Here is a 120,261-nt window from a genome sequence, read left to right as displayed (position 1 = left end):
TTAGCCAAATTGTTTTACCTGAGCAGGACCCTAAAACTAAGGATTTATTAGCCAGCCCTACTCTGTTGTTTATGATTTGTTGTCATGGAGGACTGATTGGGCTCATTGATTCGAGTTGAAAAATAAATGCTGCGCTCATGGAATGGCATGCATTGAGCACTACTGAAAAGTACTATTTACATGTAATAAACGAATGCAAAATGCTGCATTTGCTATAGGCCTATTGTTTACCTTTTTGTTGGTGACACTTTGATATCTTAATAATATGCAGCTGTTTAAAGTGCAAATCCAAAGATGAAACAATAACGAAACGACCACCCCGCCTCTGTTTTGTTAAAAAGCTGAGAGATGGGCCTGGAGAAATGTAACCGCTCTCAGATTAATTGACAGAGCTATGGAATGACCATCCATGATATAACAATGATTGTTTTAACCATGTTATGAGGCTATACAATGTTTGTTTACATTTACAATGTTTATAAACATTGGAGAAAAACAAGCTTATATTGTGGGTTCTCATGGAGTGTGACAGTTGAGCTAAGCTCATGAGGCATTTATAAGTTATATTCTTCAAGAATCAATGGATATATATATATATATATATATATATAATTTAAAAAAATGTATGTAGCAACTACAGATTTCCCCTTTAAGTCTATCAAAAGTGGTTTTGCTGCACAGCTATTTTCAGGTCTCTCCAGAGATGTTCAATTGGGGAGAAGTCCGGGCTCTTGCTGGGCCACTCAAGGACATTCAGAGCCTTGTCCCGAAGCCACTCCTGCGTAATCTTCACTGTGTGCTTACGTGTTGTCCTTTTGGAAGGTGAACCTTCACCCCAGTCTGAGGTCCTGAGCGCCCTGGAGCAGGTTTTCATCAAGGATCTCTCTGTGCTTTACTCCGTTCATCTTTGCCTCGATCCTGACTAGTTTCCCAGTCCCTGTCACTGAAAAACATTGCCACAGCATGATGCTGCCACAATCATGCTTCACCATAGGGATGGTGCCAGGTTTCCTCAAGACGTGACACTTGGCATTCAGGCCAAAGAGTTCAACATTGGTTTCATCACACCAGGTGTGCCAAGCTTGTAGCGTCATACCCAAGAAGACTCCATGCTGTAATCACTGCCAAAAATGCTTTAACAAAGTACTAAGAAAGGGTCTGAATACTTATATAAATGTGATATTTCAGCTTTATATTTTTAATAAATGTGCAAAAATGTATAAAAACCTGGTTTTGCTTTGTCATTATGTGGTATTGTGTGTAGATTGATGAGGGGAATTAAAAATATATATATTTAGAATAAGGTTGCAACATAACAAAATGTGGAAAAAGTCAAGGGGCCTGGATACTTTCAGAAAGCACAAATAACCTGACAATGATCCACATCATATGGGTACACAAATAATGTAAGTGTGTTATGCAGCAAAACACAACTATCCTTTTTTTAGGATGCAAACCAGTAATATGAATCACTGTTGATCCATCCTGTTCTGATCTAATAAGATGGATATAGGTGTCACGCCCTGACCTTAGAGAGCCTTTTTATTTCTCTATTTGGTTAGGTCAGGGTGTGATTTGGGTGGGCAATCTAGTTTTCCTATTTCTTTGTTTGGCCTGGTATGGTTCCCAGTCTATCGTTGTCTCTGATTGGGGATCATACTTAGGCAGTCTTTTTTCCCACCTTAGTTTGTGGGATCTTGTTTTTGGTTAGTTGCTGTGTTAGTGCTATAAAACTTTACGTGTCATTTATTCTTTCTTGTTTTTGGTGTTCATTTAATACATTTATGATGTACGCCTACCACGCTGCACCTTGGTCCAATCCATCTTTCAACGATCGTAACAATAGGATTTTCTACGGCCTAGAATCGAGGCCTTTCCCAGTCATGAAGGACATTGCTAGGCCCTTCTTGGTTCTCATTCGCAAAGACTGAACTCAAGTTAGGGGTCAGACTCTCCTATACCACTTTGCCCAACATGTTATACCCCAGAGGTTGAAAATAGACCCTTTTTCAATCAATCAAAATAATTTATAAAGCCCTTTTTACATCAGCTGATGTCACAAAGTGCTGTACAGAAACCCAGCCTAAAACCCCAAACAGCAAGCAATGCAGGTGTAGAAGCACCTAAGTAGATACAGACTATCTATAACGGAAATGAGATGGACGGACAGAGAACTCCAATCTTACAGATCCTGGATCAACACTTATGGAAACGCTGGAACCACCTCTGGCGATTCCATTTTTAACAATGACATTTATTTTCAGACATGTGACTGACTTGTCTCAAACTGGCTGCCATGCCTGGGACAACCCCATCTGGGAACCAACTCAGCCAAAAGGGGTTCCACCAAGGAGGGAGGAGCAGGGCTTAGCAGCTCTACACTGTTAACTAGCACTGACAACTCTGATGGGTGGGTTGGTGGGGGGAGGGTTGTTTCAAAAGTAATTCATACTTACTTTTTAAGGGGATATAACTTATATCAATATTATAATATTATAATATTATAAGGCTGTGAAACCCATAGCCGAATGGTGATCTGTTTCACCTGTCTTCACCTGAAACGTGATAACTATTCTCATTATAGGGCTGTGAAACCCATAAACGAATGGCTTCAGACTGAGCATTTCTAACCCTTTCCGTTTTATAACAGTTAGAGTCCATTTATTTACAGTAGTGCGTTGATTAATTTTTGCTTTCTTCCTTGGAAATACAGAATATGTATAAAATGCCAAATATACCAAAAGCTAAATCAAGCAGAGATTTACAACTATTTAACCATGTTAATCATTACTGAAACATGCAAACTACAAAAATTTAACCAAAGATAATGAATACATGACAACTGTAGCATTGAAGGCAAGGAAGTCAGCAAGCATCTGGCCTCCCTTGATTTAAAAAAAAGTATACAAAAACTTGCCAATCAGCGTTGAGCTAAACTGAGCAAGCTCAATTGTGAATGGTCGAGGAGTACCCAAAAAAAAGTGTCAGGGGAAGCTAGCTTGAATTTTGGCGTCACTCCTATCAAATCCCATTGAAAACACACATCATTGACAGAAAAACTTGAATTGCTGCATCTCCTTGTGTTGTTATCCTCCGGTAGCTGGCTAGCTAGCTAAAAATGGGCCTTTCCTAAATTAGCCTTGGATGGAGATAGTGATTTGGACTTGTGGTTTTGCTTAATTCTATGTACTGGCCAATGATTATAACGGCTATTCTGATCCAACCAAAAGTGAAGAGTTGGCTATAACATGAGTACAAACAAAGTGAGTGGGTAAACGTTTGTGTGTGTTTGTGTGTGTGTGTGTGTGTGTGTGTGTGTGTGTGTGTGTGTGTGTGTGTGTGTGTGTGTGTGTGTGTGTGTGTGTGTGTGTGTGTGTGTGTGTGTGTGTGTGTGTGTGTGTGTGTGTGTGTGTGTGCACGCACGCGTGTGCGCGTAAGTGTCTGCGTGTGTATTACGGTGGGTATTAAAATGTCCCATCATAAAAATTTATCCCTATTCCCCAATCAAACATCTTCATCAATACCACAATTATTGTTATGTATTTATCAATATTTTCTCCAATATGGCAACCCTCGTAAAATTCAACATTGCCTTTTATATACATTTTTTTTTTTAAGTGGAGCCTTGCATTACATGCATTATGAAGAAAATTGTGTAATGTAGATTCCATGAAATATGTTATGAAGAAAATTGTGTAGGCCTACTGTTGTCTACTCAAAAAAGGGCCTTTCAGACAAGTGCACCAGTATCCCAAAGTATTAAGCATAAACAAGCATAGAAAATAGTATTGGAATTAATATACATATATATTTTTAAACCTTAAGGCTACTATTATATTATAATTATTTTAGTGACAACTTGGTTGATGAATAATATTTGGTTGTTAACACGTTTGTTTTTTATATAAATAAATGTGGGACACAAAAATAAGGCAGTGTAGAACACACATTGCCCATCATGCATTGCTTTAATAACTTCCAATAGATTGTTTAGAAGTTTGCCCCCCAAAAACGTTTTTTCCTACAAATTAAGTCGCACAAAAATGTGAATCTTTTCACATGAATTGAGCCACAAAAACACACAAAATCTGCTGAAATGCTTTTTGTACATATTTGCACGACTTCAGTGTGAGATTGTGTTGCTGATAGACATGAGCTTGCAACTCTCATCTCTCCAGCCTTGCACTTCATAATTGATTTCCTTATAGAATCATAGCCACATGAAGGGTTCTGGAGGTGCTGCCCCTGATCAATTGAAATACATTTGCCAAAGTTATAGAATTACTGCTGTCTGTTCAGAAAGAAATTAAATAATTCCAAATACTACACCAGGAGAAGGCTTATAATTTAGCCACAGATGATAAAACATTGTCTAGATGTATATTGTGTGTAGCCCAATCACGAGGCTTCCCTACAGTCGGGAATGGATGGCTAATCTGTCAGCGAACAGCGTTTAGCCAGAACAGGCTTTTGCAAATACAATCGCAGGTGGTATGCAGTGTGGTATGCCAGCAGCATACCACACTGCAGCCCACTGCTGGTTTGCTTCTGAAGCTAAGCAGGGTTAGTCCTTGTTAGTTTATGGGGCGGCAGGTAGCCTAGTGGTTAGAGTGTTGGGCCAGAAACCGAGAGGTTACTAGATCGAATCCCCGAGCTGACAAGGTAAAAATCTGTCGTTCTGCCACTGAACAAGGCAGTTAACCCACTGTTCCTAGGCTGTTGTTGTCAATAAGAATTTGTTCTTAACTGACTTGCCTAGTTAAATTAAAAAGGAGGGCCAGTAGGAGGCACCTTTTCCTCAGGTCTAAAAAAATATCCCAATCCCCCAGGGCAGTGATTGGGGACATTTCCCTGTGTAGGGTGCTGTATTTCGGATGGGATGTTAAACAGGTGTCCTGACTCTCTGTGGTCACTAAAGATCCCATGCCACTTATCATAAGAGCAGGGGTGTTAACCCCGGTGTCCTGGCTAATTTCCCAATCTGGCCTTCATACCATCATGGCCACCTCAAGTGAGCCCAAGAGGGGGGTGACCCAGGGTGCTCTGAGGTAGCAGAACGCATGATAAAAATATCCTTTATAATAAAGCATTGCATGTATTATCATTGTTTTTGCTTACCGGTATAGATCAGTAGAGTAGAGGCGATTGCAGAAGTTGCACACGTGGGGAATATTTTTTGTACCGTAGGGTTCGGGGGTAATGTGGCCTTTATAAATGCATTTCATCCAATTCTACATCATTTTAGATGACTTGAGACTTTAGCTGAATATTTTTTAATACTTCTCAAATGATCGAAATGACAGGTTACTTTGACACTGACAAACTGACAATCTGAGATAAATAATAACAAACTTATCTAGAATATATCAATAGCCTAGACATCCTGTAGGTGTGTGGAGACACGCATATTGTACAATATGTACAATATGAGATATTTTTACTGTTTCACTGACTCACCCAATGATGCTCAGCTCACTCACTGGTGCCCCCTGATGCACTCATCCCAAAAGCTATTCTCTCTCTTGGTAAAACAATGCTGTTCGCTCAATAAACCTATTTGGAAGTTGATAGCTTACAGATAGAATAGTCTTCTCTTTTCAGCAGGATCCATTTGCTTTCCAACCTGTAGTTTCCTACGATTGTATTTGAAATATTGCAAAAGCCTGTTTTGCCAGAATGCTGTTTGTTCACTGACAGACTTAACGCGCGTTCTCGACTTGTCGCCATGCCTCGTGATTGGGCTACTCACAATCCACAGCTAGGCAATTAAAAAAAAGAAACTATTGATAATCTGTGGCTAAATTATAGGCATACTCCTCGTCAGTGGCAATTTTAGCATGTACATCTTGGTGGGGAAAACTCTTTTACTGCCTTTTAATTTCTTCGGGATCGGTGTCCCTTCCACGGAACGGTTAAGCTAACATAGGCTAATTCGATTAGCATGAGGTTGTAAGTAACAAGACAATTTCCCAGGACATAGACATATCTGATATTGGCAGAAAGCTGAAATTCTTGTTAATCTAACTGCACTGTCCAATTTACAGTAGCTATTACAGTGAAAGTATACCATGCTATTATTTGAGGAGAGCTTACAATAAACCAATTAGGCACATTTGGGCAGTCTTACAAAATGTTGAACAGAAATGCAATGGTTCATTGGATCAGTCTAAACATTTGCACATACACTGCTGCCATCTAGTGGCCAAAATCTAAATTGCGCCTGGGCTGGAATAATACATTATGGCCTTTCTCATGCATTTCAAAGATGATGGTACAAAAAAATACAAAGGAACGGTTATTTTTTCTTTGTATAATCTTTTACCAGATCTATTGGGTTATATTCTCCTACATTCCTTTCACATTTCCACAAACTTCAAAGTGTTTCCTTTCAAATGGTAGCAAGAATATGCATATCCTTGCCTCAGCGCCTGAGCTACAGGCAGTTAGATTTAGGTATGTCATTTTAGGCAAAAATTGAAAAAAAGGGGCGGATAAAGCATAGCTGATATGGCTGACTTGCTTATATAAATGTGGTTTCTACTGACAATTGAGATGTAAAAACTATGGCATAAGGGAACGAAGAGCGGATAAGAGGCCATCCATTAGACAATAATGAGCAACCTAAGACCAACGTAGTCAATAGCTATTTGTTCAGCACTTTTGAAATGTACAGCAACAGAATTCAGAACATGCACTGTTCTTAGAGTATTCTCCATGTACACAAAGTCAGAACCGTAAAAAAGTTGACCTATTCTATTCTGTGCGAGAAATAAATATTCCAAACATAGTCTGGGACAGTTGTGGGATGCAATTATACAACCACTGGCATCTAAAGATGCCAGTTTTTTAATGCAATGAGGCTGACGCAACAGATCAGAACATTTCACTTAAAATGTTGATAAACTATTAGGCAATTTTTCACATTATAGTCACAGCAATACGTACATTGTAGTAGGCTATAAGCGCACATTTTGCATTAGCAGGAAAACACCATTCTCAAAAGTGGCTACAAATCCAATTATGCATGTAATGCTTTTATTATAAAGGTGCATTTTTATGGTGAAAATTATCTTCCCCGAACTTGAAACTCATGTGCTGCATATGTATGCCAGTTAGGCTCTACACATGTTGTAAAGCGGATTAATGTGCTTAATTTTAAGAAGTTATTTGGCCACTTTAGTTGTGATACAAACGTTGGGCTATATGTTTTGATTTGTAATACATTCTAAGGCTGCATGATGCGACTCTAATGATGATTTGAAAAAAGTCCCATGAAAGGGATGAGCTCTGCTTTGTTTTTCGCGCAGGCTATAGAAACTTCATCAGTCTCTCATTCACAATTTGGCAAGCACTTGATAATGCCTAAATTTCCCTGGTAGCAAATACAGTATATCATTCACAAGTGATATGCTAATATTGTCACCCATCAGACCATTCTTGATTTAATCTTGTCTTTACATATACTAAATAATATATGTGTAACGTTTGTTTTGATTTAGAATGGACCATTATCATGGACCTGTATCAAACATTGGCAGGGAGAAAAAATATACGTAATCTATGCACTTAAATAGCGAATGGAGGACGTTATTTCCCTGGTAAATCTTTATGCCATACTGTTGTAAAGAGAAGCAATGTGGTATCTGTTTGGGATAGAGGGCAGCATTTTCACTTTTGGATGAACCTGAGAAGAAAAAAAAAACTGAGAAAAATCCAACCAGGAAGTGGGAAATCTGAGGTTTGTAGTTTTTCAAAGCTTGGCCTATCGAATACACAGTGTCTATGGGGTCAAGTTGCACTTCCTAAGGCTTCCACTAGATGTCAACCGTCTTTAGAAACTTGTTTCAGGCTCCTGTTATAAAGGAGGGGGGAATGGGAGCTGAATGAGTCAGGTGTCTGGCAGAGTGTCTCAGGCTTGTGACGCGCAGTCCCGACAGAGTTAGCGCTCATTCCAGTGCTTTTCTACAGACAATGGAATTCTCCGGTTGGAACATTATTGAAGTTTTATGTTAAAAACATTCTAAAGATTGATTCCATACATCGTTTGACATGTTTCTACGACCTGTAACGGAAGTTTTCGTGTTTTTGTCAGGACGTAGTGCTCGCGCCTCATGAAGATGGTTTACTGGGCTGAACACGCTAACAACAAGTGGCTATTTGGACATAAATGCTGGACTTTATGGAACTTTATGGAACAAATCCGTCATTTATTGTCGAACTGGGATTCCTGGGGGTGCATTCTGATGAAGATCATCATTAGACGGGTCAGGGTAAAGCAGAGATCTAGCCCTTGGTTTAATCATGAGATTCTAGAATCTATCCAAGCAAGGAATAAGGCCTTTAAGAAATTTAAGAACTCTCAAGAGCGGCATGATTTTGTCCTATATAAACATCACAGAAATGAAACACAGAGCAGGATGGATGAAGCTAAGAAGGGTTACTTTGCTGAGAAAATAATTGAAAACAAAAATGACCCTAAAAAGCTTTGGAAATCATTTAAGGAACTAGGCTGTAGTAGTACTACCAAAAACAAACTAAACAGTATTGGACTGAACATCAAAGGGGAGATGATATATGAAAAAGCAGAGGTTGCCAATGAATTCAACACATTTTTTACTTCTGTTGCCAGCAAGCTGGTTAGCAAGCTGCCCACCAATTCTGGTTTGTATGGAAGCAACCAAGTCAAGAAGTATTATGTAGAGTTTGGGGTTCAGCCAAACTCTTTTTCTTTTGCAAAGGTAGCAACAGCCAAAATAGTCAGTATGCTGACAGAGCTTAAATGCTCCAAAGCCACAGGCCTGGATAATATTCCTGCAAGGTTTCTAATAGATTCTGCTGAGCAAATTGGCCCTTGTATTACGCATATTGTTAATCTCTCTCTTGAACAAGGCACCTTTCCCAGGGACATGAAACAAGCTAAAGTTATACCTCTGTATAAGAAGGGGATAAAGTCTGACCCTGGGAATTATAGGCCTGTATCTATTCTCTGTGTACCATCAAAGATCCCGGAGAGAATTGTACATGAGCAAATGTATGAATATGTTAACAAACAGGGTCTAATGTATGATTTTCAGTCGGGTTTTAGAAAAACATACTCCACTGATTCATGTCTACTTTACTTGACTGACTTCATCAGGAAAGAGATTGATGAGGGAAATCTGTGTGGAATGGTACTGCTTGACCTACAGAAGGCCTTTGATACAGTTAACCACTGTCTCATAATCTCCAAACTGGAGGCACTGGGGTTAACTTCTTTCAGCTAGGGGTCAGAATTTTTATGTTTGGAAAAATAACGTTCCCAAGGTAAACGGACTATTTATCAGGTCCAGATGCTAGAATATGCATATAATTGACAGATTAGGAAAGAAAATACTCTAAAGTTTTCAAAACTGTCAAAATATTGTCTGTGAGTATATCAGAACTGATTTTGCAGGCGAAAACCTGAGAAAATCCAACCCGGAAGTGCCTTTTATTTGGAAAAATCCCTGTTCCGTTGCCTGCCCCTCCTCAATTTAAAGGGGTATCAACCATATTCCTTTTCCAATGGCTTCCTCAGGCTGTGACCAGGCTTTAGACATAGTTTCAAGCTTTTATTTTGAAAAATGGGCGAGATTTTTCAAAACGCGTCAGGTGTCCTATGATTAGTTCCTGCTCGCGAGAGATGTAGCTCGACATTTTCTTTCTCTGTAGTATTGAATAGGTTACCGTCCGGTTGAAATATTATCGATTATGTATGTTAAAAACAACCTGAGGATTGATTATAAAAAACATTTGACATGTTTCTACGAACATTACGGATACTTTTTGGAATTTTCGTCTACCTTTCAGGACCGAAACGAGCGTGTTGTTTTCTGAACATAACGCGCAAACCAAATGGCGTTTTTTGGTTATAAAACTAATCTTTATCGAACAAAAAATAACATTTATTGTGTAACTGGGAGTCTCGTGAGTGCAAACATCCGAAGATTATCAAAGGTAAGCGATTAATTGTATTGCTTTTCTGACTTTCGTGACCAAGCTAATTTGAGGCTAGCTGTTCTTACTGTTTTGTCTAGTGATTGATAAACTCACAAACGCTTGGATTGCTTTCGCTGTAAAGCATATTTAAAAAATCTGATACGATAGGCAGATTAACAACAAGCTAAGCTGTGTTTTGGTATATTTCACTTGTGATTTCATGATTATAAATATATATTTTTTTATTTGGCGCTCTGCAATTCAACGGTTGTTTACGAAAATGATCCCGCTAAAGGGATCCGTGCGGCAAGAAGTTAAGCAGTATCCCTCTAGGCTGGGTAAAGTCCTATTTATCAGGAAGGGAGGAAGTAGTAGAGGTTAATGGCTCACTGTCTCAGGCAAAACCAACGAGTTGTGGCGTTCCGCAGGGGAGCGTGCTTGGGCCTCTGCTGTTTTTATTGTATATTAATGATATGAAAGATGCTTGTTCTTGCCGTCTTTTTATTTATGCGGATGACTCTACACTTCTGGTGTCTCACAAAAGTAAAACTATGTTGGAGAGCATACTTAGCACAGAGCTTACTAACATTAGCAAATGGCTTGGAGTTAATAAGCTATCTCTGCACTTAGGGAAAACTGAAGCAATTATTTTTGGATCCAGACCAAAATTGTGTAGGTCGTCTGAAATCAGAGTGGAGTTAGGGGTTGAGGTGCTGACTACTAAAACCTCTGTTAGCTACTTGGGATGTATCCTTGATGGAAGCTTGGGAGGTGTGAGCATGGCCAATAAGGTGCTAGGGAAGGTTAATGCCAGGACTAAGTGTTTGGCTAGAAAGTCCAAGCTGCTTGATAAGGACTCCATGAAAGTGCTAGCTACTGCCCTCATTCAATGCCATTTTGACTATGCTAGTACTTCCTGGTTTTGGGGCTTATCTAAACTTATGAAGGGTAAGCTCCAGATAGCCCAGAATAAGTTTATCAGGGTAGTATTGAAGGTGAGTCCACATACTCACATAGGCAGGAGCTGCTTTCAGGAACTAAACTGGCTGCTTGTTGAGGCTAGGGTGTCCCAGATTAGACTAGGTTCGGTTTGCAGGAGTATTTATGGTCCTGCGCTCAGATATCTAAGTGATTACTTTCCTCGTGTTAGGGATGCACACAATCACAGCACCAGATCAGGTGTTGCTGATGTGTGCTTATACAGGTGTTAGAAATTTTGTTAATAAATAGTTAAAACAAATTCTAGCTTTAGATAAAACTATAACTAAATGAACTCTGCACGCCTGGTGAAAAGAGATTTGTGTTGTGGGTTATAAAATAAGCAGAAAGGGTCGTTAAACTATGGTTGAACTGACCCAACTTAGCCCTGAGATGTTTAGATAAGGCTGTGGGTAACTTTTTAGGTCTTCCATTATCTTGAGTTGTCTGCTAAAGTGGTAATAAATTATAGTGAGCCTTCAGGATAATAGATTATATTGTGTGTCATGTGTGTGCGCTGTGAAGTTGGAATGAACTTTTGAACCTGTTTTCTATTTGTCAGGACAACGAGACTTATTCTGTAACCTATGAAGTCATATCTTGTATATAAACCTGTTGTTTATGATCAAATGGGAGCGTGCTCCGAGAATAAATTCTATTATCTAATTTTAATAAGACTGTATCCTGTCTATTTTATGTTAATAATTATCTTACAAATTCTTATAAATAGACAGATTGAATTTAATTAATGAGTATATTAGAGGAATAATTTAATTCCACTAACAACAGGTTCAGAAGTAATGCTGGGAAAGGTACTTTCTTGTATACGGGTGTCACGTCCTGACCAGAGTTCTTATGTGTTTTGCTTGTTTAGTGTTGGTCAGGACGTGAGCTGGGTGGGAATTCTATGTTGTGTGTCTAGTTTGTCTGTTTCTGTGTCCAGCCTAATATGGTTCTCAATCAGAGGCAGCTGTCAATCGTTGTCCCTGATTGAGAATCATATATAGGTGGCTTGTTTTGTGTTGGGCTTTTGTGGGTGATTGTTTCCTGTGTCAGTGTTGGTGCCACACGGGACTGTGACGGTTAGTTTGTTTTGTCATTTTGTATAGTGTCTTGTTTTGTGTTTATTAAATCATGGAAAATTACCACGCTGCACATTGGTCCTCAGATCCTTCTCGCCTCTCCTCGTCTGAGGAGGAGGACGACTTAGACTGCCGTTACAACGGGGGCCTCAGAATGGAATGAGTTGCCTCTGCCTATAAAAACAACATCCTCTCTGGACAGCTTTAAAAATAAAGTAAAAATACGTTTGATGTCCTCTGTGCCCATATGAATAACCCCTATGATGTAACTGGAATGATGAGAGAGATGTTCTTCTTCTATGTTTTTGTTTTATTATTTCACTACCATACTGTGTTGGATCTTGTCTAGCCATCTTGTCTCAAGAGGACAAGATGGAAATAAGTTCCAGACTTTATTGTGTGTTATCCTCAGTGATTTTATTATTGTGCATGTATGGCTTTTAAGTTGTGTGCTTGTTTTTTTAAATGTTTGAATTAATAAACTAAAACTAAACTAAGTAATCATTTCACGGTAAAGTCTACACTTGTTGTATTCGGCGCATGTGGCAAATACCGTTTTATTTGGTTTGATTTGAACAGTTTTTTTCCCGAAGTTCCCAGTTGTCTTGAACTCACTGAAGTCGGAGATTTCCCAGTTCTGAGTTTCCAGTTGCTTTAAATACGGCAGAAGTCATGCTGTATTGACAGCATGGCCAATTTATTCAACCTTTTCTGGCCCATGGTGTTGCACGTGAGTGTTTATCCTTGAAAAGCTTGGAAAAGAGACCCTTAAACACAGACTTCGAATACACCATCTCCACTGAATAGCAGGCTAGTGATTGCTTTGCAACACTTGCAGTTAGCCACTGATTCCTTCCAAACCACTCATTGTTGAATTTGCAATTTTCAACTTGTGTAATTTTTATGTCCAATGGCCGATGAGCACCGACACGTTTTATCTATAATTTCTCTTCATAATTTCTCTTCATATGACAAGGATTGAAAAGGATTTGCCAGTAGATTGTCGACTTCATTCATGATGATGACTGCTTGTCTAGCTTAGTATGATGTCGATATGATCAGTCCAATCAAAGCTACAGTAGATATAACGTAATTTGACATTTTATCTTTAGCCACTGACCTTGAGCCTTCTTAGATGGGCACGTCTAATGTAAATCTATGGCGGCATTTTTGAACTCTCCATGTAGATTGTGCGGTGATGTGGTTTTCCCATGAGTGACAGAAAAACTAGAGAACATTAAAAAACCCTACGCTCTGTGTTTTACGCCGGCTGACCCACCACTACAGAAAGCACTGGGCTAGGCTGAAACACCTGCATTTTGGAGCTGCCTCACTCAAGAAAGCAAAAAAAGATACCATGTTTGTATGCGGCTTTATTAACTCAATGATTTTTACTTTTTTTAAACTTATTTTTTTGCTAAACAGATGGGGCTAGTACTCTTAATGATTTCATTTCTTTCTGAACAGACCATTGTAATTTTATAACTTTGGCAAATGTATTTCAATGTTTTAGTGTTTCTGCTGCGGCACCTCCAGAAAGAACCCTTCGCCCGGCGATGATTCTATAACTAAATAAATGATGAAGTGCAATGCTGGAGAGCTCTACCAGAGTAAAGAGAGGGAGAAAGATCATAGAAAGTGAATGTCATTCTAGTTCTGTGTGCTTCTCTCTTTCACCACAAGGGCCACGCGTTGGTCTACTGTATATAGGCTACAATGTTGCGCAAATCATGAACCCGGGCCAGCCCAACACAAATCAATTAGGAGAATGACAGAGGAGTTAACTTGAATTAGCCCAATTCTGATAGCTTTTGCTTTAATTTTTACATTGCAAACAGTGAAAAGTATTTTTCGTGCCTAAAGATGTACCTGGCAAATGGGTTCCTGAATGAAACAGTCCAAAACTGAGAGGTGCCGGATACTGTTCCCTCAGGATCCGGCTCAAATTAAGCACAGCTAATTGTTTTAGGAAGTAAAACGAGAGAGATAAGCTTTTGGCACGAGCACATCTGCCATCACCAGTGAGTGAGTTGAGCATCATTGGGTGAATCAGTGAAACTGGAAAGCTTTTTTAGGACAATAATTTCCTCCTCATATTGTACAATATGTGTCTCCACACACCTACTGTAGGTCTAGGCTATTGAAGAATTGAAGATAATGTTGTTTTTATTGATCTCAGATTCTCAGTTTGTCAGTGTCAAAGTAGCCAGTCATTTCGATCATTTGTGAGGTATTAAAAAATATTCTGCTAAAGTAAAATTTGACATGTTTTGTTCATGTAATATTAAACATGTATCGCTGACTAACCCCGTCAAATATGGTTAATAAAAATAGCTGCAACAACAGCAAAAACATAAGCAATACAACACTTCTTCACAAATCTATAATTTCACTCCAGCCTGTGTGTGGTGTGTGTGTTTCTGTTCAACCAAACAAGATTTTCTGGTTTATCTTGTCAGAACAGAAATTACAGGATTAGGTTTTAAAAACATACATACTGTTATTGCATCAAATGGTTGTTTTATTCAACCGAATAAGGGGTTGCTAGAATGCTCATCTGTGTGTGTTGTACTGAGGATGGGCCTCTGGAAGATTTACGATGTATTTTGGTGATACCGCGTTCCAGAGCATAAGTTAATGTTTCTGTTCTATAAGGTACCAGGAAGAGATGACTCCAGGGACAGACCCTGGTCTCTACACAATGAGATGCTGTCTGCTGTGAATTATAAGTATATTGCATACTAATCTTAACCTTGTAACCCATTCCATATATCTGATTCAACGTGCTGGCATCTTTCTGGGGTCCTGCAGCTCCACGGCTGTACTCTCTTATTTGCTGAAGTACAAAAGACTCTGCTTCCCTCATCAGTGGCTCCATCTCTGTTAAGCGAAGTGCCAGAGACACACTTGGGCCCATCAGGCAAGCTGCTGCAGGGCTTGGATTGAAGTTGGATGCCAGAGGATTCAGTATGCATGCGAAGCGCTCTCTCATTGAATTCAGGAAGGCCTGTGCCAACTGTTTTGACTGCAATTGTGCCTCAAGGTTGAAAAAGCACAACACCACATCAGACAGTGACTTGCTGTCAGTTTGAAGTTGGTCAGTGTGTATTGTGAACGGTTCCAACAACTTCACAAGCTGCTCTAGCTTGGCCATGTTACTGGTCAGTAAGTGGATTGCGAACGGCTCCAGCAAATTCACAAGCTCCTCTAGCTTGGCCCAGTCACGCTCCGTGCTCGTGCTCGGATTTCATCCTTGTTAGCTAGTGATAGCTAGTGATAGTGATGCACCAGCTAGGCCTATTTGAAACATTGGCATCTACTGGCAGCATTTACCTGCTTGAAAACCCCATTACATTTTTGCCCAAAGTTTAGAAGAAAAAATATAAATATACATTTTATCTCAATCTCTTCATTCAAAGACTCAATCATGGACACTCTTACTGACAGTTGTGGCTGCTTTGCATGATGTATTGTTGTCTCTACCGTCTTGCCCTTTGTGCTGTTGTCTGTGCCCAATAATGTTTGTACCCTGTTTTGTGCTACTACCATGTTGTGCTGCTGCCATGTTGTGTTGCTCCCATGTTGTTGTCATGTTGTGTTGCTACCATGCTGTGTTGTCATGTGTTGCTGTTGCTGATGTATTTTTGTTTTTAATCCCAGCCCCTGTCCCTGCGGTAGGCCTTTTACCTTTTGGTAGGCCGTCATTGTAAATGAGAATTTGTTCTTAACTGACTTGCCTAGTTAAATCAAGGTAAAATATTTGTAGGATTTTTAAGTACTTTGTTGTACCACCTTTGGCAGTGATTACAGCATTGAGTCTTCTTGGGTATGAATCTACAAGCGTGGCACACCTGTATTTGGGGAGTTTCTCCCATTCTTCTCTGCAGATCCTCTTAAGCTCAGTCAGGTTGGATGGGGAGCGTCACTGCACAGCTATTTTCAAGTCTCTCCAGAGATGTTCAATCGGGTTTAAGTCCGGGCTCTGGCTGGGCAACTCAAGGACATTCAGAAACCTGTCCCGAAGCTAGTCCTGCGTTGTCTTGGCTGTGTGCTTAGGGTCGTTATCCTGTTGGAAGGTGAACCTACGCCCCAGTCGGAGGGCCTGAGCGCTCTGGAGCAGGTTTTCATCAAGAATCACTCTATACTTTGCTCCGTTGATCTTTTCCTCGATCCTGACTAGTCTACCAGTCCCTGCTGTTGAAAAACATCCCCACAGCATGATGCTGCCACCACTATGCTTCACCGTAGGGATGGTGCCAGGTTTCCTCCAGACATGACGCTTAGCATTCAGGCCAAAGAGTTAAATCTTGGTTTCATCAGACTAGAGAATCTTTCTCATGGTCTGAGAGTTCTTTAGGTGCCTTTTGGCAAACTCCAAGCGGGCTGGCATGTACCTTTTACTGAGGAGTGGACTCCAATCAAGTTGTAGAAAAACCTGAAGTATGATTAATGGAAACAGGATGCACCTGATCTCAATTTTGAGTCTCATAGCTAAGGGTCTGAATACTTATGTAAATAAGGTATTTCTGTTTTTTATTTTTAATACATTTTTTAAACATTTCTAGAAACTTGTTTTCAATTTGTCATTATGGGGTATTGTGTGTAGATTGATTAGGAAAAAAATATAATACATTTTAGCCTGAGGCTGTAACATAACAAAATGTGGAAAAAGTCAAGGGGTATGAATACTTTCCGAATGGACTGTATGTGTTTAGATAATGTGTCTTGCGCACAATTTCAAATGTTGCATCAAGAAGTAGGGGAGGGGTGTGTGGCAAAGACATGGTGCGTCTCTCTCCAGAATGTATGCATATGTACTAAAGTACCCATTTGGCAATGTCTGATTGTCTTAACTCACCACATACACCACTAATAAGCCGAGCTCAGTCATGTTTCTTTGCCTCACACAAGTCAATGAAGCTATTGCGAATGATAGTTACTCAGTATTTGAAAAATCTTTCCAACACTCATGGCCTCAATAATCACCAAGCCTCAGTGTGAAAGAACAAAATATCATGATCTGATGATCCCATATATCCAGTGGAAATGTCCTAAAAAACAGCTGTCTGTCCCAAGCTTACTGGCACAAGAAACTCTGAGGGCCCGGAATTGGCTAGTTGATACAATGTTCCAAGTTCGCTAGCTACAGCTTCTGAGCCAGACACAGTGATGATTTGATACAATGTTGCACTTCACTAGCAACAGATGGAAAGGGAGGCAGACAGGAGGAGGAGTGATTGAAAGAACCAGAGTTTTTATCAGGATATTTTCTACTGTTTTTATTTGTTGGCTTTAGGCCTATGTATTTTACTTAGTTGACAATGGAAGTTATAGGCCTACTGCTGCATTGGCCTATAGGCTATCTCTGAGTTCTAAACTCTAATTTCTTTAGCCGCCAATGGATCATATAATATCAATGTGTCCATATGGCAGAGGCTAGTGCTTCCACCATAGTTTAATTTAAACGTTTATATTTGTATCATTTTACTTCAGATTTGTATGATTAAAAACATCACAATAATTTTAAGAAACAAAATGTTAATATGGAAATGAAATTGTTTGACAAAAATGTGCATATAAAAATAATCAGAACTGGCACACAGATTGGTAAATTATTATCTTCCCTAAATTTGAAACTCACAAGCTCAGTCTTTACTATGGTCTTTACTATTACAACCATTCAAAACATTGTCAACGGGCAAGCTTTTGCACACATAGGAGGTCCTGTGAAAAAACATGCCCGCTTATGGAAATAAAAGGTCCAACTGATTTGTTCTGCTGCTGGCCCTGACTATCCATCTTTAATTTTACCTGCTTCACAGTCTAACACTATACCACATGTCAAAAGATAAAAACACCACACTTTTTGTGCGCAAAGATGTTGTCACTGGGTGGAGATTTGATGTTCTAATCCATCTATATACATTATCGGAGAACATTGACAATAGGCTACTTTTGTTCGTAAGAACCTAATGATTAATTTGACCCCCCCTCTTCTCTAGACTAACGGACTGTGAGTCACAGTGTGACTTTCACTTTTATGGCTTTATGGCTGCCCATATATGGTACTAAGTAATACCAAAGACTGTATGGTACGGCTGGATAGGAGACACCCTGTATTGACGGATAGGGGCTACTTATTCAAATTTTAGATGACATTGAATAAAACAGTTTTTGAAGGTCCCCTATTGGGTGGACCCTACATTTAAGTGGTTAAAAATATAATTTGGTAGGCCATCCTAAAAAGATTCAACATTTCAACAACGTGGTAGGCTATTAAACACGGACCTACCTGATATGCTGCAGCTGTGTTAAAAAAAGGCTTTTTCTCTAATCTATTGATGATCAGATTCTTCAGTTGTAACTGTCTCTGTTGTGCTCACATTTTACAGTTGATAGACTCCTCTTTTCTTTAACAATAGCCTATATAGAAATCAAACGTCGCTGGGGCTTCTGCAGGCTGTGACCTATTTCTTGATCGACTATCAACATCTCTGTGCATTAGTGGTGGGGTAGGTTAAATAAGTACAACAGAATAGGCCCAACTAAAATAACAGTGATGAAGGAAATGAAAAATGCTGGGCAGAGCAAGCCCTGAGCAGTACTGGAGCAAAATCAGTCCGTCCAGCCATGTATGCTATTTTTATCTAACTCGAGTTGTGTTCAGATTATGAGGGGGTCCCTGATGATTTTGCTAAAGTTTGAGAACCCTGGTTTAGGTACTCTCTTAGAAAAAAAGGTTCCAAAAGGTTATTTGGCTGTCCTCATAGGATAACCCTTTTGGGTTCCAGATAGAACCCTTTTGGGTTCCATGTAGAACCCTCTGTAGAAAGGGTTCTACATGCAACGCAAAAGGGTTCTTTAAAGGGTTCTCCTATGGGGACAGCCAACGAAACCTTTAAGGTTCTAGATAGCACCTTCTTTTCTAAGAGTGTGGTCTGATTTGTTCATCTTGCTAACCCTTGTAGTCATTCTCATTGTGGGATTGTGGGAATCCACTCTGGATGGATTCCAATAGGAATTAAACATCCCTTTGTAAACCATCATAATGTGACTTGATGCTGGTTTTTCTTTAGTTTATGCTTGTCACCAGTGTCCAATACACAGTGATGCCTGTGTATGTCTGGTCACCAGCGAAAATACAACAAAGGCTGGTCTGCCATCGAATACACAACAAGGGCTGGTCACCAGTGAAAACACAACAAAGGCTGGTCACCAGCGAAAACACAACGAAGGCTGGTTGCCCAGCTGAACCAACTAGACCAGACCAACCAGGTCAGACCAGCTTGACCAGCTGGATCATGCTGGTCATACCAGCTTGACCAACATCCAACAAGCACTGACCAGCATAGACCAGCATGGACCAGCATGGAACAGCTTGAAATGTATGCTGGTCTGTGCTGTTTTTTTCATCAAGGATCACAGGGGTGTTTTAGTTCAAACTAAATAAGAATGGTTATAGGGGTTGACAATAAACAGATGCACGATACATATTTATTTGTAAGTAGGCCTACACACAGTGTGCAGGAGTCCATTCAACACAATAAGAACAACAACACAGCAACACAACAGACTCAAGTCATAGGCCTATGTTACAAGTGAAGTGTATCCTATATCTCAGACACATGGCCTGTTGTGTTGTGTTTCATTTACACTTGGTTGAGGCAAGTCTAGGATGTTCTGATGTCATGTGTGTTTCTGTGTGTGCTTATGTGGGCGTGTTTCAGAGCGTTCCGACATCTTTGGCCTCAGCAACTCATCAAAGATATAGTTAGAGAGTGTTGCTGGGTTACTGCCTATCTCTCCTTTGATTGGCCCACTGATACTTCCTGCTCGGTATTACAGGGTTGAGATGATTGACTCCCTGTTTCAAGCTCTCTGCTTGACTCTCCAAATGACCCCCCTTTCCTTCCATATAATCACTGTCTCTCTCGACCCCTCCCTTGTCTCCCTCCATCCATTCCATCTCTCTCTCCACTGCTTCGCCATTCTCAGTCCCCTCCTCCTCTCCACTGCTGGGGGGGATCTCAGTAGTGATGTCATTGTCATAGTCTGTTATCAGGAATGTGGGCTGTATGCGAAAACAGAGTCTCACCAGCTCTTCATCCTCATCATCACTGGTCCTGATGGCCTCTTCATCCCCCAGGAAGCAGTCATCATCCCCAATGGAGGCTGTCTCAGGGCTGTGTGTGGAGGGTTTGCACTCCTCAGGGTACCCTGGTGGTCCTACCTGCTCTGGGGTGGACGTGGTCAGTACAGGTATGTGTGCCTGCCCTGTAGTGGGTTTAGGTGGGGGTGTCCCAACGCTGTCCTGCTCTGGACAGGGTGGAGTAAGTAAAGGTGTGTGAGTATCTCCTGTACACTCTGGAGTGTGTATTGGGTCTGCAGTAGGTGAAAGAGGGAGAGGTGTGGTCATTGAGGTTTGAGGTGGGGTGGCGTGGGGGGGTGAGTTGATAGGAATAGGAGGAGGTAAAGGTGTGTGTACCTGCTGTTGCTGTTGGGTAGGTGAGGTAGGCGGGTGGGTGTCTTTAGGAGTCTCTTCTACCTGAGTGGGTGTACCTACCTCTTCTGCAATAGGGAAGGGGTGTGTATGTGAAGATCTGTCTGTAGATAAAGGTTCATCCATCTGATTTGGGGTAGGTGTGGGGAGTGTGGGGGTGTTAAAGCTAGAGTTGTCCAAGGGTTGAGTGGATGTTGTGAGTAGTTCAGGTGTGGTGGTTGTAGCAGGTGTATGGGAGGAGTTGGGTGAAGCAGGGCAATGACTGGGGTCTGTAGGAGTGGTGCTGGGTAGTATAGGCTGGATGTAGGTCGTTGAGGGTATAGCTATAGGTAAAGCATTGAGTGGAGAAGAGTTGGAGTCTGCAGGACTGTAGATGCTCTGACAGCCCAGTAGCTTGGAGGTGGAGCTGCTCAGACCCTCTTTTTTTTATTTCACCTCATCCAGAACTGGCATGGGACTACTGTGACTCACCTGGGGAGAAAACACACACACACACATCAACATGGCTACACAATGCCCTGTATGACACACACACACACACACACACACACACACACACACACACACACACACACACACACACACACACACACACACACACACACACACACACACACACACACACACACACACACACACACACACACACACACACACACACACACATACACAAAGGGGCTGAGAGGAGGAGAGACTCACCAGTTGGAAGCATTGTAATCTCTAAACCAGCAGGGGAGAAGGGAGAGGAGACAGAGAGACACACGGGTCAGAGCACAGGACCAGAATGTGTAAATGTTAGAGCTTAAAAGTTAAAAGGTTAGGGGTCAGGGTGAGGTGTCAGTGTATCTCACCACGTTGGGGTGCTTCCCCTGGGCTATACAGCCCCTGTCCTCTGGGTCCTTCAGTCCTCTGTATGTCTGGAGTACATGCTGCAGTGCATACAGAGCGCAGCCTAACAGAGTTAGCCCCAGGATGACCATACCCATAGCCTTGCCCACTGCACAGCTACCAGGAAGAAGCCCATCCCCCAATTGGTCCTGAGGGACTGCACACACACACACGTGCACACACACACACACACACACACACGTGCACACACACACACACACACACACACACACACACACACACACACACACACACACACACACACACACACACACACACACACAGATATACACTAAGTGTACAAAACATTAGGAACACCATTTATACTGACTCTAGACAAAGGCACACCCACTCACATACAGTCATCATATACGCTGCTGCTACTCTGTTAATCATACACTGAACGTACAAAACATTAGAACACATTACTAATATTGAGTTGCACCCCCTTTTTCCTTCAGAACAGACTCAATTCGTCGGGGCATGGACTACAAGGTGTTGAAAGTGTTCCACAGGGATGCTGGCCCATGTTGACTCCAATGCTTCCCACAGTTGTGTCAAGTTGGCTGGATGTCCTTTGGGTGGTGAACCATTGTTGATACACACAGGAAACTGTTGAGCGTGAAAAACCTAGCAGAGCTGCAGTTCTTGACACACTCAAACTGGTGCGCCTGGCACCTAATACCATACCCCGTTCAAAAGCACTGAAATATTTTGTCTTGTCAGTTCACCCTCAGAATGGCACACATACACAATCCATGTCTCAATTGTCTAAAGGCTTAAAAATCAGGATCGAACCCTTTATTTAAATTTTCGCCTAAAATTACATACCGGAATCGAACTGCCTGTAGCTCAGGACCTGAAGCAAGGATATGCATATTCTTGATACCATTTCAAAGGAAACACTTTGAAGGTTGTGGAAATGTGAAATGAATGTTGGAGAATATAACACATTAGTTCTGGTTAAAGATAATACAAAGAAAAAACATGACTTTTTTTGTATTTTTTTGTACCATTATCTTTGAAATGGAAGAGAAAGGCCATAATGTATTATTCCAGCCCAGGCACAATTTAGATTTTGGCCACTAGATGGCAGCAGTGTATGTGCAACGTTTTAGACTGATCCAATGAATCATTGCATTTCTGTTCAAATGTTGTATCAAGACTGCCCAAATGTGCCTAATTGGTTTATTAATACATTTTCAAGTTCATAACTGTGCACTCTACTCAAACAATAGCATGGTATTATTTCATTGTAATAGCTACTGTAAATTGGACAGTGAAGTTAGAACAATAATTTAAGTTAACAAGAATTTAAGTTTTCTGCCAATATCAGATATGTCTATGTCCTGGGAAATGTTCTTGTTTCGTACAACCTCATGCTAATTGTATTAGCCTACGTCAACCATCCCGCAGGGGACCCACCGATCCTGTAGAGGTCCTCTTCATCTACACTGATTGAAGTGGATTTAACAAGTGACATCAATAACAGGTCATTGCCTTCACCTGGATACACCTGGTCAGTCTAGGTCATGTTTTGTACACTCAATGTACATACAGACACTGATGATGAACTGCAGAGCAAGTATGACCACACAGATTCCAATTATGTGTGTGTGTTACCTGTTTGTCCTTCAAACAGCACCTCCACCTTTATGAGAGCCGTGTCCATTTCACCTGACTCCAAATCCACAGCCACTACCTGCAGGATATCATCGTCATCAACATCAGCTTCACCAATGCAGCTTGTCCATCCTCAATAGAGAGTAATTAGGTTGTTCTCTGGTACTACTCTTCTGTCCAAATAAAGCCCACCTTCAGACTGTGTGTCTGTGATGGCCGTAGCTGATTGGTCCTGGCAATCAGAAGCCCCTCCTGTGTGATGTGGTAGAACTGTGTGTGATTGGCCGAGGACCTCAGGGAGTAGTGCATATTGGGATTGATGCCCTACCGATTGAGAGAAGAGAGTTGAAGTTACAGAATATTACACTATGCATGTCTAGCTGTGTGTACTGTATGTGCGTGTGTGTGTGCGTGTGTGCATACATCAGAGAAGTCCCTGTCCTGTGTCTGTATCAGCAGCACAGTGTTGCCATAAGTGTTGACCAGTGAGGCAGGGCTGTCGCCTTCGATGACAAAGCCACGGTATTCAGCCCAACTGAACTGGGGAGGAAAGCGGTTGACAGCCACAACACGGACCACCACCGTGGCAACTGAGTACTTCCTAGGATCATTCCTCTGGTACGCCTGAGGAGGGGGAGACATTTTTCCATTATCAATGGTTTTGTTCAGTCTTCATACTCGTTTATACACACAGGGGACAGTTTATTAGGTAAACCCATCAAGTACCGGGTCGGACCCCCTTTTACCTCCAGAACATCCTGAATTCTTCAGGGCATGGAAACGTTGCTCAATTGGAATCAAGGGACCTAACGTGTGCCAGGAAAACATTCCCCACACCATTACACCACCGCCACCAGCCTGTACCGTTGACACCAGGCAGGATGGGGCCATGGACTCTGCCATAAGCATGACGCAACAGGAATCTGGATTCGTCGGACCAGGCAATGTTTTTCCACTCCTCAATTGTCCAGTGTTGGTAATTGCGTGCCTACTGGAGCCGCTTCTTCCGGTATGGTCGGCAGCTGCAATAGCCCATCCGTGACAAGGACCAATGAGTTGTGCGTTCCAAGATGCCGTTCTGTTTTTCTGCGCTGTTATTTGCCTGTTTGTTGCCCACTTGTTAGCTTAAATGCTTCTTGCCATTCTCTTTCGACCTCTCATTAACGAGCTGTTTGCGCCCACAGGACTACCCCTAACTGGATACTGGATGTTTTTTGTTTGCCGCACAATTCTTGGTAAACCCTAGACACTGTCATGCGTGAAAAGCCCAGGAGGCCGGCCGTTTCTGAGATACTGATATCGGGACGCCTGGCACCGATGATCACACCACACTCAAAGTCGCTTAGGTCACTCGTTTTGCCCATTCTAATGTTTAATCAAACAGTAACTGAATACCTCGATGCCTGTCTGCCTGCTTTATATAGCAAGCCATAGCCACGTGACTCACTATCTGCAAACCATTTTTGTGAGCGGGGTGGTGTACCTTATAAACTGCCCACTGAGTGTAAGTCTGCATAAGTGTGTGTGTGTCTCACCATGACTTGGAGGTGTAGTGTGGGTGTCTGTAGTCTGTTCTCTACTCCTCTTGTCAGACGCACCTCCCCTGTCAGCTCATCCATCACGAAATGCCCGCTATCAGCCCCTGATAACATGTAGCTATCTATGTTATCAGCTCCTAATATTATTCTGCATTTCATTGTAAAGCTAAACGACGTGTGTGTGTGTGTTACCTGACAGGATGCTGTAGCTGAGAGGTGTGCTGAGGCCTCTGTCTCCATCCACAGCATTGATTGGCCCGGGAGAGAAGTCCAGAAGAATGTCCTATAACAGAGACAACATTAACTCAATACATCAGTCCCTAACCGCTAACCACCGACACCTACCACCGACACCTACCACCCTAACACTGGTCACTAACCTGTTCGCCTTCTGTGATGTTAACCATGTAGATGGGATTGGTGCAGACACGATATGATTGGTCGTTGGAGAGGGGTGTGCACGGCAGGAATTGTGGGTACTGGTCGTCTCTGTCCAAGATATTTACGGTCAGGATGGCACTGGTGTTGAACTTCTCTGCAGTGTTCATCTCCTACACATACATAAATACACACATACACACACAGACCGTATCAGACTGAAACAGACTGGTTGGTGGTTAGGAACAGTTCCAGTCATGCAATCTGATTGGTGTGCATTATTCACAAAATATATCACGCAGATTGTAGGCGCAGCCAAACTCTTTCTGTAGCAGTAGGTCGTTTTAGTATACCAAAGCGGATATGGTGATCTCCAGTTGTGTTTTGGTCTCGTAGTCTAGAGGCTTGGCCAATATCACCTCTCCACTGTTAGGGAGATCCACTCTGAAGTAGGCAGCATCAGGCTGGAACAGAGACCACCCACAAATACTGTACACACTCATTTAAATACACAACATTATTGATGCAGTAAGGAGACCTGGTGTATATTTCTGTATAAAACGTTATTAATACTGTACCGAGGTCTGGTCGATGGAGTACATAATGGCGTCGTCATCTGCATCTGTGGCCTGGACTGTAAACACCACTGTATTCACCTCAGCCAGCTAGACAGCACGCAATAGTCTGTTTCAGTGTGTGTGTGTGTGTGTGTGTGTGTGTGTGTGTGTGTGTGTGTGTGTGTGTGTGTGTGTGTGTGTGTGTGTGTGTGTGTGCTTACATGTGTAGTTTACTTACCTCACTGATGCTGCGAGGCTGAATGGTGCTCTCCACAAACTCAGGAGTGTTATCATTCTCATTCAGAATCTCCACCATGATCCTGTACTCACTCTGAAACACACACACACACACACACACACACACACACACACACACACACACACATACACACATTTAGAAGTTTGGGATCCATAATAAAATCACTGTGGTACAAGGGACAAATATATTTCCAGAAATTAATAGTCTCTACCTGCACAATGTCCTCCTCATAGCAGGTCAACGCTGCCATCAGGACCGGGCCCTGCACCTGAAATACACACACACACAAATACACACACACGCACACGCACACACACTTCATATCTGCACAGCAAGTTGCCAATTATTGTCATGAATCTTGACCTGGAGGGAGCTCTGCAGAGAGGTCACTAGCAGCCACAAAGTCATAAAATCTTCAGGGCAAGATTAATGCGGGGGTTTACAGGCGCCCAAGTCGTAGAGGGCCCCAGAGTCAAAAAAAAAAAAAAAAAATGGTTTATCCAACCATAGGAGCCCGCTCTCAATGTTCAAAATACACCAGTCAGCATAATTTTGCCACAGAGGATCAATAGTTTCTAAAAAAAAGAACTGTGGATTAAGTTTTATCATGAATTATCATGGATTAAGTTTTATCATCATCCTTGACATAGATTCTACAAGTGGACCTAAACCATGCAAGGAAAATGCACCGCACACCATAACGTAATCTTCGTATTCTTCATTTACTCAAGTGCTTCCTTTATTTTGTCAGTTACCAGTATGCCTACAGTCGGGAAGGCCGCAATTTGGGCAGCATGCACGCCAGATATACAGTTTGTTGCATTGTGGTCAAATAGACATATAATCCATAGAAGGGTTTTTGGCCCTATTACCCTGGCAATATGACTGTTACACTCGTAGGTACACTCATGGGTACACTAACAATGGCTGTCAGTCCTGATTTGAATGGAAACTACCACCTATGATTTCTTAATCTGGTCCTGCTCATTTTAACTCTAACCTTAACCACACTGCTAATCCTAATGCTTAACCCTAACCTTAAATTAAGACCAAAAAGCTACTTTTTGTTTTCATAAATGTTAACAATTTAGCCAATTTTGACTTTGAAGCTGGTCCATCTTGCAGAAATCGCTCAGTTCTACCTCCAGTGCAGGATTCATGATAATAAAGGTCAACCTGAATCTGCATATGACTCTGCTGTGTGTTGTTGTTTGAGTCATGTACCAAACCAAGACCAAATCCTGTCATCATTGTGACAAAGTTGCAATAACATTTTTAAGATTACCTCCCGGTCCAGAACTCTGTCCAATGGGGCCTTGAGTCTGATGCTCCGCCCTTCCAGGAAGAACCAATCAGCATCCTCCCCAGTTAGGCTCCAGACAACATCATTGGCTGTCAGCTCTGTGTTAAGCTCAATGATAAGTTCTCCCATCATGCTGTTCTCTCTAACCGTGGAAAACACATCCTGGCCCTCCAGACATGGGTTCCCTGCCAATCAGACAAGTCTATGATTAGCACAGTAGCCAATCAGACAAAGTGCTGAGCCTTTGAGATATAAGCCACGCAGGAAGCACAATTTCTGCTGAAAACACCTTGTAGGTAGATATTTAAAGGTTATTTCAGCTAATGGATTTAATCAATAAATACATGAATTCTGGCAAAGCAATAACAGAACAGCCTACAAGAAGGTATGCCAACCCTGCTAAAAAAAACAGTACAGACCAGCATAAATTTCAAGCTGGTCCATGCTGGTCAAGCTGGTCTGACCAGCAGATGTGTAGTGGAGGGTATACGCAGGTATTCGCCGTATACCCACCTTTTTTTGTGGGTGTTGCGGATACTCACAATGCTTATCAAAGTAGTGTGGTGTAGTGGAGGTATCAATTAATAAGGCTGATGGAACAGATCTGTAACGGCTGTTCTCCTCCTCGTCTGAGGAGGAGCATGGATCGAACCAAAACGCAGCGTGTTGTGAAGACATGATGATTTTATTTAGACAAGACGAACACGAAGTACACTTGATAAATTTACAAAAACAATAAACGACGTAGACCGACCTGAACATGAGAACTTACATAAAACGAAGAACGCACGAACAGGAACAGACTAGACAAAACGAAACAGTCCCGTGTGGTACATAAACTGACACGGAAGACAATCACCCACAAACAAACGGTGTGAACAGCCTACCTTAATATGGTTCTCAATCAGAGGAAACGTCAAACACCTGCCCCTGATTGAGAACCATATAAGGCTAATTAACAATGAAACTAAACATAGAAACAAACAACATAGACTGCCCACCCAGCTCACGTCCTGACCAACTAAACACAGCTAAACAAAGGAAAATAAGGTCAGGAACGTGACAAGATCAGAATGTTTAGCTTAAAATGTTGATAAACTATAATTTCTTCACATTTTAAGCGCAGCAATATGTACACAGCGGTAGGCATACTCGCAAATGTTCCAAAATGCAATTGGCTGCAAAACACTGTTCTAAAATGCGCACAGCGCATGCAAGAGGTTTCATGTACAGAGATAAAAATATCCTTAGAAATGTTGAAAGAGGGGAGATGCAACAACTATCATTGGTTGCTAATATGACTAGGATAATGCCTTTGGCTGCTAGACAATGAAAGAAAGTTGATTTGAAAACCAATAGTCATACACACACATATGTACAGTGCCTTCGGAAAGTATTCAGACCCCTTGACCTTTTCCACATTTACAGCCATTACATCCGTATTCTAAAATTGATTCACTTGTTTTTTCCCTAAAAAAACGACACACAATACCCCATTAAGACAAAGCAAAAACAGATTTTAGCAAATTTATATTCATTTATGAAGTAATAAATGCTGAAATATCACAGCTATTTTCAAGTCTCTACAGAGATGTTCGATCGGGTTCAAGTCCGGGCTCTGGCTGGGCCACTCAAGGAAATTCAGAGACTTGTCCCCAAGCGTTGTCTTGGCAGTGTGCTTAGGGTCGTTGTCCTGTTGGAAGGTGAACCTTCTCCCCAGTCTGAGGTCTTGAGCACGCTGGAGCAGGTTTTCATCAAGGATCTCTCTGTACTTTGCTCCGTTCATCTTACCCTTGATCCTGACTAGTCTCCCAGTCCTTACCGCCGAAAAACATCTCCACAACATGATGCTGCAACCACCATGCTTCACCGTAGGGATGGTGCCAGGTTTCCTCCAGACATGACGCTTAGCATTCAGGCCAAAGAGTTCAATCTTGGTTTCATCAGACCAGAGAATCTTGCTTCTCATGGTCTGAGATTCGTTTAAGTGCCTTTAGACTGAAGAGTGGCTTCCATCTGGCCACTACCATAAAGGCCTGATTGTTGGAGTGCTGCAGAGATGGTTGTCCTTCTGAAAGGTTCTCCCATCTCCACAGAGGAACTCTGGAGCTCTGTCAGAGTGACCATCGGGTTCTTGGTCACTTCCCTGACCAAGGCCCTTCTACCCCGATTGCTCAGTTTGGCCGAGCGGCCAGCTCTTGGAAGAGTCTTTGTGGTTCCAAACTACTTCCATTTAGAAATTATGGAGGCCACTGTGTTCATGTTTTAGTACCCTTCCCCAGATCTGTGCCTCGACACAATCCTGTCTCAGAGTTTTACAGACAATTCCTTTGACGTCATGGCTTGGTTTTTGCTCTGACATGCACTGTCAACTGTGGGAACTTATATAGAGAGGCGTGTGCCTTTCCAAATCATGTCCAATCAATTTAAATTTACCACAGGTGGACTCCAATCAAGTTGAAGAAACATCTCAAGGATGATCAATGGAAACAGGATGCACATGAGCTCAATTCCGACTCTCATAGCAAAGTATCTGAATTCCTATGTAAATCATTTCAGTTTTTTATTTTTAATAAATGTGCAACAAAAAAATGTAACCTGTTTTTGCTTTGTCCTTATGGCGTATTGGGTGTAGATTGACAAGGGAAAAAATGACTCATTTCCTTGGGCGCGTGTGCGCGTGTGTGTGTTTTCAGTTTTTTTTTCAGCAGGGAAGGAAGAAGCTTAGGGAAACGTGGTGATGGGTGTAAATTGCGATAAACATATACTAGTACACTACAATTACTTACAATTTTCTCGTCTCACAGTTTGGTCACCACTCCCGGCCTCCCAAGGCAAGCCATCTTCTACAATTGTATAGGGATGCCCTGCACGAACAAAAACAGCTAACTTTTACACACAGCTTCATTGGATACTCAGTCTAAATTAAATGAAAGTGCTTACAAATTCGTAACATATTGCACGAATTGAAATGTGTAACATATCATACGAAATGGATGGTGTTGTACAAAATTGTGCACAATATTCGGGACCCGTTTTGGCTTGTGGGTGCTACTTTCAGTACTAATAGCTAAAAAGTATGTACAAAACCTCTGGAACGCATCTTTAATTACGATGTGGAACACTGACAGTCCAACAGGGTCTCGTTCAATAGTTCTACTTGTTCACAAACACACACACACCATTCAACAGAAAACTGTCCTCCCTCCCTACTTGTTTTTTTTTCTTCTTCTATGAGACAGTCAGGGTAAGATAATAATACGGTTGTGGTGATGGGTCTTACCTGTGGCTCTGAGTGGACTGAGGAGGAGTAGTGGGAACCAGAGCAGGACCCTCCACCTGCACAGACAAGGCCTCTGTGGTTGCATCATTACAGCCTCAATCCAACACCAGGTCTCAATCACAGCCCCTAGCCCTGGATCTAGAACCTTCCTTAGCACAGCTCCATGCTCCGGGCCCAGTCCCAGCCTCTCATACCACAACCCCTGGCCTGGAACAGAGGAAGATAAGTGGGGTAACATAAGAGTCATTTTGTTGTTAAACAACAAATCGTTTTGCCACTGATCAATGCTAGGCTATCTGTGGCTAGCTAGCCGTATTAACATGTCTGTCACTGAGCAATGCTAAGCTAACTACGACTAGATAGCTGTCTTTATTGTCATTGTTGTAACTTAAGTGAGTGATGCTAGGCTAACTATGGCAAGCTATATGTCTGTATTTACATAAGCAAGCTGTCATTGAGCGGTGCTAGGAAGGCTACAACTAACTGACACAGTGGCCATTGAGCAAAGCTAAGCTAACTATGGCTAGCCAGCTGTCTGTATTGACAAGGCTGCCACTGAAAAATGCTTGGTTAACTATGGCTAGCTTGCTGTCTGTTTTATCATGGTGGTCACTTTGACTAAACGATGCTAGGCTAACTACCTAGCTTTCTGTATTGACATTGCTTGATTGACTGTGGGCTTGTTCCCTCTATATCCCTCACCTTTTCACATTACACTTTATTCAGTGGCTAATGTTAGAATTGGGCACATTGGAATTCCTGGTCCTGCTTTTAACTGATCAAGTTAAGGTCTTTACTGAACCTGTAATTAATGTTTAGTTGGATGGAGATAATCTCTAAGGGTCAGGACTTTAACACACTTATACACACTTGCATGCACACACATACAACACAGACACACACACAAGTAAGTGGGATTTTCTTCAGCTTTCCCTGTCTGACAAACCACCTCACCTCTAACCCCCCCTTTCACCCCACCTCACCCCTGCTCTCCCCCACCTCAGCCCTCCCTGAACCCCTCCCCTGCTTGACTCTGAGACCGACAACCACCCTTCACCCTTCCTATAACCCTCCCTCTCTCCACTGACACAGCAGTACCTTCTAGATGTGAATGGGCTATTGCCAGGTAAGTGATTGAGAGTCACGTAAGGTGACAAATCAGGTCAGGATAAACAACATTGTCAGATCTGTAGAGTATTTAAAGACACATATCCATTCCTGGAGTCTAAATAATGAATCCTGTCTCTTGGCTGTGCTGCCAACAAACCTCCTTCCATGGGGCCTAGTTCTGGTTCCTGTCAGGGTTGGGGATCACTCCATTCCATCTCAATTCCAACAAATAAAGCATCCATGAGTAAATTTGAAATCACGCTGAAATGACAGTCCCATTCCATTTAATTCAGATCATTCATCTCTCCTAATAAGGGCCCATTCTCTAGTCTACTCGCCCTATATTTTATTAACCTTATTTCTTATAACTGCATTGTTGGTTAAGGGCTTGTAAGTAACCATTTCACGGTAAGGTCTACACATGTTGAATTCGGTGCATGTGACAAAACAAATTTGATTTGATTTTGATGAACTCAAAAATATTACCCTGCACACACACGCACGCACGCACACACACACACACACACACATCATTTTCCTTGCTTTACTATCCTTGTGGGGACTTTTGGGGTTTTCCGGTACCCAGAAGGATAATAATACAAGCCCCTCCCCCCACACACACATACAGACACACCACCTTTACTTGTGCTGACTGACCTTTCGGTGTTAGATCATCTGTGGGTTATGTTCTTAATGCCTAGAGAATACAACATATCTGCTGGACGGACTGTAGGAACACATATACATACACAGCCTTCCAAGCTGACCCAGGGAGCGTGTCCTCACAGCAATAAGCACACACTAAGAAACATAAGCACAGATACACAAGCAGACACCACCAAACGTACAGAAAGAAACACGGACGCAAACACACACAGCACTTGAACTCTCTCACACACACCAGACAGCAGCTTAAAAGGTATTTCCTGAGGATAACTGTCGGCTCAGGGGGAGGGATTTACCTGGTGACAGTCCGATAACCAAACAGGGTACTTCGAGAGCACTAGAAAGATCATACTAGAACAGCATGGAGGTTAAAGACAGGAGTCAAATCTCACCTGACTGCCCCATTTGCCTTCCTGCACACACACCTCTGGGATCCCTGGTGGTTGAATATGGTTTCCATCAGGCATTACAGGTCCGGGTTGTGGTGTGGATATAAAGATGTGGCTGATTAAGCCTATCGATGATCTAGTTACAGTGGAGGCAAGGGACACACGTCTTATTAGGGTGTTGTTTGAGCCAGTGTGCGAGTGCGTCAGATGTTCAAGCTTTAGAGAGAACATGCTCTTCGCTAATCAGGCTTGACAAGGGATTACCAATCAAACATAGGCTTTTAACCATGACACCCCCGCCCACTTCTCTACACACACACACACACACACACACACACACACACACACACACACACACACACACACACACACACACACACACACACACACACACACACACACACACACACACACACACACACACACACACACACACACACACACACACACACACCCAGAGAGAGAGGCAGAGAGTAAAGACTCTTTCTATTTCTCTCTCTCTCAATTCAATTCAATGGGCTTTATTGGCATGTGAAACATACTGTATGTTTACATTGCCAAAGCAAGTTAAATAGATAATAAACAAAGTGAAATAAACAATAAAAAATTAACAGTAAACAAGTTTCAAAGGGATAGAGACATTTCAAATGTCATATTAAGGCTATGCACAGTGTTGTAACGATGTGCAAATAGTTAAAGTACAAAAGGGAAAATAAATAAACATGCACATCGGTTGTATTTACAATGGTGTTTGTTTTTCACTGGTTGCCCTTTTCTTGTGTCAACAGGCCACAAATCTTGCTTCTGTGATGGCACACTGATATTTCATCTAATAGATATGGGAGTTTATCAAAATTGGATTTGGTTTTGAATTGTTTGTGGGTCTGTGTAATCTGAGAGAAATATGTGTCCCTAGTATCGTCATACATTTGGCAGGAGGTTAGGAAGTGCAGCTCAGTTTCCACCTTATTTTGTGGGCAGACCCACACCAGAGCTGAAGACCGGCTTAAAACTAGTTGGCTCATGGAGGTCTTGTCTAGGATGTGGTTGTGGCTGCCTGGTTGGTCAGGTAGACTCACAGCTTTCAGGTAGATCAGATGCTGGCCCCTTCGAGGGGTACAACTGATAACAGGACCTTTGTGTCTGCACAGCTAAATCAATGGTGTACATTTAACTTTAAAGGTGTAAAATGAACACTAATTTCAGTGAAGATATGAGTCCCACTGTACTGGGGTTAAAATAAAAAATTTGGAAATGTTAAAGATTGAACTCTGTTGCAGTGTGTAGGAGTAAGTGCTTAGACATATAGAGACATATGACACTATTGAGCAAAGACAGGTGTACATTAGACTACAAGAGGAGAAGGCAACACGTGAGTGCATTTGCCATTCTGGTAAAAACAGGAAACTAAGACATAACAGACATAATGGCCAAAGCCATTAAAAAGCATAAAGGCTTAGGGTAAAAAGGAAGAGGCGACACTTAAAGTGCATTGTCTATTGTAGAGGACAGGAAACTAAAGCAAGGCCATGAGTGCATAGGATAGCTGGACATACCGAGGTCAGAGGGACACACAAAGGAGGGTGCCAGCCAAATGACCAACAGATGGACTATAGGCATAATACATACATCATTCTTAGGACACGAAAGGGTCCTGCCACCATTGTAATCTAATCAAGAGCGGATACAGGCGTTATTGGGCATGAACAAGCAGGAAGTCTGAACTGAAAGATAATGGTGGCAGATGACCTAAGGGAAGTAACTTAATTTACATGTAGGATGGACTCATATGCTGTATGTGTATAAAGACAGAGCCAGTGCTCTGTGAAAGTGTGTGTGGTCCACGGACCATCCCGGCTTCTGATATTTTGTATTAAAAGCCTATATTGAATTCACAAGTTCTTGTAAGTGTTATATTTTGAAACGATTATCCACGACAAGTGTTGCCCATTTATCTCTTAAATGTAAGCATCTGCCTCTGGCGCTAAAGGTTGCACGTTCAAATCTACTGATAGAAAGTTATTTTTTCTTTTTTTTTTCTGAGCCTATCCCAAACCTTAACCCTTACCTGAACCATTCATTTCTTAACTTAACACTAACCTTAAAAATTCAGAGTTAATGCCTAAACTTATCCTTAAACAGTTTGAAATTTGACATTTGAGAAACATGGATGAACAACTAATTCTGATGTCAGACTGTGATATCTTGTTGGTTGAGGTGTCATTTGATGTTTCTATCGCTCATATAGGCTTAAAAGGTGTCATGTGATATTTTTCTCTTCACTATGGCTGCGGTTCAAACTCATAAAAGACACACCCTCGTCCACTTACCCTCGCCTTATGCCCTTGGGGGAATCCCCTTCACCATCTTGGAGTGCGGTCCAAATGATTAGCCAAGCAAGGGAAATTTGCAACATAAGCTCCTCAGCCCTCGTTTTTTAGTCGAGTTTGCGAGTGCACAATTATGTTCACGCCGGGGCCTGAAACTCCCCATAATTCAATTTGCGACAATTGTACATCTGCTAAGAAAAGACAGCCCAAAATTAGAACCCCAAAGTCAATATGGAGTCAACATACAAGGGGGGTGTCAATGTAAATAGTCCAGGTGGCCATTTGATTAATTGTTCAGCAGTTATGGCTTGGGAGTAGAAGCTGTTAAGGAGCCTTCTAGTCCACTTGCCGTGCAGTAGCATAGAGAACAGTATGACTTAGATGACTGGAGTCTTTAACAATTTTGGGGGCTTTCCTCTGACACTGCCTAGTATATACAGTGGGGAGAACAAGTATTTGATACACTGCCAATTTTGCAGGTTTTCCTACTTACAAAGCATGTAGAGGTCTGTAATTTTTATCATAGGTACACTTCAACTGTGAGAGACGGAATCTAAAACAAAAATCCAGAAAATCACATTGTATGATTTTTAAGTAATTAATTAGCATTTTATTGCATGACATAAGTATTTGATCACCTACCAACCAGTAAGAATTCCGGCTCTCACAGACCTGTTCGTTTTTCTTTAAGAAGCCCTCCTGTTCTCCACTCATTACCTGTATTAACTGCACCTGTTTGAACTCGTTACCTGTATAAAAGACACCTGTCCACACACTCAATCAAACAGACTCCAACCTCTCCACAATGGCCAAGACAAGAGAGCTGTGTAAGGACATCAGGGATAAAATTGTAGACCTGCACAAGGCTGGGATGGGCTACAGGACAATAGGCAAGCAGCTTGGTGAGAAGGCAGCAACTGTTGGTGCAATTATTAGAAAATGGAAGAAGTTCAGGATGACGGTCAATCACCCTCGGTCTGGGGCTCCATGCAAGATCTCACCTCGTGGGGCATCAATGATCATGAGGAAGTTGAGGGATCAGCCCAGAACTACACGGCAGGACCTGGTCAATGACCTGAAGAGAGCTGGGACCACCGTTTCAAAGAAAACCATTAGTAACACACTACGCCGTCATGGATTAAAATCCTGCAGCGCACGCAAGGTCCCCTTGCTCAAGCCAGCGCATGTCCAGGCCCGTCTGAAGTTTGCCAATGACCATCTGGATGATCCAGAGGAGGAATGGGAGAAGGTCATGTGGTCTGATGAGACAAAAATAGAGCTTTTTGGTCTAAACTCCACTCGCCGTGTTTGGAGGAAGAAGAAGGATGAGTACAACCCCAAGAACACCATCCCAACCGTGAAGCATGGAGGTGGAAACATCATTCTTTGGGGATGCTTTTCTGCAAAGGGGACAGGACGACTGCACCGTATTGAGGGGAGGATGGATGGGGCCATGTATCGCGAGATCTTGGCCAACAACCTCCTTCCCTCAGTAAGAGCATTGAAGATGGGTCGTGGCTGGGTCTTCCAGCATGACAACGACCCGAAACACACAGCCAGGGCAACTAAGGAGTGGCTCCGTAAGAAGCATCTCAAGGTCCTGGAGTGGCCTAGCCAGTCTCCAGACCTGAACCCAAAAGAAAATCTTTGGAGGGAGCTGAAAGTCCGTATTGTCCAGCGACAGCCCCGAAACCTGAAGGATCTGGAGAAGGTCTGTATGGAGGAGTGGGCCAAAATCCCTGCTGCAGTGTGTGCAAACCTGGTCAAGAACTACAGGAAACGTATGATCTCTGTAATTGCAAACAAAGGTTTCTGTACCAAATATTAAGTTCTGCTTTTCTGATGTATCAAATACTTATGTCATGCAATAAAATGCAAATTAATTACTTAAGAATCATACAATGTGATTTTCTGGATTTTTGTTTTAGATTCCGTCTCTCACAGTTGAAGTGTACCTATGATAAAAATTACAGACCTCTACATGCTTTGTAAGTAGGAAAACCTGCAAAATCGGCAGTGTATCAAATACTTGTTCTCCCCACTGTAGGTCCTGGATGGCAGGAAGCTTGGCCCCAGTGATGTACTGGGCCATATGCAGTACCCTCTGTAGCACCTTACGTTCAGATGCCAAGCTGTTGCCATACCAGGCAGTGATGCAACCGGTCAGGATGCTCTCGATGGTGCAGCTGTAGAACTTTTTGAGGATCTGGGGACCCATGCCAAATCTTTTCAGTCTCCTTAGGAGAAAAGGTGTTGCCATGCCCTCTTCATGACTGTCTTGGTGTGATTGGACCATGATAATTCATTGGTGATGTGGACACCAAGGAACTTGAAACTCTTGACCCGCTCCACTGCAGCCCCGTCGATGTTAACGGGGGCCTGTTCAGACCGCCTTTTCCTGTAGTCCACGATCAGCTCCTTTGTCTTGCTCACATTGAGGGAGAGGTTGCTGTCCTGGCACGACACTGCCAGTTCTCTGACCTCCACCCTATAGGCTGTCTCGTCATTGTCGATAATCAGGCCTACCACTGTTGTGTCATCAGCAAACTTAATGATGGTGTTAGAGTCATGTTTGGACACACAGTCGTGGGTGAACAAGGAGTACAGTAGGGGACTAAGCACGCACCCCTGAGGGACCCCAGTGTTGAGGATCAGTGTGGCAGACATGTTGTTGCCTACCCTTACCACCTGGGGGCGGCCCGTCAGGAAGTCCAGGATCCAGTTGCAGAGGGAGGTGTTTAGTCCCAGGGTCCTTAGCTTAGTGATGAGCTTTGTGGGCACTACGGTGTTGAACACTGAGCTGTAGTCAATGAACAGCATTCTCACATAGGGGTTCCTTTTGTCCAGGTGGGAAAGGGCAGTGTGGAGTGCAATTGAGATTGCGTCATCTGTGGATCTGTGTGAGCGGTATGCAAATTGGAGTGGGTCTAGGGTATCCAGGATGATGGTGTTGATGTGAGCCATGACCAGCCTTTCAAAGCACTTCATGGCAGTGTGGAGTGCGATTGAGATTGCATCATCTGTGGATCTGTGTGAGCGGTATGCGAATTGGAGTGGGTCTAGGGTATCCAGGATGATGCTGTTGATGTCAGCCATGACCAGCCTTTCAAAGAACTTCATGGCTACCGTGAGTGCTACGGGGCGGTAATAATTTTGCCAGGTTATCTTCGCTTCCTTGGGCACAGGGACTGTGGTGGTCTGCTTGAAACATTTAGCTATTACAGACTCGGTCATGGAGAGGTTGAAAATGTCAGTGAAGACACTTGCCAGTTGGTCCGCGCATGCTTTGAGTACACGTCCTGGTAAACCGTCTGGCCCATGCCTTTGTGAATGTTGACCTGTTTAAAAGTCTTGCTCACATCGGCTACCGAGAGCGTTATCACACAGTCGTCTGGAACAGCTGGTGTTCTCATGCACGCTTCAGTGTTGCTTGCCTCGAAGCGAGCTTAAAAGGCGTTTTGCTCATCTGGTAGGCTCACGTCACTGGGCAGCTCGTGGCTGGGTTAACCTTTGTAGTCCGGAATAGTTTTCAAGCCCTGCCACATCCAACGAGCATCAGAGCCAGTGTAGTAGGATTCTATCTTAAAGCGTCTGGATTAGTGTCCCACTCCTTGAAATTGGCAGCTCTAGCATTTAGCTCGATGTGGATATCATAAGGTACTCTACCGGAGTGTGTGTGTGTGTCAGGGAGGGTCGACTGACACGCCTCAGAATGCCCCTGACCTCACTGCACCACACCACTCCCAGGGACCTGTTGCTGAAACAACTGTAACAGTACACACACACACGCCACACACACGCACTCAGGAATACACACACATATATACAGCATACAATTCTCAGCAGATCCTCTCAAACTCTGTCAGGTTGGATAGGGAGCGTTGCTGCATAGCTATTTTCAGGTCTCTCCAGAGATGTTCAAGTCCGGGCTCTGGGCCACTCAACGACATTCAGAGACTTGTCCTGAAGCCACTCATGCGTTGTCTTGGCTGTGTGCTTAGGTTCTTTATCCTATTAGAAGGTAAACCTTCGCCCCAGTCTGAGGTCCTGAGCGCTCGGGAGCAGGTTTTCATCAAGGATCTCTCTGTACTTTGCTCTGTTCATCTTTGCCTCGATCCTGACTAGAGAATCTTGTTTCTCATGGTCTGAGAATAAGGACCGATGCTGGAGATGAGAAGCAGGTACAGGGAGTTAAACATTTAATGAGGAACAGACAGGTAGCAGGACAGGAACAGCGTCAGCACACTGGTAAACAAGGACATATGACAATCAATGCAGAAGCAGAGAACAGAGCGGGGAACAAGACAGATATAGGGGAGGTAATGACAGAGGAGATTGAGTCCAGGTGAGTCCAATGATCTCAGACGCACGTGACGAGGGGAAGGCAGGTGTGCGTAATAATGGCGGCAGGAGTGCTTAATGCTGGGAAGCCTAGCGCCTTCAAGTGCCAGGGAGGGGGAGCGAGAACAGGTGTGACACAGAGTCTTTAGGTGCCCTTTGGCATACTCCAAGCGGATATGCCTTTTACAAAGGAGTGGCTTCCGTCTGGCCACTCTACCATAAAGGCCTGATTGGTGGAGTGCTGCAGAGATGATTGTCCTTAAGGAAGGTTGTCCCATCTCCACAGAGGAACTCTAGAGCTCTGTCAGAGTGACCATCGGGTTCTTGGTCACTTCCCTGACCTTGGCCCTTCTCCCCCGATTTCTCAGTTTGGCAGGGCGGCCAGCACTAGGAAGAGTCTTTGTGGTTCCAAACTTCTTCCATTTAAGAATGATGGAAGACACTGTGTTCTTGGGGACTGTCAATGCTGCATAAATGTTTCAGTACCCTTCCCCAGATCTGTGCCTCAACACAATCCTGTATCGGAGTTCTACAGACAATTCCTTCGACCTCATGGTTGGTTTTTTCTCTGACATGCACTGTCAACTGTGGGAACTTATATAGACAGGTGTGTGCCTTTCCAAAATCATGTCCAATCAATTGAATTTACCACAGGTGAACTCCAATCAAGTTGTAGAAACAACTCAAGTATGATCAATGGAAACAGGATGCACAAGAGCTCATTTTCGACTCTCATAGCAAAGGGTCTGAATACTTATGTAAATAAGTGTTTTTGTGGGGTACTGTATGGGGTACTGTGTGTAGATTGCTGAGGAAATGTTTTTATCTAATGCATTTTAAAATAAGGCTGTAATGTAACAAATTGTGGAAGGAAAGGGGTCTGAATACTTTCCGAAGGCACTATATAGTGTCCATGTCTATGTAACCATGTCAATAATATTGACATCCTACAGTAGCTCAAGGTATGTGTGACTGTCCCAAAGGCCTACATATGTAGGATCTTAATTTGAGTCATTTTACTACAGCAGGAAAATAATCCTACAGCAACAGGAAATGTGAATTATTATATGGATTATAATTAATGGACATTTATGTAGCGGTTGAAACATTTTTCGTAAGGGAAAATCAAGTATGACATTTCTAAGTGGAAATTACAAACTTCAGAACCATTTTTAAACCTCAAATGTGTGTGCACCTGTTCATTTACCTGTGTGTCAAGATTTTGATTGTGTGACTTAATTTGTTTTCCTGCAACAGGATGATCAAATTAAGATCCTACATCTGTGTGTGTTTCAGGCTGTCTGTATGAGGGTTGGGTGTGGGCCAACGGGGAGTCTTGGGGTGATGTGTCTGACCCGTGTGAAGTGCATGAGTGTCGCGATGGGTTCAGTCCGCTGTGCGAGGAAACGCTGCCCTGCTGTCAGCTGTCCTTACCCAATACAGAGTGCTGCCTAGCCTGTGACGGTGAGATGGTGTTCTTGCCAAGTAGCACACACACACACACAATATGCACACACATTATTCAGTGCTTAATACAGTGTTTAATACCTGTTTGTACAATAGAAAGAAAGTATACCCAAACCTGCATCAGCCTAGTTTGAACAAAAAGGGAATCAGGTGTTCAACTGAGGCGATAGAAAATCCCTCCAAAAAATCTCACCCAGGACACTTTGACGGGTGACTATCAAGGAAAAGAAAGACAAAGGAGTACTCTGTTTCTGGATAGATCTGATTATTTATTGACGGAACATACAGTCAGGCGTTTCAGTGTAATCGCCTTCATCAGACATATATGTGTACGTTGTGTGTGTAACTTCCTTTTTCTCTTTCTCCCCCCCACCCCACCCTCTCTCTTTCTCTCTCTGTAGGGTGGATCAGTGAGGTGTGTGAAGAAGTTGTGTCCAACCCACTACCACAGAATTGGGGGGGGGGGTGTGTGTGTGTGTGTGTGTGTGTGTGTGTGTGTGTGTGTGTGTGTGTGTAGAGAGAGGAGAGGAGAGGTTGTGTGTAAAAAGCAGAGGTGCCCTGCTCTGTCCTGTCCACACCCTGCGCTGGACGGCTACGCGTGTGCGGTGTGTGTGACGGCTGTCGCTTCAACGCACAAGACTGTTCCAATGGAGAGCGCAGTGTCTCGGTATTTGTCTGTTCAGACTGTGTGTTTAAGGAAAGAGTGTATGTCCAGGAGACAGCCTCTACCATGCCTAGCGGTTAAGAGCATTGGGCCAGTAACCAAAAGGTTGCTGGTTTGAATCCCCGAGCTGGCAAGATGGGAAAAAAATGGACTGTTCTGCCCTTCAGATAGGCAATTAACCCCCAACAACAACTGCTCTCAGAGTGTGTGTATGACATGGATGTCGATTAAAGCAGCCCCCTGCACCTTTTTGATTGAGAGTGGTTGGGTTAAATTTGGTTGAATGCACTGTTGTGCAACTGACTAGGTATCCCCTTTCCCATCTGCAAAGTACTACACACACAAACACAGCCTTGGGTCTCGATACTGTAGCTCGTGATTGTGTCCAGGTGATGCTGGATGGAGAACAGCATCCGAGGTGTTACTGTAAGCAGTGTCCCAGCCTGGAGGACTGTCCTAAAAGCAATATTCTGTTCTCTGGACCAGACCCTTGCTGCCCGGTCTGTGCACGTCAGTACACACACACACAGATCCCCCAGTTTACACACCTACTGTACCTCAGTACACACACACACAGATCCCCCAGTTTACACACCTACTGTAACTCAGTACACACACACACAGATCCCCCAGTTTACACACCTACTGTACCTCAGTTCACACACACCTACATAGGTAGTATATCAGTACACATACACTCTCTCTCACTTTAAGGCTTCCAGTAACGTGCATGTGTGTATAGCCCCTCAGAAACTGCACAGCAACTCTGATGAACCCTGCTTCACCTGCCAGTGCAAGGTACCTTGACCACTGACCTGTGTTGATTGTGTTTGTTTACAACTGTATATTGTGTGAAGTAGTTGTATAATCATGTAAAGCTGTGTATTGTGTGTTGGACTAGTGGTATAACATGTGTGTTGTTGTGTTGGTCATGACCTGACGTGTCTTTACCAGAGCTGCCCCCCTGAAGAACACCACACATTCCCTGACTCCTGCTGCCCCGTGTGTGACTGTACCGGCTCAACCCTACTCCCTGTTCCGTCTGACTCTCAGTGTTCCATCTGGTCTCTCAATATTCCATCTGGTCTCTCTGTGTTTTTCCGTCTGGCCTCTCTGTCTTCTGTCTGGTCTTTCAGTGTTCCGTTTCACTCGTGTGTGACAGGACAAGACTTCCGCTGTGATCCCAGGTGTGTGTTGTCCCCACTGCATTCCACAGCCAGCCACCTGTGTAGCGTTCGGGGATTCCCACTAAAGGACCTTCGATGGCCGCATGCGCCACTTCCAAGGGACCTGCACCTACCTACTGGCCCAGGACTGTGACGGAGGGGACTCCAGGTATGCAGTAAGGTTTTTTGTATTAACAAAATTTATATTTAGCAAGGTTTGGTATTTGGTTGATTTGAAGTCATTTATGTACACCTGTCTGTATGTATCCAGTATCCATGCGACCAATGATGACCGTGGTCAAAAGGGAGTGTCCTGGACCAAAGAGGTGACTGTCTTCATAGGAGATGTGGTGGTGCAGCTACTCCAGGACTGGGTTGTTAAGGTGAGAAAGTTTTTGGTTGTGGATGTTCTAGCAGAGAGCCAATCAGAGTGTGTGTATTAGAGGTAAGAGCCAATCCGAGGTGAGATGTTTTTTTAATTCCAGGTAATCACCCTGCCATTCCTCAAGGAACCATACATCTACCTTGAGCGCCGGACAAATACCATCCTACTCAACATTATAGGAATAAAGGTACTGGAACTACTGTATCTATTTACTCTTAGCTGTCTTAACCCTTACCGTGTTCACTCTTACATGTCTGAACTCCCCTCCCCCCGCAGGTGTTGTGGAGTGGGCGGTCCCACTTGGAGGGAGGTGTTCCGGGGTCGTATAAAGATCACACCTGTGGTCTCTGTGGAAACTTCAACAACTACCTCCAGAGTGACCTGCGAACCCCTGCAGGAAAAGTCAGCCAATCAGAGGCCGCCTTTGGAAACAGCTGGAAGGTGTGTGTCTGTCTTGTAGAGTGTTAACCACAGCTCGTGTCGGCACAGACAGACAGACAGACAGACAGACAGACAGACAGACAGACAGACAGACAGACAGACAGACAGACAGACAGACAGACAGACAGACAGACAGACAGACAGACAGACAGACAGACAGACAGACAGACACAGACAGACAGCAGCAGGCTACCAGGCCAGGAAGTCAGCTAACGCATGCTGCAGGTAACACACACACACACATACATCAGACTTGGGTTAAAAAAGTATATATATTTTTCAAATACATTAGCTGCTCTTGAGCTTACCTACTTACTTGATTGATTGCGGAGCATTGCCTGCGGAGCCAATGTTGACAAGTTTCTGTGTGATGCCCTGGAGGCCTATGCAGCGCAGTGCAGAGAGGCAGGGGCTAGACTGTACTGGAGGAGCTCCTCACTGTGTGGTAAATACACACACAAACAAAACCACATTATAACACATTGTTTTATAACATTATTTTACATCTGTCTGTATTGACATAATCTCTCCCCCTATGTATACCCTCCTCATTTCCCCCTTGCTGTCTCTCTTTCTCGCTCTCTCTCTCTAGCGGTGGGCTGTCCAGCAGAGCGTGGTTTCGTGTTTGATGTGTGTGTTCCCCCATGTCCAGTGACATGTGTTAACGGTGAAGTACCACTAGGAGTGATAGAGAGACACTGTTTTAAACCCTGTGTACCCAGATGCCAATGTCCTGCTGGACTGGTACTACACAACAACCACTGTGTACCGCCAAAGACATGCCTCAAGATCATACACGACAAATCCTAACGCGCAGACACATACATACATTTCTAAGGACTGCATGGACCTCTCCCAGCTCTGACAGTGTCAATGACCTTTCTGAGGAGGAACCTCACTCACTCCCTTACCTTGTTGTTGATTTATTAAAATTCTGTGAAGCTGAATGCATTTTTATCAACATTGTAATGAATGCTCTGTATTTTAGGACTGTACTGTCAGTGTTTGTGATGTGACCATTCCCTGCCTCTGTAGCACTCAGGATGTTGATGGACATATTCAATATCTCCCTATCCCCGTCTGCTGTCCCCACATGCTTCAAGTTGGCCACCATTGTTCCTGTACCCAAGAAAGCAAAGGTAACTGAACTAAATGACTATCACCCCGTAGCACTCACTTCTGTCATCATGTGCTTTGAGAGACTAGTCAAGGATCATATCACCTCTACCTTACCTGACACCCTAGACCCACTTCAATTTGCTTACCGCCCCAATAGATCCACATACGATGCTATCGCCATCGCACTGCACACTGCCTTATCCCATCAGGACAAGAGGAATACCTATGTAAGAATGCTGTTCATTGACTATAGCTCAGCATTCAACGCCATAGTACCCTCCAAGCTCATCATTAAGCTTGAAGTCCTGAGTCTGAACCCTGCCCTGCTGTGCAACTGGGTCCTGGACTTCCTGACAGCGGCCGCCCCCAGGTGGTGAAGGTAGGAAACAACACCTCCACGTCGCTGATCCTCAACACTTGGGCCCCACAAGGGTGCGTGCTCAGCCCCCTCCTGTACTCCCTGTTCACCCATGACTGCAGGGCCACGCACGCCTCCAACTCAATCATCAAGTTTGCAGACGACACAACAGTAGTAGGCTTGATTACCAATGACGAGACAGCCTACAGGGAGGAGGTGAGGGCTCTGGGAGTGTGATGCCAGGGAAATAACCTCAACCTTCACTCAACATCAACAAAACAAAGGAGCTGATCGTGAACTTCAGGAAACAGCAAAGAGAGCACCCCCTATCCACATCGACGGGACCGCAGTGGAGAAGGTGGAAAGCTTCAAGTTTCTCGGCGTACACATCACTGACAGACTGAAATGAGAGCATCCTGTCAGGCTGTATCACCGCCTGGTATGGCAACTGCACCACCAGCAACCACAGGGCTCTCCAGAGGGTGGTTTGGTCTGCCCAACGCATCACCGGTGGCAAACTACCTGCCCTCCAGGACACCTACAGCACCCGATGTCACAGGAAGGCCAAAAAGATAATCAAGGACATCAACCACCCGAGCCACTGCCTGTTCACCCCGTTATATTCCAGAAGGCGAGGTCAGTACAGGTTCATCAACGCTGGGACCGAGAGACTGAAAAACAGCTTCTATCTCAAGGCCATTAGACTGTTAAATAGCCATCACTAGCACATTAGAGGCTGCTGCCTATATACAGTACATAGACTTGAAATCACTGGCCACTTTAATAATGGAACACTAGTCACAATTTTTTTTTTTACATATTTTGCATTACTCATCTCATATGTACAGTATATACTGTATTCTATTCTACAGTTTCTTATTCTATGCCGCTCTGACATTGCTGATCTATATATTTATATATTCTTAATTCCATTCCTTTAATTAGATTTGTGTGTACTGTGTGTATTGTTGTGAAATTGTTAGATATTACTTGTTAGATATTACTGCACTGTTGGAGCTAGAAACAAGCATTTCGCTACACACATAATAACATCTGCTATTTGATTTGATTTGATAGGGCTGCTGGTACACTATGGTGCTCTGCAGGGATGTAGTGGGAAAATAAAAAGGTGGATAAACACTGTTATTGTCACGTTCCTGACCTTATTTTCCTTTGTTTAGTCTTGTTTAGTTGGTCAGGACGTGAGCTGGGTGGGCATTCTATGTTATGTGTTTCTATGTTGGGTTCATTGCATTAGCCTGATATGGTTCTCAATCAGGGGCAGGTGTTTTACGTTTCCTCTGATTGAGAACCATATTAAGGTAGGCTGTTCTCACTGTTTGTTTGTGGGTGATTGTTGCTGTGTCTGTGTTTGTTCACCACACGTTACTGTTTCGTTTCGTTCGTTCGTTCGTTTGTTCCTGTTCGTGCGTTCATTGTTTTATGTGTTCTCAAGTTCAGGTCTGTTAACGTCGTTTATTATTTTGTAGTTTGTTCAAGTGTATTTTCGTCTTCGTTATTATTATTAAAATTATTATGTATTCAACCCACGCTGCGTTTTGGTCCGATCCTTGCTCCTCTTCAGACGAGGAGGAAGACGAGCGTCACAGTTATTAACATGTTGTTACTCCACTACATCCCAGGAGCTTTTACTGTAGAAACCCTGTTGTATCCACAGGGAATTATTGGAATATATTGGAATATATTTGAATACATGATTTTTCTTTGTTACTTAATGTGTAATGTAACATGTGTTATGCCGGACACAGACTGGCAATATTGCTCACATTCCCTCTGCCATTTCACAACAAATAAAGATGACTGTCCAATGTGTGGTTTCTGTGCGTCTTTTAATACTTTATACAGGCCAGGGGAACTACTTGCTCCTAGGTGAGACCAGTAACATGGTCAGGTGTCACCTGTCTGACTTAGGCTGGGAGACAACTTTCGGTATTGTTGCCTGGTAACCTAATCCGGCTGTTGTCAGGGCGACTGACGTAATAATGGCGATAGTGTGTATAATTCATCAGTCTACAGCGTAAACATGGAGCAGGTAAGACACTATAGCTGGCTGATAATATTTATTTTCTTCAGTACTGTCTTATTAGTATTGTGTTTGTGTAATGTGTGATGTGTACTGTGTGTGTGATCTCTCCAGGGTGTGATGGAGCAGTGTGTGGCTGGTCTGTACCAGTCTTTAGGTCGTTCTCTTGGAGGACAGCTCTCTCCTCAGGATGTGTGTGTTCTGTTCCACAAGGTGTTCCGTCTACACACTGGCTTGGAGGATGCACACACAGCTATAAAGAAGGTGACACACACAAACAAACACCCAGCGATAATGAAGTTAGAAGTACACACAAACACCCAGCGATAATGAAGTTAGAAGTACACACAAACACCCAGCGATAATGAAGTTAGAAGTACACACAAACACCCAGCGATAGTGAAGTTAGAAGTACACACAAACAAACACCCAGCGATAATGAAGTTAGAAGTACACACAAACACCCAGCGATAATGAAGTTAGAAGTACACACAAACAAACACCCAGCGATAATGAAGTTAGAAGTACACACAAACACCCAGCGATAATGAAGTTAGAAGTACACACAAACACTCTTTCTGTTTCTCCTCCTCTCTAAATTCAATTAGCCTGGTTGACGTCTCTGTTCAGCTATTACATTCCACTCCTTGCCACTCCTGTCTTTGGCAAATTAAAGAAGTGACAACCCACTGGGCACAGACCATCAATTCAACGTCTATTCTACGTTGGTTAAACGCAATTTCATTGAAATTACATGGAAACAACGTTGATTCAACCACTATGTGACCAGTGGAAAGGAGTGGAATGTTAGCTAAAATGACTGGTACCCAGACAAAAATTATATAGGTTTGACAGGCAAATATGTGTTACTATTGCCAAGCTGTATTGTTTAAACCTCTTCCCCTGCCTCACTCAGGTTGCAGGGGGTGATGAGAGTTGGTCCTGCAGTGATGGAAAGGTTTTAGAAGTTCTCCTTGAGATGGAAAGAGAGAGAGAAAGGAGAGATGAGGTATAGTAGCTATCACAGCTTTGTGTGTATGTGTGTGTGTGTGTGGGGGGGGGGGGGGGGGGGGGTGATGTCTGTGTATTACACCTGGGTTCAAATACAATTCAAATTCTTCATGTTTGAGCTTAAAAAACTTTGAATGAGGTTTGTTTCTGAACCCTGATTCTACAGATCTACTGGGACCTTCAGTTGCTCAACACAGGAAAACTCAGAGACCTGTACCACACAGACACACACACACACACCACGGACACACATACAAGAGACACGCACAACATACACCTCAACCAAGAACTGTACCACACCACCAGTCACGCTCAGTACGACAGAGACACACAGAACATACCCACAGAGAAAGAAAAGGGAAAGGAGAGAAGAGAGGGAGGAGTGTGTGAGTGGAGACTGAGGAGAGCAGTTAGACAGCGCTGGGCAAGGTAAGCTGTTAGTTTGTAAGACTCTCTCTGTCTCCCTTCCGCTCTCTTTCTCTCCCTTTATCTGTCTGCCCCCCTCTCTCATATATGGTTGTGTGTGTCTGTCCCCAGACTGGTGCAGGAGGGTGTGTGTGGAGCCCTGCCGTCTTTAAGCGGTGGTTGGAGGTCAGGGGTGAGAAGTCAGGCATTGGGGTGTGTCTCTCTGTCAGAGCTACTCCTACTGGTAGGAGTGAAGTATGATGCCGTCACACACATACTCTTTACAGAGATGCTGCAGGAACACCATGGTGAGACACACACACACACACACACACACACACACACACACACACACACACACACACACACACACACACAGTACATCACATTTGTATACTCAGTACAAAATCCAAGATGGCGTAGCAGTCGGACGTGTCTTTGTTTGTCCTGTCCCGTGTAAATAGTCTTCGTATTTTTCGTATACATTTCGTATATATTTTAATTTCACTTTCCATCTAGGAACTGAATATACATTCCTACATTCCGCCTCACCCAATGTGGTACGGACCTGCTATTTTTTTATACTTTAGAACCGTAACCCCAATCAGAAGCTAGCCAGATAACTAGCTACTAGCTAGTAGTCAGTTAGCCACTGCTGCGGTCTTCACCCTCAACTCGGACACAGCCAGCTTCAATACCGGGCCAATACCTGCCAGTCTGCAAGCGCGATATCAACCCAGAGCATATAGGACTGCTTTTTCTCTACCACATCACCGGATTCCTGACGCAAGCTCTGGACAATTACACCGTATCATCACAGCTAGCTAGCTGCAACCGAGTGGCTACTACTGGCTAACACCTCTGTCCCGAAGCAAGCACCAGTTAGCCTTGAGCTAGCCTCGAGCTAGGCCCATCTGCCGGCTAGCTGAAGAGGTCTACCAGCGAATTCTTGGGCTACAATACCAGCTACAAGCTAATTTAGCCATTTTTTTGCCGCTGCTAGTAGCTTTTACCTTCTGCACAGACACCAGCCCTGTTATTAGCCTGGATATTACTCACCAATTTACCAGCATCGGACTGTCTCTCGACAACAACGCCGGATTCCTGCCGTAATCCCTGAGCCACTGCTTCTGATCCTCACAGCTAGCTTGCGGCTAGCGCAGCTAGCGCCACTGCCACGAAGCTAGCACCAGTTAGCAAACACAATTCTACAATTCACAACCTCTCTTTCGCCATCGCCATCTGGCTTGGATTCTCTGTCGACACGACCACGTCTGAGCAGACCCCCTCCGTCTGAGCAGACCACCCCCCTGGACACTATGATCACTTGGCTACATAGCTGATGCATGCTTGACTGTCCATTAATTCACGGTACTCCATTCTGTTTATTTGTGTTTTATCTGTCGGCTCTGTGCTTTAACTCAGGATCTGTGTGTAGTTAATCCGACCCTCTCTGCCTAGTCGTCGCCATTTTTACCTGTTGTTGCTGTGTTAGACTAGCACCCTGTTATTGCTGCTGTTATCTTACCTGTTGTTTTAGCTAGCTCTCCCAATCAAGACCTGCAATCACTTTATGCCTTATTGTATGTCTCTCTCAAATATCAATATGCCTTGCATACTGTTGTTCAGGCTAGCTATCATTGTTTTGGTTTGCAATGGACCCTGTAGTTCCACTCTCCGTACCTCTGATACCTCCTTGGTCCCACCCCCCACACATGCGGTGACCTCACCCATTGAGACCAGCATGTCCAGAGATACAACCTCTCTTATCATCACCCAGTGCCTGGGCTTGCCTCCGCTGTACCCACGCCCCACCATACCCCTGTCTGCACATTATGCCCAGAATCTATTCTACCACGCCCATAAATCTGCTCCTTTTATTCTTTGTCCCCAACGCTCTAGGCGACCAGTTTTGATAGCCTTTAGCCGCACCCTCATCCTACTACTCCTCTGTTCCTCGGGTGATGTGGAGGTAAACCCAGGCCCTGCATGTCCCCAGTCACCCTCATTTGTTGACTTCTGTGATCGAAAAAGCCTTGGCCTCATGCATGTCAACATCAGAAGCCTCCTCCCTAAGTTTGCCTTACTCACCGCTTTAGCACACTCTGCCAACCCTGATGTCCTTGCCGTGTCCGAATCCTGGCTTAGGAAGGCCACCAAAAATTCTGAGATTTCCATACCCAACTATAACACTTTCCGTCAAGATAGAACTGCCAAAGGGGGAGGAGTTGCAATCTACTGCAGAGATAGCCTGCAAAGTTCTGTCATACTTTCCAGGTCTATGCCCAAACAGTTCGAACTTCTAATTTTAAAAATTAATCTCTCCAGAAATAAGTCTCTCACTGTTGCCGCCTGCTACCGACCCCCCTCAGCTCCCAGCTGTGCCCTGGACACCATCTGTGAATTGATCGCTCCCCATCTAGCTTCAGAGTTTGTTCTGTTAGGTGACCTAAACTGGGATATGCTTAACACCCCGGCAGTCCTACAATCCAAGCTTGATGCCCTCAATCTCACACAAATCATCAAGGAACCCACCAGGTACAACCCTAAATCCGTAAACATGGGCACCCTAATAGACATTATCCTGACCAACCTGCCCTCCAAATACACCTCTGCTGTCTTCAATCAAGATCTCAGCGATCACTGCCTCATTGCCTGTATCCGCCACGGGTCCGCGGTCAAACGACCACCCCTCATCACTGTCAAACGCTCCCTAAAACACTTCTGCGAGCAGGCCTTTCTAATCGACCTGGCCCGGGTACCCTGGAAGGATATTGACCTCATCCCGTCAGTTGAGGATGCCTGGTCATTCTTTAAATGTTACTTCCTCACCATATTAGACAAGCACGCTCCGTTCAAAAAATGCAGAACCAAGAACAGATATAGCCCTTGGTTCACTCCAGACCTGACTGCCCTCGACCAGCACAAAAACATCCTGTGGCGAACTGCAATAGCATCGAAGAGCCCCCGCGATATGCAACTGTTCAGGGAAGTCAGGAACCAATACACGCAGTCAGTCAGGAAAGCAAAGGCCAGCTTTTTCAAGCAGAAATTTGCATCCTGTAGCTCTAACTCCAAAAAGTTCTGGGATACTGTAAAGTCCATGGAGAACAAGAGCACCTCCTCCCAGCTGCCCACTGCACTGAGGCTAGGTAACACGGTCACCACCGATAAATCCGTGATAATCGAAGACTTCAACAAGCATTTCTCAATGGCTGGCCATGCCTTCCTCCTGGCGACTCCAACCTTGGCCAACAGCCCCGCCCCCCCCGCTGCTACTCGCCCAAGCCTCCCCAGCTTCTCCTTTACCCAAATCCAGATAGCAGATGTTCTGAAAGAGCTGGAAAACCTGGACCCATACAAATCAGCTGGGCTTGACAATCTGGACCCCCTATTTCTGAAACTGTCCGCCGCCATTGTCGCACCCCCTATCACCAGCCTGTTCAACCTCTCCTTCGTATCATCTGAGATCCCCAAGGATTGGAAAGCTGCCGCGGTCATCCCCCTCTTCAAAGGGGGAGACACCCTGGACCCAAACTGTTACAGACCTATATCCATCCTGCCCTGCCTATCTAAGGTCTTCGAAAGCCAAGTCAACAAACAGATCACTGACCATCTCGAATCCCACCGTACCTTCTCCGCTGTGCAATCCGGTTTCCGAGCCGGTCATGGGTGCACCTCAGCCACGCTCAAGGTACTAAACGATATCATAACCGCCATCGATAAAAGACATTACTGTGCAGCCGTCTTCATCGACCTGGCCAAGGCTTTCGACTCTGTCAATCACCATATTCTTATCGGCAGACTCAGTAGCCTCGGTTTTTCTAATGACTGCCTTGCCTGGTTCACCAACTACTTTGCAGACAGAGTTCAGTGTGTCAAATCGGAGGGCATGTTGTCCGGTCCTCTGGCAGTCTCTATGGGGGTACCACAGGGTTCAATTCTCGGGCCGACTCTTTTCTCTGTATACATCAATGATGTTGCTCTTGCTGCGGGCGATTCCCTGATCCACCTCTACGCAGACGACACCATTCTATATACTTCCGGCCCTTCCTTGGACACTGTGCTATCTAACCTCCAAACGAGCTTCAATGCCATACAACACTCCTTCCGTGGCCTCCAACTGCTCTTAAACGCTAGTAAAACCAAATGCATGCTTTTCAACCGTTCGCTGCCTGCACCCGCACGCCCGACTAGCATCACCACCCTGGACGGTTCCGACCTAGAATATGTGGACATCTATAAGTACCTAGGTGTCTGGCTAGACTGCAAACTCTCCTTCCAGACTCATATCAAACATCTCCAATCCAAAATCAAAGCAAGAATCGGCTTTCTATTCCGCAACAAAGCCTCCTTCACTCACGCCGCCAAACTTACCCTAGTAAAACTGACTATCCTACCGATCCTCGACTTCGGCGATGTCATCTACAAAATAGCTTCCAATACTCTACTCAGCAAACTGGATGCAGTTTATCACAGTGCCATTCGTTTTGTTACTAAAGCACCTTATACGACCCACCACTGCGACCTGTATGCCCTAGTCGGCTGGCCCTCGCTACATGTTCGTCGTCAGACCCACTGGCTCCAGGTCATCTACAAGGCTATGCTAGGTAAAGTGCCGCCTTATCTCAGTTCACTGGTCACGATGGCTACACCCACCCGCAACACGCGCTCCAGCAGGTGTATCTCACTGATCATCCCTAAAGCCAAAACCTCATTTGGACGCCTTTCCTTCCAGTTCTCTGCTGCCTGCGACTGGAACGAATTGCAAAAATCTCTGAAGTTGGAGACTTTTATCTCCCTCAACAACTTTAAAAATCTGCTATCCGAGCAGCTAACCGATCGCTGCAGCTGTACATAGTCCATCTGTAAACTACCCACCCAATTTACCTACCTCACCCCCCATACTGCTTTTATTTATTTACTTTTCTGCTCTTTTGCACACCAGTATCTCTTCTTGCACATGATCATCTGATGATTTATCACTCCAGTGTTAATCTGCTAAATAGTAATTATTCGATGTATTGCCTACCTCATGCCTTTTGCACACATTGTATATAGATTCTCTTTTTTTTCTACCATGTTATTGACTTGTTTATTGTTTACTCCATGTGTAACTCTGTGTTGTCTGTTCACACTGCTATGCTTTATCTTGGCCAGGTCGCAGTTGCAAATGAGAACTTGTTCTCAACTAGCCTACCTGGTTAAATAAAGGTGAAATAAAAATAAAAAATAAAAAAATATCATCATGTTTGTGATATTACAGGGCTGGTTGCCTGGAGGACACTGTTGCCATGGGAGCGTGAGGAGAGGGAGGCGGAGCTAGGTTTGCTATGGGAGGAGACTCAGGAGTCAGGTGACATGCTGAGTCTGTCTGACCTACCTGGAGCCTTCAGGATATACAGGTAACACACATACTTAGGATAGTTTTGGGCTGTGCACAACAAAGATGCACACTGAGTTTATTTTGAGGAGTGATCTAATTGATTGGCAAACCTGAGGATGAGCAGGTATATGTGCAGCAGATGGCTATGCCTCTGACCAGGTGATGATATGATTGACAGGTGCAGTGAGGGTGTGTCCCTGAGGGGCTGTCCTGATTGGGTGAAACCCAGGGAGCAGTCTTGGTCGGCCATCTCTCTCCTCACTGAAATACACACCAGCCTTGAGCACGAGACAAACACTCTCACTGCCCTGGCCAAGAGGTACAAACACATCGACACACACACACCAATTCCACAATAACAGCCCTGACGAGAGGCAAGCACAACATTTTCCAGGTCCTGCAATAAGCCAATTACAACCTTGACTGTCAGATCGTGTCCTTCTTCCCCTGCAGACTGGACAGGGAAACCCTGCAGTTGATGGGTCTGTATGCCAGCCTGGCCACCATCAGAGCTCAGAGGGAGACACTGTCCCATGGTGCACTGCTGGCTGCCAGACAGGACTGGGAGACATGGTGAGGCCTTCATGACAACCACAATGGGAATAAGTCTCTGACTTTAATGTGTCAATGATTTCCTACATCTGCCTTGTTTCCAGGCCCAGGATTATAGGGTCCTGCAGGAGAGATCAGGCCCTGCTCTGGCTGCAGGAGGAGAAGGAGGAGGAGGAGGAGGAGGAGGAAGAGGAAGAAGAGGAATCCTCTGTCTTTGAACAACAGGTTATGTCTAGCATCTGTCAGTAACACTGCTGTTGCCTCTTTGTTTTACTGTTATATGCCCCCCTCCCGCCCCTCTCAGCTACTGGAGTTTGACCTCTAGCCTCTGACCTCTGACCAGGTGTTGCTGAGGTGTCTGGTACTGAATCAGGAGCGGGAGAGAAAGTGTCTGCTGAGGCTGCTGCACGGGGACTCTCCAGACAAGCTACAGGGCCCAGGAGAGCAGAAGTCACCTACAGAGGGTCAGTCTGTATATCAAATATAGCTAAATGACTGCTTTTATCTATCTGGATCTCTGCTATTATCTGTAATGTAATCAGTGATGTCCAGTAACCAGTTGTGTGACTGTGATCTGTGAGGTGTTGTGTTAGCAGAGTGGGTCCAGCAAAGGGAGGGGGCGCTGAGAGCGGGGTGTATGAGGAGGCTGAGACACACACACACCTTCCTGCTAACTCAGGCCCAAACACATGCCCAGCTCCAGTCCTGTCTTCAGCCCCAAACCCTGCCAGCACAGGGCCCTGCCCAGCCCCAGTCCCAACCCTCCCTCCAGCACCAGTCCCAGTGGGAAGGCTGTGCTCTGGTCCTGCTGGTTGAGCTGATGGATCTCCAGGAGGCCCAGGTCTCTGCAGTGCTGTTAACTCTACTGGACAGGGTCAGTCACAACACTGTGTTAAAATCAAAGCAACTTTCCATTGTGGCTACACTGGCAGTTCTATTTGGTTCACCATTTGAAGTGTGTGTGTGTGTGTGTGTGTGTGTGTGTGTGTGTGTGTGTGTGTGTGTGTGTGTGTGTGTGTGTGTGTGTGTGTGTGTGTGTGTGTGTGTGTGTGTGTGTGTGTGTGTGTGTGTATTGCGTCTGTGTCCAGGGTGAACAGCGCCTGCTGACCCTGATAGAAGAGTATGAGTCTGAACTCAGAGAGCCTCGTCTCTCCTGCTTGCTCACACTCCTCACCTCTAACCCCCGCCTGACCTCGGACCCCAACACACTACTGACTGCTGTTGACCCCTGCCTGGGGCCTTCTGACTCAATCTCAGTCCAGAACAACTCCTCAGCCTCCCCGCCCACAGACCTGACCAGAGGTGACACAGAACAACAACACACAGGGGACCTCTGCACAGGTAATACACAGACACACAGATCATTAAAAATGACACATCACATATTGTGTGTATGTGTGTCTCCAGGCTGTGGGACGGCCCTGGCTCCAGAGGACCTGCCCTATCTGGAGATCCTGTGTGTTTCAGACACCATCCACTCCCTCGACACACACCACACACCCTCTGCCTCCAATGGATTCTCTGCAGAGCGAGAGGTGTGTGAGGGACGAGAGGCGAGAGAGGGCAGCCACAGAAAGACTCCTCAGAGCTATGAGAAGCAGGGTTCTCTCATCACTCTGGCCTGGAGCAAACCACCGGATGGAGACACTGAGCAGCAGACAGGAACAGTAAGATATGCTACATTACCTCACACACAGATCTAGGATCAGAAACACTACCACACACCAGACCTGGCATAACTATAGTTTTAACTATGCTTAATGGAAAGTAACTATATTTCCAGGGGAACAAATAGATCCCAAAGAATGACTACTTTTCAAAATTATTTGAATACAGATTTGAGAAAGCAACAACATTTTCAAAATATCTGAATACAGATCTCAGCAATAGTTTTCTGAAACTATTGGGTTGATTGCCTTCAACTAATGGCAGGGCTGTATCTGGAACGGCATGTTGAAGATAGAAATATCTGAAAGTCATATTTGATCAACACAATACATTTCTATCTGAACTTTCTGTAACTGTCCATTCTCCTGAATGTCCATTGCCCCACGTGTACATAATCAAGTCAAATAAGTTGTGACGCTCAACTACTGTATGACTCTATCAACATGCCACTGAATCTGTCGAAAGCTGCAATGCATTTGATCATTTCGTAAAATACTTCAGAGTAATTCAAAGCCAATTGCAAACAATGCAAACAGCAAGTTGGATGCTTACAGAGCAAATTATACGATTGTTAAATCAACACTGAAAGTGTGGAGTCTGTGGACCCATATAGGCACTGAAACAGTGTTAAAATTAACACATTGCTTAGTGTAAAGTCTTATTTAAATATTTCCCAGAGTGCCTTGCCTTTCGAGTAAGTTGTAGAGTTACCACCCATGACTGTATTTGTTAGTGACAGAGACATGGTTGTTGCATTCATAAATGTTTATTTCTGTAGACTTCACAGAATAAGGTCTGAGGCAAATATATAAAATATATATATATATATTGCACAATACCACACATATTTCATAAGGCCTTATTTTGAGGGGCTGGATTTCAAATCAAATCAAATCAAATTGTATTTGTCACATACACATGGTTAGCAGATGTTAATGCGAGTGTAGCGAAATGCTTGTGCTTCTAGTTCCGACAATGCAGTAATAACCAACAAGTCATCTAACCTAACAATTCCACAACTACTACCTTATACACACAAGTGTAAAGGGATAAAGAATATGTACATAAAGATATATGAATGAGTGATGGTAGAGAACGGCATAGGCAAGATGCAGTAGAAGGTATAGAGTACAGTATATACATATGAGATGAGTAATGTAGGGTATGTAAACATAAAGTGGCAGAGTTTAAAGTAGCTAGTGATACATGTATTACATAAAGATGGCAAGATGCAGTAGATGATATAGAGTACAGTATATACATATACATATGAGATGAGTAATGTAGGGTATGTAAACATTATATTAAGTGGCATTGTTTAAAGTGGCTAGTGGTACATTTTTACATAATTTCCATCAATTCCCATTATTAAAGTGGCTGGAGTTGAGTCAGTATGTTGGCAGCGGCCGCTAAATGTTAGTGGTAGCTGTTTAACAGTCTGATGGCCTTGAGATAGAAGCTGTTTTTCAGTCTCTCGGTCCCTGCTTTGATGCACCTGTACTGACCTCGCCTTCTGGATGATAGCGGGGTGAACAGGCAGTGGCTTGGGTGGTTGTTGTCCTTGATGATCTTTATGGCCTTCCTGTGACATCGGGTGGTGTAGGTGTCCTGGAGGGCAGGTAGTTTGCCCCCGGTGATGCGTTCTGCAGACCTCACTACCCTCTGGAGAGCCTTACGGTTGTGGGCGGAGCAGTTGCCGTACCAGGCGGTGATACAGCCCGACAGGATGCTCTCGATTGTGCATCTGTAGAAGTTTGTGAGTGCTTTTGGTGACAAGCCGAATTTCTTCAGCCTCCTGAGGTTGAAGAGGCGCTACTGCGCCTTCTTCACAACGCTGTCTGTGTGGGTGGACCAATTCAGTTTGTCCGTGATGTGTACACCGAGGAACTTAAAACTTTCCACCTTCTCCACTACTGTCCCGTCGATGTGGATAGGGGGGTGATCCCTCTGCTGTTTCCTGAAGTCCACAATCATCTCCTTTGTTTTGTTGACGTTGAGTGTGAGGTTATTTTCCTGACACCACACTCCGAGGGCCCTCACCTCCTCCTGTAGGCCGTCTCGTCGTTGTTGGTAATCAAGCCTACCACTGTAGTGTCATCCGCAAACTTGATGATTGAGTTGGAGGCGTGCATGGCCACGCAGTCGTGGGTGAACAGGGAGTACAGGAGAGGGCTCAGAACGCACCCTTGTGGGGCCCCAGTGTTGAGGATCAGCGGGGTGGAGATGTTGTTACCTACCCTCACCACCTGGGGGCGGCCCGTCAGGAAGTCCAGGACCCAGTTGCACAGGGCGGGGTCGAGACCCAGGGTCTCGAGCTTGATGACGAGTTTGGAGCGTACTATGGTGTTAAATGCTGAGCTGTAGTCGATGAACAGCATTCTCACATAGTTATTCCTCGTCCAGATGGGTTAGGGCAGTGTGCAGTGTGGTTGTGATTGCGTCGTCTGTGGACCTATTGGGTCGGTAAGCAAATTGGAGTGGGTCTAGGGTGTCCGGTAGGGTGGAGGTGATATGGTCCTTGACTAGTCTCTCAAAGCACTTCATGATGACGGAAGTGAGTGCTACGGGGCGGTAGTCGTTTAGCTGAGTTACCTTAGCTTTCTTGGGAACAGGAACAATGGTGGCCCTCTTGAAGCATGTGGGAACAGCAGACTGGGATAAGGATTGATTGAATATGTCCGTAAACACACCAGCCAGCTGGTCTGCGCATGCTCTGAGGACGCGGCTGGGAATGCCGTCTGGGCCTGCAGCCTTGCGAGGGTTAACACGTTTAAATGTTTTACTCACCTCGGCTGCAGTGAAGGAGAGCCCGCAGGTTTTGGTAGCGGGCCGTATCAGTGGCACTGTATTGTCCTCAAAGCGAGCAAAAAAGTTATTTAGCCTGTCTGGGAGCAAGACATCCTGGTCCGCGACGGGGTTGGTTTTCTTTTTGTAATCCGTGATTGACTGTAGACCCTGCCACATACCTCTTGTGTCTGAGCTGTTGAATTGCGACTCTATTTTGTCTCTGTACTGGGACTTAGCTTGTTTGATTGCCTTGCGGAGAGAATAGTTACACTGTTTGTATTCGGTCATGTTTCCGGTCACCTTGCCCTGGTTAAAAGCAGTGGTTCGCACTTTCAGTTTCACGCGAATGCTGCCGTCAATCCACGGTTTCTGGTTTGGGAATGTTTTAATCGTTGCTGTGGGTACGACATCGTCAATGCACTTTCTAATGAACTCGCTCACCGAATCAGCATATTCGTCAATGTTGTTGTTGGACGCAATGCGGAACATATTCCAATCCGCGTGATCGAAGCAGTCTTGAAGCGTGGAATCAGATTGGTCGGACCAGCGTTGAACAGACCTGAGCGCGGGAGCTTGTTGTTTTAGTTTCTGTTTGTAGGCTGGAAGCAACATAATGGAGTCGTGGTCAGCTTTTCCGAAAGGAGGGCGGGGGAGGGCCTTATATGCGTCGCGGAAGTTAGTATAACAATGATCCAAGGTTTTACCAGCCCTGGTAGCACAATCGATATGCTGATAGAATTTAGGGAGTTTTGTTTTTAGATTAGCCTTGTTAAAATCCCCAGCTACGATGAATGCAGCCTCAGGGTGTGTGGTTTCCAGTTTACAAAGAGTCAGATAAAGTTCGTTCAGGGCCATCGATGTGTCTGCTTGGGGGGGAATATATACGGCTGTGATTATAATCGAAGAAAATTCCCTTGGTAGATAATGCGGTCGACATTTGATTGTGAAGAGTTCTAGATCAGGTGAACAGAATGACTTGAGTTCCTGTATGTTGTTATGATCACACCACGTCTCGTTAATCATAAGGCATACACCCCCGCCCCTCTTCTTACCAGAAAGATGTATGTTTCTGTCGGCGCGATGCGTGAAGAAACCAGCTGGCTGCACCGACTCCGTTAGCGTCTCTTGAGTTAGCCATGTTTCCGTGAAGCAGAGAACGTTACAATCCCTGATGTCTCTCTGGAATGTTACCCGTGCTCGGATTTCATCAACCTTATTGTCAAGAGACTGGACATTGGCGAGTAGTATGCTAGGGAGTGGAGCGCGATGTGCCCGTCTCCGAAGCCTGACCAGGAGACCGCTACGTTTGCCCCTTTTACGGCGTCGCATAGGGTCGCCGGCTGGGATCAGATCCATTGTATTGGGTGGAAGGCAAAACACTGGATCCGTTTCGGGAAAGTCATATTCCTGGTTGGAACGATGGTGAGTTGACGTTAATCTTATATTCAGTAGTTCCTCCCGACTGTATGTAATGAAACCTAAGATTACCTGGGGTACCAATGTAAGGAATAACACATAAAAAAACAAAATACTGCATATTTTCCAAGGAAAGCGAAGCGAGGCGGCCATCTCGGTCGGCGCCGGAAGTTGATACCCTAATACAGGGGCCAGAAACTATACACCATCTATCACATTGAACCAAAACCACACCCATCATTATTATATTTCCCAGCATGCTCTATGGCCGTTAGATAAAAAAAACATTGTTTCAATATCTATGTTTGTGCATGTATATTGATTGATTGATTAATCTTATGCGACACAAAGATAAATAAAATACTTTTTTCTAAACAAATCCAATCAAGTTAGTTAGATGTTTTTTGCAGCCCTTATTGAAATGTTTGTTTCAGTTTAAATGCCTTAGGTAATTATAATCCATACATTTAGCTCGTGTGGCCATTTATTGCCTACCTCATGCCTTTTGCACACATTGTATATAGATTCTCTTTTTTTTTCTACCATGTTATTGACTTGTTTATTGTTTACTCCATGTGTAACTCTGTGTTGTCTGTTCACACTGCTATGCTTTATCTTGGCCAGGTCGCAGTTGCAAATGAGAACTTGTTCTCAACTAGCCTACCTGGTTAAATAAAGGTGAAATAAAAAAAAAATGATAGGGGTAAAATGGTGTACAGGGGAAAAAAATAGTAATCGGAAGCTGAGGCTTTCTGAAAGCTTTGGTGCTTTCACCAAATTGTGCTGAAAAACCGTTATTTTGTCGGTGCTTCGTTATCTATTCACAATACACATTAGAGACATCTGTTGGTCAGCAATAAATAGCAGCGTGTGATCATTTCAAAAATATATTTTTAATCCATTTCATTATAATACAGTGGCGCACCGGTAAATCATTGCCTTTAGTAACCTATAGTCGGTTTGCATCTTACATTATGCTTCCCTTTTTCACCTTCAAGTTGATTATTTTTCAAAAACTGAATCTATAGCATTATTTAGGATGCTTAAGACAAAAGCTTATACTATACTAAATAAAAAGAATACTTGAACAACAGTGCAGACAAAACCATTTTCAAACTAGTGTGCCTTCAACGAGATTCAACCTTATACCTTTCACGTCCCTGAATGTTCCACACAGTCCCCTACTCTACCTGCTATGCTACCGGTCAGGTGAAACTTTATATACAAAATCCTAACTCTATTTGTTAGTACAGTGTCCAGTAGAGGACAGTGTCTGAAAGCAGCTTGGAATGGGAAAAAGCAGTGAAACCACGGCAAAATCAGTGGGATCTCGCATTTTGCAACACATGGGATGCAGTCCAAACACTTAAAAGAAACATCCTCGTCCACTTACCCTCACCTTATGCCCTTGGGGGAATCCCCGTCGGTCATCTTGGTGGGCGGTCCAAATGGTTAGCCAAGCAAGTTTGCAGCGTAAGCCCTCAACCCTCATTTTTAGTCGGCTTTGCGAGTGTACAATTATGTTCACTCCGGGGCCTGAATCTCCCCATAATTCAATTTGTGACGATTGTACATCCGCTAAGAAAAGTCAGCGAAGTGTATACTCGTCAGACGTCATGATACGTCATCAGAAGTGTCTTCTTAATTTGAAGGCTGAGAGGATAGGGTGTGTATTTTAAGTGTTTGGACCAGTATGAAAAAGCATGTGATCAAATGAAGCTTTGTATGTTATTGATGACGTACTTCTGATAAAGCGATTTCGACACATCCCTCATAGCTCCGGTATCAAATGTAACATCACTAGAAAAAAATGAGAAAAAAATGGAACATACAATAAGTAAATATGGAATGGGAGAATGAACAAGCCTTCTGGAAGATCTGATGAAGGAGAACATGGTGGATAGGAAAAAAAGTTGAAAATTAGAACATGTTTTGAGTGAATATGGAGTGGTGGATCACACAGAACTTTTGGAAAAGCTACAGAAGGAAATTGAACGTGACCAGAGTGAGGATGAATCAATTGTGGTGGCAGGTGCGGTGAAGATCGCCAAGTTTGAGCCTCGTCCTTATGATGACAAAGATTATTCTGGCCCAGTGGGAGTAAGATTTTTGGAGAGAAGGTATCGTTGCCTTGTGGCAGATCCATATGTGGTGTCAGGCTGGGTGGAGAAGAGGTTGGGTTGATGAAAGTGACTCGAAATGTAATCGTGTTGATGTTTTGCGTTTCTGCCGTTCAAAGGGAGCGTGCGCTCCGCGCCATGCGACTGGGGTCAAGAACTGTGTCTGCGGTCCAAACACTTAAAAGACACATCCTCGTCCACTTTCCATCGCCTTATGCCCTTGGGGGAATCCCCGTCGCCATCTTGGAGGGCGGTCCAAATGGTTAGCCAAGCAAGGGAAGTTTGCAACGTAATCCCCTCAGCCCTCGTTTTTAGTCGGCTTTGCGAGTGTACAATTATGTTCACTCCGGGCCCGAAACTCCCCATAATTCAATTTGCGACGATTGTACATCCGCTAACAAAAGTCTGCGAAAACTTAAAAACAACATCAATGGAGAAGTGAACATACAAGTGTAAGTAAAAACGAATGCAAATAAGTTAGAAATTGTGCTACTAATGCACATGACGGCACAAACACGTCTCATAAAAAGTAAATATGTTTTTGTTTGGTTAGCTTTTGGAAATTGTAGAAATAAAACATTTCCTTCTTCAGAAGTTCCGGCTAGGCAGGCTAACGTTAGGTAACTAATTAATTTGCTAGCTATCATACAGTAGGTGTATATTAATAATTATATATTTAATATAAGTAGACATGCACTCATAATTGACTGTAGCGCATACAAATCACCCACAAGCTACCAGTGGCTGAAAACACAATCATCGCGGGATGAATGGGTGCCGAATTTCCGGCCAAGGGTGGTCCATTTAAAAATCCTTCTTTCCTCACTCGCCCCTTGCCCTGCAAGTGTATACGCGTCAGACGTCATGATACTTCATCAGAAGTGTCCACTTAATTTGAGCTTTGGACCACAACCTGTGACTTGCTTTCCTATCTGGAGCAGGGCACGGTTGAAAGTAGTGGTAAGTGGAGTGGCGTTAAGTATTGAGGAGGATCAACTGAAGTTGAAGATTCCCGGTGTGACTCTCGCCGTTGGGTGCAATACAGACCCAGTGGAGAGCGTGGTGAAACAGAGAAAACACTGTCTGTACTACTGAGTTTTTCCATTACAGATTACAGTGTTTCAGTTGTTAAATTTATGGTCATGTGGCAGTAGTGTGCAAGAGGGAGATTCCTAGATGTGAGAAGTGTGCAGGAGGACTTGAGACAATGGAATGTGTATTATCGGTGGAAAAAGATGTGTGTGTAAACTGTATGAGTACCCATGGTGCTGGTTGTCAATTGTACCGCAGAAATGGAATATAAATCACAGAGGATAGATGTTGTGGAGGCAGCTGCAGAGAAGTACTTGGGTGTACGAGGTTTTACTGCATTAAATTTATACGATGTTTTGAACAATAGAGTCCCGTTCTCCCAGGCTGCTGGCCTGGAGTAGGATCAGGTAGGACCAAAGTAGTTGAATAGTGGTGAGGTTTTAATGGGTGCAGGTTTAGTTGGTAGGGCAGTTTTTCTCAACACATAATGAATTCATACTACAGAATAGTAGGCAGGAAAATACAGTAGTTGGCGCCATGCACCTTTAATATTTGTTTGCAGACCATCATAATACCGAAGAAGAACAATTCATACAATTTATGTAATAACCTCATTATTATGGAATTATAAAGCAATTTATTGTGTCATGACGTGGCGCTCTTTGGGTATAGCGTGCCTTCCCCCTCTCTCTCTCGCCTACACTCAGGCTGCTGTTATCTCAGGTCGTAAATTCCTGGAGGAGACTCTCTTCCTCATGGCCAGACAGTATATAGAGAGAAAAGGTTTCACAGGAGAACAGAACCTCTTCTCCAGCATAGAACTTGAGGACTTAACAATGTACATGTTTTGTAGAAGGTGTACACGGTCGGGGAAGAATCCAGCTACGACCGGTCCATTTCGTTTAATGTTTGTGAAACTAATGAGAGACAATACAGCAACATTACCATAACCCTGTTTATACAAGAGTCTCAGTTATGAGGCTTGCATCTAATTGTTGTATAAAATGAATGTAAAATGAATGAGTAAAGATGAAACTATTTGTGAAATTATGTAATGTGATTTTAAACTGTTTAATGAAGGAAACTCCAATTCCCTTGAGTTTAACTAAATCATTGGCCGGCCCCATGAGCACAGACATTAATCTGGCGTCATGGGACAGCCCCTTTCTGCTCTTCCGAATATAACCCCCACCGTAGGAATTTATCTTCAGACCATGCTTCTTTCACTTACGAGAGGGCTAAGGTTTGAGTAGAGACCATGCTTCTCTCAATTACGAGAGGGCTAAGTTTTGAGTAGAGACCATGCTTCTCTCAATTACGAGAGGGCTAAGGTTTGAGTAGAGACCATCTTACCTCGATAACCACGAGAGGGCTAAGGTTTCAGACGTTTGCTGAATTCTTAACCATACCACGTGGTTCAACTCTGAGACTATCGAACCGACAGAATAAGAACAAATCTTTGATACTAATTACTTGTCTGCAGCTAGGAATTCGGTACCATTGAACGCAAAGACCGACAACCGCCGAAACATCTATCTATAACAACATTTCTGAATGTTACTCTGAACTATCCATTCTAACCACAGCAGAGAGAGAGAGGACGGACAAACTCTCCAACAGAAACAAACTTTCCAACAGAGATCACGACAACACACTGAGCGTAAATATATATATATATATTGATTGCAATTATTCCTGAATGTTGGAGCGTTCATGTACAAAGGATTAGCATTTCAATTGTTATAATTATCAACTTTGTAGTGTCTTTTAACTTTCGCGCCCTCCTGAGTCCCTTTGTCTAACAAACCGCCATGCCGGTTTAGCCCACTAGGGAACATTCCCCTATCATTTCCTTGTAACCATACCTACTTATTTGTTTTGTGCATTTCTGTGATTATTTAGTTAGTAAATAAATGATTTAAGACAATTGATGTATGGATGACTCATAGTGAAGACTGGGTTCATGCAGATAACCAACAATTTACGATGTTTGGAATGAGACTAACGTGAGGTAAAGAAAAATTTATTGATTAGAAGACTAATTGATCAGATATTAAAATATATTAGGAAAATCATAACTTTGTGATCTGAATATTTTCCTTGGTGCCCCGACTTCCTAGTTAATTACAGTTACATGATTAATTTAGTTTAACTTCTTTGGGCTGCAAGCCCGAAGCCGGGCACAATATGACAACAGCCACTTCAAGTGCAGGGCGCGAAATTCAAAAGATATTTTTTATAAATATTTAACTTTCACACATTAACAAGTCCAATACAGCAAATGAAAGATAAACATCTTGTGAATCCAGCCAACATGTCCGATTTTTAAAATGTTTTACAGCGAAAACACCACGTATATTTATGTTAGCTCACCACCAAATACAAAAAAGGACAGACATTTTTCACAGCACAGGTAGCATGCACAAAACCAACCTAACTAACCAAGAACCAACCAAACTAACCAAGAAACAACTTCATCAGATGACAGTCTTATAACATGTTATACAATAAATCTATGTTTTGTTCAAAAAATGTGCATATTTGAGGTATAAATCAGTTTTACATTGCAGCTACCATCACAGCTACCGTCACAAATAGCACCGAAGCAGCCAGAGTAATTACAGACACCAACGTGAAATACCTAAATACTCATCATAAAACATTTCTGAAAAATACATGGTGTACAGCAAATGAAAGACAAGCATCTTGTGATTCCAGCCAATATTTCCGATTTATTAAGTGTTTTACAGCGAAAACACAATATAGCATTATATTAGCTTACCACAATAGCCAGAAACACAAGCCATTTACCAGCAGCAAAAGTTAGCGATCGTAACAAACCAGCAAAAGATATATAATTTTTGACTAACCTTGATAAGCTTCATCAGATGACAGTCCTATAACATCAGGTTATACATACACTTATGTTTTGTTCGAAAATGTGCATATTTAGAGCTGAAATCAGTGGTTATACATTGTGCTAACGTAGCATCTTTTTCCCAGAAAGTCCGGATATTTTTATGACACTCAACTATTCTGACCAAATAACTATTCATAAACGTTACTAAAAAATACATGTTGTATAGGAAATGATAGATACACTAGTTCTTAATGCAATCGCCGTGTTAGAATTCTAAAAATAACTTCATTACGACATCCAGCTTAGTTATAGCGAGAGAGTGCCCAAAATCTGGGCGCAAACTAATAGTACAACATGTTCGACAGATATATGAAATAGCATCATAAAATGGGTCCTACTTTTGATGATCTTCCATCAGAATGTTGTACAAGGGGTCCTTTGTCGGGAACAATCGTTGTTTGGTTTTAGAATGTCCTCTTCTCCAGTCAATTAGCACGGAAAGCTAGCAAAGTGGCGCGAAGCTCTCCTTCGTGAACAAACGCAGACAAAGCAACACGCCTAACGTCCCGAAAAAAATTCAATAATCTAATAAAACTACATTGAAAAAACATACTTTACGATGATATTGTCACATTTATCAAATAAAATCAAAGCCGGAGATATTAGTCGTCTATAACGACAGCTTTACAGAAGGCAATACCAGGTCCCTTCTCGCGCGTTCCAGAAAACAGGAAATTGGGGTCACGTCATGCCAAGAGCTTTTATTCGACCTCAGATCATGTTATACACTCCATTTCTTCTCTCACTGCCTGTTGACATCTAGTGGAAGGCGTATGAAGTGCATGTATACTAATAAATATCAAGCACATTTATAGGCAGGCCCTAGAACAGAGCATCGAGTTCAGATTTTCCACTTCCTGTCAGGAAGTTTGCTGCAAAATGAGTTCTGTTTTACTCACAGATATAATTCAAACGGTTTTAGAAACTAGAGAGTGTTTTCTATCCAATAGTAATAATAATATGCATATTGTACGAGCAAGAATTGAGTACGAGGCCGTTTGAAATGGGCACCTTTTATCCAGGCTACTCAATACTGCCCCTGCAGCCCAAACAGGTTAATCACGTAATAATAATTACAGAGAATTTTTTATAAAAATAAGTCTTCAGTGTAATGATGCCAAAGACACGACACTAGCTAAATCCTATGTAACAACAATGTTGCTATTGTTATGATCAAAAAATTACTACAGATGTATAAGAAATTGATGTCAAGTGTTACTGTATTACCGTATGTCTCACTTATTTTGAAAATATGTTGTCATTTTGAAGCTGCAAACGTGGTCTAGTCTAATGTTGAGGTGATTCAATGTACCTCAAGTATTTAATTCTAGCTATAGTCTATATCAAGATTCATATATAAGAACCCTCCAAACCATATGCTTATGATAATATATTTAGACTAATTCAACTACAGTGCCTTCAGAAAGTATTCATACCCCTTGACTTATTCCAAATGTTGTTGTGTTACAGCCTGAATTCAAAATGTATTACATTCACATTGACTCACCCATCTACGCACAATACCCCATAATGACAAAGTGAAAACATGTTTTTAGAAATCTTAGCAAATGTATTGAAAATGAAGGTGAAGTTTCACCTTCCAACAGGACAACAACCCTAAGCACACAGCCAAGACAACACAGGAGTGGATTTGGGACAAATCTCTGAATGTCCTTGAGTGGCTCAGCCAGAGCCCAGACTTTAACCCAATCTAACATCTCTGTAGAGACCTGAAAATAGCTGTGCAGCGACGCTCCCCATCCAACCTGACAGAGCTTGAGAGGATCTGAAGAGAAGAATAAGAGAAATACCCAACAAGACTGGAGGCTGTAATCGCTGCCAAAGGTGCTTCAACAAAGTACTGAGTAAAGGGTCTGAATACTTTTTTTTCATTTGTAATAAATTTGCAAAAATGTATAGAAAACCTGTTTTTGCTTTTTCATTATGGGGTATTGTGTATAGATTGATGAGGGGGGAAAACAATTGTATCCATTTTAGAATAGAGCTGTAACATAACAAAATGTGGAAAAAGTCAACGGGTCTGAATACTTTCCGAATGCACTGTATATAAACTATATTTGGCCCAGGTCCGTCTCACACACAGATCTAGGATCAGAAACACTGTCACACAGAGATCTGAACTGTGTATTCTTTGTGTTGTGGTTCTGTAGGTCATGTCTACTGCAACAGAGCAACAAGAGGAAGTGGGTGAGGTGAGTGTGCACTGTGACACACACAACACCCCCGGATACACACACTATGACGCACCTGGACACAAACACTACAACAACACAACCAGAGACACAGACCAGGTGAAGGTGTTGGACTCGTCTCTGTCACAGTACAGCTCTGAGGTTGAACAGCTCTTACCACCTACAGACCAGCACCCCACCACGGGCCAGGTAGTCTATGTTAGTCTCTCTAAGATTCCGTCTGGCTCTCAGATTCCATGTGGCACTCTTAAGATTCTGTTTGGCTCGCCAATGTTCCATCTGGCTCACTAAGGTTCAGATTATAACTGTGATGACTGTGTGTGTTGCAGAAGGAGTTGGTGATGGAGCAGTCAGAGAAGGCAGAAACACTTTCTAATGTGCCCACACACACACCTATCACACACACTCTGCCCCCTGAGCACACACACACTGAGGAGCCTCCAACATGGGGCAGAGCCCAGCAGGACGCTGAGAGAAGGCGCGGAAGTCCACCTGTCGATGAGGAACACACTGATGACCTCACTGCTTTGGGAGCCAATGGAAGTGCTTACCCGCGCTCTGTGGGAGGGGAGAGGGAGGACATGACAGAGCTCTGGGCCCTGAGTAGACCTGCACCCCTTACATCAGCCCAGGAGACCCTCAACACCCCACACACTACTCTAGAGGGAGACCGAACAATGGAGGGAGAGAAAACAATGGGGAGTGTGATGGAGAGAGAGAGGACATTGGAGCCGGTCTCTATGATGGAGAGAGAGAAAACGATGCGCAGCTTGGTGGACCTGCAGAGGAAGGTGGAGCAGAAACAACAGCGAGACAGAGAGAGACAATTACTGAGGGTGAGACAACTACTGAGAGTGAGACGGAGGGGGGGTGATCAAGAGAAGGGAGAGAGAAAGAAGGAATGGAATAGACAGGGACAACTACTGAGGGTGTGTGAGAGAGCAAGAGCGATGTACAGAGGGTGGGTTTTAGAAAGAAAGGCACAGAACAAAGGAAAAAAAATATTATAAAAGAGATATGTCACTAAGGCATGTGACTACTTCCTGTGTGTCAGGTCCAGGAGCGGCTGTCAATCATTCAGAACAAGAAGTCCCAGGAAGACCTGATGGGCCTCAGACAGACTGACAGACTCCGACACCTCACACATAACCTGCCCCAGGTGACAAACACACACATAACCACATGTAATATACCCCATTGTCAGGCATTGGAGGGGGTGTGTGATTCTGGACTGTGTGTTTCTGTCAGGCGGATAAGAGCCAGCAAAAGACAGTGGTCAGAGAGAGACTGGAGCAGCTGAGGAGAGAACGCTCCTATGTCATGCAGTCCAAACGAGACAGGTAACACACACACACACAATATGTAAGAGATACAGGTAACAAACCAGACTGGTGTCAAGTTCCACCTTTCACTCGTTCTTTATTCCCATCTCTTTCCCTTTTGCTCTCCCTCCTCCCAGGAATACAGCAGGCTTCAAGGAGCTGCTGGGTCCAGTGAGACTCCACAGTGCAGAGACAGACGACACTGCTGACTCACTTAGGCTAGCCACCAGCACAAGCTAATTATGCTATTATGCTACACATCTGTCTCACTAGAAATCTGATAAGTATTGCTGGTTAAAGTCCCGCCCCGGCTGTTCCCCCCTCAATCTGTCATTCACTACACTACTACCCAACCTGTTTACAAGCCACATTAGCCAGTTCTGGCTTCTTCTGTCATTGGCTTATACTGTAGCCTGATGGTAAGTGGATGAACACAAAAACAGAGCTGATGGTGACAGTTTATTATACAGTTTAATTGTCATCCTAACAAAAAATGAGCATCATCAACAATAATAACATCATTTACTAAATAAAGCCCCTGTCTGTAGCGTGTCCCTCCAGTGGCCTATATAGTATATATACAGTGACAGTCAGATGACTACATCTCTACAGTTTAAAGTAGCCTCCTATCCACTCCATCTGTACTGATCTGACAGAACGACATGAGAAAGGAAATCCATGTGTGGCCTAGTAACACCATGCTGCTTTCACCTGGATCATGTTCAATAGTGCACACTAATGCAAAATGTTGAAACAGGAAATTATTGTTTTTCCAGGTAGTGTTCCAAAACATTTGTGCCAACTGACCATGACCATGCTGTCTTGTCCCATCAGTGCAGATGAAGAACAGGAATTTGGATAGGAGGGAAGGAGGCAACTGTAGAGTATTGAGATGTGACCGTGCACAGGGGCTGGGGTTGGTATTTACAGAGCTAAGGGAATGGAAGTTGAGATGGCATGTGTGACAGTTGTACTGGCATGGAAAGTTGTGTATAATGCACAGGTCAGAGGTTAGGGGTCAGGGGCTTAATGTTACATGGTCAAGGTGGGAGAGAAGTTCAACACATTCAAATGTTTTTATCTTTAATTGAACATAAAACGAGGTCTCCACTCACACTGGCGATACACACAGAACACACACCGCTATGAGCAGAGAAGCCAGAACATTCTACAGCAGCTCACACACACCCAGCTACTAAATCACACACACACACACTCAGTTTAGAGTATGCTACTCAAGACACAAGCTCTGTGGTCACACGCACGCATGCGCAAAAGCACAATCCTCACAGAAGAGAAACATGTTTTTTTCTGACAAAGGTAAATAAGCCTAAAGATTCAAGCTATTTGATTGGTGGAGAGAAATCTGAACCAGGTAGTCCCGAGGTGCCTCAGCGATGGGAGACGTTTGAGCTTACAGGAAGCAATACAATAGCTTTCTGTGTGGCACAGCAGGCCACCGTGTAGACCAGGGGCTATGGTAGGTCTGTGTTAAATGTGTTTTCAGCATGCGCTGGTGTGTGACTAAGACTAGACTACGACACTGAAGCCTGTTAGAAGATAAATTAATAATTTCACTAGACAATATTTTCATTTTGTACACAAGGTTCCCAAATGACAATGTTTCCAGACAGATGTAGAGCCTACAAACATAAGATGTCAAATGGCCACTAAACACCCATCACAGCCTGCTGACCACACTCAAACACTGATTGGCTGATGGAGGAATGAAGAGGATGGAGGGTCCTGATGGGACCTGGGGGAGGGGCAGTGGAGGGGTGCCCTTCCCTCCGAGTACTCAACAGATGGGCACACAGACCAGCGAGAGAAGGGTGTGTATGTATTCAGTCTACTGGTGGGCACACTGTACCCCTGGGCCATGTGGTCCACCCTCCTCATCAGAGCTGTCGTTGTAAGCCTCTCTCCTGGCCCCCGCTGACCCCTGACCTCTGACCTCACAGTCCTGGAGGTCAACCTCTTCCGCCTCCGATGAGATAACTGGAACCTCCGCACGCCCAGGCAGCAGATCCTCCAACTCCTAAAAATACAGGCAAAACACACATTCTGCATATCTCAGTACCAGGTTAACCGGTAATAGCCGTCTTTTGGATGATACAAAAATGTAATCGGTATATAGGTTAATTTGCATAATTTAGTGTAATTAAATTGGCGGTGTATTTTTGTTAGTTTCAAGATTATTATTTACACACGCACAGCATACAGAGCCAAGTTTATGCAGAAAATTGGACAGACAGTGCAAGAGCTGCTGCTACAGCTCCTGTTGCTGCTGGAGTGAAACATGCTTTTATAAGCCCAATCATTGCACAACAATTCTAAATGAATTCATGTGTTAAAAACTGTTTTGATAGCCACCATTACAAATAGGTACTATTTTTATTTCTCAACTGGTAATTGAAGTGCACTTCCCATTCAAGTGCATATACAGTGCATATACAGTGCCTTCAGAAAGTACTCACATGCTAACTTTTTCCACATTTTGTTGTGTTATAGACTGAATCACCTTTGTTAAGTGATTGTTTGACAATCAGATGAAAACATCATGACTGGTTGTGTTTATGCCACGTTAAAAGGCATTTGCCGCGTGTCCATAGGGCTAGAGGAAGCTAACAGGATGACTACACCGCGAGCGTTGCAAAATAAATTTTGAAATCTATGTTACTCAATTATTACACCCACACCGCTTGCGTGCGCCAACGAGCATCTGTGTAGCCAAGGGCTAAAATAGAAAGCCATTCTATTTCTGATGCAGATTGCGCTGCAAGTCCTGCCTCTCCCATCTCCTCATTGGTTTATAGAAGCAGGTACCCACGTGCCATCTCCTCATTGGTTATACCCATGTGGGTGACTGAAAGACGAACGAGGTCAGTGGCAGTAATGCACCTAATTTATTAAAGTTACCAATATAAAGTCAAGTCAATAGAAGAAAAAGCCTGGAAGGAAGAGAGATGACTAAAAACGAGTCGGTTGACCGTTTTATATGTGGATTAATTGTCGGAGTAGAGGACCATGAGCATTTCAGGTAAAATAACAACTCAATGTTTATATCCTAGGGCAAATTAGCTAGCAACAGCAAGCTAGCTAAATAGGACAAATTAGCTAGCAAGTGCAAGCTAACTAGCTAAATTACCATAAATGTTTAATGCTTTTTGACCTGTCCCCAAATTCATATAATTGGTTCAGAGTTTGTTTTGATATTTTAACCTGCGTGTCGTGATCTCGTTTGGTGTGTGGGGACACAATAAATGTATGCACGATGGCGCACGCGCGCAGCCGGTTTGGGTTCCGTGTAAGCGTTCCCTAAGGTAAATTGAATTAAAATTGCCAAAATGATATCGCCTAATTAGCTTACTACTGCCTATACATAAATAAATAAAATCATTCAAAATAGGCAACACAAAATAGACTACTACAACAGATAGCATGATATGGCCACAGAGGATCATTAGCTTAAAAAAAAAAAAGACGAAGAAGCTGGATTGCTTCATCGCATAACCTGAATTTGGAAGGGCCCGCAATTTGGGCAGCGCACGCTGCAAATACCAAATAGAGGATGATGGCATTGCGACTCAGTGAAAAGCAGAGACCCACCCTGGCATATCGCAATATTTAAAAATACAATTGCGGAAGAACTATTTGGAAAGCAAATGGCTATTGATGTAAAGAGATGGCAATGAAAAGCTTCCAATCTGTCTTTTAGTTATCAAAATTCTTAACTTAATTGAGCGAACAGTAGCCTGTCATATTGGCACTAGCGGAGAACATCTGCCATTTTCCCTCCCGGTGAGTGCGTATATTCACCATCTTTGTCATTGGGTCAGCGCCACTTGTTTGTTTTTGGACAATAATTTCCTCAATATTGAGGACAATAACAACCCAATATTGTTAATCAACCAGGTTGTCATTGAAATACTTATAAAGCAGCCTTACGTTAATGCCAATGCTGTTTTCTATGCATGTTTTCACTTAATACTTTGGGATACTGGTGCTGTGTCGGAGTTGGAGTAAAAAGCTGTATTTGTCAGATTTGATGAATATATAAATGTTGGGAAAGAAGACCTGTAAAACAAATCTGTTTGGTTTAAATTTATACTTAGGCTATTGTAACAAGGCATATGCCAGCATTGTTGGCTAGACTTTCATGGCAATGGCCATTAGAGTTCACTTTTCCACGTATGAGCCCTGGTTAGAGTCCCTATTGCAGCTTTCACTTTATTCCGCTATATTGGTGGCAGCGTTGGGATCACCTCCAGCTCACATCTAGTTATGTGATCTAGAGGTGGGAAGCATTTGGTTTTTCAACATTGTGTTGGGTGTAATTACATTGATATATCTAGTGAACAATGGATAAGCAACAATGGGAGTGACAAATAGAAGTAGTCACTACAGGTGTGATCAAGCCTTACATCCAAGTTGCCTGAAGCTGAATGGAAAGTGCTATGCTCTGACCAGTTATTCAGAAGAAAATCCTCTGTGACGGTCAAATTTGCATAAGTTAACTTATCAGTGTGGACCCAAAACAAACACATTCTACACATTTACAAACTACCTGTTTAAAGTGTAATTATAACCATGGTGATCTTTTGTTACTAAAACTTATATATCTAATAACCTGACGATGATCCACATCATACCACCCGAGAGACTGAAAAACAGCTTCTATCTCAAGGCCATCAGACTGTTAAACAGCCACCACTAACATTTAGCGGCCGCTGCCAACAAACTGACTCAGCTCCAGCCACCTTAAAAATGGGAATTGATGGAAATTATGTAAAAATGTACCACCAGCCACTTTAAACAATGCCACCTAATATAATGTTTACATACCCTACATTACACATCTCTTATGTATATGTATATACTGTACTCTATATCATCTACTGCATCTTGCCATCTTATGTAATACATGGACCACTAGCCACTTTAAACTATGCCACTTTATGTTTACATACCCTACAGTACTCATCTCATAGGTATATACCGTACTCTATACCATCTACTGCACCTTGCCTATGCCGTCTGTACCATCACTCATTCATATATCTTTATGTACATATTCTTTATCCCTTTACACTTGCGTGTATAAGGTAGTAGTTGCGGAATTGTTAGGTTAGATTACTTGTTGTTATTACTGCATTGTCGGAACTAGAAGCACAAGCATTTCGCTACACTCGCATTAACATCTGCTAACCATGTGTATGTGACTAATAAATTTGATTTGATTTGATTTTATGGGCAGACAAATAATGTAAGCTTGTTATGCAGCAAAACACAACTATCCTTTTTTTAGGATGCAGACCAGTAATATGAATCACTGTTGATCCATCCTGTTCTGATCTAATGAGATGGATGTAGGATTTTCTACGTCCTAGAATCGAGGCCTTTCACAGTCATGAAGGACATTGGCTCTTCTTGATTCTCATTGGCGAAGAATGAACTCAAGTTAGGGGTCAAACTCTCCTATACCACTTTGCCCAACATGTTATATCCCAGAGGTTGAAAATAAACCCTTTTTAAGGGGATATAACTTGTATCATTATTATAGGGCTATGAAAGCCATAGCCTAATGGCTTCAGACTGAGAATGTCTCACTATTTATTTACGGAGAGCAATTTCTGTTTTATAACAAGTAGTATCCATTTATCTACAGTAGTGTGTTAATTAATTATTTCTTTCTTGGAAATACAGAATATGTATAAAATGCCAAATATACCAAAAGCTAAATCAAGCAGAGATTTACAACTATTTAACCATGTTAATCATTAATGAAACATGCAAACTACAAAAATGTAACCAAAGATAATGAATACATGACAACTGTAGCATTGAAGGCAAGGAAGTCAGCAAGCATCTGGCCTCCCTTGATTTAAAAAAAAGTATACAAAAACTTGCCAATCAGCGTTGAGCTAAACTGAGCAAGCTCAATTGTGAATGGTCGAGGAGCACCCAAAAAAAAGTGTCAGGGGAAGCTAGCTTGAATTATGGCGTCACTCCTATCAAATCCCATTGAAAACACACATCATTGACAGAAAAACTTGAATTGCTGCATCTCCTTGTGTTGTTATCCTCCGGTAGCTGGCTAGCTAGCTAAAATTGGGCCTTTCCTAAATTAGCCTTGGATGGAGATAGTGATTTGGACTTGTGGTTTTGCTTAATTCTATGTACTGGCCAATGATTATAACGGCTATTCTGATCCAACCATTAATTCATACATTGTTGTGCCCCTGGCCTGAGAGGATGGAGGTTCAATATGTAGCTAGATAAGGTAATTATTTCATAAAGACTTCCATATAACATTGAAACCTATTTCACTCATGTTCTACTCCCCAAATTTATTTTTAGCCTAGGCCTACTGGTTGTATGAATTTGGGATCTATCGCCCCACAACTGTCCCAGAGTCTGTTTGGGATAGGCCATTTCTTTCTCGCACAGAATGACAAGCTGACCAATAGAAAAAGTAAACTGTTCTACTATGGGGGATAGTAGATTGACATAGACTAGTGATTTTGCTGTTCATTACTCATCTTATTGTGCATCGGAATTCGGTAAGAAGGATGCACATAGTTGCATCCTCGACTTGTTCTGTTAAAATGAATTACCATAATCTAAATGTGATTTCTGTCATTCTGAGCACTGTGGGTGGACGGCCTAATTAGGTTATGCACCCAATGCATATGGGACTGGTAAATTTCTCAAATGTACGATATATTAAAATTCTGCCAGTCAAATGTCCGGCGGCGCTACATTTTCCTAACGGAAACCCTGCTCAGTACGATCATGTAGACAAAGTGATGGTTGAGACAATGTGTGATGTCCTGGACTGTGAACTAAATGGTTGGACACCTTAGGCAGGCCAGTTGGTTCTTAGAGGTACTTACAGAGAGTTTCTCAGGACTGATCCAGTTGTTTTCAGGGAACTGGATGTCAAACTTGATGAACAGATCTCCCTTCTCAAATGGGTTCCTGTACTGAGGCATCCCCTCTCCCTTCACCACCCGTATACAACCTGACACAAACAATCATCAATTTAATGATACAGGTCGGACCAAATAGATATATACTTGAGGTGATGTGTGTGTTTTACCTGGCTCTATAACCTTGCCGGGGGGATATTTGACAGCGAGCTGGCGTCCGTCAAGGTGTGTGACTGCTAGTTGGAAGCCACACAGAGCCTCCACCAGGCCGATACGCTGCGTCATGTGAAGGTCATGGCCGTCACGACGGAACCCCTGCAGAACACACACACACACACTTAACACTTTCTCAGCACTTTGAACTGCTCTGAATGACAAGTGGGCGAGAGTTTCAGGAATGTCTCAAACTCAGAAGGTGTGAATTGAGGGCCATCTTCATGGAGGAATCGAAGGAATTTCCGAACACATCACTTGAAGAGGTTTCCAGTAGTTTGTTTAAGTCTTCAAGTACTCTCTGCTACAATGTGTGTGTGAGAGTGTGTATATTACCTCATGCTCCTTCTCCTGTAGGACCAGTAGTATGTCTCCAGGCTCAGTGCCTGGGGCCTGGTCAGCCTCTCCTGTGAAGCTGATCTTCTGGCCGTGTTTCATGCCTTTATCAACATGGACCTCCAACAGCTTGGTCTCCTTGTTCACCTTACGACCCTCACACTTCTTACAACGGTCCTTCTCACTGATCACCTCCCCTATACAAAAACATCAAAAGGATTAGTTTCCTATAAAAAAATGTGTTTCAAAAGTGTATTCATAAAATTGCAGACTATGTGAATGTGTGTGTGTTTTCCTACCCTCTCCGTTGCAGTCTGTGCAGACTGACTGCATCTGTTGGACCATGCCAGGAGCCAGCTGTCTGATCATGATCCTCATGCCTCTCCCTCTGCAGGCCACGCACTTCTGCACCGCCCCCGCCTTACCCCCCGCACTGGAGACAGACCAAAGTGAGGAGAGTAAAGTATCACATTAAACAATATAGCTCATGTTAAAGATGTGATTTATTTCAAAAAGTGGAGTAGCTCAGCAACTACTAACATTGATTTTCACATTAAATACATTCTTTAAAAGTGTGTAAACTCACCCATTGCAGGAAGCACACAGGACATTCTTGCTGAGCTGTAGTTTGGTTGTTTTACCATTGTAGAGGTCTTCCAGTGATACTCTGTGTTAGAAAGGTAGGCAGGGTTAGGTAAGGCATAACCAACAATGTCTGGATGGAAGACTAGAGAAGTGAAGGGAGAGTAACTGTCACTCACTTGAGGGGGTGCACCATGTCCTCTCCTCTCCTGCGTCCCCCGTTGCGTCCTCCCCCTCCACGTCCCTGCCCCCCCATAAAGCCAAACAGCCCCCCTCCAAAGATGTGGGAGAAGATGTCGTCCATGCCAGCCCCTCCACCACCTCCCTCCCGCAGCCCCTGCTCTCCATAGCGATCATACAGCTCCTTCTTCTCTGGATTGGTCAGCACCTCATAAGCAAAACTGATCTCCTTAAACTGGGAGAAAAGGGGTGAACTATTAGGGACCTGCCATTCTTTATCATAACTACCTCCCACAGACATTCTACAACCTCAGGTGACATTTTCCCACTGTTTACTTTAAATCTGCATGAACAATCCCCACATGCAGTTGTCTCACAGATACTCCTCTCCCAATGCAATAATCTAACGTGGTTTACTTTCCTCTCCTCCTTCATCTGCACTGATGTTACACAGGTCAGTTGAGAGATGCAGAACATGCTGGTTGGGAATTAGCTTTCACCTGCCAGTTATCTCAAGTCAGTGCTGTATATGAAGCAGATGAGACCAAGAGAGAGAAGGAGCCTCTACAGACTAGCCAGGTGCACTCCTGCTCTAGAGAGGAGGCCATTTGACTAATACCAAAGTCAATTAATACCCATCTTAGTTACTGCTCAATATAGATAGGCCTGTGTAATGGTACTACCATGGCTGGTGATCGTGATGTGGCGTGATTAGCGTGTTATGATTCGTTGTGTGCTGTGTCACATGTTGTGTGTATAACCACCTCTCTCTTACCTTGTCCCCGGCATCTGGGTTCTTATCAGGGTGGTACTCTTTGGCCAACTTGCGGTATGCCTGCACACAAAAGAAACAACTACTTCAGTTACTGTTACCTCTGAGGAAGTACAGTTCCCGCTCAGCCCAGTCAAAACTGTTCGCTGCTCTGGCACCCCAATGGTGGAACAAACTCCCTCACGACGCCAGGTCAGCGGAGTCAATCACCACCTTCCGGAGACACCTGAAACCCCACCTCTTTAAGGAATACCTAGGATAGGATAAAGTAATCCTTCTAACCCCCCCCACCTCTTTAAGGAATACCTAGGATAGGATAAAGTAATCCTTCTAAAGCCCCCCCCCCCTTAAAAGAGTTAGATGCACTATTGTAAAGTGGTTGTTCCACTGGATATCATAAGGTGAATGCACCAATTTGTAAGTCGCTCTGGATAAGAGCGTCTGCTAAATGACTTAAATGTTAAATGTTAACTGTCTCTGGGCTGTTATAGGGCCAAAATGTTTCTAACTGCGTAGCTTTACACTGCTGCTGCCGCAAGACCAACACTTTGTGAATCTGAAAATCTTCCAGCTAGCTAATAGTCTAACCAGAAATTCTGATCGTATGTACTAACCGGCTAGCTAACACATAGCCTAACTAGTACCTCTATGGTTCTACGCTGACAGATTTGTTTCCTCACGCTAACGTTAAGCCAGCTAGCCACTGCAGCTAACTTCGAGCAGCAATCTGCAGCGCATCGTCTAGCAACGATCTGACTCTGTCTGGGATAACGAATGTTACTTTCTATGCATTAAGGAAGGCCTAACGTTAGTTTCCCATGTATAAAATACATCTAACCAACTTCCTAACAGCTAACTAACTGTCTAGCTACATTAGATCGAGTTGTCAATCAGAGAAAGACATTGCTAGCTTTTCATTATATCAATTATTTTCTCCAGAAATATCCGCTGTCTAACTCGCAAGGCTAGTTAGCTTAGCATCTGAACAGTGTTGGCAAGGCCACACCAACCCAGTTTTGCTGTCTAATTAATCACCAAAATGTCTGTGTAGGCACTGTGGTGGTGTTCTTTTTTAACAATAATAACACCTGTCGCGTACCTTCTTTAGCTCGTTTTCGGAAGCGGAGGGTGAAACTCCGAGGATGTCGTATAGCTTGGTATCCACAACGTTGGCCATAATGCTATCTATCTAGGGCTACACACAGAGAAAGACCTGCGGAATTGCGGTTGAAAGGAAACCAGAGAAGACAAGCCGGGTGGAAACGTCATACGCAATGCGTCAATTTGGGTCAGCGCGCTGTCAGTCAGCTGATATGCTCCAGAGAGATAGCAGAGATGATGAGAGTCATGACGTACCGTTAGCTACAAACATACATATGTATCTGTATAACATTATCTCTAGGCTAACAGTTACAGCTTTGGATAACGTCTGCTTGTCAATTTTGGAAGTATCCTCCTGACTGTGTGACCCAGTTATCATTTTTACTAATCTCCTATTAACAATAATCCGTTAGGGCGGGGGCATACATATAGCAGTGTGAAAGCTATGGTTTAATGGTGCCACCCATATTTTTGTGAATTGTAATAGTCAGCACAATCTCTACTCTTTACCACAACGATAAATCACAAGTGCCCGTAGCTACCTTTTACTTTTGCGCGTTCCCGTAACAGTGTCCGCCATTTTGATAAAAAAAATATGACAGCATCCTTGTCTGTCTTGCTGCAATCTTGAGGGTAAAAGCGACAATTAATTTACTGGCGCTGGGATTGATTGTACTATACACGGGTGGAAGGGTCCGGCAGCCTCTTGTGAGCTGTCAAAGAAACACTCGCCAGATTACTGACAGATTTGGTTGATGGGGCGTGCAGCTCCAGTTGACTGGCTTGGAATATAAACAAACTGCTCAACTAGCTACTTTAGCAGACTGACACTGACGCCCTGGAGCTAAATGACAAGGTAGGTGCTTGTCGTAGCTGTGCCATAGCAAGATTGCAATAATCAGCCTGGCTAGCTATATACGCAGTCTAATTAGCTATCTAGCTAACAACATCCTACTAGCTAATATGGTCAGACATATTTGACAGTCATTGGCAGCTAGCTAGCCACCTTGCTACGCAGCACAGTTTCCTAATCTTGAAGATTAGGAGAGTCAGAGATGTGTGTATGTGCTGGAACCCACTGATTCTTTCTCCCTTTCTATCACTTTTTCGGGTTGCAGACCGTTTATCAGTGTGTGTGCGCCAATGGTGTGTGTGTAATCGTCCATGCAGATGACCATTCCTTCCTGGGTCTATGAGACAAATGACTGAAGAGGTCTGACCAAGGACACACATTAATTAGGTAAACACTCACACACATTCGCACTTAAAGGTGCAATCTAACCTATATCTATTTCACTATAGGTTTAAAGTGCTTCCTCTGTAAACTGAGGGGGGGTGTCTGGCTGTGTGTAATCGTCCATGCAGATGACCATTCCTTCCTGGGTCTTTGAGACAAATGACTGAAGAGGTCTGACCAAGGACACACATTACTTAGGTATCCCCCCCCCATTCAAGCCCCCTCCTCGCATCCTTCTTGAGTAAGACCGTGGGGAACGAACCTCATCACACTCCAGACCGAGCAGGAAATGTAAAGTTGCAAAACCTTTGATACACAGTTGGTGAGGATGACTTTCTATTATTCACTCTTTCTCCTTGCAGCTGCAGCCATGTTCTGGAAGTTTGACCTGCACATGTCGTCCCAGCTGGAGGCCCTGCTGGAGAAGGATGATGTCACGCTCACTGAGCTCATGGAGGAGGAGGACGTACTGCAGGAGTGCAAGGCCCAGAACCGCAGGTTATCCTTCAGCATTAACATCTGCCATAGAAAGCACACTGTTTATTAGCATTAGTTTGAGCATTTCGAATAGGAAATGGTGTCATGCTAATGAGTGTCTCTTCACTCCTCTCTGGGCCCAAGGCTGCTTGTCTTCCTGTCCCAGGACACCTGCATGCAGGAGCTGCTGCACCTCATCACCACAGAGCCCCCTGCTGGCCTGGAAGAAACAAGACGTTTTAAGTGAGTGGACTAGGGATCATCAACTAGATTCAGCCGCGGGCCGATTGTTTCTCGAGCGGGTGGTTGGGGGGCAGGAACATAATTACAAATAATTTATAGATGGCAAATTGACCGCAATAAGCCCAAACAGAGATAACATTTGACTAAAACATAATCATTTCAAACCTTGCTTACTTTTGTATATGATCACATCTCTCTATTATGCGTGGGAATACTTGAGAACTGATTTCCAAAATTAAATCACTTGGAGGTGATTTCCTGGTGTTTTTAGTCTTATGTCCAACAATTAAAAAATCTATTTGTTATTATTTTTTATTTTTGCTCAGAAAACTTTGGGGGCCAAGAGGAGTAGAGAGACACACACACTGTCTGTCAGTCAGTCAGTCAGTGGGATACTTTGCTGAGTGTGTGTGTGTGTTCCAGGCACCCTAACATAGCGTGTGAGCTGCTGACGAGTGATGTGGGGGTGATAAATGATAAGCTGGGTGGAGAGAAGCCCCTGCTGGATACCCTGTACTCTTTCCTGGAGCAGCCCCCTCCCCTCAACCCCCTTCTTGCGTCCTTCTTCAGCAAGACCATCGGAAACCTCATCACACGCAAGACCGAACAGGTACAGTAACACCAACTCTCACACAGTTGATCATTTTATTCTGGTTGTGTTGTAGTTTCATTGTGGCGGTGATTCATTTTCTGCAGAAGAAGGAAGGTTTCCTCTCTAGTGTAGAGCCCTATAAAATCTGTGTTGTGGAAAATGCGCACGGAATCCAGACATTAAAACAGAATTCAACAATATTCAAAATGTATTGCACTTAGTAGGAAATCAACTAAATGTATTGATCTTATTAGAAAATGCATCAGTTATTCGTATTTTCCTGCAACTTTCTGAAATGGCGTGTGTGTGTGTGTGTGTGTGTGCGCACCAGGACTTCCGTTAGCCGGCTACTGGCCGTAAAACATTTAAAATGTTTTATTGATAAGCCGATAAATTGGTACCGTCCAATTGCCCGGGAGAAGAAAAAAATCCTATTGCGAAATAAAACTTATTCATCATTGCTTAACATTTTTTTATATCTATATAGTACCAGGGAAAAGTTTGGACACACCTACTCATTCCAGTGTTTTTCTTTATTTGTATTATTTTCTACATTGTAGATTAATAGTGAAGACATCAAAACGATGAAATAACACAAATGGAATCATGTAGTAACCAAAAAAGTGTTAAACAAATCAAATTATATTTGAGATTCTTCAAAGTAGCCACCCTTTGCCTTGATGACAGCTTTGCACACTCTTGGCAAAGTTGTCATCAAAGCAAGGATGGCTACTTGAAAATATATTTTGATTTGTTTAATACTTTCTTTGGTTACTACATGATTCCATTTGTGTTATTTCATAGTTTTGATGTCTTCACTATTATTCTACAGTGTAAAAATAAATAAAAACCCTTGAATGAGTAGTTGTGTCCAAACTTTTGACTGGTATGTAGCCTAGTCCTACAGGTTATATGATTTTGGGAACTATTGTCCCACAACTGACCCAGAGTGGTCTCCTGATGTGTTTTAAGCATCGTTATGGACTTAGAACATCCAATTTTGTTGTTTTTCTATAAAAAGTTTGATTTTGAGAGTGAAAACTGGGAAAAATGGAAACCTCGGAAAAACTAAACTGAATGAGGCAAAAATAAAACAGATTTTATAGGGCCCTACTTGGGTAGATAATATTGGTTGTAATCATTTTGTTGTATGATGTTGTTGTAGCCTATATTGTTGTATGGTCATTTATTTTGGTCTTTAGATGATCTGGTTGACAGGTGGTTGTGTTGTGGTCTCTGTAGGTGATCTCCTTTCTGCGGGGAAAGGAGGGTTTCCTAGGTCTGGTCCTGAATCACATCAACACATCAGCCATGATGGACCTCCTGCTACGCCTCATCAGCTGTGTAGAGCCTGCTCCTCTCAGACAGGACACACTCAACGTACGACACACACACACACACACACATCCTCAGTGTGTGGTAAAGTATGTAATAGTGTGTGTTTGTGTTCCCTCTGCAGTGGTTAAATGAAGAGCAGCTGGCCCAGAGGCTTATAGAGCTCATCCACCCTGGGAAAGACGAGGAGGTAAGACCGACACACACACACTCTACTGATGACTAGAGAGTGCTGTCAGCGGGGTAACTCCAGCCGTGTGTGTGTTTCAGAAACAGTCAAATGCATCCCAGACTGTGTGTGACATCATCCGTCTGAGCAGAGACCAGGCCAATCAACTCCAAGAGAACTCTGAGGCTGACCCTCTGCTTGCCGTGCTGGAGTCGTAAGTCACACTTACACACACACACACACACACACACACACAAACACAAACACCTGTAATATCCTCTGCCCTGTGTGTTCCTGCAGGCAGGAGTGTGTGGGTCAGCTGCTAGACAACATGTTTGTGGGAGAGAGGACAGAGAGCTGTATCATCTGTGGAACTCAAATCCTTCTAACCTTACTGGAAATCAGGAGGCCAGGGTGGGTGTTCTATTCTCGCATACTTAAAAAGCCTGGTGCTCGCCAGCTTGCAGTCCTAAAAAAGGGAAATGAGTTAGCATCTTCTACCGCTGTTTCTGGTTCATTCCTATGGGGGAAATTAATGGGGTTTTGGGATATATGCAGAAAGTAAGGTCTGAGTTAACCCAGGCGTAGGAAATCTTATACGTTTTGTTCTATGAGATAATATCAGTCCGTTAAAATGAGCCTTATGAATTATGAAGCCTTTACGTGCTTGTTTTGATGACATAAATGCTTCAAAATTCACAAAAACACTATCAGAATTCCGAAGATTGCCGAAGTCATGATGGAAAATGTTTTCTGGGGGATGTGATATATTACACGGAACCCAAATCGAATCATGCGCCATCGTGCATAAATGTATTTTGTCCCTCCACACCAAACGAGATCACGACACGCAGGTTAAAATATCAAAACAAACTCTGAACCAATTACATTAATTTGGGGACAGGTCGAAAAGCATTAAACATTTATGGCAATTTAGCTAGCTAGCTTGCACTTGCTAGCTAATTTGTCCTATTTAGCTAGCTTGCTGTTGCTGCCTAATTTGTCCTGGAATATAAACATTGAGTTGTTATTTTACCTGAAATGCACAAGGTCCTCTACTCCGACAATTAATCCACACATAAAACGGTCAACCAAATCGTTTCTAGTCATCTCTCCTCCTTCTAGGCTTTTTCTTCTCTTGACTTTATATTGCGAATGGCAACTTTCATAAATTAGGTGCATTACCGCCACTGACCTCGTTCGTCTTTCAGTCACCCACGTGGGTATAACCAATGAGGAGATGGCACGTGGGTACCTGCTTCTGTAAACCAATGAGGAGATGGGAGAGGCAGGACTAGCAGCGCAATCTGCATCACAAATAGAACTGACTTCTATTTTAGCCCTTGGTAACGCAGACGCTCGTTGGCGCGCGCAAGCAGTGTGGGTGCAATAATTGAATAATATAGATTTCTACATTTATTTTTGCAACGCTCGCGGTGTAGTCAGCCTGTTATGGAGGACCCGGCAAGCCAGCCTATTCCCTATAATGTAAACTCCAACAGAAATAACTTCAAATAATTTGCACTCATGACTACTGGATTGAATGTAATTTTCTGCCAATTTACAAGCAGATACTTAATTAATTAATTGTTACCAATCAACTTGCAAGGTTGCTAGCCAACTAGCTTGCTAACTTTAGCCCTAATAGTTTACTAACGTTTGCCCTACCAGCCTGCTATCGTTACATTAGCACTGCAATAGTCAGCCAGTTGTTATCAATACCTAGCGTACAGCTACATTAAAGTACATTTAAGTTTTGGAAATGCATAAAGCCATCTAACCAGTTTTCAAAGAATGTTAGCTATATGCAGTTATCTTAGCCAGCAAGCTATCCAGCCAGCTAATGTTAGCTATTTAGCCAACTAGCATAGCCAACCACACCTAACACAACTTAAACATAACCGCAGATTAAAAGCAAAGAGATCTACAGATTGAAGTGTTTGGCCCATCCCATGGTAAAACTTTTCAGAGTGCAAGCTGAGTTGGCTACCAAAGCGAGGGGTAGGTGGGCGTTTCGCTGGGCCGAGGGAGAGTCAGGGAAATCCAATAGCTATATAGTGAGAAAAATATAAAATAGATAGATTCCAGAAGTCAGTCAACTAGCGTGATAGCACTAAGCCAAGGTGGGAAAAGTTACAAAACTCTCGTAGCCTACTTCACAGAGAACATGCTGAATAGTTGACAAAACAAACAGGAGAACAGATTAAAGAACGGGTACTACACAATTAGAGCAAGCAGGTATGATTTTTCTATTTTGTTTTGAGCCTACGGCAAGAAGGCACCAGAGCCTGCCATGCTAATGGGTTCCCACTAGATAACCGCCACAAAGTTCGTAAAGAGCACGGGGATGCCGCAGGTGCCCCATTTGTATATCACACCTCTTGATCAGTGGATTGTAGCTCACCACCGCCAACACTTGGTCTGGAATGTAATTACGTGCTAGCATAGCTAGTGGCTAACGTTAGCCAGCTTGAGCTAGCTGCCGAGCTAGCATACGAACTAGGCAGCACAGCATAGATTTTCCATGTGACGTTGAGAAATAGTGCATTGTGGGTTGTTTAGAAGATATCCGGAAATAATGTATTAAATATGTAATGACCCAAAAACAAAACCATGTTTGTACTTATAGCTAACCAGATCGTGACTACAACTAAGTTACTAAGTCTTTGACCACACCGTGTTGTTACATTGGCGAGCAAAAACTCATGCTTCCTACCCTTTAAACCTGTGTTTACCACAGACCTTATTTTCAGAGTTTATCCAAAAACCCCATTCATTTCCCAATAGGCTTTGGCCAACGAGCCATGGCGGAGTTAGCCTCCGTTATTGCCTTCAAAAATAGTAAATTAATATTGCTCTCTATTAGATAGGATGTATAGGAATGTGGTCACATTCTCTTTTTGGTTTCACTACACACACACATTTCCTCTTATGACAGGACGACATTTCTCAGTAGCTACTGCCCATGGATAGGGGGTGTAAATGGGAAAGTTGTGACTGATCTAGATGCTTATCTAAAGATACTTATCTTACCTGTGTGTGTGTGTTCCAGGGTAGAGGGTATGTTGGATGTGTGTGTTCAGGGACATGAGAGGTGTGTCAACAGTAGCATCCTGCAGGCCATCCAACCCCACCTCACACACTACCACCAACTACTGCTGGATCCGCCCAGGGTAAACTTGCACACGCACGCAAACACACACCTTCAACATACACACATCCTGTAGTCTCTGACTTAGTCACCCATACAGTCTTGCACTGTTATGCCATGTATAGTGTCAGAGCTGTAATGTCAACTATTCAACACATCATAAAACTCAATGACGTGTGTTTGTAGGTGACCCCCATGCTTACCAGTCTAGGTGTGTTGGAGGTGCCACTGGGTAACTGTCGTCTCCATGTGGCCAGGCTGATGGCCTCTCTGCTACAGACCACTAACACCAGTTATTACATCTGTTGTAACAACACCATTTATAACAACACCGTCACACTGGAGCTCTGCAGACTCAACACCATAAACATTCTACTGGTCAGTACACACACACACACACCATGTCCTGGTTTGTATACACCTTTACCTCTTTTATCCGTTAACCTGTTTTTGTTGTGTGTTGCAGGACCTGTTCTTTAAGTACACCTGGAACAACTTCCTGCACTTCCAAGTGGAGCTGTGTGTGGCAGCCATCCTCAGCCACTCTGCACAGGAGCAGAGACCCCTGGTTACCCAGGAAAATCCCAGGCTTCAGCAGGAGCCCCAGGACAAGCAGGCCTCGCCTGGCCCCACACTCCCACTGCCCTCTGTTCCTCCCGACATCTCCACACACAACCCACTGGTGACCCATGTACGTGTCTGTCTCTGTCTCTGTCTCTCTCTGTCTCTGCCTGCCTGTGTGTCTCAGTAACATTCTCTCTCTCTCTCCATCTGTAGTTGTTTCAGGACTGTCGTCTGGTTCAGAGGATATTGGAGGCCTGGGAGGAGAATGATAAGATGCAGTAAGATACTTAAAACTGTTAAACAGATAGCAATTCAGCTGTTTTTGAACCTGTTTTGTCATCTGTGATTGGTGTATCACTAGTATAGTGTGTTAACGTTCATAAATATAATTGTGTGTGTTACATATTGGCACGAACCTGTATGTTCTCAGGGCGGAGGGGGGCATGAGGAGAGGCTACATGGGTCACCTGACTAGGATCGCCAACACTGTAGTCTGTAGCATGGAGAAAGGACCAGTACACAGCCAGATCAGCAGCCTTATTACAGGTAGGGCTGTGTGGGTTACTTAGGGACACAACAAACCTATTGTAGAATAACTGTCTGTGTGTGAAGCTGACTTTACTGTGACTGTGTGTTGCAGAGCTGCTTGTGGATTGCAAGGGGCGCTGGGAGATCTTTGTAGACCAGGCCCTGACAGAGATCAACAGGAAGAACACTGTAGACCTGGTATACACACACATACATACATACACACACACACATACACACACACACACAAGTAAAACCCCTGGCCTTGTGTGTTCCAGGTGTCTCACAACCTGCGCTCCTCCAGTGAAGACGATGACAGACAGAGTCCCTTCCCCAAAGAGTTGTCACTGCAACAGGTAGACACACACGCATGTATTTCCAGATAGTCATCTACTGCTCCTACTCTGTCATGGTAGTTACCATAATCCAGTTCTGTTTTCAATGTCTGCTGTCTTTCAGACATTCTCAGACTACCAGATCCAGCAGATCACTGCTAACTTTGTGGATCAGTTCGGCTTCAATGACGACGAGTTCTCAGAACACGGCGACAACATCAAGTAAGACACACACACACACACACACACATACACAGCATCAAGTAAGTCCTCTAAGTGGTTCTGACTTGATTGTGTGTATGTTGTGTGCGGCAGTGCCACCTTTGACCGGATCGCAGAGATTAACTTCAACGTGGACACAGAGGACACTGTGAGTGACAAAGTCCATAGCCTCTCTCCTAGGAGCTTCCATTTTAAATTCACTGTCTGAGTCATTATGTAGACTGGTCAACGAGTACAGTTGTGCAGGGATCTATACGCATACATTGTGGTGTGTGTGCATGCATGTGCAGGCTAAGACTGCAGCATTTGAGGCCTGCACTAAGGAGAAGATCCAGTCATTTGATGACAACGAAGAGGAAGATATCTGGGAGGAGAGAGAGATTAACTACACTACACACACCAAGTCTAGGACCAGGTATACAAACACACACACATTCACACACTTAGATTAACAATACGACACACCAGGACCAGAATACGACACACCTGGTCCAGGACCAGAATACGACACACCTGGTCCAGGACCAGAATACGACACACCTGGTCCAGGACCAGAATACGACACACCAGGACCAGAATACGGCACACCAGGACCAGAATACAACACACCTGGTCCAGGACCAGAATACGACACACACGGGACCAGGTACACATACAACACTCTCTGTCTTGCTCTCTCAGGTTTGGGGGGTCGCGGACGTCTGTTGGAGCGGCTCAGAGTGATGGGGTGAGCGATACTGCTGATAGCTCAACAGGTTCTGAAACGGAGGAGTGGGAGGTGCCTAGTGAGGTCACAGGTCAGACGAAACACAGCAAGAACATCAGCCAGACTGAGAACATCAGCCAGACTGAGACTGCACAGAGTAAGGATGACTATTTGAACACAGGTCTGCTTGTGTGTGGGTATTCAATGTGTTTTTGTTCATGGGGTGTTTTTGTGGTTGTATGTGTTTATCACTTTCTTTAGTTGTTTGTTGCTGTGGTAGTCGATGCGTATGTTTCTGGTTCTTCTTGTTTTGTTTGTGTGTCTGGTCCTCAGCTCTGAGTTACATTTATTCCTCAGGCCCTGGCTGGGCGGCTAGTTTCGGGGAGGTGAACTCTAAGGACCCCTCTCCTGGAGTGGGTGTGGATCCATGGGCTAACCCCACCCCCAAGTCTGGAGTGGGCGTAGACCCATGGGGTAGCCCTGCCCCCACACCTGGAGTGGGCGTAGACCCATGGGGTAGCCCCACCTCTAAATCAGGGGTGGGCATAGACCCATGGGGTAGCCCCACCCCCAAGTCCGAAGTGGGCGTAGACTCATGGGACAGCCCTGCCCCCAAGTCAGAAGTGGGCGTGGATGCATGGGGCAGCCCCGCCCCCCAACCCATAACTGCAGAGAAGGGCTGGGCCAAGTTCACTGACTTTCAGCCCTTCTGCTGGTGAGTGTAGCCACATTTCAGTCTGTCTTTATGAACATTCTGCTGCTCATGTATAAGTTTATATTCGTGTGTGTGTGTGTGTGTGTGTGTGTGTGTGTGTGTGTGTGTGTGTGTGTGTGTGTGTGTGTGTGTGTGTGTGTGTGTGTGTGTGTGTGTGTGTGTGTGTGTGTGTGTGTGTATTCAGTTCAGAGACAGGTCCGAGGTGCACTTCTCCAGTAGACTCAGAGATCTGTGGGTTAGACAAAACAAAACCCAGCCAGGACAAAAACTGTAAGTCTGTGTGTGTTCTCCCTGCATGGCGTGTGTAACCGTGTGTGTTCAATTTGCAAAGTGTGTGTGTGAATAAACGTGTGTGTGTTTTCTCTGCAGCTTGTGTGTGGAGTGTGTGTGTGGCGAGGAAGGCTCCCCTGGTAGCATCAGACAGCTCTTCATCAGGAGGCTCAGAAAGTGATGAAGAGGACAAGACTGAATCTGTTACTATGGAGACGGTATCCAAGGAAATTGTTACTACAGAGACCGTTGTCACAACCGCCGGACGGGAGACCATCAGACTTAGGATGGACGCCAAGAACGAGAAAGCTGTCTTCACCAGGTACACACACACACATTCTCTTCTCAGTCGTGCAGTATATTCCTTTCCCTGCCTTACTGTCCAGTGTCCACACCACTCCTCTCATCTTACCTTCTCTCTTTTCCTCTCTCCTTCCCTCCCTCCCACTTTCCAAATCTGTCCTCCCTCCTCTTCTCCTAATTTCTTGTCTTGCCCTCTTCCACTCCTCTTCTCTTCCCTCCACTCCCACATTCCCTTCCATCTTCTCTCCTCCACTTCTGAATTTCCTCTCCAGAGTGTTTCATCCTGCAGTCAGATGGTATGTAGTGTATGAGGTCTCTAGCCATTGAGTGTGTTGCCTTTGGAGTTGTATTGGCTTGGGAGTGTTACAGAGTGTATAACACTTTGCAGAGCAAAACCCAATGGAAACATAGCCACAGATGACATCTGCTAACAAAAAAAATACAGGTTTTTATTGTCGCATATACCAGATAGGTGAAATGTATTGTTTTAAAGTGTTGGGCATAGTAGTGCCGCGCCCCTGGAGCAAATTAGGGTTAAATGCCTTGCTTAAGGGAACATCAACAGATTTGACCTTGTTGGCTCAGGTATTCGAACCAGCGACCTTTCGGTTACTGGCTCAACGCTCAAATCGCTAGTCTACCTGCCACCCTATTAGCAGTGAATGGACTGCAGTTCTGCTGCAAGACATTGAGCTTTGTGTTCAGCTGCATGATAACTAACTGTATGTTTTTGACCTCTGACCTTTGGCTGGGCATCCCTACATTCCTCTCTGACCTTATGACTATGCCTCTCTACTCTAGGTCTATGCTGAGTTCTGATGGGTCTTCTAGAGGCAAATCCAAAAGCGCTCGAAAATCCTATAGTGCACTACTTTTGATCAGAACCACATAGGGCTGCCACATACAGTGCATTCGAAAAGTATTCAGACCCCTTCACTTTCCACATTTTGTTACGTTACAGCCTTATTCTAAAATTGATGAAGAAATGGTTTATTTAATCCATCTACACACAATACCCCGTAATGACAAGGCGAAAACAGGTTTTTAGAAATACCTTATTTACATTCATATTCAGACCCTTTGCTATGAGACTTGAAATTGAGCTCAGGTGCATCCTGTTTCCATCTATCATCCTTGAGATGTTTCTACAACTTGGAGTCCACCTGTGGTAAATTCAATTGATTGGACATGATTTTGGAAAGGCACACATCTGTCTATATAAGGTCCCACAGTTGACAGTGCATGTCAGAGCAAAAACCAACCATGAAGTCGAAGGAATTGTCTGTAGAGCTCAGAGACGGGATTGTGTCGAGGCACAGATCTGGGAAAGTGTACCAAAATATTTCTGCAGCATTGAAGGTCCCCAAGAACACAGTGGCCTCCATAATTCCTAAATGGAAGAAGATTGGAACCAGCAAGACTCTTCCTAGAGCTGGCCGCCCGGCCAAACTGAGCAATCGGGGGAGAAGGGCCTTGGTCAGGGAGGTGACCAAGAACCCGATGGTCACTCTGACAGAGCTCCGGAGTTCCTCTGTGGAGATGGGAGAACCTTCCAGAAGGACAACCTACTCTGCAGCACTCCACCAATCAGGCCTTTATGGTAGAGTGGCTAGGCACATGACAACCTGTTTGTGTTTGCTAAAAGGCACCTAAAGACTCTCAGACCATGAGAAACAAGATAATTTTTTCAGTTGCAAAGACTGGGAGACTAGTCAGGATCGAGGCAAAGATGAACGGAGCAAAGTACAGAGATCCTTGATGAAAACCTGCTCCAGAGCTTTCAGCAACTCAGACTGGGGTGAAGGTTCGCCTTCCAACAGGACAACGACACTAAACACACAGCCAAGACAACGCAGTAGGGGCTTCGAGACAAGTCTCTGAATGTCCTTGAGTGGCCCAGCCAGAGCTCGAAATTTAACCCGAGCGAACATCTCTGGAGAGACCTGGAAATAGCTGTGCAGTGATGCTCCCCATCCAACCTGACAGTGCTTGAGAGGATCTTCAGGGAAGAATCCGAGAAACTCCCCAAATACAGATGTGCCAAGCTTGTAGCGTCATACCCAAGATTTTTATAAATTTGCAAAAATTTATATATATATTTTTTTTTAATAACGTTTTTCCTCTGTCGTTATAGGGTATTGTGTGTAGATTGAGGGGGGAAAACAATTGAATAAATTTTAGAATAAGGCTGTAACATAACAAAATGTGGAAAAGTCAAAGGGTCTGAATACTTTCAGAATGCACTGTAGGGATCTGGCCAATAATAGTGCCCTATACAGGGAAGAGGGTGTGATTTGAGACACAGCCAATATGTTATTACTTATGTCTTTCTACTCTTACAGTGAGGCTGACATGAGAGAGAAAGAAAAGATGAAGGAGAAAGAGAGGGTGATGGGTGGAGGAGACCCTCTCAATGCCACCGCTGCTCCCCTCAAAATTCGGCCTGCCACCGTCACAAAGTAAGTGTGTATCTGTGTCTCTGTCTTGTGTACCTGCTTCTTCACTGACACCATCACCTCCACTCTCCCCACAGAGACACACCATCCTTGGCAAACGGACCGGCCTAGTACTACGGTACAATGACACACACATACACACTCCATTCCCTAGCAAACTCTAACACACTCCACTTCCCAACAACACTCCATGCCATGCAACGTCTTGTATCGTGAGGAGTGCTGCCCTGTCATAGGTCTGTGTCTAGGACATCTACGGTGGCTGAGAGAGTCAGAAAGCAGAAGAGAAAAGCCATTCCGGAAGCCAAACCACAGCTCCTAAACACAACAGTTTATAAACAGATTCATGTGATGTTTGTCCCTGCCCTTCTGCTGTAGTCTCTCCTACACACCTATCACCACACTGCGACGTGTGTGAGATCCAGCTTTATGTAGTGTTGTTAGTTCTTGACTCAGCCGGATTTTTTTACACTTTAAGTTGAGAAGACGCTCCATTCCCGCCCGCTGTAGTCACATCATCAGCGCAGAGTAAAGTCTGAGGCCTGGGGAGCAGGGGAATGAGTAGTCAGTACTGACTGTAAGATCTTCAAGTGTGTTCCTAGTTTTTATTTATTTGACTCAATCATTTCAGCATAGAAAATCCAGCCTGATTATGAAAATCCTCCACTGTCTTTCTCCCTCTGTGTGGACTTTTCCGTCTGTTCTTTCTCTCTGTGTGGACTATTACAGGTAGTGAAAATATTGATTCCGTCTGTTCTTTCTCTTTGTGTGTATGTGTGGGAGATTTGGAATATATATTCTCAGGTTAAAAGAGCAGTTCTGTGGATGTGATGAAAGCACACCTGTGTGACGTCACACACAGCATGATTATTCACACATACACACACAAGACACACACAAAGCGTGAGGCATACACACACTCCACTGCGTGAGTGTATACACACACACACAAACACAGAGTTTGCGCAGACAGAAGCACTCACACCCTTCCATATCACCCCTCCACAGAGCTGTGTAAATGTAATATTGTGACCGTTGAACCTTTTATTAGGTTGTGGTATAATGTAAACGTATTATAATGTAAACAGTATATATATATATATGAACACGTATCTATTTTTGGTATCAATTCAGATGTATCGGAAAGCGGATGTTTAGCAGGTTGGTGTGTGTGTGTGTGTTTATAATGTTGAAATGAGGCAATAATGACATCTGTGTTATGGTTTTTACCCCAGCATCAGACCCTGAAACCCTGCTACATGCTTCCTCCTGGGTGGGTGTGTGGTTGAGTGGGTGTGTGGGTGGGTGGGTACATGTATGTATATGTTTAGTGTATTGGAAATGTCTTCCATATACAATTCCTCATGCTATATCATCTTATCAGTATCTAAAGTGCTTTCTCTCCCTTCTCTCATTTAGAGCATGTCATTCAGGTATGACTTAGTGAAGTTAGTTTCTGTTGTTGTGTGGTTTTATGTTTAAATCACTTTGTGATGGTGGGCAGAACCACCAAGGTCTTTTACTCACAGCTGAGGAAGAGAGGTTTGACTTAAAGGAATCAGTGAGTTATTACAAAATCTTAATAATATTTGTATGTGATATGACGATTTGATCCACCTATTGTGATGCCAAAGTGGGCTAGAGACTAATGAAATTGGCTAGATTTGGGACAGGGAGAGGGATCCACCCTGATTCAGGGTCTGATAAAGCTAACCAGAGTTGCGTCATACCTTCACCCCAACACCACACACTGCATCTGACCCATATCACACCACACACTGCATCTGACCCATATCACACCACACACTGCATCTGACCACCCATACCACACCACACACTGCATCTGACCACCCACACCACACACTGCATCTGACCACCCACACCACACACTGCATCTGACCCCCCACACCACACACTGCATCTGACCCCCCATACCACACACTGCATCTGACCACCCATACCACACACTGCATCTGACCACCCATACCACACACTGCATCTGACCACCCATACCACACACTGCATCTGACCACCCATACCACACACTGCATCTGACCACCCATACCACACCACACACTGCATCTGACCACCCATACCACACCACACACTGCATCTGACCACCCACACCACACACTGCATCTGACCACCCATACCACACTGCATCTGACCACCCATACCACACTGCATCTGACCCATACCACACCACACACTGCACCTGACCCATACAACACCACCCACTGCACCTGACCCAAACCACACCACCCACTGCACCTGACCCAAACCACACCACCCACTGCACCTGACCCATACCACACCACACACTGCACTTGACCCATACAACACCACACACTGCATCTGACCCATACAACACCACACACTGCATCTGACCCAAACGTGTGTGTGCTCTCTGTAGTCGGAGGCCTTTTATAAAGGGTTCTGATGCTGGCGGTTCCTTTTCTGTATATGTAATTGTGTGTGTTACTGTTGTCAAACCTAGCCTGTAAATTCAGATATCAAACTAATAAATATGTCAACCATCAACACTGGGCTCTCAATGTCATTGATCCATGTGCTTAAATTATACACACAGCAGCCAACACAGAGTAGAGATGGAGGGAGGGGGTGGAGTAGGGAGGGGGTGGAGTAGAGATGGAGGGGGTGGAGTAGAGATGGAGGGGTGGAGTAGAGATGGAGGGGTGGAGTAGAGATGGAGGGGTGGAGTAGAGATGGAGGGGTGGAGTAGAGATGGAGGGGTGGAGTAGAGATGGAGGGGTGGAGTAGAGATGGGGGGGTGGAGTAGACATAGAGGGGGGGGTGGAGTAGAGATAGAGGGGGGGGTGGAGTAGAGATAGAGGGGGGGGGTGGAGTAGAGATAGAGGGGGGGGGTGGAGTAGAGATAGAGGGGGGGGGGTGGAGTAGAGATGGAGGGGTGGAGTAGAGATGGAGGGGTGGAGTAGAGATGGAGGGGTGGAGTAGAGATAGAGAGGGGGGTGGAGTAGAGATAGAGGGGGGGGTGGAGTAGACATAGAGGGGGGGGTGGAGTAGAGATAGAGGGGGGGGTGGAGTAGAGATAGAGGGGGGGGGTGGAGTAGAGAGGGAGGGGGTGGATTACAGATTGAGGGAGGGAGGGGGTGGATTACAGATGGAGAGAGGGGGTGGAGTAGAGATGGAGGGGTGGATGGAGTAGAGATTTTTTTAAATTAATCTTTATTTAACTAGACAAGTCAGTTAAGAACAAATTATTATTTACAATGACGGCCTACCAGGGAACAGTGGGTTAACTGCCTTGTTCAGGGGCAGAACGACAGATTTTTACCTTGTCAGCTCGGGGATTCGATCCAGCAACTCTTCGGTTACTGGCCCAACGCTCTGACCACGAGGCTACCTAGTGCAGGGAGATGGCGGGAGGGGTGGAGTAGAGATGGAGGGGGAGGAGTAGAGAGCTCTTGGCTCAGTAAATATGTTTGTGGAGAAACCTGCCTGTCCACCTCACAGAGGAGGAGTCTAGGGGCGTGGGACACAGACAAAGAACAGACACACACACACTAACACGAGGAGGGAGCAGAGGACTTTTCTGTACACACAGTGGATTTTACACTTGTGGAATATAATTCATACTTGGAGCTTTGCTGGAGGAGGTCTGTGTGTTAGTGTGTAGTATAGTGTACCTACATTAGTGTGTTTTGTATGAGTGAATGTGAGAGCATGTGTGAGTGTGTTATGTTGTGTGTGTAACAGCCCGGCCCCGGATGGAAAGGGTTGTCGCTGGCTACTCCGAGGTCTTAGCTCCCAGCCATGGGGGGCTGCCAGAGTCACCCCTCTGCTGCGGATACACAAATAGTACCCCAGCCCTCTGACGTCAACAAACTGTAAGTATCTCTCCCCTTCCTCTCTCTCAATCTATCCATTCCCTCCATCTCCTCGCTCTCTTTTCCCCCCTTCCCTCTCTCATTGTTCTATGCTAGTTCAGATTAGACTGGGTTTGTGAGTAGGGCTGGTAGTAGGTTGAACAGTTAGTTAGAACTCAAAAGATCTGAACTGAGGTGGATAGAGCGAGAGAAGTAGGAACTGGGAAAGAGAGAGACGGCTGCTGGACATGGTAAACTGAGGAATGTTCTCTTTATAAGGACGTGTGTGTGGCACATATTTGTCTGATAACATCAACGGATATAGATTCCTTGACTGAGGCAAAAAGCAGGAACGATGGGATTGTGGTTTAAACAGTGTTTAAGAAGAGATGGTGTGTGCTTTAAAAAATGTCATGAATATATAGATGGCTTGTGTGTCTTTTTGAACAGAGACAGTTATGCTGGGCTTACTGTTTGCTTCGTCCACAGAGTGCAGTGAAACGTTAACACACACACACGAGTGAGAGAGCAGGCTCACAGTGGATTCTGTTTACCTATAAACACACCACCTACTTTGGATTCATTTGTGTGTGTGTGTGTGTACAGGTGGTTGGTAGAGAGTGTAGTCTAAATAAAAGGACAATAGAGTAGAATAGGGAGGAAGTTTAGTTGACAGTTCCCTCAGCGTGGTAAAACCAGCCTGATCGCTGTCTTCACCACTAATTCACTATATTGATTCCCAGTGTGACCTTCCCTCTGTCTGTACCATCCCCAGATGCTGTTTAAAAGCAATTATGAAGATTCCTACATACTTTGTCCTGACCTTACCCTTTAACCCTAACCTCCCTCTGTCATCGTTCACTTGCTCTTGCTGGCTTTCTCTGTCTCTCTCTTTCTCCTGTGGACAAAGGCCATGCTGTTTTGCCAATAGGACACACACACCAAGGCAACCCCAGCAGGGACTGAAACTCCTCATAGAGAACAGAATGTGTCTGTTATCAGTGTAACAAGGTCACACACACACACACACACACACACATTCTCAAATACACACACAGATATCAAGGTTGAAAGTATTTTCGTTGCTTTCACTTCACTGACTGTGTGGTGATATAGTCAGTGGAAAACATTGACAGTGTAGTGTAGTACAGTGGAAAACTTGGACCTGCTTTGCATGAAGTCAAATCTCTCTGGCTCCAGTCCCTGGTTTAGACTCTCTAGGACAGAGACATTGACCAATATCACAATACATTTAATGTGTCTGTGGTTATAATGCATTATAACAAGTATTACCCCTCTCACTTTATCATCTCCTCAGACCACCCCTCCTCAACTCTGATTTGTTATGCCGAACAGATGCTTCCGTAACGACCAGACACACAGCTCTTTAATCTCATTACACAGGTGCATAATTAATTTGCTTTAGCACCCATGAGCACCGGAGATAACCAAGCTAGCACATTTACACTGAACAAAAATTGAAACGCAACATGCACCAATTTCAAAGATTTTACTGAGTTACAGTTCATATGAGGAAATCAGTCAATTTACATGAATTCATTAGACCCTAATATATGCATTTCACATGACTGGGAATACAGATCTGCATCTGTTGGTCACAGATACCTTAAAAAAAAAGTATGGGTGTGGATCAGAAACCCAGTCAGTATCTGCCTCATGCAGCGCGACACATCTCCTTCGCATAGAGTTGATCAGGTTATTGGTTGTGGAATGTTGGACTGGATATTGGCAGGAACTGGAACACACTGTCGTATACGTTGATCCAGAGCATCCCAAACATGCTCAATGGGTGACATGTCTGAACTGGGACATTTTCAGCTTCCAGAAATTGTGTACAGATCCTTGCGACATGGGGCTGTGCATTATCATGCTGAAACATGAGGTGACGGCGGCGGATGAATGGCACGACAATAGGCCTTCGGATCTCAACACGGTATCTCTGTGCATTGAAATTGCTATCGATAAAATACAATTGTGTTCGTTGTCCGTAGCTTATGCCTGTCCATACCATAACACCCCTGCCACCATGGGGCAGTCTGTTCACAATGTTGACATCAGCCTACATAACGCCATTCACACTGTCTGCCATCTGCCCGGTGCAGTTGAAACCCGGGATTCATCCGTGAAAGAGCACACTTCTCCAGCGTGCCAGTGGCCATCGAAGGTGAGCATTTAACCTAAGCTAGCAGTGTTATTAAAAGTATAATTGAAATCTTCAGTGAAAGTTAAGGAAGTTATTTAAAAACCTTCAAAAAACAATAATTTCCATTGTCGGTTATGATGCCGAACTGCAATCAGCTCAAGACCCTGGTGAGGACGACAAGCACGCAAATGAGATTCCCTGTTTCTGACAGTTTGTCAGAAATTCTTCGGTTGTGCAAACCAACAGATTCATCAGCTGTCAGGGTGACTGCTCTGAGATGATCCCGCAGGGGGAAAAGTCGGATGTGGAAGTCCTGGGCTGGTGTGGTTACACGTGGTCTGCAGTTGTGAGGCCGGTTGGACATACTGCCAAATTCTCTTAAAGGACGTTGGAGGTGGCTTATGGTAGTTAAATTAAATAATCTGCCAACAGTTCTGGTGGACATTTCTGCAGTCAGCATGCCAATTGCACCCTCCCTCAAAACTAGAGACATCTATGTCGTTGTGTTGTGATAAAACTGCACATTTTAGAGTGGCCTATTATTGTCTCCAGCACAAGGTGCATCTGTTTAATCAGTTTCTTGATATGCCACACATGTCTGGTGGATGGATTATCTTGGCAAAGGAGAAAAGCTCACTAACGGGTGTAAACAAATTTGTGCACAACATTTGAGAGAAATAAGCTTTTTGTGTGTATGGAACCTTTCTGGGATCTTTTATTTCAGTTCATGAAACACGGGACCAACACTTTACATGCGTTTATATTTTTGGTCACTGTAGGTCCTTGGAAGTTGTGACAGAGAACGTTTTTGGTTTCCCACTGGTCTGGTAACGAAGCCATAAGTTTCCTGACCGGTAAAACTACTTTTTATTTAGACATTCTGAGACCAGGAGTGAAAATGTTGCTTGTTCTGGGAGTACATTTTTTAGTTTGCAGGGAGGTTCTGAGATTGTTTTATGAACATTCTGAGAATGGAAATTATTGTTTATTTGAACGTTTTTAAATTACTTTCTGTCACGATCGTCGTAACATTGAAGAGAGGAGGACCAAGGCGCAGCGTGATAACAATGCATTCTTCTTTTAATGAAACGAAATGAAGAACACTTGACAAACTAACAAAACAACAAACGAACGAACGTGACGCTATAAACAAATAGTGCTGACACAAACACTACACATAGACAATCACCCACGAACTACCTAATGAATATGGCTGCCTAAATATGGTTCCCAATCAGAGACAACTGTAGATAGCTGTCTCTAATTGAGAACCAATCTAGGCAACCATAGACATACATACACCTAGACTAGACACTGCCCCATAAACATACAAAGCCCCTAGACAATACAAAACACATACATCCCCCATGTCACACCCTGACCTAGCTAAAATAATAAAGAAAATAAAGATAACTAAGGCCAGGGCGTGACACTTTCACTGAAGGTTTCAATAAGACTTTTAATAACACTGCTAGCTTAGGTTAACTGTTTTGAACACAGATAGGACATTGAAATGAATTTGCTTAGGCATTTTATTGTGGCACAGCGTCAGTGAGATTCGCACTTATGATCTTGTATTCTCTATCCGTTGAACTAGTCCACTGCACCACCGGGATGGCGCTAGTGTGTTTCTTTTTAATTTTTATATTCATTCAAAGTTTTATTTATTAATTTTTGTCTATTCAAACAGACCCCATTTCAAAGTGCGGCCAATACACCTGAACAAGATAGAGAATAGACATAGTTTTGTTGACGCTGAGAACGGAATGTATATATTTTTTAATAACATTCTTAGAACATTCTTTGAACGTTACTAATGTTGTGTGGGTTTTATGTAACAATAACAAATAGAACTATGAGGAAACCTGTAGGAAACGTTATGCTGAAGTACTGAAATTCCCACAGAAGAACGTTGTTTCTTAATGTTCTCTGAACTATTTGAGAACATTCCCCAATGTCAAACCAGTTAGAGAACGTTCCTTGAACGTTACCAAAATTGACAAATCTAACCATGTTTGAATTTTAAGGTAAAAGTAATGAAATACCACAAAAATTTTTTTTTTTGTCAAATTCCTTAAATGCGCTGAGAATGTTCCAAACCAAGCAACTATCCTGCACAATTCCCAGAAAGTTGTGGGAAGGTTGTGTACAAAATAACCATGGGATAACCATGCTCTCACCAAGCTCTAAGAAACATATGGTTCTCAGAACATTATGTGCTAGCTGGGCTCATTGTACTACAACATGCATGAATATATACCGAATGTGTATTTCAGTATGTATATATTCACACTCGCTGACACACACTGGCTGAGATATATCATACAGAACTTTCGGCATATTCTATCTCACCTCAAAACCTCCAGTTTACAGTGTGGACTCCCTAGTCCTCCAAAGAGCAGCTGTACTCCTAAATCCTGCAGTTCATTGTTACTCAGATCCAGCTCTATCAGGTGTGAGAGATTTGACCTCAGAGCTGAAGCCAGAGAAGCAAAGCCTTCCGCTGTGACTTTACAACTCTCAGCCTGCAGTGGGAGAAAAACATTTACATCTCAGCTCTACATGAAGAATCAATTTATATTTTCTAACAAATTAGTTTTAATGGCATATTTGAGCGATGTCATTACTTCAATGTCTTCGGTTTACAGTGTGGATTCCCCAGTTGAGCAGAGAGCAGCTCCAGTCCTGCATCCTGCAGTTTAGTATCACTCAGGTCCAGCTCTCTCCTAGATTGGAGGAGTTTGAGCTGAGAACTGAAGCCAACACATCACAGCATAGTAATAACGCTATAAGACTACAATTATAATAATATAGTAGTAAATGTATTAACCTGAAGGTATGAATTAGTTGAGAGTCAATTGGAGTTCTTTTCCAGAATAACAAGACAAACACAATTGGTTTTCAGAACGTTATGTGCTACCTGGGAAGAGACTGCAGCAACAGCTGTGTGTGTGTGTATATAGTAAACCATATAGTCCAGACTGCAAACTATGCAATCTGATGTCTGCAGCTGGAGCAGTGAAACATGGACACTTAAATACTGACAGACACACTCACACTTTAACTGTGTGTGTTGTATTGTTTAGGGGAGATAATAACAATGAGCTGGTGTTGGAGGAGCGTCCCTATCTGCAGCAGCAGTATATCTCTGAGAGGATCACACACACCGACATGACCGCCCTCACTGCCCTGCCACCCGGACTGGACCAGGCTGAGTGGCTCGCCAGCAACAGTCAGTACACAAACACACACACACACACACACACACACAAAAACACACACACACAAAAACACACACACGTAAGCATGCTCACATACACAAAAACCACACAAGACCAGACATTGGGAATTCAGAAATGGGAGCCCTATTTGGGAGTTTTAGGATTAGGGTTAAACCAGGGTTAAACATAAAGTGAGTTAGGGTTATGCCAAGATTAGAGTTAGAGTTGTGGTTGAGGTTACGGTTGAACCGGGATGTAGACATGAAGCTAGGGTTGGGATTGAACCAGGATGTGGACATGAAGATACGGTTACTTTAGGGTTATGCCAAAATAAGAGTTAGGGTTAATTTGGTATATCCCTAATCCCAATATTGCATTACTATAACCTAAACTGTTTCTCTCTCCCCCTCTCCAGCGGTAGCGTTCTTTAAGCATATTAACCTGTTCTCCAGTGCCCTTTCTGAGTTATGTACTCCTACCACCTGTCCTACAGCCTGCGGACCAGATAACACGTAAGTCACACTCAAACACACACACGTACGTACGTTAATATTCACACTCATGCAGACACACCCTTCTGCTCCCTCAATGTGTCTGTGTGTAGAGTGTATATATGGACAGACGATCAGGGGAAGAAGTTGAGGTGTTCCGCTCCTCTCTACTTTGACTATACCATGTCCTACATCCAAGACCTACTGACAGATGAAGACGTCTTCCCCACCAGAGCAGGTACACACACACACACACACACACACACAGTAAATGAACACAAGTGCTGCAGACATTCACTGCCCTACTGATCATCAACCAATGACTACAACATAACAAACCAACTAATCTATCAGTCAATAAAATACTCAACCCTTCTCCCCTTTCATTCCCTCTCCCCCACTACCTTACACATCATCCTCTGCATCCTCACTATTTCCCTTCCCTCTCTTATCCCCAACACCTCTCTACATCCTATCCATCTAATTTCTTCTCTCCTCCCCTCCTTCCATCACCAGGGTCAGTGTTCCCAGCAGGCTTTGTGTTCTTGGTCAAGAAGGTGTTTCTGCTGTTGTTCCGTGTTCTGGCTCATATCTACTGGAGTCACTACAGAGAGGCCCTGGTTCTGGGACTACACCCCCACCTCAACACATTGTTCATACACCTCACACACTTCAGCCTTCAACACAACCTGCTGGAAGCAGAACACACACAACCTCTACAGGACCTGATCATTGCTCTGGGACAGTACAGCCTCACCTGACACACACACACAAATGTACCTTCACAGATGTACACACACACACACACACACCCACAGCTTCAATGAATTTAGAGAGACAGACTCAGCGACTCTGTTGTATAAACTGTGAGTTAACCTTTGAATGCAGTGGGCTAAATCAGGGTCACTTGGTAGTCTTAAGAAAATCTACTTTGAAACAAAAGTATACAACTCACACATGGGCTTAAAAAAAAGAAGACACCTGTACCATGTCAGATATAGAGTTGAAATGTATTCAATTTTGAATTTACATCCCAATAGACTTTATATACTGTACATCACAGAAGACTGAAATATAACGAAACTGTTTGACATAGAAACACCAGATTTTCTGCATTTAAAAAAATCCTGTTTATTAATTATAAAAAAATATGAATAACATTCTACCAACGAGGCCACTAGGTTGTTTGACTGCAGGAAAGGGTTACGTAAGAAGAGGATGTGTATTGCTCTTTATGCTTTTGCATGTGATATGTATAATAGATAATATATGTTATGAAGATGGTGTTATTAAACTGAGGTCAAATGAATTTCAACGGTCATGTATACTGTAGGTCAACTATTATGCTCTCCTTCAAATCAAATTTTATTAGTCACATGCACCGAATACAACAGGTGTAGACCTTACAGTGAAATGCTTACTTAGTACTTGAAAATACTGATAAAACAGGAGCCTGTCCTTTAAGACAATTCCTAATGGTACAAGTAAAGTATGCTATAATTCATTAAACTATTACCCGACTACAGGCTGCTACCAGGAACCAGTCCCTGAATGGGTACAGACAAAAAAACATAATAAACATTTTCTACCTAACTAACAATGCAGTTAAAAAAATGATTTTCTTAAATGGATAAGAAATAAAATTATCAAGTAATTAAAGAACAGCAGTAAAATAACAATAGCGAGACTATATACAGGAAACCCTACCCTTATGTTCAATTCGGCTACACACAAGTTATGTTCCAGGTTAATACAGTAAGTACAGTCACAGAAAGCACAGTTTCCCTTAAATGTTGCTGAGAATGTCTTCTTTCAGATGCTCTTTTCCCTGGGTTAATAGTCCCAACCTTTAAATAGAGCCAAATGTTTGATGCATGTCAAAGTCATAAATCCGTCAGATCGTCCGTGATCCAACGTCGTAAGTCAACATTTGTCAAAACTCAGTTTCAGCTCAAATTCAGATCAGTGTTGCTCAGCCTCTGAATATCATAGGGAAATCCTTCTCATATCTATGTGGTCGGCGAGGTTGCACCATTCCAGTGCAGCTTGTTTCTACGACACTCCAGTCAAAAGTTATATAGACTAAGGTCAAGGTCAAATTGTGGGGGTCAAATTGACCCAGAACATCATGGATGTCACTTTTCTTGTACCATGTAGTGATTTATTTTTATTATGTGTTTTATAGAAAGTTCAAGGGTCAAATTGCAGGTCAATTTGACTCCAGATCAGTGTTGTTCAGCGTCTGAGTATCATAGGGATATCATTCCTGTGCAGAAAGCAGCTTATTTCTAGGACACACCGTTCAAAATGTATATAGACTAAGGTCAAATTGCGGGTCAAATTGACCCAGAACATCACTTTTCTTGTACCGTGTAGTGATTTATTTTATTATGCATTTTACAAGTTTGAGACCAGTAGCTAAGAGAGTATATGAAGGGTCATGGTGAAAACATTAAGTAAAACTGTAGGCCTATTTGAGTAATAAAAAAGTTAAATTGAACATAAGGGAAGAGATGTTACTGAAAAAAGTTATATGAACATACACGTCTTTAAAAGTTATATGAACATACACGTCTTTAAAAGTTATATGAACATACACGTCTTTAAAAGTTATATGAACATACACGTCTTTAAAAGTTAAATGAACATACACGTCTTTAAACGTTATATGAACATACACGTCTTTAAAAGTTATATGAACATACACGTCTTTAAACGTTATATGAACATACACGTCTTTAAAAGTTATATGAACATACACGTCTTTAAAAGTTATATGAACATACACGTCTTTAAAAGTTATATGAACATACACGTCTTTAAAAGTTATATGAACATACACGTCTTTAAACGTTATATGAACATACACGTCTTTAAAAGTTATATGAACATACACGTCTTTAAACGTTATATGAACATACACGTCTTTAAAAGTTAAATGAACATACACGTCTTTAAAAGTTATATGAACATACACGTCTTTAAAAGTTATATGAACATACACGTCTTTAAAAGTTATATGAACATACACGTCTTTAAAAGTTATATGAACATACACGTCTTTAAAAGTTATATGAACATACACGTCTTTAAAAGTTATATGAACATACACGTCTTTAAAAGTTATATGAACATACACGTCTTTAAAAGGGGCAATTCAGAACCAAGATATGTGCACATAAATGGAACTTAATTGCTTTTTCATGCACTTTCCTGTCTGTGCGCATTCTGACCTGGAACTTTAGCATGGGGAAATGCATGTACCAGCCAGCTATTCGTTTGGGTTGGAGATTGCAGAAATGGACGTGTGGCAGAGGTGTCTACGGATATGCGTATTCTGACCTTGACTTAATTCCACCAGCTTTATGTGTGAGAAAACCATTAATAAGTTTGAGCAACCTGTCAGGTTCCAAGTGGAAAAATATCTACTTAATTTTTTCCTTTTAATTACCAAACTGAATACTGCCGTTTAACCTTTGTGCACTCTCGAATGTTAATTATATGCTCCGACTTTCACTATTTTCCATTTGTAGCCTATCATGTTAAATATTATCCACTATCCACCGTCAGTAATACAAGTTCCGAGTTTTAATACCTACATAACTCATTTTAGTATTAGTACCCTTCAATTTGTAGCCTGCATTTTGAGGGAGGGAGGGAGGGAGGGAGTAGGAGAGAGGATGCAAGGAATCAAGGGAAGAATGCATCTCATGTCTTAATAGGACATTCTGGTTTGAACAGAAGTAAAACATTGATCTCCAACAACCTCCAGCTGTATTGCGGTTTAACGGAACCATCTACGGGGAAAAGGTGCAGGGATCTTAGACTTCCTTATAGAGAGCTGAGACGCCCAACCCGGGTGTGAACATGGCAGAGCGATGGTTCCAGAGGAGAACAGAGAGGATGACACAGTGGACCCTCAGTGGTTCTGTGAGGAAGAAAAGAGAGCTGTGTGAAAGTGAGGCTTCATGCTGATATCATACTGTTCTGCTCTGTTATACAAACATTCCAAATCAGCTTGGCTTTGAAACAATCCATTCTGATATAAGTCTAAAATGTTTAATGTTTTTCTAATTCAGCAAAAAAATATCCAGACATTATTAGAACAACTGCAAAAGAAGCTGGAGAAATCTAACGACCTAGATGTGTCTGTTTCTTTTCCAGATTCTGCTGGATTCTCCGTGAAACACATTGTGTATAGCTAGTATACCATAACTGTTACAAACATATTATGGTACTACAATGCATTTTTAAACAGAGAAGACGGACCGTCTGCTCATCCATACGTTACATATTAAGCATTACAGCTTTACACATGGTCCTCATACTGTCCCGATATTATGAGCATTCTTTGTACAAATTTCAAGGTGAGAAAATAATACTAAAATCACAGAAGTATGCTAGAGTAGCACTATAGTAAAACGGATAGGTCCTCTATCTTAACACTGTTATAGCTAAGTTGACAAACGTATTTACATGGCACAGGGTCAGTGAAAGAGCCAGACCAAACCCTGGGTATAGGGGCTCAGTGAATGAGTGGAATGTGAACAGGTGGGTCAGTGCACCAAAGGAGATGCTGTAGAAGTACAGAGTACCGGCCGGCCAATCCAGATAGACACCTACTCTGTTGGTGCGGATGAGTGGACAGGTAAGATGGTTTTATGATAATTGTGCCAGAAAGTATGTCATCAGAGCACTACAGACACTAGGACTTGTTGTTGAGTCCAATCACTAGCTTCCCCTGTCCTGCTTATTGTTCTACATGCCACCCCTATATCAACCCTCTTCCCCCTCCACTCTACCTCCCAGTAACAGCGTTCAGTCAGACCCTCTCTACACAGCACTTGTGACCATTCCTCAAACTTCTCTGGGTGATCAGGATACAGCTGTTCCTTTTTTTCCCCCATGTCACGTTTCTGTTCTCCTTAGACCGAATCAGATACCTGTATGCTGTGTTTAGGTCCAATGTGAGCTTGCAAGCATATGTTGGACAGGATGAAATCAATTGTAAAAACCATTGCAAACCATTAATATTGCATTCTTGACAATTTCATTTTACAGTCGTGACTTACATTTCAAGTGCCCAGCTTTGATCTGTCATTTTCTATTGTGGTCCACACTATGTAAATAACAGAGGAACATATTAGTGATATTTTCTTCATAAAACAAAAATCACACACAAGCTAGGTTGGTTACAGATTTTCATGCAAATATATAAAAAAATTGCATAAAAACAAAATGTGCATTTTCCCACCAGAGATGTGTTTCCATCAAATTTACTTGTTGGGGTTAAAAAGCTGTGTGTGATGACATAATTCAAATAAAAATATATTTTGCATTTAAATTCCCATGTACCGAATAAAAAATCCAAGTTAAATGGGTTTCCATCTCATTTTCAACTCTACTGATGGTTTTCTCACAACCAAATGTTGCGTTATATAGCGAGTGTGCCCACTCTGGTATTGGCACGTGCACTCTAGCCAACAGCTTGCAGATACAGTGCGGGCAGGGTGCGAATTACGGGGGAGCCAGAGGGCGCTCAGCTACCCTGAATGAGACCTTAGCACCCTTAAATGCAGCTAAAGTCTAACCTTGGAGGGGTCTCTAAATAATGCTAATTTAACCATTCTCCTATTTGTTTAAAATGCAGTGGTAAATATGTTTTACAGTGGTAAATATTGAAATAAAAGCTTCCAAATGAAACAAACACCCACACCTCTCTGTCATAGTTGAAGCTATTTATTTCTACATGGCTGCACAAACAATCTCCCTGTCCATGGCGCTGTCCACTCAGGTTTGCTGAATTTCAGGTCTCAGCTGAGGTCTCATAGATTTTCTTTTGTACTTGCTAATTTTCCCCCCAAAATTGCCATGCAACCTTGATAAAAATAGCCTTAGTTGCAATACATGAGATTTATCATTGTTTGCGTTTGTCCGTCAGCTGTTTAGATGGCTCATTGCTTTGTTTTTTAGGTGCGAGCGGGTATTGGTGTTCTCTGTGCTGTCTGTGGCCAGAAGTAGTAGACCATTTATTTTCTATCTATATTTGTTTTATTTTCTGGATAAGCTGATGATGGTCGCCAATATCACTAGACAACTAGCCTACAGCTAGACCTAAATGCGCATCTAATCCATCCAATATTAATGAAAGTAGGAATATAGTTCTCCTTTGGTTAGAAGCATTCAATTTAGCAATAGAAGCCTACATTATTTTGGATTTGTGTGCCCATGAGAACTGTTTTCATGGCGAAATACAGTGCATTTTACGAGATCTCCAAGATCCAGGAATTGTACAGGGTTTATGTTCAATGTTCTAATTAAATTGGTAATTGCCTAATATAGACAAATAACACTGTCATTCATGTCATTAATGTAAGGGAAAAAAGGTAGTGTTTAATGTCACACGATCTGTGAAGACTCCAATCATTCAATTCATGAATTATGGACAACTCATGAACTAGGGTGTAAACATGTTTTGATTCAACTCCTACCTGTGTATCAGTGGAGGCTGCTGAGGGGAGGACAGCTCATAATAATAGCTGGAATGGAGTCAATGGAGTGATATCAACCATCAAACATGTGGTTGATATCATTCCATTGACTCCATTCCAGCCATTGTTATGAGCCATCCTCCCCTCAGCAGCCTCCACTGCTGTGTATTATATTGAATGTAGGCTACCTGTTCTGCATGTGTTCATGTGTGTAAAATTGTCTCGGCTGAGAGGGTAGACTACCGGCAGTGGTGTAGGCCTTGTGGAGGGTAAACAACTAAACGCAGTTTACCCACCTTTTTCAGAAAAATGCATTGAAAGAATAGGGACTGTTTATTTTTTCACTGCGACCAGCAATCAGTTTAGCCACCTATTTTCTTACCTCTACATAACTGGCTACGGTAGGCCTATTTGAAGTTCATGGTAATAGGCCTACACATTGTAGCCTAATCTAGTAAATTGATGATGTTTTTCCCGCAACAGTTTCAGCCCTATTTCAGGTGTCCCGACTTATCAGGCTACAAAAAAGGTAAATTTGTAAGCAAGACACATCAATTAATGTAGGCCTAATCAATGGAAATCGCTGAATGACATTAGGCACACTTTCTGGTGTTTTGTCAACAGATTTCTATTTCCATTCATCAAAAGGCACGAGTATACATGCATTGCACTGCTTGGATTATTTTGGAGTGGACGAACATGCCTACTTTTTGAAGTGATTTGTTTGAAAATCAGATGAAGGCATCATGACTGGTTGTGTTCATGCCACACTAAGAGTAACGTTTTGTGTGGACAGTGGAGATTATTTATTTATAGAACGTGATAACACTCAACAGTGAACCTTTATATATTCTTACAGGACTACAAGGCCAGTAGGCCTACTGTGGCATATTGTACTTTATTGAAGAAACAATGCCTGAATTGGAAAGAAATTTGGTAGGGAGAGTAATTTTGTATTATTTGGAAGTCGTTATCTTAAAGGGATACATTAGGGATTTTGGCAATGAGACTCTTTATCTACAGTACTTCCCCAGAGTCAGATAAACTCGTGGTTACCATTGTTATGTCTGGGTGCAGTTTGAAGGAAGTTGCTAACTAGCGCAATGGTTAACTAGCATGCTAGCAGATATCCATAGACTTCCAGTCATTGCACTAAAGCTAGTTAGCATTGGCTCAGAAAACTAACTAAGATCCTTCATATTGGACACAGAGACATAAAAACAGTATCCATGAGCTCATCTGACTCTGAGAAAGTCGATAAAGGGCCTCATTGCCAAAATCCTAAAGTATCCCTTTAACCAAAGCAACCAATGCAAGGTGCTTTGTTTTATATTGATATTTAAATTGTCTATCACAAGTTGCTGTATTCCATATCACTTTCATTTACAATGTGGTAATTAATTAAAAGGTGGTCTTCAATAACTATTTTCACAAGAGTAACCTTGATTTAGGCATAATTTGGCTTAGTAATTGTCTGCAATTAAACAACCTTGTTAGCTAACTAAATCATAGTAATTAACATATTTCAAGTCTAATCGTTTTATTTCAGTTGGAATATGTCACATTCTTCCATTTATCTTTTTCATGTTTCTATTTTGTTGTTCTTGATAAGATGTTATTTAATTGGGGCCGGAGTATGAACGCAGAATATGACCATTTTCGCTGTCTAGTATCAAACCGTCTTGACACCGTAACAGCATCAGATCAGCTGGTCTACAAGTTTTATTTCTCTCTTTTGTCGTTGCAACCAAGATTATTTTAGCACGGAGCTCTGTGGAATCTCCCATTAGTAGCGTGTTAAGAAATCCAGCGATAACCTACAGGTAATAGGCAGGTCCTGCGTCTACGTTGCAATCCCGCCTGTGGATCTAGTTTAACACTGCTACTTAGTGTGTAAACTCACCTAAAAGTCATCTCTCTCACACTCTCATGATCCGGTTCCATTCATTCTACCCCCGTCACTCCCATGGAGACTACATGCACATGATGCCCTAGGTCTGTGGATTCAAGTACGTCTCTCACACACACAGATATTTTCTCTGCAGTCAATTTGATCTAACCTCTGAACCCTACACCATGACCACTGAGCTGTCTAACTTGGAGAAGCTAAAGCCATACTACCAGTCTCTCATTGACAAGTACGGTTCTGGGGTACTGAAGTGGTGACACACACACAGAGCTCTGGCCTGACATTCACACATACACCTCACATGCTTCATAAACCAACTAACTTTATCACAATCTGTCTCTCACACATACCTTTAAAAAGATCATGCACAGCAGCAAAAAAACAGCTTATCTCCTCTGAGATAGATCACACTATTACCTTTTTCCCAACACACCAGGACAGCCTTTACTATGTTATGTCATCTTTAAATGAACTGTATTCTCTTCTAATGACAGAACACTTAAATTAAGTGTTGTTTGTTGCTTAGGATTGTGATTAGAATTAATATGGTCTACGAGGAGCTGTCAGATTACTTTGACGCTGTCTTATTATGAACAACCAATGTATACATCTATCTTTATTATGAATGATACAAAAACATTAAAACATTTTACATACACTTGGTTGGAAAGGGCAAAGTGCAGAGTTGATGATTCAGTACATATCTGGCAGCAAAGAACCACAGTCACACACACGTAACACGTAAACATGTACAACTATAAGGACATTGACAAAACAGACAAGTTACTTCCTCCTGATTGTCATCATACTATGGAAAATAATAAATATCTATTTTCTTTTCTAATGAAAAAAATATTGTTAAATGTAGAATAAAGCACCAGCTAATGTTTGAGATGATCGATGGTCTAAATTCTTTGGTCAGAAGGTTACTGTAGTATCTTGAATAGACCAACATATAATTGGAGGACACAGGATGGAATCTTTACTTGTCATTTATGATTTGAACTGATTTACCACCACTATCTATAATGGAAACCAATACTCAACTATAACAATCTCTATTGCTCACAGAACGGTTACCAACCTAGGACCGGTGATAGCGCCACCTACTGGTTAGATGAGCCAGCATCATTTATCACTCAATAACACTCCTCCCCCCATAAATCTGAACTAACTCTCGGTTAGTTGAACATTTTCATATTTAACACCTACTGTATGAGTATGCCAACAACAATAACAGTAACCATTCTCATTGTAACTGGTAAGTAATCTCTTCACTTAGCATCAATAACATAACCTTACAGTGTGTTTCTTATATCAACTGAACAACATTTCCATTGTCTTTTCACTTTTGTTTATTGGAAGTAATAATAGACTACCTTACATCCTAAAGGAGATAAGGGTGCATTCTAACCCATGAGAAACAAATATCTCCTTTACTTTTAAAACTCTCCAAAATGAGCTGGAGGTTTCCTAACTCTTTGAGAGTGTCGCAATTTCCCTCTATGTGAACCTTTATTGGTTTTCTTAACAAGTTCATTGACTTGTGCATTGACTTATTTTTGTACTTATTGTGTACATAATGTTGCTGCTACCGTCTCTTATGACCGAAAATAACTTCTGGACATCAGAAAAGCGATTACTCACCGTGGACTGGAATAAACTTTTTCCCTTAACGAGTCCGACGAGAAGGATATCCTGCTTTCACTGGAGCAGGCCCAGGTCCACGCCTTTTGCGTGAAGAAAAGACGCCGAAAAAGAGGACGCAGATCGGGGATTCTTCTGAGAATCCGGAGGCGAGCGAGAAAACTCCCAATGCCTTCCATTCTCCTTGCTAACGTGCAATCGTTGGAAAATAAAGTTGATGACCTACTATCAAGATTATCCTACCAACGGGACATTAAAAACTGTAACATCGTATGTTTTACCGAGACGTGGCTGAACGAAGAAACAGACAATATAGAGCTGACGGGATTTTCCATGCACCGGCAGAACAGAGACGCTACCTCTGGTAAGACGAGGGGTGGGGGGGTGTGTCTTTTTGTCAATAACAGCTGGTGTGCGATGTCTAATATTAAATAAGTCTCGAGGTATTGCTCGCCTGAGGTAGAATACCTTATGATAAGCTGTCGACCACACTATCTACCAAGAGAGTTCTCATCTATATTATTCGTAGCCGTCTATTTACCACCACAAAGCGAAGCTGGCAGTAAGACCGCTCTCAACCAACTCTATAAGGCCATAACCCATAATATCAAAGGGGAATTATGTGTTTTGAAATTTTTATAAATTAATTAAAAATGAAAAGCTGCAATGTCTTGAGTCAATAAGTATTGAACCCCTTTGTTATGGCAAAACTAAGTTCAGGAGTAAAAATATATCAAACAAGTAACATAATAAGTTGCATGGACTCACTCTGTGTGCAATAATAGTGTTTAACATGATTTTTGAATGACTACCTCATCTCTGAACCCCACACATACAAAATGATCTGTAAGGTCCCTCAGTCCAGCAGTGAATTTCGAACACAGACTCAACCACAAAAACCAGGGAGGTTTAACAACAACAAAAAAGAAGTGCACCTATTGGTAGATGGGTAAAAAAAAGCAGACATTGAATATCCCTTTGGGGAATCATGGGGAAGTTATTACTTACACTTTGGATGGTGTATTAATACACCCAGATACAGGCGTCCTTCCTAACTCAGTTGCCGGATCGGAAGGAAACTGCTCAGGGATTTCACCATGAGGCCAATGGTGACTTTAAAACAGTTACAGAGTTGAATTGCTGTGATAGGAGAAAACTGAGGATGGATCAACAACATTGTAGTTACTCCACGATGCTAACCTAATTGACAGAGTGAAAAGAAGGAAACCTGTACAGAATACAAATATTCCAGAACATGCATCTTGCACCAAAGTAATACTGCAAAAAAATGTGCCACTTTTTGTCCTGAATACAAAGTGTTATGTTTGGGGCAAATCCAATACAACATATTACCGAGTACCACTCTCCATATTATCAAGTACAGTGGTGGCTGCATCATGTTATGGGTATCCTTGTAATCGTTAAGGACTGGGGAGTTTTTCAGGATAAATGAAATTCACGGAATGGCGCTAAGCACATGTGAAATCCTAGAGGAAAACCTGCTTCAGTCTGCTTCCCACCAGAGACTGGAAGATGAAATCACCTTTCAACAGGACAATCACATAAAACACAAGGCCAAATCTACACGGGTTTTTTACCAAAGAAGACAGTGAATGTTCCTTACAGTTCTGACTTAAATCTACTTAAACATCTATGACAAGACAAGAATTGGCTGTCTAGCAATGATCAACAACCAATTTGAGAGCTTGGAGAATTTGAAAATAATAAAATGGGCAAATGTTTCACAATGTAGGCGTGGAAAGCTCTTCAAGAGTCTTAAAGGTGCTTCTACAAAGTATTGACTCAGGGGTGTGAATACTTATGTAAATTAGTTATTCCTGTATTTCATTTTCAATACATTTGCCAATATTTCTAAAAACATGTTTTCACTTTGTCATTATGGGGTATTGTGTGTAGATGAGTGATAAAAAACATTGATTTAATCAATTTTGAATTCAGGCTGTAACACAACAAACTGTGTAATAAGTCAAGGGGTATGAATACTTTCGGAAGGCACTGCAGTATTTCACAAAAACATAATTTCCTTACCTTGATTACATTGGGATACGACCATATTGGGGAACCCCGATACACAGTCAAGTTAGTACAGCCAGGAGAGATACAGTTGAAGTCGGACATTTACACACACCTTAGCCAAATACATTTAAACTCAGTTTTTCACAATTCCTGACATTTAATCCAAGTAAAAATTAGTTAGGATCACCACTTAATTTTAAGAATGTGAAATGTCAGAATAATAGTAGAGAGAATGATTTATTTCAGCTTTTATTTCTTTCATCACATTCCCAGTGGGTCAGAAGTTGACATACTGATGTCAATTAGCATATCAGAAGCTTCTAAAGCCATGGCATAATTTTCAGGAATTTTCCAAGCTGTTTAAAGGCACTGTCAACTTAGTGTATGTAAACTTCTGACCCACTGGAATTGTGATACAGTGAATTATAAGTGAAATAATCTGTGTGTAAACAATTGTTGGAAAAATGACTTGTGTCATGCACAAAGTAGATGTCCTAACCGACTTGCCAAAACTATAGTTTGTTAACAAGAAATTTGTGGAGTGGTTGAAAAACGAGTTTTAATGACTCCAACCTAAGTGTATGTAAACTTCCAACTTCAACTGTAGATGAGGCTAAATGTAAGAGTACAGCCATTATGATAGATGTGTGGCAGAAGAGGTGGAACAGTGAGCCCAAGTGCTGGGATTTATATGCCCTACAAATAAAGTTTGGTTGACCAAGATTCAAAGGTCAGATTAGGAAGGAAGAGGTGGTGTTTGCTCGGTTGTACCTAGGACATTGTACATTGAACTCATTCTGGTTGGCAAGCATGTGAATGGTTTGTGTGCGGAGTGTATGGTTGATGGCAGTACCAGTATGTGGAAGAGGGGAAAATATTGATACGTAGGGTTTAGTGCTGGGCTCCTTTTTTTATTTTTCTTAGTTGTACAGGATTAGGTAGGAGGGTTTAGTTTTTCTTAATGTTAGTTTTTTTTTTTGTTTAAAGTCCAAACTGAAATAGCTAACTATCCTTACCTTAACATAATAGCTAGTTAGCTAACTGTTGGCGAGTAAATGACTGGGACGTAATGGTTGAGTCCAACTCAATGGATGGCAAATTCGACTCTCTGTTATATCAACTTTGGAACGAGTAATAGCTACCCGGTCTGTTTGTTGAGAACACTCTAACGCAGTTAACATTTTCAATTCTGATTTCTTAATTGTGATTTTTTTCAATACAAATGAATAAATCCTTTGGTGGCATCCCATAGTGGTGGCATCCCATATAATCTGGCGGTCAGACAGTTTTTAATGATCATTATGAATTAATTTAGTTTAATTTCAAATTGATCACAGAATGTAAGATTTTGTAGAAATTAAGTGTTGAATCGCCACCTTGTGGCTCTTTTAGGAGATTCGGACATTTGTAATTGGCAGTAGCAGGTGTGGTTAATAGACAAGCTCATATGTCAAATTGCTATTGTCTTAAAAGAGAAGTTTCCTTTTTTACAACCAAATCTCTATTTTTGATGTAAATGGCATGTTATAGAAGGGCCCAGACATGTTTTGTGATTTCACATGTTTTGAGAAACTACATCTTTTTAGAAACTGCAAGCTCTCAGTATAGTGATGCAGGTCTTTAGACGTTGTACACATGAAATTGTGTCATTTACCGAACTTTATATTCCATGAAATTGTGACTCGAGCATACATCTCCATCCATTCTGCATGTAACTGCCAAAATAAAGGAAACACTTGAGTAAGAGGGCTACAAAGTATATTGAAAGCATGGGGTGCTTCCACACAGAAGGTTTCAGACACTTGTAGAATCTATGCCAAGGCGCATTGAAGTTGTTCTGGCGGCTTAACGCCATATTACGACGCTTTATGTTTGTATTTCCTTTATTTTGGCAGCTACATGCAGCAGCAGGCTGCACGGAAAATGGAACAGGCAATGGAACAGGCGGATAGGGGAAACATGACATTGATGTAAATGACATGTTACAGGTTATTGTGATGGGCTGTCACTGTTAAGTAGCTCTCTGTAACCCTGGAGGTCCATCCATCTGTAGTAAGCAAAACACCTGGTGCGTTGGCAAATTCATTGACAACTTCGGCTTTAGCTTATATAGAGTGGCTAGGACCTGTTATTCTGAAATGGGTGCGAGAAGGTGAAGTTCGTAATGTGGCTCGAGCACTTTCACGAGAGGCTGAATTTTTTTCTTCTTCTTAAAACTGAAGAATGGGCGCATATCCGCAGCTATAAATGTAGGCCCAACCTTTCGCTCTTGTAATTTCTTTGGACCGGTCAGAATCAGCTGCAAATAGCTGCTCGACAGCAGAGGGGAGACAAAGTTGTGTTGTTATTGTGTTTTCGTCTTGTTCTGGTGGTATGAATACTGGGGTGATGTCAGCGTAAATGTGTCAACATGTTTGTGTTGTTGGCAGCTGTATAGGCTATTCTCGTTGAGCAGTGGCGACAAACTCTCTCTGTCCATCTCCATTGTAATCTACTGGGAAGACTAAATGTTCCCAAACTGTAGATTTAAACGACAATGGAGAATCCTCCTGGTTTATCGACCCCACTACTTACCGCTGTACAGAACTAGTTCCCGGCTGCGCCTCTCAAACGGATAGTTTGAAATGCAGCAATTAAGATTATAATTTTGATTACAAAGTGAGGATAGGATCTAGTTGTTTTAACGGAATAGCCTTAAATGTTTTTATCATCTCTGATTTTCTCAAGAGGCATACAAAGCAGCGTGGGCATAGCCTATAGGCCTAGTGTTTTTATTTTGTAAATATTTTTTTATGTATATTTTCTGGTTCAGAGGGCCCTTACCGAATGGTTCAGTACAAATACGTGTACCAGTACACCCCTACAAGGTATGACACAAGTAATCATGTAGTACCCAAATAAGTGTTAAACAAATCAAAATATATGATATATTTGAGATTCTTCAAATAGCCACCCTTTGCCTTGACAGCTTTGCACGCTCTTGGCATTCTCTCAACCGGCTTCACCTGGAATGCTTTTCCAACAATCTTGAAGGAGTTTCCACAGCATGAGCACTTGTTGGCTGATTTTCCTTCACTCTGCGCACCGACTCATCCCAAACCATCTCAATTTGGTTGAGGTCAGGGATTGTGGAGGGCAGGTCATCTGATGCAGCACTCCATCACTTTCCTTGGTAAAATAGCCCTTACACAGCCCGGAAGTGTGTTGGGTAATTGTCCTGTTGAAAAACAAATGATAGTGGGACTAAGCGCAAACCAGATGGGATGGCGTATCGCTGCAGAATGCTGCAGTAGACATGCTGGTTAAGTGTGCCTTGTATTCTAAATAAATCACAGACTGTGTCACCAGCAAAGCACCCCCACACCATAACACCTCCTCCTCCATGCTTTACGGTGGGAAATACACATGCGGAGATCATCCGTTCACCCACACCGCGTCTCACAAAGACACAGCGGTTGGAACCCAAAATCTCCAATTTGGACTCCAGACCAAAGGACAGATTTCCACCGGTCTAATGTCCATTGCTTGTGTTTCTTGGCCCAAGCAAGTCTCTTATTATTATTGGTGTCCTTTAGTAGTCGTTTCTTTGCAGCAATTCGACCATGAAGGCCTGATTCACACGGTCTCCTCTGAACAGTTGATGTTGAGATGTGTCTGTTACTTGAACTCTGTGAAGCATTTATCTGGGCTGCAATCTGAGGTGCAGTTAACTCTAATGAACTTAACCTCTGCAGCGGGGCTAACTCTGGGTCTTCCATTCCTATGGCGGTCCTCATGAGAGCCAGTTTAATCATAGCGCTAGATGGTTTTTGCGACTGCACTTCAAGAAACTTTAAAAGTTCTTGACATTTTCCATATTGACTGACCTTCATATCTTAAAGTAATGTTAGACTTTCGTTTCTCTTTGCTTATTTGAGCTGTTCTTGCCATAATATGGACTTGGACTTTTACCAAATCGGGCTATCTTCTGTATACCACCCCTACCTTGTCACAACACAACTGATTGGCTCAAACGCATTAAGAAGGAAATAAATTCCACAAATTAACTTTTAACAAGGCACACCAGTTAATTGAAATGCATTCCAGGTGACTACCTCATAAAGCTGGTTGAGAGAATGCCAAGTGTGTACAAAGCTGTCATCAAGGCAAAGGGTGGCTATTTGAAGAATCTCAAATATAAAATATATTTTGATTTGTTTAACACTTTTTTGTTTACCACATGATTCCTTATGTGTTATTTCATAGTTTTGATGTCTTCACTATTATTCTACAATATAGAAAATAGTCAAAATAAAGAAAAACCCTTGAATGAGTAGGTGTTCTAAAACTTTTGACCGGTAGTGTACATCAGGGATAGAGCGATAAATACATACAACCACATTAGAGAGACACGTACACAGGCCAGGGGCATAGCGATACACTGAGTCTTAGGAGTACATCAGGGATAGAGAGAGATCCGTACACTGCTACCTGTGAGGCCCCACCAGGTAGGGCAGTGTGATGTGAGTTTGAGGACTCCGGAGGCGAACATCATTCTGAAAAGCAGCTAGCAGATCAACCTGAGGGTCACATGGTCATGCTCTCTGCCCCACAACCACCCTGGTACAGACTTCAATGGGGCGATGAGCACATACAGGAACCCTGTCTCCAGGAGAAGAAACTCCCTGGATACCAGGGATACCAGGGGAGGAGAGTGGAAAACAGAGAGAGCAAGGTGGAGAGTGTTAGAGACTGAGCATGCCCAGACAGGGTTGTTGTTGTTGTAGTGATGTTTTCATCATGGTGTTAATATTACATTTTTTATTTAAGCTTTATTTAACTAGGCAAGTCAGTTAAGAACAAATTCTTATTTACAATGACGGCCTACCGGGGAACAGTTGGTTAACTGCCTTGTTCAGGGGCAGAACAACAGGTTTTTACCTTGTCAGCTCGGGGATTCGATAGAGCGACGTTGCGGTTAACTAGTCCAACGCTCTAACCACCTGCCTCACGAGGAGCCCGCCTGTTACGCGAATGAAGTAAGAAGCCAAGGTAAGTTGCTAGCTAGCATTAAACTTATCTTATAAAAAACAATCAATCAATCATAATCACTAGTTATAACTACACATGGTTGATGATATTACTAGTTTATCTAGCGTGTCCTGCGTTGCATATAATCGATGCAGTGCGCATTTGCGAAAAAGGACTGTCGTTGCTCCAACGTGTACCTAACCATAATTATGACATAACATTGAAGGTTGTGCAATGTAACAGGAATATTTAGACTTATGGATGCCACCCGTTAGATAAAATATGGAACAGTTCCGTTTCACTGAAAGAATAAATGTTTTGTTTTCGAGATGATAGTTTCCGGATTCAACCATATTAATGACCTAA

At 43.1% G+C, this 120,261-nt stretch overlaps 5 protein-coding genes and 1 long non-coding RNA gene across 10 annotated transcripts; 3 read left to right on the top strand and 3 right to left on the bottom strand.

Annotated features, from left to right (window-relative positions):
• Window positions 1-19,491: 19,491 nt before the first annotated feature.
• On the bottom strand, window positions 19,492-32,770 carry LOC139539986 (cadherin-related family member 5-like). Its single transcript, XM_071343451.1, has 17 exons — window positions 32,515-32,770; window positions 30,347-30,553; window positions 29,853-29,930; window positions 27,046-27,248; window positions 25,972-26,028; window positions 25,740-25,832; window positions 25,523-25,609; window positions 25,298-25,408; window positions 24,947-25,117; window positions 24,759-24,849; window positions 24,564-24,670; window positions 23,452-23,652; window positions 23,221-23,352; window positions 23,029-23,107; window positions 21,369-21,562; window positions 21,217-21,237; window positions 19,492-20,988 (listed from the first exon to the last, which is right to left on the bottom strand). Exons 1-17 carry the CDS (start codon window positions 32,525-32,527, stop codon window positions 20,944-20,946), a joined length of 1,890 nt encoding a protein of 629 aa, XP_071199552.1. The 5' UTR covers window positions 32,528-32,770; the 3' UTR covers window positions 19,492-20,943.
• Window positions 32,771-53,812: 21,042 nt separating this feature from the next.
• On the top strand, window positions 53,813-70,380 carry LOC139539984 (uncharacterized). Of its 2 annotated transcripts, none has more exons than XM_071343449.1 (11): window positions 53,813-53,947; window positions 54,082-54,201; window positions 54,285-54,405; window positions 54,524-55,054; window positions 55,269-55,521; window positions 55,588-55,847; window positions 68,295-68,336; window positions 68,666-69,172; window positions 69,391-69,495; window positions 69,585-69,676; window positions 69,796-70,380. In XM_071343449.1, the coding sequence occupies exons 4-11, from the start codon at window positions 54,818-54,820 to the stop codon at window positions 69,896-69,898; spliced, it is 1,599 nt and encodes a 532-aa protein (XP_071199550.1). In that variant the 5' UTR covers window positions 53,813-53,947; window positions 54,082-54,201; window positions 54,285-54,405; window positions 54,524-54,817; the 3' UTR covers window positions 69,899-70,380. The 2 variants fall into 2 exon arrangements, with proteins under 2 accessions (XP_071199550.1, XP_071199548.1); XM_071343447.1 differs by having other exon boundaries at window positions 68,295-68,525.
• Window positions 70,111-79,985, bottom strand: LOC139539985 (dnaJ homolog subfamily A member 2-like). Its single transcript, XM_071343450.1, has 9 exons — window positions 79,773-79,985; window positions 78,677-78,736; window positions 77,901-78,136; window positions 77,726-77,806; window positions 77,439-77,572; window positions 77,140-77,336; window positions 76,761-76,905; window positions 76,555-76,682; window positions 70,111-71,696 (listed from the first exon to the last, which is right to left on the bottom strand). Exons 1-9 carry the CDS (start codon window positions 79,848-79,850, stop codon window positions 71,508-71,510), a joined length of 1,248 nt encoding a protein of 415 aa, XP_071199551.1. The 5' UTR covers window positions 79,851-79,985; the 3' UTR covers window positions 70,111-71,507.
• A 266-nt stretch (window positions 79,986-80,251) lies between these two features.
• On the top strand, window positions 80,252-95,618 carry LOC139539983 (serine/threonine-protein phosphatase 6 regulatory subunit 2-like). 3 transcript variants are annotated; one of them, XM_071343444.1, is made up of 26 exons: window positions 80,252-80,630; window positions 80,893-81,014; window positions 81,374-81,509; window positions 81,633-81,731; window positions 82,155-82,341; window positions 83,566-83,703; window positions 83,783-83,848; window positions 83,929-84,041; window positions 84,128-84,241; window positions 86,880-87,000; window positions 87,165-87,356; window positions 87,445-87,669; window positions 87,756-87,820; window positions 87,973-88,088; window positions 88,183-88,268; window positions 88,349-88,426; window positions 88,530-88,627; window positions 88,721-88,775; window positions 88,918-89,042; window positions 89,309-89,490; window positions 89,691-90,048; window positions 90,233-90,318; window positions 90,418-90,640; window positions 90,894-90,917; window positions 92,964-93,080; window positions 93,155-95,618. In XM_071343444.1, the coding sequence occupies exons 3-26, from the start codon at window positions 81,382-81,384 to the stop codon at window positions 93,186-93,188; spliced, it is 3,030 nt and encodes a 1,009-aa protein (XP_071199545.1). In that variant the 5' UTR covers window positions 80,252-80,630; window positions 80,893-81,014; window positions 81,374-81,381; the 3' UTR covers window positions 93,189-95,618. The 3 variants fall into 3 exon arrangements, with proteins under 3 accessions (XP_071199545.1, XP_071199547.1, XP_071199546.1); XM_071343446.1 differs by lacking the exon at window positions 90,894-90,917; XM_071343445.1 differs by lacking the exons at window positions 80,252-80,630; window positions 80,893-81,014 and adding an exon at window positions 81,089-81,209.
• Window positions 95,619-96,577: 959 nt separating this feature from the next.
• On the top strand, window positions 96,578-104,110 carry LOC139540004 (MOB kinase activator 2). Of its 2 annotated transcripts, XM_071343492.1 has the most exons (6): window positions 96,578-96,715; window positions 96,816-96,946; window positions 102,176-102,321; window positions 102,726-102,822; window positions 102,915-103,039; window positions 103,318-104,110. In XM_071343492.1, the coding sequence occupies exons 2-6, from the start codon at window positions 96,873-96,875 to the stop codon at window positions 103,560-103,562; spliced, it is 687 nt and encodes a 228-aa protein (XP_071199593.1). In that variant the 5' UTR covers window positions 96,578-96,715; window positions 96,816-96,872; the 3' UTR covers window positions 103,563-104,110. The 2 variants fall into 2 exon arrangements, with proteins under 2 accessions (XP_071199593.1, XP_071199592.1); XM_071343491.1 differs by having other exon boundaries at window positions 96,588-96,946.
• A 38-nt stretch (window positions 104,111-104,148) lies between these two features.
• On the bottom strand, window positions 104,149-109,332 carry LOC139540007 (uncharacterized). The gene is made up of 2 exons (XR_011668049.1): window positions 107,874-109,332; window positions 104,149-106,729 (listed from the first exon to the last, which is right to left on the bottom strand). It is a non-coding gene; the product is annotated as an uncharacterized lncRNA (long non-coding RNA).
• Window positions 109,333-120,261: the final 10,929 nt, after the last annotated feature.

The sequence above is a fragment of the Salvelinus alpinus genome, chromosome 15 (assembly GCF_045679555.1).
Source record: "Salvelinus alpinus chromosome 15, SLU_Salpinus.1, whole genome shotgun sequence".
NCBI lineage: Eukaryota > Metazoa > Chordata > Actinopteri > Salmoniformes > Salmonidae > Salvelinus > Salvelinus alpinus.
The sequence above is the reverse complement of the archived record's forward strand: the minus strand, read 5'-3'. Positions and strand labels throughout refer to the sequence as shown.

Coding starts and splice junctions, on each gene's coding strand:
- LOC139539985 (XM_071343450.1), bottom strand. CDS start 79,850: ATGGCCAACGTTGTGGATACCAAGCTATACGACATCCTCGGAGTTTCA. Junction 78,137..78,676: donor ACCCAGATGCCGGGGACAAG/GTAAGAGAGAGG, acceptor CTTTTCTCCCAG/TTTAAGGAGATCAGTTTTGC. Junction 71,697..76,554: donor TCAGTCCTGAGAAACTCTCT/GTAAGTACCTCT, acceptor CTGTATTTTTAG/GAGTTGGAGGATCTGCTGCC.
- LOC139539986 (XM_071343451.1), bottom strand. Junction 27,249..29,852: donor AACTGTGAGACGAGAAAATT/GTAAGTAATTGT, acceptor TCTGATTGGCAG/GGAACCCATGTCTGGAGGGC. Junction 25,118..25,297: donor AGATCACCATATCCGCTTTG/GTATACTAAAAC, acceptor ATGTATGTGTAG/GAGATGAACACTGCAGAGAA.
- LOC139539984 (XM_071343447.1), top strand. CDS start 54,818: ATGAGGAGGCTGAGACACACACACACCTTCCTGCTAACTCAGGCCCAA. Junction 55,055..55,268: donor TGTTAACTCTACTGGACAGG/GTCAGTCACAAC, acceptor GTCTGTGTCCAG/GGTGAACAGCGCCTGCTGAC. Junction 69,677..69,795: donor ATGCAGTCCAAACGAGACAG/GTAACACACACA, acceptor CCCTCCTCCCAG/GAATACAGCAGGCTTCAAGG.
- LOC139540004 (XM_071343492.1), top strand. CDS start 96,873: ATGGGGGGCTGCCAGAGTCACCCCTCTGCTGCGGATACACAAATAGTA. Junction 102,322..102,725: donor TGAGTGGCTCGCCAGCAACA/GTCAGTACACAA, acceptor CCCCCTCTCCAG/CGGTAGCGTTCTTTAAGCAT. Junction 103,040..103,317: donor CGTCTTCCCCACCAGAGCAG/GTACACACACAC, acceptor TTCCATCACCAG/GGTCAGTGTTCCCAGCAGGC.
- LOC139539983 (XM_071343444.1), top strand. CDS start 81,382: ATGTTCTGGAAGTTTGACCTGCACATGTCGTCCCAGCTGGAGGCCCTG. Junction 83,849..83,928: donor ACCCTGGGAAAGACGAGGAG/GTAAGACCGACA, acceptor TGTGTGTTTCAG/AAACAGTCAAATGCATCCCA. Junction 87,670..87,755: donor ACAACCCACTGGTGACCCAT/GTACGTGTCTGT, acceptor CTCCATCTGTAG/TTGTTTCAGGACTGTCGTCT.